Consider the following 144,179-nt stretch of genomic DNA (forward strand, 5'->3'; position numbering starts at 1 on the left):
ACCCTGGGCTCCTTTGGAAGGAAGAGTGGGATATAAATTTAATACATGTATACGTACATACAGACAGACAAAGGCTGTTGGAGAGCTTTTATTTTTACGAAGTTTTGTAAAAAAGAATCAGGAAGGTAAAATTTGAGTGGAGTTACTAAGAATTAAATATATGCCACTGCTTCTATGGAAAATTGTGGTGTGTCTGTGTGTAAAGGGTATGCAATTGTGTGTTGATTAGCCCCATTCACTTTTGAGTCTGCCCTTATCCACTACTGGAATATGCCAGTGGGAAAATGCAGGCCTCATCTTAAAAGAGGTTCCTGACCCTAGCTATAAAGCATGTAACATAATGTGTGATTTGGCCCTAAGACTGGATCAATGCTATTCTCTCACTTGTTCCTTGTTTTGGTTAATTTGCCATACTAGTTCCTTTTACCTTTCCCTAGTAGGCAAAATTCTTACTTGAGCAACAAACTGCATTTAAGAGGTTTCCTAGTCAGTTTAGCTTCCTGTCTAAATCTATTCTGGTGTCATAACTAACATGAAAGATTTAAGGCATGTTCCATAAAAAATAATCTTACTGAAACCTCTTAAATCCTGCATCAGCATGAATGATGGCTTTTTGCATTACAAAAATAATGTTCTGCTTGTATCTCATCCATCCGGCTGTTTCCTTGATGCCAAAGAATACATCCTACGTTCTTTCACAACCAGAAGATGCAAGGCTGGGAAGCAAAGTGTGGGAGGAGGTGCCATACTAAAACCAAGAAATGCTTTTGACAGTTCTGGCTTCTGTCAAGTTGTGGAAAACTGGGTAGAGGCAGCGTCTCCTAGTTCAAGGATGGAGACATAGCGGCCCTATGTTGTTGTTGGACTATAGATCTGATCATTCCTGACCATTGGCCATGCTGATTGCACTAATAAGACCCAGAAAACAATGTCTAAGAATATAAGAAGACCTTGCTGGATCAGGCCAGTGGCCCATCTAATCCAGCATCCTGTTCTCACAATGGCCAGCCAGATGCCTAGGGGAAGCCTGTAAGCAGGAAGCCCACAAGCAAGAGCACTCTCCCTTCCTGCAGTTTCCATCAACTGGTATAACATGTATATAGCTTGATGGCTACAGGTTCCTTATCTCTCTCCTAGGGCTTAGAGCAGCAGACCTGACCCAGAATCCTTCAGAAATTCAGAAAGTACCACCTAATCCACTCTGGCTTTTGTTGTAAACAGTTTTCCTGGTGGTTTTCTTGAAGTTCTATTTTCAACCAGACCAGGTGTGGTGATGTGCTGCTGACTGAATCCCTGCTTTTGCCATCTAAGCTGTCAGTTCTAAGACTCAGATCACCTTGTTTTGAACAGATTTGTAATGTCTTGTCTTGTTCCGTTTTGGATATTGCATACTGAGGACAAAGAGTGCCACCAAGAGCTTGGAAGAGCATCCCCTCCATGCCAGGGGACATAGGATGGAGTCAAGCTGATTTTCTCCATATAGTGTAGGGGTGGGGAATCTGTTGCCCTCCAGATGTTGTTGGACACCAACTCCCACTCAGCCCCAGCTAGCATGGCCAATGGCCAGGGATGATGGGAATTATAATCCAACAATTTATGGAAGGTGACAGGTTCTTCCCATCCCTGTTTTAGTGACAAGATCTCATAATTCCTTTTATGAGATAGGTATTTTTCTGCAAGAGACAGCTACATTTCTCAGGGCTCCTGGTGCACTGTCATAGCAGCAAACCACTCATGGAAAGAAAGGAAGGACCTTGGAAGAGAACCTAGGAAGATGTCATCTACTAAATCAGGCCATTAATTCATCTAGCTCAGTATTGCCTACAGCAAGGATGGGGAACCTGTGGCCCTTCAGATGCTGCTGGACTCCATCACCCCTGACCATTGCTGTGATGCCTGAGGCTGAAGGGTGTTGGAGTCCAGCAACATCTGGAAGGCCAAACCTTCCCCACCCCCAGTCTACAGACACTGACAGTCTTTCCCAAGCCAATCTGGAGATGGTGGGAATTAAACCTTGAACCTTCTGCATGCAAAACACATGCTCTACCACTGAGCTACAGTACCTCCCTGCACCTGTTACGGCTGCTGACATTAGGGAAGAATGGAGAGATCTGCTCCTGCCACAACAGCCAAAGAGGCTTGGGGAGCTGGTGAAGGGCTTGTGAAAGGAATTGGGGGAAAGGGTTCCAATCCCATCATGCTCCAAATAATGTCATCAGGAGCACAACAGGGTCCAAAAGGGCTCAGAAAAAATGGAGTTATTTCCAAACTGTTTAAGAAAATATCTTGGTTATCTGCACCCAGTACTAGCCCATCAGTAGCATAGAGGTAAGTGCCACAAAGAGCAAAGCATGATGCGAATACTGGTTTAATTTTCTTTGATCAGGGCCACTAAATAAATCGAACAGTCATGTCCTACTTAATATTTGGCATATGTAAGATTGTTTCCCTTCTTTATTTGCTATGATCTTATAACGCATTTCTCTCAGCCTATGTTTTTTTTTAAAAAAACCTACATGTGCGTCCATAAGTACAGGAGCAAAAGTGGCCAGCAGTGTCTCCGGCATCAGCGGAAGGAATAACTAGTGGAAACATGTTGCTCATATCTCTAAGCTGGTACAAACAAAGCTGCAGAAGGAGTAGATATGGAGCCTGAGAATAACGCAGAGCATTGGAGCAGGCAGGCTAACAGAGTCATCAGAGGAGTCTAGCTTAGGCCGGAACCAAGTGGTAATTTGAGATAACGCTGTTCCCTGAAAACCAAACTAAGAGCTTTGGAACAACAGCCAAGGAAACTCACATGTTCTTCCTAGACACAATCCTCAGCTCTAGTCCACAATTAATATTGTGTGTGTGTGTGTGTGTGTGTTTAAAAAGCAAGTTTATTTCACAAACTGTATTCTTAGTTAGAACTGAAATGAATAATCAGGAGGCTTCTGTGACATCTCTGTTGCTGGACTGTACTACAGAATTATATACAGGGCTGGTGCCAGCCATGACTAGGCCCTTGGGCACCAGCCTGTCCCAGGCCCACAGCACCATAAGGCCAAACACCCCTGCCCAATACAGGCTGTGCAGGGCTTAAATAACCCCTCCTGCCCCACCTACCTGTTTTATCGGTGTGCACTCGCAAAATGGTGGTGGGGGTGTTCACCTTAGGGATGCCCCCACCACCATCTTGGGTGATGACAGGCATGTGCACACAGTGTGTGGGGTGTGTGCACTGTACTGATGCAATTGGTAGGTGGGGCAGGAGGGCTCATTTAAGCCCCACGCCGCCTTTATTGGGGGGAGGTGCCTGGGGTGCTAGAAAACTCCTGTTTTGTGATCTGCAGCAGCATCAGGTCACTGAGTCCCACAACCTGATACTGCTGCAGATCCTGAGTGGGAACTTCACCCTCCCACCCTAAGGAGGGGCTCCTCAAGGGCCCTCGGCCAGGACTCAGCTTTGCTGCCAGCTGGTCCTGGGCCTAATCACATGCTTGAAAACATTTTATATTAAAAATAAACCTACTCTTTGTGAATACAAAACATCTGTGTTGGAGAAAACAGTGCACTCCTGCTAGGGATGGGGGAGAAATTTGACTCAGTTCACAATTAAAACCAAATTTATCAAATTTGCATTTTCCAAAACAACACAAACACAAACATACTTCAGAATTTGCACTTATCCAAATTTAAGATGCAGTTCTCCAACTAGTGTTTACAAAAATGCATGTATTGGGGAAAATGTGCGTAAAAAGGAACACATTACTAAAAATAACATACAAAAATGCATTATATTAGGAGAAATTGCTTGCAAAAATGTGTACATTAGTCAAAACTGCAGACAAAAATGTGCTTACGCAGAGAAATTCCCATTGACATGCTGAAGAATTTTTATGAGGACTTCTTTAAAGTAAATTTTTTTTGCAAACTTTGCAGAAACCTGGAGAACTGCATTTAAGATTGGACAAATGATAAACAGAGAGAATCAAACTTGACAGATCCTTCCATCCCCAATTCCTATACACACTTACTTTGGAATAAATCTCATTACGTTCTGTGTTGTTTACAACAGAGCAGACATGTTATTGTATTGCTGTGTTATATCTTTCTTTATGGGGCACGCCAACTTTGCATAGTCAGGGAGATTTTTCCATGCAGGAGCTTTCAAATAAGTGATCATCTCCAGCGCTTTTCTGAAACAACATAGAAAAGCAACAGAGGTATCATGTGTTTGAGCGCATCATATCGTATCATTTCTGACATGAGGAGCTTATGGCTCTCTAGATGTTATTGGACTCCAGTTCCCATCAAGCCTAACCAGCATGGCCAGTGGTCAGAGGTGATGGACGTTATAGTCCAACAACTTCTGGAATATCCCTGTTGTAATCTGTTGAGTTATATTGTTTCTCAAGTTGTTCTTATTTGTTTGATTTTGTTATTATCCGCTGCATTGGAATAAGCAACAATTATTTAATGAATACCCACCATACTGAGAGAAAAATCCACCAAAGGGTTCATGTATTTGTTCAGTGGCCTTCCTGAGTTGTGTTTAGTTTCTCTTTCCCCTTTCCCCCTTTTACCATAACTAGTAGTGGCTTATGTTCTTAAGTAAATGAACCTGGTTAACCCTTACAGCTGTGTCTGTCTTCCTTATGGCCTACTCTGCAACATATTGGCCACTCTTTGTGCAATGATGCCCATGGCACTCGGCAGTGATTAAGCATTAATTATATACCATGAGCCAAAACAACAAAAGTGGGGTGGGTAAGATGCAAAGGAAGATAGGGCTGCAGTGCCTTTAACGAGCAGAAGAAGATATTTCAGCACATGAAGTTTGCCATGCAGGCATTCCATTTGGGCTGTTGGAATCAGTGGGCTGAAATTCCTTGGAGTACTGGGCAAGGTTTGATTGAAGAGAGCTGACCTGGACCAGGGGGTGATCAGCGGCTGGCAGCAAGGAGCCAGGAAGAGGAAAGAGGGAGCAAAGAACATGCTCAGATTCAAGCGGTGAAGAGCCCGAACAAACTCCAAGGAGCAACCAGACGTGGGCAAGCTTGGACTTAATTCAGAATGGGCTTGGTTTAGATCATTCAATTTAATCATGCAGATCAGGGTCCAGTTAAGTCATCTGTGGTTGGGCTCATGTTGGATTGAGCACAGGAGAGCTGCTTGACACCAGCCCACTCCCTGCCGGACGTCCACTGTGTATTTCTAGACATGTGCTTGCTTGCTTCAGACTTTACGCATTTGCAGCAGTGGAACTCTGGCGCAACACCGATGTCGCTGCAAGCAAAAGAAATGGTGCAGAGGGTCTGAAGTAGAGTGGATCGGAAGGAGAGTCATCTCATTGTGACTTCCAGTTTTCCTCCTCGCTTCTCAAGTGTTTTTTCTCTCCGAGAATTGTTAGAAATGGATGTGTCCAGCAGAGATATCTCTTGGCTGAACATGCAACTTTTTCACCTGTAGCTAAGCATCTCCTTAGGTTTCTTTCCTGATACCTGTTAGCACTTGATGAAAGACTTGCTCCACTGCTTGCAAAGACTGATATTTATTCAAATGGTAGCTATTTTGCAAATCATCTATGTTGCAAACCTGTTTTCCCCATAATAATAAGAGTATTGCCAAAGACCCAGCAGCAACAGGAGGAATTTGAATTCTTCATACTAATAGCAAACCATTCATACACAAGAGGGAGTTATTAGCAGGCTTGGAGAAACCCAAAGGTTTCTGGAAGTACAAAAGAAAGCTTTGGGGGAGGGCAGAACAATTAAAACTGAGCATGTTCAGTAGGGATGGAATGATAACTGACTGTTGGGGGGGAAAGATGGAAAACCTGGGCAGTGGGGAACAGAATGAATACCCCGTTAGAGGGAATCGCTGGCTGAAACCCTAAATAGGAGCATTCTACACTGCAACATTTTGTTGCAGATCCTCCTTGTAAATGTCAGAGTTGTCTCCCTAGAATACGTACATCCAGCTATTGTTAAGCTATGGAATTTTCTCCCATGGGAGGCAGTGGTGGCCACTGTGATGTCCCTGTATATAGATATTACTGTAAATATGGTAAGTGCAGGTTTATTAAAGTATATATGGTAAGTGGACTGAGTGAGAGGGGGGAGTACATGGGCTAGATTGCTGGAGAATGCTGTATGATGATTGGCTGAGCGTTTGAGTGGCTGAAGGTATAAATAAGAGGATGACAGTTGAGAGGTGGTGGTTGGTTGTGAGGGGGTGGGAGAGTGAGGAGTTGGTTGGCAGTTCTGTTGGTTGTGGGCTGGATTGTGTTAGGCTGGTATTGAGGCAGATTATATATGACTAGAAACATAAAGAGTAACGCAATATATGAAACCATATGCTTGTTAAATATACCTTAAGTAATCTTGTTATTTCGTGGTGTTTATAAATAAATATTTTTCTTGGTTTACCAAAAGCCTGATCCTTGGCTGGGGCTTTCACAGACCAGAAGGGTGGGCAGGGTATTTACCAAGGTGGAGAAACAGTATCAAATGGTGGCAGCGTTGAACAGATAGTGTATCATCAAATATCCAGAGCAACCCAAGGCTGTATGCTTTATTGGCACAAAGATACAGGGGGGTTGTGGCCCGTAAGTGCACCCAGACACAAAGTAACAATAAACCAGAAGGAGACTAAGGCAAAGTCTCAAGGCAATATTGTGAGACAGGGAGTGGCTGGTGGTGCTGCCTAGCAGTAGGATCTTGCGAGATCTGTGCTAGAGGCAGTGAGAGAACCATTTAAAAACCAGAACCCTGAGGTGGGACCGTGACAAGGCAGTAGCCACAGGCGGGATCCTAGCAGGTGGTGGCCTGAGGTGGGATCCTGACAGGAAGGGTCCTGACAGCCACCAACTTGGATGACTTTAAAAGAGGATTAGACAAATACATGGAGGATAAGGCTATCAATGGCTACTGGCCACGATGGCTATGCTCCGCTTCCACAGTCACAGAGAGTATGCTGCTGAATTCCAGTTGCTGGAAACAGAGGAGGGGAGAGTGCTGTTGTGCTCAGGTCCTGCTTGTGGGCTTCCTGTAGGCACCTGATTGGCCACTCTGAGAACAGGGTGCTGGATTACGTCGGCCATTGGCCCGATCCAGCAGGACTGTTCTTATTTGTTTGTTGTTGTTATGTGCCTTCAAGTTGATTACGACTTATGGCGACCCTATGAATCAGTGATCTCCAAGAGCATCTGTCATGAACCACCCTGATCAGATCTTGTAAGTTCAGGTCTGTGGCTTCCTTTATGGAATCAATCCATCTCTTGTTTGGCCTTCCTCTTTTTCGACTCCCTTCTGTTTTTTCCAGCATTATTGTCTTTTCTAGTGAATCATGTCTTCTCATGATGTGTCCAAAGTATGATAACCTCCGTTTCATCATTTTAGCTTCTAGTGACAGTTCTGGTTTAATTTGTTCTAACACCCAATTATTTGTCTTTTTCGCAGTCAATGGTATGGCAAAGCTCTCCTCCAACACCACATTTCAAATGAGTTGATTTTTCTCTTATCCGCTTTTTTCACTGTCCAACTTTCACGTCCCTGAATAGAGATCTGGAATACCATGGTCTGAATGATCCTGACTTTAATGTTCAGTGATACATCTTTGCATTTGAGAACCTTTTATAGTTATTTCATAGCTGCCCTCCCCATTCCTAGCCATCTTCTGATTCCTTGACTATTTTCTCCATTTTGGGTAATGATATTGATAATCCTTGACAAGTTCAATGACCCAGGTTTCAAATTGTTGAACTGGATGATTTTCCCACCTGAAGGCTGTATGAATAAGTTGAAATCAATATGTTCCCTCTGAGCATGCAAACCTCTTAATTTTATTTATCAATGAAAAAACAAACTGAGCCCTACTTAGTTTTAGTACATCTTAAAATATCTTCACCAGAAACACTGTGGTATAGCATTATTCAGTTATTAGTTTCCAGTTTTCAGATGACATTATTAGCCTGTGGGTGTTTGGCAGCTGTAAGGGTTTAGATGAAAAGTATGTGCTTTTATGGATATACATCTTAGTGTGGAGATGGCATTTCCTCCATGCATATATTTAGAATATACACTGGGGCGAGATATTTAAATGGCAGCCAAGTAAATATTTATTTCTTAGGACGCTCTCTTTGAATGGAACCACATGGAAGTGGAGATGGGGTCAAGGTATGTATAGTTCTTACCTCAAGAAAGTAGCCTATAAAATAGACACGGCCTCAATCCAGCAAAGATTAATCATAGATTGATCCTATGAATGTATCCTCACAAGTAAGTCCCATAAAGAATGATGGATCACTCTATTTGCACTCAGTTTCTGCATTAATTTGTGATTTGAAAAAACATGAAAATTCATATTTAGATATGCATACTTAAATATGTATTTTATCACAAAATGTTAAGATAAAATATGTATTCAGATAAAAATGTGGGATGAAGTTAACAGATATGACTAACTTGGGTTCATTAATTTCAATGGGTCTAGTCTGACTTACTTGAGTGCAACCTGGGTAATTTAACATAATATGTAGGTTGTATCCAACCAAGTTTTACTCAGAGTAGACCTATTGGAATTAATGGACAGTAATTTCAAAGGGTCTACTCTGAATAGGCCTAGCACCAAGTATCACCCTATGTTTTGAAATGCATTGATTTCAATTTATGCATTTCTAAACTTATTTTATCCTAAAATATGTTATTTTTACACTTTTGGGGTTTGTTTGTTTTTTAGCGGAGAACTGTATTGCAAAATTTGGAGAAGTGTGAGATCCGAAGGATAATAATAATAATAAAATTTTATTTGTTAGTCGCCTATCTGTCCGAATTAACAGACACTCTAGGCGACTTACAGTAACATGATAAAATACAATAACAACCTATAGCTATGTTCTGATCTGTGTATTAGTATAAGAGAGGTGAGTTAGGTCAGTTTGCTTAAAAATGTGGGACAAAGTTCTCCATCATCCCTAGTTCAACAGAACTCTCTCTGATGCAAGTGTGTGTAAGAATGCAGGCTAAGGCTAAAATCCTACATACACTAACCTAACAGTATCTTCCGTTGGTTTCAGTGGGACTTGCTTCCAAGTAGACATGCACAGGATTGAACTGACTTGCTTTGTCGGTTTCACTGAAATCCAAGTCACAGCCAGTTTTAGTTGTATCAGGACTAGGGATGGGGGAGAATTTGATTCAGTTCACATTTAAAGGCAACTCTACCTAATCCACACTTCCTGAAACAAAAGACAAACTGAAACACAGCCATCCTTCAAAATTTGCACTTCTCAAAATTTTGCCATGCAGTTCCCCAGTCAAGTAATATGGGCAAAACTGGAAATACTGGGGCAACGTATGTCTAAAAATGCATATGTTGATGAAAATAACACACACAAATGCATTATATTAGGGAAAAAATCAGTTTCTCATTTTTCTAATTCACATTTCAAGATAGGTTTGCAATTTTTTAAGTCCTCATGAAATTTATCAGTATTTTAATGCAAATTTCTCCTAATATACACATGGGTTGATGGTTCTCAAGTTCAGATGATTGGTCAATTGCCTGCTGTTCATGAGGTCGTACTCCCTCTGAAAGAGCAGGTCCGTCATCTGGGGGTGATCCTGGATCCATCTCTGTCACTAGTTGCCTTAGTGACCTCAGTGGCTAGGAGTGCCTTTTACCAGATTTGGTGATTTCTGGACTGGGATAGCCTGACTCATAGGGTTGCCATAAGTCAAAATCGACTTGAAGACACATAACAACAAACTCTGAGTAAAACTTAGTTGACTACAACCCAATATCTATGCTGCTGCACATGGTTCCTCCCAGGCAGCAGTGATCATCTGCACAATTTTTCTTTGTGCACACATTTCTGCATTGAGCCTCATAAATTCAGAGCGGAGATGGAGGTATAATCCATATTCTCCAGATCTAAGGCTAGTTCTCTATCCACTGTCATGCACCAGTTGGCTTTGGATTAGGAATGGAGGAGAATTTCATTTGGTCTGCATTTTTAAATTAACTGATATAATTTGCACCTTCCAGACATATACATAGATTGGAATGTAATTATCCTTTGCATTTCAACATGGTCTGGATTTTTCAATACAATTCTCAGCTCAAGAAATATACCAAAATGGATATAACCCCAAGATTTCTGGATCCGTACTGGACAATACTGGAGAATACACGAGACTCACTGTATCATTAATGCAGGAAAACATAATGGGTGCCAGGAGGTCTTTCAAGCACCGCTGAAGTGCAAATAAACAGATAGCAATAAACTAGACGCTTAACTGTGTCACTTGGCGTGCTGCTCTGGCTTGGTGCCTGGCCACCATCCCAAGCCTATTCCCTTCAACTCAAGAACAGAGATGGATTTTCAAACACAGAGCACTGTGTTGACATCACAATTCTCGCTTTCCAGCACACATAGGGTGTGGCTCCTCCTGCACATATGGTGCAATCGTTTAACGCCTCACAAAATTGAGAAGACTTCCAGGAATCTTAGAAATCAAAGACTTTTACACAATGGGTCTGCTAGTCACTTGCAGTTCCACGCCCCACATGTCAAAGAGGTGGAACTGTTGTGCTGATAGGGTTGTTAAACTGAATAATCAAAGCACAAGTGAGCCAAATTTTTATGGTCGCACCCAAGCAGCAGCAAGCTCTGAAATACTGGGCACTCCATGTTCAATGGTAGTATATCTCAGATGCTGGAGACAAACAGCAAGGAAGGTTTGTTACCTTAATGCCTGCTTTACACTTAATGCCAGATACATGACACTACATGACTGCTCTCAGCATAATTTTCTCAACATATTTCCTCTGCTAGGAAGAAATATAGGAATCTGTCTTATACTAAGTCAGAATGTTGGTTCTTTAGGACACACTTAGTTGCCGGTGATTCCCAGGTTCTCTCCAGGGTTTCAGACAGGAGTCTTTCCCAGCTCTGCCTGGAGATTTTAGAGCAGACGTCTCCAACCTAGTGCCCTCCAGATGTTTTAGACTACAACTCCCATCAACCCCACCAGCTGGCTGCTTCGGTCTGTAGTCAAAAACATCTGGAAGGCACCAGGTTGGTGAAGGCTGTGTTAGAGATTGAACTTGAGGCGTTCTGCATGCAAAGCAGATGTCTCACCACTAAGCGATGGACTTTCGATTTAAGTTGTCTGCTTGATTGGGACTTGAGCACAACTAACTTCAGCAGTCCACGTTCCAAAAAAGGAAAGTCACAAATCTACAGATTGTTTCATGATGAATAGCAATATTATTGATTGTGCGGTCAAAACTTTCCGGTTCAGCTATCAAAAGCGAAGAGAGCCTGGGCTAGTTTGTCTGTGCATTTCCTCCAGCTTGGAGCTCCGTTTAATAGTGTGATTGTTCCTTCACTCAGCAACCAATAAGCCTCATGAGAATACAGTGGTTAGAATGGCAAATGAATCGGTCGTAACTATGATAAAGGCAATAAAGGTTAATGGGGAAAGAATGTTCCTGATTAATCTGCCCATTAAAGTAAACATGATGAAAAGATCTGGAGACACAACAGCATGCCTTTCAAAATTCCTCTGGAGTAAGCAGCTGTGACACAAAAATATATTGGGTGCAAAGGGTGCTTTTGGACACGCATTCGCCAAGATGCGTGGGTTTGTCTGTTTGTTGGATTTATATCTCAGCTTTTTTGGGGGGGGTTCTTACAAAATGGCTCACAATAATATAAAAATTAATCAAGTTTAGAACAACAATGTATAAAACATTTTAGCTTACGACTAGAAAATGCAGAAAAGCAGTAAAAAGAAATAGCAGTAGTCAGTGATAACATTAAGATGGCAGTATGCCTAGTAAAACCATAAAATCATAAGAGGTGGTGTTCACATGTTACATTCAGTGAGTGTACAGTCTGTGGACCTGTCTCCAAGTCTACAACCAAAGATGAAACAACATTCAAAATTAAGGCATTCTTAAATTACAGAAAAGCAGCAGCAAACAGGGCAAACTGAAAAGCCAACTGTGATGGATTCAGTCGAATCTCAAGTCGGCTATTGTAATAATGAAAGCACTGGTGCTGAACTTGTCTTTACATGTTTTCATTGATGGCCACTAATATAGAGAAGGGGGTGACAATTTATGAATGATGTCTATCAGTTGCTATTAGCTATGATAGCTTGATGGAACCTCCATGTTCAATGGTAGTATATCTCAGATGCTGGAGACAAACAGCAAGGAAGGTTTGTTACCTTAATGCCTGCTTTACACTTTATGCCAGATGTATGTGGCTAAACACTGTTGGAAACAGAATGCTGGGCTACACAGAACTTTGGTCTGATCCTAAAAAGATTGGCTTCTTCTCTTACAAATGCTAAGCAGAACCACACACACACATGCAGAGAGAGAGAGAGAAGCAGCATCTGATGTTGCAAATGCATATCCAAAGCCCCTCCCCCATCTCCCCAGAGTGCCTAGCAAATATCCTGGAAAAAGCAAACAAGAAACCACAGAAAACAGTTATTTGCTATAATCCCATTTTATTGAATGCCTGTTTAGGAAAGTGATTCATCTGTCAAATTTAATAGGATTGCTCATAAGCTTAAGAGGATTCATTTTCCAAGCACCTCCCTAAATGCTCACTTTAAGCCTGATGGATTTTTACCATGGGTTGACAAGGGGAAATTACGTTTCTAAAATCACATTGGCTGTGAAAGAAATGCTCTCCTTACTCTCATCAGCAGGAAAGCCCATTTGCAGCCTGTGATATTAGTGCAAAAGAGCCCTACAACAAACATTGGCTGTAGGTGGGCTCCCACACTTATAATGCACCTGGATCCTAAGATCAATGTGGGTGTTACAATATAGGAACCTGTTGCTATGTGTTAGAGTCTGCCCATGATCTAATTGATTCATTCCATAATTTGCAATCCACTGATTTATCAAAGTAGTCTTGGTAGCAGATAATAATTTGGGAGGTTTTGCTTAGACCTTATTTACATCAGGCCATGAAATCAGAATCATAAGGGGAAATGCAGTATAGTGGCTGGAACAGCAGGCCTGCACAATGCCAACACAAAAATACTTTGTGACCCACCAAACCAAAATGTCAGTGGGGAAACCCCCAGAAGTCATAGAGTAGCCTTCTTTTTTCTATACGTCCCTGGAGGATAAGGAAAAGCCATAGCCCAGTAGTAGAGCACATGCTTTAGATGCCAAAGATCCCAGGTTCAATTCCCAGCATCTCCAGACAGGTCTGGGAGAGCTCTGTCTTAAATCCTGGAGAGCCGCTGCCAGTCAGTGTAGACAATATAGAGCTGGTCTGACTCAGTATAAGGCAGCTTCCAGTGTTGTGGCAGGGAGAAAGCAGTTTGCAGGAGAGAAACAATGGGCTAGAAGAAGAATGTTTCAAAGAAAAAGGTTGCTTTTCCCATTTGCCTCATTCACAATCATTTCCCCCCAGTCATGGTTCTATATGCATGTTTGCTGCAGAACATTAAAAAGAAGAAAAATCCCTCATGGTCATCCATTTAAATCAGGCACAGGGAACCCGTGGCTCTCCAGAATTTGTTGGACTACAACTCCCATCATTCCATTGGCCATACTGGCTGGGGCTGGCTGGAACTGAAGCTCAACAACGTCTGGAGAGCTGCAGGTTCTCCATTCTTGATTTAAATCATGGATGGGGAACTTTTTGGCTCCACCTGTCAATCAGCTGACATCAAAATGAGGTCAGCTGACTGGGCACTTGGAAGTTCCAAAGTCAGTCTGGCCAATGGGCTGCCTCAGTATAAGGCAGGTTCCAGTGCTCCTGTGTTCTAGGGCAGGGATGGGGAACCTGTACCTTCCAGATATTGCTGGACTACATCTCCCATCAGCTCAGACAGCATGTCCAATGGTCAGGACTGATGGGAGGTGGAGTCCAGCAACATCTGTGTCCTGGCCAACCCTGTTGGATTCAGACTCAGTCTCACTGAAATATTTTTCTCTGTTATGTTTAATGTGGAATCTCAGCTTAAAGAGTTTTGTAGATCAGCTTACAGGTTATACAGCACTCTGTATCTCTACACAGGTATAATTAAGCATGACTACCCAAGATAAAACATTATTGCAGCAATTAGAGACATCCCTTGAGACCCTTTAAGAAGGTTCGGGGCAGGCTGTATTTGTGTGGGGAAGGTTTCTCTGAACAGGATTGCGTGAGCAAGTGACCACTCCTACAAACAGGTTGAAAAGCTGGTGCTGTCTGTGAACATTGACGCATCTGCCACAGCATCCTTGGTGGTGGCAGCGGCACTTCATCCAGATCCTCCTCAAACACCATCTCTGGTTGAGCCTTTGATTCCTCCTCCTCAAGAGGAGGTGCAAGTGGCAGCTTGGGCAACAAGAAAAAAGGCTGAAAGGAGGACAGGCCGGATCATTGTCAAACAGCATTTCTTTAGTTGTAACTAGAACTAAGTGGCCAGAGCTGTCACTGTCTAAAATGCTGAAGCCTTATCTGCTGCAGCCCACTGGGCCCCTCCCCAGGATCCCAGTCTACCTCCTCCTCCACAGGGTCCCTTACAATCTGAGAGCCCATAGGTTAACCACCCTTATTCTTGCACCTTCTGTGGACATGCTTTAAATGCCCATGTGCAGGTCACAGCACCAGCCAGGCTTTCTAGTCACTGGGAGCAGCTGCTACCTGTGGAAAGAAAGGCTCCACACTTTCAAGCAGGGGTGGCTAACCTGTGGCCCTCTAGTTGTTGTTGAACTACAGCTCACATAATCTCAGGCCATTGATATGCTGACTGGGGCTGATGGGAGTTGGAATCCAAAAACATCTCAGTGGCATACAGACTAGCCACTCCCGCTTTAGAGTTACCCTTCAGAACACCTCATAAACCTGCAGGTAATGGGGTCCATTTATAAATTTTAGTGCATTTCTAAATGAAACAGGATGGAATGGGCCATGGAGAGAATGGAGCTCAAAGGATATTGATAGGAAATGACTGTTTTCTCCATCCCTAGATGGCAGGCTCCTCTCCAGTCCTCCATGCCTTCATCACATCTTCAGAATAGAGCATATGTTGTAGTGGGGTTTCCACAATATGCCCTGGCTGAAGAGAGGTTTGGACAGTTTGCTCTGTCTAATAAGCTAGTAAGTATTTGGCCTTTTGGCATTCACAATATTTGTAAACTGAGTTTGAAAAAAATTGCTTTCCATTTGTTATATTATTATATCAGATGATCGTAATTACTTCCTTTATGAAGCGCTTCCTATGAAGCATCTCAAAGTGATTTCACAATACAATAAAACATATATACAACAATTGCCTATCAAAACAGTTAAAAAATAATTTTAAAGGCAGTTTCAACAACTGAATACACAAAAAAGTTAGAACAATTATATATATTGAATTATTGAATTCAATTATTGAAAGTCCCATTTCAATAAGGATGCAACAATGAGAATTTAAATTGTGGTTTATAGTCAAGAGGGGCTTCCTATTTTCTTGTTTTCACAGTGCGACGTCCCATCTGTCTCCTATTGCATATGCAGGAGACAGCCCCTGCATCACAATGGCTGAAAATGTTTGGGTCCCATTGTGAAGTCAGATGAAGCAGCCTCAGTTTGTCTGAAACCTATGGCTTCATACACACACCCCAGAGGATTAGTATCAATGATTCAGATACAGGCTGGTGAAGTGTGCTTGTGTGAGAGATGGAAGGAACCCTTACGTCATTTTTAATTAACTCTCCCAGCAATTTAAATATCTCTCTTTTTCCCTTTCCTTCAGCTCCCCCTCCCCTTCAGTAATCCCAAGCCTTATCATTTAAGCTGTATCTTATGGTGCCCATAGTGATACTGGCAGTTTCAGAAGACTTCAGAAAGCTACGGCCGCCTTTGCTGATCCAAATAGTCACCCATTGTTCCATTGACGGAAACAGACCCCCTTGATGAAAAAGGGCTCTGCTTATTTTCAGGAAGCCCATTATTAGGAGAAGCCCACTTTCCTTCTCGTCTAGACATTCCGGCCCTTGTTCCAGCATGTCAGTCACTGTCAAGCCACCGGCATCCCTGCAAAGGCTGACAAAGAGCTGATGCTGACTGTCTTGCCAGGATGTGGTAGAAACAGTTGCAGTTTCACACATTTAAGCCAATGATGAATGGAAAGGAATGTAAACTTGAGTTCCTTAATAAATGAGCACTTTGTGATTGGTGGAGATGGTTTGGTGGAGGAGGGGGATGTCTTCATTCATTCTAGGCAGTCAGAATAAACACAGTTCCTTGGGTGAATTTTCTTGCCCAAAACTGGCCCTATCCTAGCATTTAATATAATCAACATCCAAGCAATGAAATGTTTCAGAACACTAAGCACTGATGTTAAGACACATCAACCTTGGGCTCCCAAGCGGAAAGATTCAGACATTTCAAATGTCTCTGTTGATAAGGGACAATTCGATTTACTTGTATCTGTGTCTGATGAAGTCATCAGCCTATTCTGGTTCTGGTGTTGTGACAGGAATGGGAAAGAAATTTGATTTTCTTTACATTAATGAGAAATGACACTTCTCGAACCAATAACTGAAGCATAGCTGTCAAAATTTGTACTTCTCTGAATTTTGCGATGCAGTTCCCCAACCAAACAATGTTTACACAAATGCATATATTAGGCAAACAGTGTGCAAACATGAATATATGGTTGAAAAAAGATTAAAAATGCATCATAGTTGAGAAAATTAGCTGAAAAATGTGTACATTAGTCCAAACTGCGTATAAAGATTCATTAATTAGGAGTAACTTACACTAAAAAGCTGATGGATTTTCATGAGGATTTTTTTTAAAAAAAAATCACAAATTGTTGCAGAAATATGGAGAACTGAATTTAAGTTGGGGGGAAATGAGAAAGTGAGAGAAACCAAAACTGACAGATCCATCCATCCCTTGGTGCTGGCCATTCAACAGCTGCGCATCTTCACAGCCATACTCCAGACTTGCCTGTCTTTGCTGCCACCGAGCAACATCGGTGGGGAAGCTCGGCAGAATGAGGGGACTCTGTCTACTTTCTTTACTGCTGTATTACCTTGGTCCTGCAAAGTGACAGGTGAACCCTGGGGTAGCAGATGTAGCCCTCCAGATGTTGTTGGATTATAGCTCCCATCAGCACTCTTCTGCATGGCCAAGGTCAAGGATGATGGAAGCTGTAGTCTAACAACTTTTGGAGGGCACCACATTGGCTACCCCTGTTAACCGACCAGACAGAGCAGATACAGGGGCATGGCATGATAATGGAATCATTTTTAAAGGTAGGGAATGTTGCGCTGTGTGTAATTTGTGTGCTTAATTTCGTTTAAAGCAACACCACAGCAGCAGAGTAGCAGCAGATGTTGAAATGCGAGTTTGCCAGTGTGTGTGTGCGTTTACCTAAGAAAGCAGGCTTTTACCCTGCATCAACATCACTGAGACTTAGTAAAATAAGAAAAGCTACTTTATTTATAGAAATACATAGTAGATAGAAAAGCATACCTAGTTCTAACTAACTAGCTAAGTTGGAGGCATAATGCCCAGGTGTAGGGGTTAGCCTCATGGCTTGGAGAGAGCGGAGACAAAGGGATGTCTCCTCTCTCCCGGACAGTCAGGAGTGGAAAGGGCGGAAGGAGGAGGGGCAGGTAAGCTTCCCTAAGGACATCACAGTCTAGCGACAGAAGGAAGTCAGTCAGAGCATCACAGGTAAAGGTAAACAAGCCTATCCATCAGAGGACCCTAGCTCTATCTCCCTTCTGGAGCATAAACAAAAGAACAAAACAGGAATTGCTCTTGCCCCACTTCCAACAGGGAATGGCTACTCATCTCACTTCCTTCCTCATATATTGGCCTCTTGCTGCCTATCTTGCTTGCTCACTCCCCACTCTGCCCTATAACCGTTCAGGGATACAGTCAACAGCTCTCCCAGAGAAGGACTGTCCTGGATTCCAATGTTCATGGCATATTGTTTGCCAGCTCTCTCCCAGGGTGGTGGTTGGGTGGGGACCCCGAGAGGAAGCAACTCTGCAACAGCTTTCTACTGCTACCACCACAATCAGTGGCTTCAGAAGCAGTCCATCCCCAAAGAGGGAAGGGCTGTAGCTCAGTGGTAGGACATCTGCTTTGCATGCAGAATGTCCCAGGTTCAATCCCCAGCATCTTCAAGTGGGACTGAAGCTCTGGAGAGCCTCTGCCAGTCAGTGTAAAGACAATGCTGAGTTAGAGGAACCCATGGAAGACCAAATACAGCTTTTTATGTTCCTTTCTGTGTATCATAAACTATGTGTACCTGTCTAAGGAAAGAGAGAGAAGAAGCTTAAGAATCTGAAAGCAGGGATGAGTAGGTGTTGGACTGGAGCATGTAAAGGGATAGATGAATCAAAAGAGGGGACTGACCTGCATACTCCTTATTTCATGCTTTGCCATAAATTTGTGGTCCCCAGGGCCGGATTATCCATTAGACTTAGTAGGGTGAAGCCTAGGGGCCTGGAGCTCTTGGGGGCCCGTGAACCGCAGAAGCAGGAGAGGAGCCGAGAATCGCGGGACAAGAGCTTCCGAACCACCCACCATCCCCCCGCTTCACTTACCTTTTTCTTCGCTGTTTTTTGCAGTTTGCCATCAATCAAGATGGTGGCCGAGGTTTCCCTAAGGGAAACCCTTAGGGAAACCTCGGCCGCCATCTTGATTGATGGCAAACCTGCGCGCGCAGTGCACGCAGCCGCAAAAAAAGCAGAAAGGTAGGTGAAGCGGGGGGATGGGATGGGACGGGATGGCAGGCAGCTCAGAATCAGCCTAGGGGCCCTCCTCAGCTTAATCCAGCCCTGGTGGTCCCTATTAACCAGAGAGTTCCTTATAGCAGAATTACACTTCAGTGCTCTTCAGTCAATTCCAGTGCATTTCCAGTGCATTTTGAAGGCAACAAAGGAAGGAAGGAGGATAAGATAAGAAGTAGGAAGGGATAAGTGACAGTCAGTCCTATAGCCAGAGCTTGGAAAAGTTACTTTTTTTGGACTACAACTACCATCAGCCCACTCCAGTGGCCATGCTGGCTGGGGCTGATGGGAGTTGTAGTTTAAAACATTAACTTTTCCAAGCTCTATCTATAGCAAGAATCACAACAGTTATAACAGCAATGCCCCTTTCCCCTTCAGCATTTTGTGTATTCACCAAGTGACACAAAGCAAGGCCTGGTTAAGGGCCATGTAGTGCAGCTGAAGCATCAGTGGCTACTAGTCATGATGGCTATGCTCTGCCTCCATGATCAGAGGCAGTATGCTTCTGAATACCAGTTGCTGGCTTGGACCCGGCTGGTGGAAGGCCGGGAAAAGGGGCATTTTCTGGAGGCGTGTCAGAGGAGGGGCCAGGGGACACTTATGCGATATCCTGGGTCTGTTCGGCTCCCTCCCGTGGCCCTCCATCCTGGCAGCCGGAATGCCAGGAAAAGGTGTGGCAGAAGGAAACATGTCTTTTGTTGCCTTCGATTGCATCCTGCCGACGCAGCCAGTGTCTTCCCTTTTTGTTTCCTTCCTCTCCTTTAAGCGGCATCTGAATGTGGTGACCCCTTCCACCAGCTCCGCCTCCATCGGCTTCGCTCCCACTGGCCTCTGGCAAGTTGGATTGCTCTGCCTGTCTGAGACTATCCCACATAGAGTCAATTTTGGAATAAATGAGATGCAATATTTTGAGTTTCAGAATGTGGAAATGATTTAAACTGTTTAGTTTTCAAGATTTAGTAAATCAAGGACAAATGGTTTCATATCTACTAATTAAGTGACAGATGCAAGGCAACAACGCTCCTTGGTTTGAACATTTTCAAGTTAGATCTAAAGTTCAAGGCTATATAAGAACAATTAATCAAATCAAAGAATCAACAGAATTTGAGACAGCCATATTAAATACAAGCAAACATAGACTGGGAAAGATATTTCACTTATTACTGAAGTATGATACAGAACATAAGCAAGTAAAAGAGTACATAGTGAAATGGGCTCAGAACATGGGGGGAAATATACCAATGGAGGTGTGAAAGAAGTTATGGATAACGGGGCATAAATTCTCATTGAACTCGGGGATAAAAGAAAAGTGTTATTAAATCATGCCCTTGATACATGGTACATGACCTTGGTGAAAATAAACAGAATAAGCAAAAACTACCCGCCTATTTGTTGGAAATGTCAGAAAGAGAGAGGAAATTTCTTCCACATTTGGAAGAAAATAAAATCTCATATAAGAAGAATTTTGGGATATTGAGATTCCACTTCATCTGGTAATATTTTTATTAAATTACTTAGAAGATTCAACATGGAAGGACCATGTAGAATTGGTTTCTTCTGTGTTTGCTGCAGCTAGAATATTATATGCACCCAAATGGAGAATGGCCACAATTCCCACAACGAAAGAATGGCATGATAAAATTTGAGTGTATGCACTGAAGGCAAAATTAACCGATTGTGTAAGATTTAGAGAATGTAATTATACAGAAAGTGTGTTTATGGTTAAGTGGCAAAAAATAGATTATTGTCATATATACAGGATACTCCCAAATAATAGTCTGCAAGCAAGGTCCATAGCCCTCGAGCGTAGCTGGGAAGGGACACTTTTCTCAAGCAGCCTCTGCTGGGGGCTGCTTCCCACTCCTTTGGGGGGCCCTGGCCCCACATATCCTTCTGGCTTGTTGTTGTGCCTTTAATAGCAGGTTCGTATTCAGCAGTTATTAGATGGCATGGAGTTAAGCAATGCCATCTTCTAATGTCTGCAGATCAAATGACTCTTAAAAGCACAGGACTAGAGGCCTGTAAAAAAGGTGGGCACCTTATCTACAGACCAGTTTGTAAACTAGCTAAAGAGAAGATGCAAGCAAATGTGCAGCCTGCACGTGATTAATTCCATTATGTTTAAATAATTTACTCAGAGAAATATGAATTGGACCAATTCTATGCATACTTACTTATGAGAAAATCCCCGAGTGTATCGTTACTTCTTCCCCCGGAAGGGGGCATGTGATTGCACACATACAGCAGAATCCTATGTGTGTTTACTCAGAATACCACAGATTAAATGGGTCTTAGGACAGAGGTTTATGGGACTTAACTGATGGAAAGGTTCATATATTTTTACCTGGGTTTTGAAGAACGTATTTGGGGGGGGGAGAAGCTTGACAGTGAAAAAAGGGGGGGATGAGTTCCCCTTGCATTTGGAGTTGAAGTAGTTTTGGAGGTGAGGTTGCAGCACTAACTGGGGGTCCCTACTGGCTCCTGCAGCCTCCTTTCTGTCTCCAGCTGCCCCCCACCCTCATCAAAAAGCCTCTGCTCTTTGTAATTACATTGCATTGCTCCAATCCAAATGGCCGCTACGTTATGACAGAGCATCTTTCTAGGTTATTCTGCAAAAGAAGTGGCGGCCACAGGCAGCAGGAGGGTGTGGGAGTGCAGGCAATTTTTGGGGGGGCCCTCTCATCTCAAGTTCTCCCTAATTGACTAACCCCTTCTCTGAACTTTCCTGGTTTGCAAAACAGTGAGGAAGTGGGATGGCCTTCTCAGTACATCCCTTAATAAAAGCATCCCCTCTCCAGCTGCCCCTGGAATGCCCCCAGTGTCAGATAGCCCACTACCTCTCTAGGTAATTGGTAACTGAAAAGTAACATTTAGTTTAAACTAAAAATACACTTCAGTATCAAGAAAAGGAGTCTATTCCTATTTTGCTTTCTGTAATGGGAAGGGGACCCCAATAGAAGTATCTCCTGGCCCTAACTGGAGGTTTGCCACCCATTACAGCATTGTGAGAGACATGTAGTGAGCAAGCGGCAATGTCAATTGCCACATAAAGTGTGGAACTGGACCTAAATACATAGAAGAGTAGAGAGACAGCTCTTCGTCTATGCATCATCCCTTTACCTGCTGCATTACTATGCTTAGAGAAACAGACAGGAGCTCTCCCTGAATACTTGCCTCTATGTTCTGCACAGAAGCCTGCCTGCATAAATATGTTGTTTAGTTTAAATAGAAAATCCTTAAAATAACCTTTTCCCCTACTGTTCTTTTCAAATTATATTTAATCCATAAAAATGCTGACTGTGATTCACCTTCAGCTAAAGTAAACATTTCTCTCTGCATACTTAAAACACAGACACACATGCCCTGGGTTGCAAGACATATTTGGCCTTTCAATCTCTCTTTTACTATCAGCATAGAATTAAATTTTAAACATTGTCTCTCCCCCTACTCCACATATTCCAGGTTTATGATAGAAAGTCTAGGGTACTATTTAACTAGAAGTAGGTTGTTGTGTTTCCCTTAATCCCAAACATTATTTCTATGATAAATGATGGAATCAGAAGGTGATAGTTTGAAGGAAAGAAACAGGAGAGAGCAGAAGAGCATCAAAGGTGGCCCCATAGCAGCGCAGTTTGTTTAGGCCTGACATGTTCTGAATTAAAGATTCTTCCTCAGGGGTAACTGAAACTGAAACTGTAACTGGAAAGCCACCCGTGCCCCGCTGCGGCTGAAAGTCCTCACGCGTCTCGTCGCAGCCGCAAGGCCGGCCCATCAGAGGCCTCACCGCGGCTGAAAGTCCTCCCGTGCCTCGCCGCCGCTGGAAGTCCCCATGTGCCTCGTCGCAGCCGCGAGGCCGGCCCATCAAAGGCCTCGCCGTGGCCGGAAGGCCTCCCGAGCCTCGCCGCGGCCCGAAGGCCCCTCGCGGCCCGCTGCCGCCGCTGCCCCCGCTAGGCCAGCGCACCAAAGGGCCCGCCGCGGCCGGAAGGCTCCCCGCGGCGCGCAGCAGCCGCCGCCACAAGGCCTCCGCCGCCAAAATTCAAAGGAGGGCGGGAGGCCAAAGGGCCCGCCGCGGCCGGAAGGCTCCCCGCGGCGCGCAGCAGCCGCCGCCACAAGGCCTCCGCCGCCAAAATTCAAAGGAGGGCAGGAGGCCAAAGGGCCCGCCGCGGCCGGAAGGCTCCCCGCGGCGCGCAGCAGCCGCCGCCACAAGGCCTCCGCCGCCAAAATTCAAAGGAGGGCGGGAGGCTGGTGGAGTGGCCTTAAATGGCCTTCAGCTGCCCCGCCTCCTTACTGTGCGTCACGACGGCGCGCTGGCGCGCCACGTGCGCACGGACACACCCTTGATGGCGGCCTGGCTTCGGCAGCAGCCGCAAACACGCCCCTTTGCCCGGCAGGTACCGGGCACGGAACGGGAATGTGGTGACCCCTTCCACCAGCTCCGCCTCCATCGGCTTCGCTCCCACTGGCCTCTGGCAAGTTGGATTGCTCTGCCTGTCTGAGACTATCCCACATAGAGTCAATTTTGGAATAAATGAGATGCAATATTTTGAGTTTCAGAATGTGGAAATGATTTAAACTGTTTAGTTTTCAAGATTTAGTAAATCAAGGACAAATGGTTTCATATCTACTAATTAAGTGACAGATGCAAGGCAACAACGCTCCTTGGTTTGAACATTTTCAAGTTAGATCTAAAGTTCAAGGCTATATAAGAACAATTAATCAAATCAAAGAATCAACAGAATTTGAGACAGCCATATTAAATACAAGCAAACATAGACTGGGAAAGATATTTCACTTATTACTGAAGTATGATACAGAACATAAGCAAGTAAAAGAGTACATAGTGAAATGGGCTCAGAACATGGGGGGAAATATACCAATGGAGGTGTGAAAGAAGTTATGGATAACGGGGCATAAATTCTCATTGAACTCGGGGATAAAAGAAAAGTGTTATTAAATCATGCCCTTGATACATGGTACATGACCTTGGTGAAAATAAACAGAATAAGCAAAAACTACCCGCCTATTTGTTGGAAATGTCAGAAAGAGAGAGGAAATTTCTTCCACATTTGGAAGAAAATAAAATCTCATATAAGAAGAATTTTGGGATATTGAGATTCCACTTCATCTGGTAATATTTTTATTAAATTACTTAGAAGATTCAACATGGAAGGACCATGTAGAATTGGTTTCTTCTGTGTTTGCTGCAGCTAGAATATTATATGCACCCAAATGGAGAATGGCCACAATTCCCACAACGAAAGAATGGCATGATAAAATTTGAGTGTATGCACTGAAGGCAAAATTAACCGATTGTGTAAGATTTAGAGAATGTAATTATACAGAAAGTGTGTTTATGGTTAAGTGGCAAAAAATAGATTATTGTCATATATACAGGATACTCCCAAATAATACTTGTGTTTTTTCTCTATTCTGATTTGCTGTATTTAGTTTTGTTTATGATTGTATAATAAGTCTGGCTCAAATTGGAAATAAATAAAAAATAAAGATTCAGAAAATACATATATATGTAAAATTTGCCACAGCAAAGTGCATAAGTTTTTATCTGAAGTTGAACTGTAGCCATGAAGCTCACTGGGTGACTTTGGAGCCAGTCACTGCCCCTCAGCCTAACCTACCTCAAAAGATTGTTGTGAGGATAAAGTAGGGAGGGGAAGAATCATGTACACCATCTTGAGCTTCTTGAAGGAAAAATGGGATATAAATGTAAATACTAAATAAATAAGAATTGTCTGGACACTGTAATAACTGAGTGAACCAAGGATGGAAATTCCACAGAAGAGGGCTAGTCAAGAAGCAACGTCTGATGAATTGGACACAATAAAATTGCCAATACAATAATACAAATCTGACAGGTTCCCAATTTTTTTTCTAATTTTTTTCTTATTTTTTCTTTCTTATTTAATCCGGGTTTTGTCAATGGGAAGAAAGAATTTGAGAAGTTGAAGAAAGATCTCAGGATAATTTTTGACAATGCCGCTGCTCTAAAGTTTGCCTCCAAGCTTTAGCTGTAAGGCCAACTTTATGGGCTCAGTGGTGTTCAGAATCAGTGGTGTTAAATTGACAGCTAAACGATTCCTGAAATTCACCTGCTAGATTAGAATGATAGAACATAGAATCATAGAGTTGGAAGGGGCCTAGAAGGCCATCAAGTCTAACCCCCTGCCCAATGCAGGAGAGTTCAAATCCTGACTCAGCCATGAAGCTCACTGGTTGATCTTGGGCCAGTCACAATCTCTTTACCCTAGTCTGCAGAGTTGTTATGAGGATAAAATGGGGAGGGGGAGGACTATGCATGATCTCCTTGTTAATATTAATCACAGTCTGGGTGATACAATAAACAGTGGTTAAGCAAAAGCAGAGTGAAAAGCTTCCAAACTCCTCCTGTTGGCTACACAGTAGTATATGAACACAAGGGTTGCTGTGGCTCCTTTCTGCTTGTCCATGTAATGTTGAACTAAGGTTCAGTGCAGGGGTAGCCAACCAGGTGCCCTCCAGATATTTTGGATTACAGGTCCCATCAGTCCCAGCCAATGGTCAGGGATAATCTCTCCTGAGTGTGCATTCAACAGTCAACCTGAGTTTACTGGCGCATAATGTCAGAAAATGACCACTGATATCAAAGAAAAAATGGTAGGATAGAATGTCTATTTTTCACTGTTTTCTTTATAAGAACAAGACATTCTTTTGGGGGGTATGGAAATTTTGTGGAGAAAGTTCACCCCAGGATGACGGGAATTTGCCATGCAGATGTAATAATTTTATGCCACAAAAGAGGAGGTTGGTTTTGCTATTAAAGAACATGCCACACAACACTCAGCTTGATGCTTACATTGATATTTTTACAGGCAAACACTTGATACTGATAGAAACACTGTATGAATGAGAGCCGAGCCAGCTTTTTTCAGAAGCCGTATTTCTGAGAAAGTTTCTGTGATTTTTCTTTTTCTCACCCTCCACAAAAAGGGCATTTTGCAGAATTTTTGCTGAATATTCTCCATCATTTGTTTGTTTGTGTGTGTGTGCATGTATGTGTATGAGAGAGAGACAGAGTTTTTGTGCATGCATGTGTGCGTAACACCCACCATTTCCCTCCCACAATGCATTGGAACGATACAAGATCTGGGGGTGTTGTGGAGGATGTAAAATCGTGGCCATGCTGTCAATACAGTTGCAACTTCTGAACAAGCCATAAGGACAGCCCTACATAAAGCGAATTACAATAATCTAATCTGGAGGTTACCAGTGCATGGATTGATAAGATCTGGAGAAGTATATATGTATAAAAACATCTTTAGCAAAAAACCCTAAAGCGGGAGTGGACCCCAAAAGATCTCAAGGAGGAGTGAGCATATTCTTTGTGGATGGAAAACTGACTGGCTATTGAGAGGGGCGAGAATGGACAACTGAGGTGAGTGGAAGAAGAAATAGAATGATGTGTGTGGAATTTGGAAGAGAAGCACTCCACACTGCAACATTTTGTTGCAGGTCCCACCTGTGAAAGTTCTATTAGTGATGTTTTATCTGAGATAGTTCTGTTCATGAAGTGATGAATATCCACGTGTAATCTGGCCTTAGTATTGGCAAACTACTGTAGGCAAGGCATATTATTATCCCCCCACCTCCAGTAAGTAAGTTAACATTAGACAAGAGGATCTCACTTTAGCTACCAAGGGTGTGCAAGGCCCTGCCTGGATTGCATGAAGCCTCCATACTCCATACCTGCAAATACCAGATGCTGGGAACAAACAAGGAGAGAGAGCTGTAGCCTTCATGCTCTGCTTGTGGAAATTCTCTAGAAGCACCTGCTGACCACTGCTGGAAACAGGAATCTAGACTAGATGGATGCTTGGTATGGTCTTGCAGGGACTCTTCTTATGTTCCAAAACTGCAGTAAAGTGATCGACAGGGTCAGGCTGCCTATAAAATAAAACCTAGTTAATTCAGGGAAGCAAACAAGCATATATAATCACATAAATGGGTAAATGAAAAATGTCTGTAGTTACCACCCAAAGTGATGAGCAAGGACATTTGCAAATTGCCTCCTGTTATGGCAGTCAGACCCTGAAAAGACTTTTTTTTTTTTTTTGCTTTCTCCACATTCTCTTTTTGGGAAAAAAATGCACCTGTCCATGTTGGTCAGTATCCCATTTTTCAGTTGTGGTAATTTCTGATACCTCAGACTGTGAGTGTATGTATGCGTTTATCGTGAGTATCCCCATTTGATGCTATGGATACTCATAGGAGTCTGGTATCAAGATCCACGTGGGTATACCCATTTGCAAGATATTAGGAAAGCAGGTGGGAATCCAAGGCATGCAGAGAATGTAGACTCAGACTTGCTGGAATTGTCACTTGTTTCACACATCATGTGGGAAGCATCTTGTAGGAAGAATTGCGGCGTGCCAGAAAAGAGAAAAGGAATCCCTGTGAATGCAACGGGCCAGACAAGTTGACACTTCCATTCCAGCTGCTTAAAACTGCATGGGTGTTTCCACACAAAAATTACAATGTTTACTAGATGTTTTATGATTCTATCATAATAACAACACATTTCTAACCAAAACACACTTGAGATCAGATTTTTGATCTTACTTTGTGTGTGTGTTTCATTTTCAAAATTTGGATTACATTTATTGACTTTTTAAAAACATTTTTTTAAAAACCCATGTTCTGTAGAATAGGAGGATTCCAGAAATCCTGCGATCGGTGCCAATATAATCAGTTCCCAGTGAATTACTCCAGGCAGACAAATGTTTCCAAACTCTGATAGATTCAGAAAATGCCTGTTCTCTGCCAAAAAGAAAATGTAGCTACTCCAACAAATGTACTCCCCAAAGGTTGAGCGCCAGCCAATCAGATAGCTTGGATCTTTGAATTCATGCTCTAAATGAAGATTACAGTATTTCCTTTTTGATGCATTGAAAAGAATATTCTGTTTCCCAACCAGCATCTAGTGAAGATAATATAAGTAGTAAGGAGATTGGACATTGATATATGCCAGAACTAGAAAGGTACTTGATTGCATGTATCTGGTAACTAAATTCAGCTGGATTTCGTATGACACCAGAGGATACATGAGAATACATATGCATATAGGAAAAAAAAGTTCAGAGCAAGAGCGAGCCATTTCTGAACCTGGATGTGTTTCCTAGCACTGCCTGTGCTTCCAGAACAGTCTTTGTCAACCTGGCATCCTCAGACATTTAGATTGCCAATCCCATCAGCCCCAGACAGCATGGCTGTGCTAGCTGGGGCTGATAGAAGCTACAGTCTAAAATACATGGAGCGGGCCAGGTTGGTAAAGGCTGGACGATGTGAAGGGCACAGTTACAATCTCAGAAGAGCACAGCAGTGCAGAGAGAAACAAGATGAGGCAATTAGCCCCTTGTTACTCCTTCTATATAAAGCTGGTATAGCACAGTAGGGAGGAGAGCCTGGCTGGGAGTCCAGAGTCTGTGAGTTCAAATCCCCGCTCATGTCTCCTGGCTGTCAAGGTCACCCCCACAGTGAGTGGCTAAGGGGTTACATGCCCTGCCACCTGTGCAGCCGTGGGCAAGCTGCATAGTCCCAAGGAGCCCAGTTGCCCCCCAGCTGGCAGTTGCGGACAAGGAAGGGGCTGGCTTGTGCAGCTGTGGCAAGCTGAGCAGGCCCGAGCCAGATGGGGAGGACTAGCCTCAGAGGGAGGCAATGGTTACACTTACCATGAACACCCTATTCATAGCCTGACTCATAGGGTCGCCATAAGTCAGGATCGACTTGAAGGCAGTCCATTTCCATTTTCAACCGGGGGTGCTTTTTTTTTTTTTATTTAACCTGGAGTCTATTTCCTGAATATGTCAGATATCTTGATAGATGGCATCCCAACGTGAAAAATGCAAAACAGTATTTGCTTGTGATGACAGATGCATAACCAGCTTTAAAGTCTGATTTTGTTATCTCGTGTTTACTATGTCATATCTTTATTTTTGGTTCATAATTAGCTTCACTTACTGCTTTCTCACTTATATTTTAGGTATAGTTTTGGAGTATCTCTGTTACAAACTATTTTTAAACTTGTCTGTGTTGATGTCTGGATTTTGAAGAACTTTGTGTAATTAAATAATAATAATTTGAAAAAGTTACAAACACTGAGGCACTCTAGGGGCTATTAAAAGAAACCGTAGCCTCAGCTTTGCAGAATATATGAAACATTTTTTTAAAAAATATAATACAAAAGGAAAATCTTGACAATAATTATCTTGGTATTCTAGCTTTCACATCCACACCACAGAAAAAAATATTCATTGTGTGTCTTTATATATTCCAACCACTCCCATGGATGAAAGTAGATGCAATTAAAGCTCTCCTAAAGCTGTGATTAGTTGTATTGCCTATAACTCTCTAATTATAGGAACTGAATATAGCAATCAAGAAAGTCTAATCACTTGAAGCTGGTTATAATTAATTTTCTAGCACTGGTGGGTGCAGTAATGCTTCTAAGCTTGAACTTCCAGTTTTAGCTTAAATTACCTTTCATGTTATGTCCAGTAAAGAGAGGAATGTCTAGGTATTTATTGCTTATAGGATGAGGGACAAATGAATGAGATGAAGATGCTGTGGATTGGTTGTTCCTGAGTATAGGAACTGGGTAGATGTTCTGCAGTGAACAAGGTTGCTTCCCTTTGAAGGAACAGGTGTATAGCTTGGGGATACTCCTTTAATCCATCTTTGTCACTGGAGGTTCAGGATGGCCTCAATGCCATGGAGTGCCTATTATCAGCTACAACCGGTTTGCCAGCTACAGCCGTTCTTGGACAGAGATAATCTATCCTCTGATAAGCTCCTGATTAGATTACTGTAATGTGCTCTATGTGGGGCTACGCTTGAAGACAGTTCAGGAGTTTCAACTAGTGGCAGCTGCCAGAATCTTGACAGACTCCTCCCAGCCTATTGGAATCCTTGAGAATCTTGAGATTCTTGAGAACCTGTATTGGTTACCTATGTACTACCAAGCTTCATTCAAGGAGCTAGTTAACTTAGAAAGCCCTGAGCACTTCTGCTGATATCAGCCTGCCCATGGGTTAAGATATTCTGGAGAGGTCCTTCTTGTTATTCCTCCATTAACATTAACAGTGGTTATACTTTTTGTTGCCTCGGGCACATTCAGAATCCTCTAGCTGACCAAGGATGGAATGAGGTGTTTTCTAAAATAGCAAACAGCTGGTATAGCACAGTGGGGCGGAGAGCCTGGCTGGGAGTCAAGGGTCTCTGAGTTCAAATCCCCGCTCATGTCTCCTGGGTGTCAAGGGCCAGCTAAAGATCACCCCACAGTGAGTGGCTCAGGGGTTACATGCCCTGCCACCTGTGCAGCCATCAGAGCTTGGAAAAGTTACTTTTTTGAACTACAACTCCCATCAGCCCCAGCCAGCATGGCCACTGGATTGGGCTGATGGGAGTTGTAGTTCAAAAAAGTAACTTTTCCAAGCTCTGCCAGCCATGGGCAACCTGCATAGTCCCAAGGAGCCCAGCTGCACCCCAGCTGGCAGTTGCAGACAAGGAAGGGGCTGGCTTGTGCAGCTGTGGCAAGCTGAGCAGGCCCTGGCCAGCTAGGGAGGACTAGCCTCAGAGGGAGGCAATGGTAAACCCCCTCTGAATACCGCTTACCATGAAAACCCTATTCATAGGGTCACCATAAGTCGGGATCGACTTGAAGGCAGTCCATTTCCATTTTTTATGCTCCTTTTGTATTGTTTCTAATCTGTAAACTGTTGTGAAATGTGGCTCAGTGGTAAGAGCACATATTTTGTATGCAAAAGGCCTCAAGTCTAAAGTCCAAAAGGTCTAAGATCCCCAGCATCTCTAAGTAGGGATGAGAGAGACTTGTGTCTGAAATCTTGGCAAACCACGGTCAGTAGGTAGAGTGACCAGCCTTCCCCAACCTGCTGCCCTCCAGATGTTTTGGACTACAACTCCAGTCAGCCACAGCCAGCACAGCTGAGCATAATGCAAGGCTGCCGAACTAGTAATCCAACGTAATCTCTCCATAAAATCAAACAAAGAAAGCTCAAAACAGGTATAGATGATGACAGACGGTGAGGAACCTTTTAATGGCTGCAGACATTTAGTGGCAAGGAAGTGGCATGAACAACCCTGCTCTTGAATAGGGATGGGGGGAGAAATTCAAGTTTGTTGCATTTCAGTGAGAAACTATCTAATCCACTCTTCTTGAATGAGCACATGAACCAAAATTTGCTATCCATCAGAATTTTCACTTATCCAAATTTTGCGAAGCAGTTCTACCACCAAACAATGAACAATTATAAAAATGCATATAATCAGAAAAGTTGTGCATAAAAATCTACATATTACAAAAGTGTGCAATATTAGGAAACGCTGCTTGCAAAAAATGTGTCCAATAATCAAAACTGCAAACAAAAATGTGTTTTGTTAGGAGAAATCTGCACTAAAACACTGATGAATTTTCAGGGAGACGTAAAAATAAACCCTCAAAATTCACAAGCGGATGGGGAAACATGGAGAACTGCCTATAGGATTGGAAAAATGAGAAACTGAGAAAACTGACATTGACAGATCCTTCCATTCCTACTCTTGAATGTGCATCTGCTTTGCACACATGGACTTCCATTGCTGGATTTGACCATCAGTCTCTTTATGTTACTAGTGAGCCCACTGAAAGATAGGAACTATGGAGCAAATGCACTGATGTGACTGACCTCTGTGTGTCCACATTCAGTCTTAAGACTTTGTTTCTGCTAAACACTGCTGTCTTTGCCCCCTTCCTTGTGCAAGATATGTACAGTGCTGGGAATGCAAATAGGCTTAAGATGAAGGTGGAGATTGGTGCATTGGCTGCGGATACCACAAAAACTCTAATGGCTCCCTAAATGCAGCATTACTCTCCTGAGGGAAAGTCTATATGGCGGACTCTCTCTAAGGCAGATGGTTGTAGCAAAGACAGGCTTGCAGATATGTCCAACGTTGGAACCATTTTATTTTACTGAAATATGAAAAGGGTGTGAATGAGGCATCTAGGATTTTAAGTTAAAGGTAGTTATGTATATCAACATATTTTCCACAGACTTTCTCAGTCCTCTGGAGATTTCTGCACGGATAGAACATCTTCCCTTCTGCTACTTGCATTGTTGAGTAGTGGAAATACTGTGAGAAGATCTGCCCTGGCGATGGTTCAGACTGCTTAATTGCTCTCTGGGGTATTAACAAAGCCGGTGGGGAAGGGATATGCAAAGCCTAGCGCTCAGTGGTTCTGGGGTTGGCTTCCCTTGGGCTTCTGCAGAATGTTAATACCAGAAGCTCTTTGATGGAGACCAAGAATTTTCATTCTCTGTGCCAGAGCAGTGGGAACGGAGTTGGGGAAGAAAATGAATGAAAGGATGGGCGTATCTTCTCATGTGCAGATGTGTTGGTTTACTATGAGGACAAGGAACCGTTTTCAGCCTAAGGGCTGCATTCCCTTCTGTGCAATCTTTGGGGGAAGAGGATGATGAAGAGATATGATCAGGACACATTCCAGCCAGGTAAAAAGACTCAATGAAGGTGCAAAGCAGGGCCAGGGAGGAATATGGCCTGGGGAGAGGCTCAGGAGGGGGTGTGGCCTACGGAGAGTCCCAAGAGCCAAACAGAGAGGCCTGGAGGCCTGCTTTTTATTTATTTATTTATTTTATTATTTGATTTATATCCAGCCCTTCCTCCCAGCAGGAGCCCAGGGTGGCAAACAGAAGCGCTAAAAACACTTTAAAACATCATAAAAACAGACCTTAAAATACATTAAAACAAAACATTAAAAACATTTTTAAAAGGTTTAAAAACATCTTTTAAAAAGGGTTAAAAACATTTTAAAAAACCATATTAACAAGCAATTCCAACACAGACGCAGACTGGGATATGTCTCAACTTAAAAGGCTTGTTGAAAGAGGAAAGTCTTCAAAAGGCGCCGAAAAGGTAACAGAGATGGCGCCTGCCTAATATTTAAGGGGAGGGAATTCCACAGGGTAGGTGCCGCCACACTAAAGGTCCGCTTCCTATATTGTGCAGAATGAACCTCCTGATAAGATTGTATCTGCAGGAGGCCCTCACCTGCAGAGTGCAGTGATCAACTGGGTATATCAGGGGTAAGATGGTCTTTCAGGTATCCTGGTCCCGAGCGGTATAGGGCATTTGGTCCCCTGGAGCTCCCCACTCATGCTTTAGTCAGTTGTATGTGTGCAGGACCTGTCTGCACAATCAGGAAGGCGCCTTGATCAGAATCAAGACTAGGGTTGGGAAGATTTGTCCATTTTGCTTCTCTCAGTTTCTCATTTTTCCAATATTAAATTCAGTTCTCCACAATTCTGCAGCAATTTGCGATTTTTAAAAAACAAAAACCTCATGAAAATTCTCCAACGATTTAGTGTGAATTTTCCCTAATAAACTCATTTTTGTAGGCAGTTTTGACTGATGGACACATTTTTGCAAGCATGTGATGCATTTTTGCACACTCTTTTCACTCATATATTCATTTTTATGCATTCATTTTCCTCTAACGTATGCATTTTTGTAAACATTGGTTGGAGAAGTGCATCACAAAATTCAAAGAAGTGCCAATTTCAAAGGATGGCTTTGTTTCAGTTCTCACATTGTTTTGGAAAGTGAGAATTTAATAGATTCAGCTTGAAATATGAATTGAATTGAATTTCCTGCCCATCCCTAATCAGGATGGAGGTCTATGAAGGGGAGGGATTTAGTCCTTTCCTTTTGCAACACAATCCCAATGACAATTGCACCCCAACAGTAGTATCTGGCATAGGAAGAAAACTGATATGAGCACCATTTTGGAGGGGGAAGAACTCAATGGGATGCTTACATGGAAGAAAAAGGTTAACACCTCTTCCCTGTGCATGAAAGCATCATGATAACTGCCCATCCTGTCCTGGTTGCTATTCACAATTGGGAAAAAAATCACATAATATCAAACTACACATTTAATGTAATGTGTAGTTTGGCCCTATGATAGTATCTTCAATTGAAGGAGATGGTGTACTGCCATAAATCCAGAACTTCATTGTGTTTCAAGGAGGTTTAGGTTGGTGCACCACACTTGGCCTTTTCATGCCTGGAGATCCTTTTTGGGCCAGAAGGCATATAACTGGTTAATGCCTAAAATTATCTGACTAGTTGTATTGCCATATAAGTGATGTATGCAATGTTCCCTATAGCATGCCTAGTTTAGTGTATTTAGGGGCTTGAACCCGTGGTTATTAGAAGCCATTATATGAAGCTTATATTGTTAACCAGAGCTAATAAGTAGAATGCCTTTCTTCAGGAGCTAAATTAGCTTTCCTGAAGCTCTTCACAGTGCTGCACTGTGAGCTGCAAGCTCAGCACTCAGTGTGAGAAACTGTACTGGATAGCAGGTGTCTCATCAGCCATGTTATGACTACACCAGCATGAGAGCTGGGAGAATAAGGTATCTCCCTTTGATGTAGACTACTTGACTGTTTCAGAGATAAGCTCATCTATGAGTAATGGCCACCAGCTTGGATGGCTTTAAAAGAAGATTAGACAAATTCATGGAGGACAGGGCTATCAATGGCTACTAGCCATGATGGCTGTGCTGTGCCACCCTAGTCAGAGGCAGCATGCTTCTGAAAACCAGTTGCCGGAAGCCTCAGGAGGGGAGAGTGTTCTTGCACCCGGGTCGTGCTTGCGGGCTTCCCCCAGGCACCTGGTTGGCCACTGTGAGAACAGGATGCTGGACTAGATGGGCCACTGGCCTGATCCAGCAGGCTTTTCTTATGTTCTTATGTTCTTATGCTCTGCACCTGTTGTTTGGAAGTGGAGAGAATCACTAGTCAGCTACAGATTTTAGCTGCTTCCCACAAATTAACATAAATATGGTCACAATAATCCAAAGAGCAGTTGTGGCTTATTAGCATCTAAGCACATAAAAAGCCCTGCAAAACCATCCCATAGTGAAACTCAGCATAAACCCAAGATCATGGGATGGTGTGCTGCATACCAAAGTTCCTACAAGGGTCTGTTCATTGTCGTCCTGAAGAGTTCCCTGACAGCAAAATGAACATAAGATTGACTGCTTTGCTTTCCGTATCTTTATATGTTGCTTAGTAGTTAATAAACTTTCCACTTCATCTGTGTTGTTATTGCAACCAAATTCACAAAGAAACTTACGCATGGGCACTACAACTTGGCCTGGCAATACCCTGACCTGGGTAATTTCTTTCTTAAAATCAGCTATAACATCACAAACGGAAGAGATTATGCTGAAATGGAAATATAGGGTGGACTCCAACTCAGCAGTTCCATTAGCACAAACACTTTTGGCTGTGTAACAGAACTTCCCAGAGCTTGGAAGTAACTAGTTACAAGTAATGAATTACTTGTAATTCATTACTTTTTTGAGTAACGAGTGGGTAATTCCTTTACATTTTGATTGTAACAGAACTAGGAGTAATTTTACTACTTTTGTTGAGTAATTGTAACGTTTCCAGAATTACTTTTGGGCATTACTTGGGGGGGGAGCAGGGGAAGTCTTCTGCACCTCTGATTTGTGGATGACAATCATGTGCCTCAAACTGGGCTTCTGTGCAGTGTCGCTCTTTCCTCATGCTCTGTGGATGGATAGGAGGCGATGAGGGAGGAGGCGGAGAGTGAGATGGGGTGGAGTGGAGAAAACAATTATTTTAAAAAACAGATAGTGGTGGTGAAGAATGGAGTGGAGGGAAAAAGGATCCGGAGGTCAAGAAGATCGATAAAGGAGGAGAAGCAGGCAGCAGCAGAATGGAGATAAAGAACTGTGGAGGTGAAAGATGACATGTGTGTGTATGTGTGTGTGAATACAGTAGGGCCCCGCTTTACAGCGCTTCGCTTTACAGCAATTCGCTCAGCGTCTCAGTTAGATGCAATTAGACTAAAGCCCCACTCATATGGCTCTTGTTCCGCTTTTACAGCCGTTTTTGGACATCGTGTGCCATTCTATTGAATGAGTTCCGCTTTACAGCGAGGGTCTGGAACATAACCCACCGTGTGTGTGTGTGTGTGTGTGAATACTGTGTTTGCACTTGGCACACAAAGTGGCCTCCACCACCCTTTCTGGCTACTGTGTTGCATTTGCAGTATTTTAACTTTTTTGCATCTCAGGGGAAAATGTTTGCTTGAGTGAGTGTCCCTTAATTGGTGGCAGAGCAGAGTCTGGGAGGTGGTTAAGTGAGAGAGATTATGGCTGAGGGAAGGGGTTGCACTTGGTTTGACGTGCAAACATCTGAGTAGTGGCCTCAGCCTCCCTCCCCACCACCATTACCAGTGGAGAGACCACCATTGCTATCTTATGGATAAAAATAATTATTCTACTACCTCTGTATGTGTTTATTTTTAATGTTGTTTTAGGCTACTTAGATGTGCAGCAGCCAAGAACAGCACCTTTTTAAAGTAACTGAAATGTAATTGTAGTGATTACTTTGGAGGAAAAGTAATCAGTTACATTCAGAGCAATTGTAATTGTAACAGTAATTACTACTTTTTGGGCTGCATAACTGTAACTGTAATTTATTACTTTTTAAAAGTAATCTTCCAAGGTCTGGAACTTCCCCTCGCTCTCCTTGTACCACCCCCAAATCTGCTGTGGAGGTTTGGAGGAAAATCCAGAGCAGTTTTGGTCTTCCCCCAGCAGTTGTGGGGAGAGGAGACAGAGGGGAAGTTATGTTGCACGGCCAACAGCTCCTGCGCTAGAGAAACTGTACAGTTAGGTACTTCCCACAATTATTATATAATATCTCATCAGATTATTATATCAATCTTTTCCAAATAGGCTGTCCTTTCCCATGCTTGCTGAATGTGCAGATGGTGGGATGGGTGGCCGTGGTACACATCACGAGTGGGGGGGATCAGAGCTAGCTAGCATAATCCCACAATCCCCCTCTTGCATTCTTTCAACATTTGAAGTGGGGGTGGAGCTTGTGTGAACCTCCCTAGTGCATTACACTTTGGGATGTGCATTGTTTCCATCCACACTTGACCCTCAACTAGTCAACTGTACTTGACTAGATCAAACCAGTTGCCTCAGTAAATGGTGATTCTTCTTTTTTCTTTCCCACCCAGTTGTGAACAGTGAACATGTGTGGTGATGATGCATATGGGGGTGGGTGGAGGTCTTGTTGACATGGTCTGACACCCACTTACATGCAATATTTACAACCAAAGGTTGTAACAAAAAAGCAATTGAAACTAACAGCATTTCATCTGGACTCCATTACTCGGCGTTAGTTGCTGATTTTCCATTTTATGTCCACACAAAAGCAATTAATTCTGCTTTTTTGGATTTGTTTCTGTTTCTATACAATCCAGTCACACAAAGTGTTAGAAAACCTCAAGAAGCAATGGAAGTGCATATGTCTTGCTTAAGATTAGCAATAAACTTTAAACAGTCCCTTTGTCAATAATTCAGAATGGCCCTGGTGGCTTGGTTTTTTTTTTTTTTTTTGGTAACATCTCCCCTCATTTGTATTTTCCATCCAAAGGCGGTTTTCTAATGATTCACAAAACTAGCCTTGGGATATGGTTTTAATGATGCAAGAACTGGCTGTCAGCTTCTTGGTGTTGTATTCAACTACATTCTGCTCAGAGAAGACACACTGAAATTAATGAACCTGTTAGTCATATCTATTTACTTAAATTATTATTATTATTAGCATTAGTATTAGCATTATCATTAGTTTTATTAATTAAATTTATATCCTCCTCTTCCTCTCAGAAGGAGCCCAGGGCAGCAAACAAAAACATTAAAAGCATTTTCAAACATCCTGAAAACAAAAGACTTACAACATATTAAAACATATTAAAAACAGATTTAAAACATATCAAAACAAAACATCTTAAAAACATATTTTAAAACAATTTAAAAAATATCTTAAAAAGCAATTCCAGCACAGATGCAGACTGGGATAAGGCTTCTACTTAAAAGGCTCATTGAAAGAGGAAGGTCTTCAGTATAAATGGCACCTGTCTAATATTTAAGGGAATGGGTCTACTAGCACCAAATACCGCCCTTGGATCACAGTGCTGCTGATTTGACTCAGCTTTTCCATTTATTGAAATCGGGGACTATGCACAGATTATTCTAACCACAGTGCTGATTCCAAGGTGGGTATCAACATAAAATCCAAGATAAATCACTACTTGATACAGGAATGGTTTGTATGCCCTGGTGGGTGGGTGGAAGGTTCAGTGCTAGGAATGGGAAAGAAATTCACTCAGCTTGCATTTTTAATACAGCTTCACCTAATTCACACTTCTAACCCAATATGTGAAACGAAATGTAGCTATCCTTTGAAATCTGCAATTCCCAGGACTTTGGGGTGTGGTTCTCCACCACCACCACCCCAAGTGATTAGTGGAAAGTGCACACAAAATGTGTACATCAGTGGAAATCACATACACAAAATTATTATATTAGGAAAAATGGCTTGCAAAAAGGCATATATTAGGTAAAACTGCATGCCAAAATGTCCCTGTGTACAAAATTGTGTATCAATTTTTGTGCAGACTTTAAAAAACCATAGACTGTTTTGGAAAAGGAGTGATCTGGATTTAAGATCAGAAAAATGAGAAACAGAGGGAAACCAAAAATTTTCACAATTGTATGTCCTTATTCAACAAACACATTTCAGGACAGATAGTCTAATGCAGATTTGCACATGTAATTGCCCAAGCAAGCTCTGTTGTTGTTGTTACATTTCATTTATAAATCACTTCCCACAAGGCATCCTGAAGCAATTTACAATGCAATAAAAACCTACACAGAACAACTGCATAGAAAAAGAGCTAAAACACTTGCATATATAAAAATGATATATATACATACCTAATTGAAAACAACACCACAAATATAGAAAGTCAATTCAAATCTAATACAGATACTAACTAGGATAGAAGTCTCTTCTTAGAAACTTTGTTGAAAAAGGAATGTCTTCAGCCAGCTACGAAAGGACAACAGAGCTTACACACATAACTTAAACCTTTTTTCAAAAAATATTGTGTGATTTTACTTGAATAATTCTTTATTCTGTAGCTTTGGGGGATTCCTGCTTAATTCTCATTCTCCAGTTTTAGAATTGCATAGCTTTTATCTTGAGCATCTCCTGGTGTAGGTAGCTTGCTTGATCAGGCTAGTGGCCCATCTAGTCCTGCATCCTCTTCTCACAGTGACCAACCAGATGCATGTGGGAAGCCTGCACTGAGCATATTTCATGGCAGCGGTGTCACTAGCCGGGTGCGGGGAGTGTGGACTGCAACAGGGTGACACCATGAGAGGGGGGTATCACCCAGAGTAGGGTTGCCATATTGCCCAGTTAGCCGGGTTTTACCCAGATTCTTTGCATGCCACCCAGCGCCCGTTTAGCCTCTTAGCTGGCCCGGATTCTCAGCTTTAATTTTTTAAAAAATTAAGTTTCTAGGTGGTCCGGTTCTCGAGATATACATAAAAACGTAAGGCCCACCCCCTGTTAAATCTTTTTTTAAACTACTGTATAGCACTTCGTAGCTTTAACCCCGCCCATCCAGGATTGCAGCCAATCAGTGAAGTGTTTGGTTGACCTGTGGCAGTGTCTTGTAAACCTTATTGCAAGGCCAGAAAATGGTGGTTTCGCCCCCTCCCTGTTTATCTGAAAATCTCATAAATTGGGTAAGTATATACATTTCAGTTTTTTCCCCTCTTGTGTGTAGGAGTCAGATCCTGGGCAGTGTTTTGAAAACCTTCCCAATACTTGCTTTTGTGGGGGTAAAAGCATTGCTAATCCCATATGTCCAGAGTAAATCCCATTGAATTAAATAGGATTTACTTTTGAGTAGACATGGTTTTGAATGTGCTGAAAATCAATGGGACTTTGGAGTGAATGTAAGAAAGAATTGTGTTTGTGTTCTCTTTCTGTCCCCCCCCCTCCAGTCCTATTTTAAAGCAAGTAGACAGGGCTTACTTAGGTATTACAGTTTTTATTCTGCAGGAAACTAATACTGATGTTTTTAAAACTAATACTGATTTTTCTGCAATGACCAGCTGGTTTGACAATAAACTATTATATGGGCTGTATGTATTTATACATCTGCAGTGTGTGTGTGTGTGTGTGTGTAGTCTTTCCAACAACCCTGTGAGGTAGGGTTGAACACCAAGGCAGCTCACAACAAGAAATAAAGCCATTTAAAATCCAATAACCATAAAAACAAGTATAAACAGTTGCAAAACAGCCTAAAGAGGCATGATTCAGAATTTTGGGTTGTGTGAATGAAGTTGCTTATCACTTGAGGTTGCAGTTCTGTCCCTGTTTGAGTAAGCCCCACTGAATACGCTGGGACTTGCTTCTGAATAAATGAAGCTAGGATTGCACTATAAATATCTTTACAGTTTGTGTAAATAATAAATATATTTGATAAGTCATGCTTATATAAATATTTCTTCATTTATCCTATTTTTGGTTTTTGGTTAGGAATCCTGACTGGTTGTGAGATGCTTAGTTTTCTGCCTTACTCATAGGAATCTTGTTGTGGTTGGTATGGTATTACATTTAGGAAAGTGTTACTGCCTTTTGTGTTGTTGTTTTCCTATTTGCATTTCACTTATCTTTAACCTCACTCCGTTACAGCCATAGAAGCAACAGCAGTATATGCAAGATAATTAACTCCCATTAGTGATAAGAGCAAGAACTTATAATTATTTTTTTAATTAAAACAAGAGGCTTATCAGCACTTTGAAGAGGACCAGATATTTATTTTCTTTCTGAGCCCAGGACTGGGTCTTTCATGATGCCCGGTGGGGGGGGGAGCAGGAGAGTAGTCGATAAGACAGACATCCTGGCATTGGTAATCTAATTAGCAAGGTATGTGTGGGGTTGTTGCACACTTCCAGGCCCAGTTTCATTTTGAGTATGGAGGTGGAACCTGTGTAGATGTGGTTGATCAAAGGGAGAAGAAATTTTGAGTTAAGCAAAGCTCTGCTTTTATAAAACCTAAGAAACATACAGATACTTTAAATGTCTGAGTGCCTCCACCAGTGGAATACTGGAGGAACTTGTAAAACTTGCTGCAACAGTATTTAGAACTGAGCATGTGGCGTGAAAGACTCCTTTTCCTAACATTTTGGCTTGTTTTTCTCCACCCACCACATCTCTGAAATATATCATATATGTAATGGTTAACCGTACTGCTGCCCTGACTTACTTTATGTTTGTTGCTATTTTGTGTTTTTATTATGTTTTTATATTGATTGTGCATTTTTTTTGTTTTTATTATATTTGTAAGCTATCCTGAGCTCTGTTTTTAACAGCAGAAGGGCAGGATATAAATCCTTTTAATCAATCAATCAACATTCCATAGTGTTGGAAACTAGAGTCTAGGCATTGAAGGCTGAAAATGTTGTTTTTTTAAAAAAAAGATTTCTCACATCTTTCCCCAGTTTTTGATGGTAATTCCTAGGCACAAAAACAAAACAACTGGACAATCCAAATATTAATATGCAAATATTTGCATAATATGTAAATAATTTGCATAATATGCAAATTAGCCTGCCCGGATTTGTGGAACTGGAATATGGCAACCTAACCCAGAGCCGCCCTGCCCCTAGGCACCCTAGGTCTGGTACAGGAGGAGGTCCATGGGGGGTGACACCATGAGTTACCACACCGGGTGACACCAACCCTAGTGACACCACTGCTCTGGTCTCCCAGGTTACAGTCTAACACAGCCTTTCCCAACCAGTGTGCCTCCAGATGTTGTTGGACCACAACTCCCATCTTTCCTAACCATTGGCAATGCTGGCTGAGGCTGATGGGAGTTGTGGTCCATCAACATCTGGAGGCACACTGGTTGGGAAAGGCTGGTCTAACACTCCAACCACTACCCAACAATGGCTATCAGTGTAGAATTTTCCATTCGCCGCATCATCTTTGTTGCCTTCCTCTGAACCCATTCCAAGTTAACTATGTCCTTCTTAAAGTGTTCAGAACTGGACAAAGTATTCTGGATGCGGTCTACATTTTGAAACTGGCAAACAGGATAAAGAAGCTAGTTTTGGTGTCTGCTAAATGTTTGTCAGAATTTAATGGGAAATTTTAATCTGCAATTAAAATGATTATAGACACTTAGAACTTCTACTGAAGCATGACTTCATTGCTAAAGACTCCTTCATGCTGCAAATATACATACAAATATGAGATGAGCCATCAAACTAACTGTGATAGAAAAGATTTCAAGTATGAGTGCAAGAACAGAAGCTGACGTTTTCCATCTGCAGCAAGCAGTTGGTGCCTTGTGTATAACAACTAATCAAACTTATAATTTAAGCACTGAGAACCACAGATGGGGCTTGAATGCCTTGCATGAAATAACTACTTTTATGTGTAATTGTGATTTTAGTTGCAGATCCCAGATGTTGGGTCTGTTTCTGGGGCATCATTTGGTACTTAGAGGGCACTCAGGAAGGCAGCGTGCTCTTATGAGTACAAACATGTGGAAACGCTAGCAGCAATCTAGAGAAACTGAAGATGTGCTTCTTCATTTTATGAATTGCTTCTAAGAAAAATAATGTATTGCTTTTCACTTCCATGTGAAGACCTATCAAAGTGGTTCACATCATGAAACAACAATACAATACAATTTGGGGCTTTTTGCTTTTGAAATAAAGGCAGGAGGGGGACATGATAAAAGTATGTAAGATTCATGATGTGGAGAAAGTGAATAGACAGAAGTTTTTATCCCTGTCTCATAATGCTAGAACTTTGAGTCATCCAATGAAACTAAATGTTGGCAGATTTAGGACAGACAAAAGAAAATATTTCTTCACACAGCACAAACTGTGGAATTCACTCCCATAAAGGACAGTGATGACCACTATCTTCAATGGCTTTAAAAGAGGATTATACAAATTTATGCAAGATAAGGCTATCAGTAGCTACTAGCCATGATTGCAGTGTTCACCCTCCACTGTCTGAAGCAGCATGCCTCTGAATACCAGTCGCTGGCAATCGCAAGTGTGGAAAGCACTGTTGCACTTAGGTCCTGCCGCTTGTGCACCTGGGCATCTGGTTCACCATTATGAAAACAGGATGCTGAACTAGATAGACCTCTAGCTTGATCCAACAGGGCACTTCTTATATTCTCCAAATGATGGAACATGGAGAACAGTGTCATTCATTGGCGATCACTCGTGGCCAAGTAAGATTGTCTTCCAAGATAAGGTCTTTAACAATGGGTCCGTAAGTGACTGTGGAGGCCAATTCTGGATCCACACAGCCTCCCACAGTGAGGACTTAGGTTTCCAGATGGAAGATGGTCGTGATGAGGAATTGTTTGACGTGCCTTCTGCTTAGCTCGTTTGACCCGTTTGCCCTGTATTCGTGCTTCTTCAAAGTCCACAGCACCTTTGATATTAGCCAACCTCCATTTTGGGACATTCATGGGCCAAGACTTCCCAGTTCTTGATGTTCATGTTACATTTTTTTAGATTCACTTTAAGAACATCTTTAAACCTCTTTTGCTGTCCACCGATATTCCACTTTCCATCCTTAAGTTGGGAGTAAAGTAGCTGCCTTGGAAGACGGTGATCAGACATTTGAACAACATGGCCGGTACAGCGAAGTTGATGTTGAAGGATCATTGTTTCAACACTTGTAGTCTTTGCTTCTTCCAAAACGCTAACATTAGTCCATCTGTCTTCCCAAGTAATTTGCAGAATTTTCTGGAGGCAGCATTGGTGGAATCTTTCAAGAAGTTGGGAGTGGTGTTTATAAATGGTCCATGTTTCACAGGCATGCAATAAGGTCAGTAGTACAATGGCTTTGTAAATAAGCATTTTGGTCTCCCTGCGAATATCCAGATCCTCGAACACTCTACACTTCATTTGAGAGAATGCAGCACTCGCAGAACTCAGACAATGTTGAATTTCAGCATCGATGTCAACAGAGAGTTGGCTGCCAAGATAAGGGAAGTGATCAACGTTCTCCAGCGTCACACCATTAAGCTGGATTGATGGTGTTACAGAGGGACTAGTTCGCACCTGTTGATGAAGCACTTTGGTTTTTTTAATATTAAGTGAGAGCCCAAGCTTTCCATATGCTTCTGCGAAGACATTTAGGATAGTTTGAAGATTTTTCTCTGAATGTGCGGAGACTACATTGTCATAGGCATATTGAAGTTCTACGACAGAGGTTGACATTAGATTACTTTTTGCTTTCAGCCTACTGAGATTAAAAAGCTTTCCATCTGTTCGATGTATGATTTCCACACCAGTAGGAGTTCCCCCTCAATAAGGTGCAGAATCAATGAAGATAGCAAATAAGGTAGGAGCAATGACACATCCCTGTTTTACGCCTAATCCGACTCTGAATGGATCTCTCTGAAAGCCATTGTTATCCAAAATTGTCACTGTCATGTTGTCATGAAGGAGTCGCAAAATATTCACAAATTTATCAGGGCATCCAGTTTTCAGAAGGATGGTCCAGAGAGCGGTTCGATTCACAGTGTCAAAGGCCTTAATCAGATCAATAAACACCATATATAAAGGTCGATTCTGCTCCGGCATTTTTCTTGAAGCTGTCGTGCAGTGAAGATCATGTCCGTTGTCCCCCTCGAAGGGCAGAAACCATTTTTAGATTCGGGGAGAACATCCTCTGAGATCGGGAGGAGGTGATTTGCGAGGATCCTTGCAAGGATTTTACCTGCGGTAGCAAGAAAAGAGATACCTTGATAGTTCCCACAATCTGTTCTATCACCCTTCTTTAAAAAGGTGATCATTATGGCGTCCCTAAAGTCTTCCAGGATCTCCTCCCTCATCCAGATTTTTTCGATGAGCTTATGAAGTTGTGTAAATTCAAGCCCACCTTCTTTAAAGACTTCAGCAGGAATCCCATCAGGTCCACTAGCTTTGTTGTTCTTCATTTGATTGATGTCTTTACGGACTTCATCCAAAGGGGATACTGCAAGCTCGTCTCTAGTTTGTTGTTGCGGAGTGTACTGTTTTGCTTGCTAGATAGCTACACAGAGAAATCTGTCTATGCTGCATAATTTTTGATGAGGAGCTTTACACATGCAAGCCATTATACCTGAATGTTGTAGTAATGGAGTAAGGCACATGCTTTATGAACTCATCCTTCAGTGGCTGCCAAAATCAACTTAACCTGAACTAAAGCATCTGCATATGAAAGCAGCCTTGAAGCAATTCATAAATTCTTCTTTCAGGTGACACTTCCTGATGTCTTTTCAGCTGTAGGACCTTGAAATCATTTCCTTTTATTCATATACCTATTTTTCCTATATTATTATTACATTACATTTATATCCCACCTTTCCTCCAAGGAGCTCAACATATAGCATATGTTGATTATGATCTGTTGTCTGACTTGCTTGATCTACATATGGAAACCAGCTTTCCCATAATGAGAAACTATTGTCCTCACATGAATCTCTCATGAAGATCAAGTTGCCTCCAGAAGCAAGTTTCACACAGCTAGTTAGATACATGGAAAGCTTACTTGAGCCAGATCAGACCATTAGTCCATCTAATAGTATTCTCTGCTTCAGGGGTTGTCAATGTGGTGCCAGTGCAGAGCTTGGAAATAATTAGTTACCAAAACTGAATTACTTGTAATTTATTACTTTTTGAGGAATGAGTGGGTAATTTCTTTACATTGTGATTGTAATAGAATGAGGAGTAATTTTATTACTTTTGAGAACTAATTGTAATGTTTCCAGCATTACTTTTGGGCATTACTGGGGGGGGAGCAGGGGAAGTCTTCTGCTCCTCTGATTCGTGGATGAAAATAGTGCCTCAAACTGGGCTTCTGTGCAGCAGCGCTCTTCCTTTGTGTTCTGTGGGTGTTTAGGAGGTGACGAGAGAGGAGGTGGAGACCGAGATGGGATGGAGTGGAGAAAACAATTGTTAAAGTCGTGGATGGTGGTGAAGAATAGAGTGGAGGGAGATAGGAGCCGGAGGGCAAGGACATGGATGAAGGAGAAGAAGGAGACAGCAGCGGAATGGAGAAAACAAACTGTGGAGGAGAAAGAGATGGTGACATCTGTCTGTGTGTTAATACTTTGTTTGCACTTGGCGGGGGAAGCCGCCTCCGCTGCCCTCCCTGGCTACTTTGCTGCAATTGCAGTGTTTTAACTTTTTTGCACTCCAGGGAAAATGTTTGCATGAGTGGGTGTGCCAGAGTTGGTAGCAGAACAGGGTCTGGGAGGTGGTTAAGTGAGAGAGATGACGCTTGCTGGCTGTGTGTGTGTGTGGGGGGGTTGTACTTGGTTTGATGCTCAAGCATCTGAGTAGTGGCTTCTGCCTCCCTCCCCGTCTCCTTCACAAGCAGAGAGACCACCACAGCTATCTTATGGATAAAAAGAATTATTCTCCTCTCTCTCTCTCTCTCTGTGTTTATTTTTAATGTTGTTTTAGGAAACTTAGGTGTTCAGTAGCCAAGGCCAGCACCTTGTAGGCACCCTATTTCTTTTTTTAAAAAAGTAAGTTAACTGTAATTGTAGTGATTACAATTACAGTAATTGTAACTCATTCCTTTTTAAAAGTAATCTTCCAAGCTCTGCACCAGTGTGCCTGCCAGTACCTCATATGGCGCCCACTAAAGGCCTAAGTGAATATCCTGTTGGCAGGCTGGCTGCGAGCCTATAAACCTGAGAGACACCCCGCCCCTATACAATTTTTAAAATGGCTTCAAGTTTGGTTCATTTTGCAAAGAGGCTGCTTGAGACCTGGTGGAAAAAGTAGCTTAATAAGTTTGTCATCTTAACTGAGAGGATGCTGCCAGTCGTATGCATGGGACATGGCCTTTGGCAATCCAATCAATGTAATCCCAAAAGCAACTGTAAAAACTTGGCCCTCAGGAAAGGAGCCCAAATCTGTATCTTATCAAGCTAGCTAAAAACTTAATGCCACCAAGCTGTCTTCACAAAAGAAAAGCCCATTACCCTGACCATATGACTCATAATAGGTATGGAAATTGAGGAAGAACACCTGCCTGATCCAATCAATTCTGCATTTTCCTTTGAGGCTTTTGTCCAGAAAAGTATAAAAACTGGACTCCTAGAGCCATTTTCTGTTCTGGGTCCTGGTCTCACTCCCCTGCTTTTCTTTCACTATCTCTAGACCTCTACCTGCTGTAACAGAGGTCCCTGCTTGCTGAAGCCGCTTCAGAAGTGTTAAAGTTGTATATTCTGATTCTCTGTGTGTATGCTCAATAAATATCCTGTGTGAGTGTAAGTTACTGGGTAAATCTGCCAAGATGCACTATTGCCAATGTCTAAAGATCCTAATTCACAAGACTCCTAGAAAGTGTCTACAGAGGAGTCTTGCTAACAATCGCCTCAATTGTGATAATATTGTGTATAATTTAGTATTGCTGCCTAGTATGTATTCATTACGTATGACGCACTATTATGCATTATTTACTCTTGTATTGCTTATTATTATGAATTGCATTTATATAAGTTCTAATTTTTTTGTACTGTATGGATATTAAGTTATGTACCGACATTTTTATTCTGCTCTGTTTTGTATATAGCCCTGTGGTCTTTTGACAAAGGGCGGTATATAAATTTAAAAAAATAAATAATAAATGACAATAAATGGACAAGAAGCTGTTTGTGCTTCCTGCTCAGTTCCTGCTCGCGCTGGCTCAGCCTCTCCTGCATCGAACACGCCCCCTTAAACACATCCACATTTCACTGAATGCCAGGATTGGACCCCAACCCTCCCATCTGTTCTGAACAGAGGAGAGGTGCAAAGAACGTCTCTCTGCAAAACAGCACACCATTGACTGATGCAGGTGCCTTTTCCCATTGATGGGGCAACCATCCTTTTGTGGTCCTGCCTCTTTTTCTGCTCTTGTACGTGTGGCAGCCATTACAATGACATTTCCCTGTAGCAGTCATTTGATGCTATGCCATGCCCCACTGCATCCGTTTGGTGCTATGCCACGCCCCTGTGATAGCTATTTTGTGACTGGCATCCACAGTACTTTCTCAAAATTCCGAATGTGCCCACTGGCCCAAAAAGGTTGGTGACCCCCTACTCGACTCTGATTGGCAGTGGCCCTCCAGTGTCTGAATCACATGTCTATCCCATCATGCATATGCTACCTAACTGTTTTAAGTGGAAATGCCAGGGACTGAATCTGGGACCTCAGTCTAGGGATGGGGCAAATTTGGATTCAGTTCACATTTGAAGGCGAATCTAGCAAGTTCATACTTTCCCAAACAGTTGGCAAACTGAACAGAGCTGTTCTGAATTCATATCTGAATTTTGTGATCCAGTTGTCCAATCAATGTTTCCAAAAATGCATATAAGGGTATAGTGTGCACAAAAATGAAGATTTAAGGGAGGACGTGCAAAATGCATTATATTAGGGGAAATTGATTGCAAAAATATGTACATTAGTCAAAACTGCATACAAAAATGTGGCTAGCAGGAGAATTTCACACTGCAATGCCGATGAATTTTCAAGAGGATTTTTTTAAACAAATAAATCACAGATTGCTGAAGAAATGCAGAGAACTGATTTTAAGATTGGGAAAATGAGAAACTGAGAGAACCGAAATGGACAGATCCTTTCATCCCTACCTTTGTCCAGACTGAGCTATGATGTTCCCCCACCTCACCCTCAGGCTGCCCTTCCTCTTCTTCCAGCTGCTTATTTCTTCTCATTGGAACTTGATCCTACTAGCAGCATTCAAGTGCTCAGAATCTGACATTGTCTTCAAAGCCCACTGCCATGCAGCTAAATGGAGAAAAATGTACCTTGTCCCTTTAAGACTCAGACACTTTTTCATTCATTGCAGGCAGATTGGTTTCTCTGAGGCAGTATTCCCTACCATTTCACCATGCCATTATTGAGTCTCATGGAATCAAATGGGTAATTAGAAACAGATGCTTAGCAACAGATTGTCTAGGTTACATGAGAGCTTGTTGTCGTTCATGGCTCTCTCCCCACACACACACCCTGGTTTTGGCCGAAAGTGAAACACAGCAATCAAGTTGTGCTGAAAGCTTGCATGAAATTTGCTGCACACTATTTAGTGTCCAGGTGATTGGAAGAAATAAGCCTTTCCCATGCATATTGGTGAGGCACTGCCCTTCTGTGTAAGTTGTGACATGTCTCAAATGTGTAGCGTATGTAGCCTTCTCTTGAATGGGCAGCAGTGGTGAAGAAGAAAATCTTATCTGGGATCCAACAAGGTTCTTGTATTAATTCACAAAGCCCTAAATAATTTGGGCCCAAAGTACCTCAAAGAATGCCTAATTCCTTATCCTTTGCCTCATTTGCTTAGGTCTTCTGAAGGGGCACTTTTGGTGGTCCCTCATGCTGCTGAAGTTCAGCTTCTGAAATTTAACAGGCTGAGCATTTTGTGTGACAGGCCCTGCCCTGTGGAACTGCTTGCCAATAGAGGTTTGGCAGGAGTCATTCCTGCATGTTTTTAGACGTCATCTAAAAACTGGATTATGTAGACAGGCCTATTAAACCTGAGATTTTTTGCCAACCAGCTTTTACTGATGTGTTTGACATTTTAAAATTATTTTTCCTGTGTTTTTAAAGGTTTTATACCACCTTGTGATACTTTATATGAAAGCACGGTTTCTAAATTAAAGAGCAGAGCCTATACTATCAAGAGGTAGCTGCATCAGATGGCAGGTTTTGTTGCATGGCTAGCCCCAGACATTTTGCTGTCTGAGGTGAACGACAAGTTGATGGCCCCCTTCCTTTCTCCACATCCTCCAGTACACATAAGGGGGTGCTAGTTTAGGGGGCACAAGACAAACCATGTGGCACATGCAGCTCTTTTCTCCAATAGAAGAGAATCACCTGGGGCTCAGAGTTACATAGGTTTCAGCTTGGACAGTTCCTTGAAAGTTCAGGCTAAAACCTGGAACAGATTCCCTGGCCCGCTGACATCAGAGCTACCAGTCTCCACTAATGATGTGCTAGAACTCCGCCCAATTCAGATTTGGTACCAAATTTCCATTAATTCGGTTATTCTCAATCACTGAGGATCAGATTTTAATGTAGCAAATTTCCATGGCTATTTTTGAAAATGGACTTTAAAAAAAAAGCTGCCCCTAAAACATCAACTGTTAAGAATGGTAATTTATCGATATTTGCTTCTAAAATATCAATATTTCCTTCAAAATATCAATATTGCCTTTCAAAATATCATCATCATGTCCTGTTTTGGCACCCTGAAAGGCCCAGAGTCAGCATGCTGCATTCTTAGGCCCCAGCTTCTGCATGGGTAGAGTTGGGAGAGAAATTGTGTTCAATTAGCATTTACAGACAAGCCTACCTAAGCTGCACTTTTCAAAACAATATATCAGCTGAAACACAGCCATCCTTTGAGATTTCCACTTTTCTGAACTTTGCAATGCAGTTCTCTTAGGGATGCATAAAAATGTATATATTGAAAAAATACAACGAAAATTGTTCTGAAAAAAATGTATATTAGGCAGAAGTGCATACAAAAATGTGTATATTAGTAAACATTCACATGCTGAAATTAAAATGCTGATTAATTTTCATTAGGACTTTTTTTTACAAAAAATTGCAAACTGGTGTGGAAATGTGGAAAACTGAATTTAAGATTGGAAAAATGAGAAAGTTAAATTGACAGATTTGCCTATCCCTACTCATAGGATCCAAAGCCCTGAGCCCCCCTCCCTGGAAGTCTGGGACCTGCCATTTTAATTTCCGACAACGCTCCAGAACACTAACCCATTGTGGGAAAGTTTAGGTGACAGCTCCTAGTTACCCAGAGTGCTGCTGTTCCTGCCCCCTATCAGTAAGCCTGTCAGGACAGGGTTTATTCTAAGCTTTTTTTCCTACAGCACAAGCAGCCAGCACACTGCCCACCCTCAAACTAGTCAAGAAATTAGTCCTATAATATACTATTAATATAAGGCTCCGAAGATGTTAAAGGAACCAATATTTATCTTCATTTTCTATTTCTTTTTTTTCTTTTCTCATCTGTTTCTTTTTTTAAAAAAACTACCTAGGTCCTTATTAAATCCAATATGTCCAACAGAACAAAAACATACTTCACACACCACAATTTTTTTTGACACTGCACAAAATATGTCCAGCTGCACATTAGCATAGGCCATGGGCAGGACCCACTGAGTGGATTTTAGTCATTCGGGGATTTAATCAGCATAGGAATAGAGGCCAAGCTATCCTTCCTCTGATTTGCATAGCTCTTTAAACTCTAATCTTCTAAACACTGTACTGCAGGAATAAGATCCTGCACCTGGTATATCTCCAACATTTGGAGACCAACGAATCCACTTCAAACAAGACTAGACTGTACAAGCTAAATGGGTACTAGTGACAGGTGAAATCCAATATTTGGTACAAATTCAGTATACCCAGCATCAATACCCAGCATAACAGAAAGAGATTCTGTTCTTGTTTAAAGAAGTAAAGTCAGTATAGGTACACAATGATCTTCTAAAGCAGTGGTTCCCAAATTCTTTTCCCCATGGACCACTTGAAAATTGCTGAGGATCTTGGCAGACCGTTTATTTCTCCGCCTGTTGCAGCAATTGTAATGTGTTGTTGCTGGATGCTATATGATCTACATAGAATGCAAATTGTAATATAGTAAAACACAACACAAGGAATAATAGAAGCAATAAAAATACAATTAAAGATCAATATGAACGTTTAGTGCAATGGATGTGCCATCTCCCAACTTCAACCACAAATCCACAGGTACGCCATGGACATCCTGAATGAAGGTTGTGGCCCCCAGTTTGGGAAACCTTGTTCTTCAGAAAGTTCAGCGCAGAGAGAAAAACAAGCAGCAGCCTTGGAAAATGTATGGGTGGAAGGGAAGTCCCTAACCCAAAATCATCTGTGTGCAAACCTCATCTTTTAAAGGAAGCAATGGAGATAAGTCTTCTAAAGGAAAAAATAAAAGCTCTAAAATTGCTTTCATATTCCCCAAGAACCCCAAAGGCTTCATAGATGTATTTTAGGGACACTTGAGTTGGCTGAAACTCTGATGAACCGAATGGGAAGCAGCCAGTTTACAGGGACTTCAGCCTCAATGCTTATAGGAAACGTGACTGACTCTGCAGACCTTTTACCCCATCTGCAACAGAATGCCTTGTGAGCTTTCTGAAGCTGCTCAGTAAATTCCAGATGTGTTTCATTTCCATTCAGATACTGGGGAGAATAATCCATTCGTTTGGTGTGGGACTGGATATATTACATTTCATGGGTGCTTATGAACTCTGCTTTCCAGGCTGCTGGTGCGTATCAGATCTGTTTGTGCAGCTAATGCCTAACACTCTTTGAACAGAATTCACTGCTTGCCTTTGCATAGAGAGCTTTGTATCTACGATTTGGAAATGTCCATAGTGGATCCAGGAACAGCCTTTGGTTATTCCACCTAAGCTTTGAATTCTCCTGCATGTACCATTTGGCCAATGATGGAAAATCAGGGCATTTCTACTCTGTAAAGCTGGGGGTGGGGGACCTGTGGACCACCAGATGTTGTTGGACTATGTCTTAGGAGACAGATCCTAGGAGAAGGAAGCCCATAGAAAGCTAGTTTTCAACACCACCCTAGCACGAAAGCTTCAGGGGACACTGTAAACAAGGCTAAATTCCAGTCGGAGAGAAGGGGGAAAAGGAAACTCCACCGACACATACAGGGAGAGAGTCAGCTCAGTCCTTGCTAAAAAGGGCAGCTTCAGCCTTCCTGAAACACAACCACAAGCTCTGTTTCCCTAGGTTAAAGAAAGGTCAGGCTGTTCTAGGTGGGAAAACAACAAACACAAAAGACTTGCCTGGAAGGCGCAGCCCCTTGATTAGATTAAAAGCAGCCAAAAGCTTAAACAGCCCCGCCCCTCGCTCAGGAAGGAAGGAAGCCTGCCTTCCTGCCTTCAAAGGAAGGAAGCCTGAGAGAATACTAAAGAGTTAAGCCCCAGCTGATAGCCATCAGCCTCAAGTAACACATCATTGGCTGGCAGCAGTAGCTGGGAGGAACCAGCCACACATATAAAGTCAGAGCACCCTAGCGAGGGAGCCTGCTCCATGAGCTAGAGGGAGCCCCAGCTGACGAAGCGTCAAGGTGAGTTAAGCAGCAGAGCGAGTTCGGCAGCAGGGCGAGGAGGCCAGGGCCCCCCACTCTGCCCGTCTGTTCCCTGAGCTCAACTAAACCGCAGTCTCCAACCCATTGACGTAATAAACCTTAAACAAAACTATGCAGGTAAGAAGCCAGCAGGGGTGTGGGGGCTTTCCAGTGTTTTGCACCGCCTGCAGCATGTACGACTATCTGCCTGTTGGACAGAAGTCGTGGGTGTGCTCTCGGTGCAATGAGCTCCTGGCTCTCCGGGAACGACTTCATTTCCTTGAGGCCAAGGTGGCGGACCTGGAAAAGCTGAGAGAGGCAGAGAGGTGTGTGGAGGAGGCCTTCAGGGACGTTATAGCTGTGTCCCACTCCAACGATGATAGCTCTCCTGCTATCATGGACAACGATGGTCTCAGGGAAGGAGAGCATCCAGCTGAGGAAGAGGGAAACGATCCCTTAGAAGAGACCCATTCCTTGGGGGATGAGCAGCTATCCTCTCGTGCCGAGGATATATCTCCAGGGGGTGGAGGGATCCTTGTAGTGGGTGATTCGATCATTAGGAACATAGACAGTGGGGTGTGTGATGGGCGTGTAGACCGCAAGGTGTTTTGCCTGCCTGGAGCGAAGGTTGCGGATATCGCCCGTCGTTTAGATAGTTTGGTAGACAGTGCTGGGAAGGAGTCAGTGGTCGTGGTGCACGTTGGCACCAACGAAATGGGGAAATGCAGCCATGAGGTCCTGGAAGCAAAATTTAGGTTGCTAGGTAGGATGCTGAAAGCCAGGACCTCCAAGGTGGCTTTCTCTGAAATGCTACCGGTTCCACGCGCAGGACCAGCCAGACAGGCCCAGCTTCGCAGTCTCAATGCGTGGATGAGACGATGGTGTTGGGTGGAAGGGTTCGGATTTGTTAGACACTGGGGAACATTTTGGGACAAGCCGGGCCTGTACAAAAGGGACGGGCTCCACTTGAACCAGAATGGAACCAGACTGCTGGCACTTAAAATCAAAAAGGTAGCAGAGCAGCTATTAAACTGACTGAGGGGGGAAACCCGACAGGAGCTGAGAAAGGTCCGGTTCGGAATAAACCTCCCCCCTGGGATAAAAACCAAAGAAATGATGAAATTTTAAAAGGGGTAGGCCTAGAAGTAGGCATTGTGAGAGCAGGGGCACAGCATATAAATTCAGAAGAGCAAAATTACCACAGGCCTAACCACAAGTGCCAAAGACACTTGAAGAGAGACACTGCTTACAAGTGCCTGTACGCTAATGCTAGGAGCCTCCGAACCAAGATGGGAGAACTGGAGTGCTTGGTCTTAGAGAAGAGCATTGATATAGTGAGCATAACGGAGACCTGGTGGAATGGAGAAAACCAGTGGGATACGGTTATCCCTTGATATAAACTATATCGGAAGGACAGGGAAGGACGTATTGGTGGCGGAGTCGCTCTATACGTGAAAGAAGGCATTGAATCCAGCAAGCTCGAAACCCCAAAAGAGGCAGACTCCTCCACAGAATCGTTGTGGGTGGTGATACCGTGCCCCAGGAGGGACTTAATACTGGGAACGATCTATCGTCCCCCTGATCAAAATGCTCAGGGAGACCTTGAGATGAGATATGAAATTGAGGAAGCATCCAAACTAGGAAATGTGGTAGTAAGGGGTGACTTCAACTACCCGGACATAGACTGGCTGCATATGTGTTCCAGTCATGACAAAGAAGCAAAATTTCTAGATATTCTAAATGACTATTCCCTAGATCAGTTGGTCATGGAACCGACCAGAGGGACGGCAACCCTGGACTTAATCCTCAGTGGGGACCGGGACCTGGTGCAAGATGTAAGTGTTGTTGAACCGATTGGGAGCAGTGACCACAGTGCTATTAAATTAAACATACATGTAACTGGCCAATTGCCAAGAAAATCCAACACGGTCACATTTGACTTCAAAAGAGGAAACTTCACAAAAATGAGGGGATTGGTAAAAAGAAAGCTGAAAAACAAAGTCCAGAGGGTCACATCACTCGAAAATGCTTGGAAGTTGTTTAAAAACACTATATTAGAAGCTCAACTGGAGTGCATACCGCAGATCAGAAAAGGTACCGCCAGGGCCAAGAAGATGCCAGCATGGTTAACGAGCAAAGTCAAGGAAGCTCTTAGAGGCAAAAAGTCTTCCTTCAGAAAATGGAAGTCTTGTCCGAATGAAGAAAATAAAAAAGAACATAAACTCTGGCAAAAGAAATGCAAGAAGACAATAAGGGATGCTAAAAAAGATTTTGAGGAGCACATTGTTAAGAACATAAAAACCAACAACAAAAAATTCTATAAATACATTCAAAGCAGGAGACCATCTAGGGAAACAATTGGACCCTTGGATGATAAGGGAGTCAAAGGTGTACTAAAGAACGATAAGGAGGTTGCAGAGAAGCTAAATGAATTCTTTGCATCTGTCTTCACAGTGGAAGATATAGGGCAGATCCCTGAACCTGAACTAACATTTGCAGGAAGGGATTCTGAGGAACTGAGACAAATAGTGGTAACGAGAGAGGAAGTTCTAAGCTTAATAGACAATATAAAAACTGACAAATCACCGGGCCCGGATGGCATCCACCCGAGAGTTCTCAAAGAACTCAAAGGTGAAATTGCTAATCTGCTAACTAAAATATGTAACTTGTCCCTTGGGTCCTCCTCCGTGCCTGAGGACTGGAAAGTGGCAAATGTAACGCCAATCTTCAAAAAGGGATCCAGAGGGGATCCCGGAAATTACAGGCCAGTTAGCTTAACTTCTGTCCCTGGAAAACTGGTAGAAAGTATAATTAAAGCTAAATTAACTAAGCACATAGAAGAACAAGCCTTGCTGAAGCAGAGCCAGCATGGCTTCTGCAAGGGAAAGTCCTGTCTCAGTAACCTATTAGAATTCTTTGAGAGTGTCAACAAGCATATAGATAGAGGTGATCCAGTGGACATAGTGTACTTAGACTTTCAAAAAGCGTTTGACAAGGTACCTCACCAAAGGCTTCTGAGGAAGCTTAGCAGTCATGGAATAAGAGGAGAGGTCCTCTTGTGGATAAGGAATTGGTTAAGAAGCAGAAAGCAGAGAGTAGGAATAAACGGACAGTTCTCCCAATGGAGGGCTGTAGAAAGTGGAGTCCCTCAAGGATCGGTATTGGGACCTGTACTTTTCAACTTGTTCATTAATGACCTAGAATTAGGAGTGAGCAGTGAAGTGGCCAAGTTTGCTGACGACACTAAATTGTTCAGGGTTGTTAAAACAAAAAGGGATTGCGAAGAGCTCCAAAAAGACCTCTCCAAACTGAGTGAATGGGCGGAAAAATGGCAAATGCAATTCAATATAAACAAGTGTAAAATTATGCATATTGGAGCAAAAAATCTTCATTTCACATATACGCTCATGGAGTCTGAACTGGCGGTGACCGACCAGGAGAGAGACCTCGGGGTTGTAGTGGACAGCATGATGAAAATGTCGACCCAGTGTGCGGCAGCTGTGAAAAAGGCAAATTCCATGCTAGCGATAATTAGGAAAGGTATTGAAAATAAAACAGCCGATATCATAATGCCGTTGTATAAATCTATGGTGCGGCTGCATTTGGAATACTGTGTACAGTTCTGGTTGCCTCATCTCAAAAAGGATATTCTAGAGTTGGAAAAGGTTCAGAAGAGGGCAACCAGAATGATCAAGGGGATGGAGCGACTCCCTTACGAGGAAAGGTTGCAGCATTTGGGGCTTTTTAGTTTAGAGAAAAGGCGGGTCAGAGGAGACATGATAGAAGTGTATAAAATTATGCATGGCATTGAGAAAGTGGATAGAGAAAAGTTCTTCTCCCTCTCTCATAATACTAGAACTCGTGGACATTCAAAGAAGCTGAACGTTGGAAGATTCAGGACAGACAAAAGGAAGTACTTCTTTACTCAGCGCATAGTTAAACTATGGAATTTGCTCCCACAAGATGCAGTAATGGCCACCAGCTTGGATGGCTTTAAAAGAAGATTAGACAAATTCATGGAGGACAGGGCTATCAATGGCTACTAGCCATGATGGCTGTGCTGTGCCACCCTAGTCAGAGGCAGCATGCTTCTGAAAACCAGTTGCCGGAAGCCTCAGGAGGGGAGAGTGTTCTTGCACTCGGGTCCTGCTTGCGGGCTTTCCCCAGGCACCTGGTTGGCCACTGTGAGAACAGGATGCTGGACTAGATGGGCCACTGGCCTGATCCAGCAGGCTCTTCTTATGTTCTTATGACTGCAACTCCAATTAGCCTCTGCCAGCATGGCCAATGGTCAGGGATGCTGGGAACTGCAGACACAGGTTCCCCATCCCTGCTGTAGATTATAGGCTTCCCACCTTAGATGGCGGGAGAAGGAGCTAAGATCTTGCAAGGTCATCTTGCAAGTCCCTAAACCCAAGCTGAACTATCTTTTAGGTTTAGCAGTTTATCTCAAATCATTTGCAAAGAAGCAGAGACCTTGCAAGAAACACTGCTTTGATCTTGCAACACAGTTTTGCAAGGCTTACTTTAATTAGCTTGCACAGAAACTGTCTTGCAAACTCCTTTGCTTTGATCTGGCACACTTAGGTCTTGGAAATATTTATTGTCAATTACATTGTTTAGGAAGTTGTTTGGGGGTGAAAATTATAAGAAGTAAAGGGGATATCAGATCAGAATTTAGAGCAGGGAGGAGAAAAGGAGAGTGGGAGACACCCTGAAAATAGGGCTGCCTTATAAAAACCCAGTAGTTCTCAGGTCTAATAACTAGCACCAGTACAACAACAGAAGTCACTGCTTAGAGTGACAGCTTTCCAGGGATGCTTAAAATCTGAGAGAGAAAAGCCACCATCTGAACTCTGAGAGGAGATGTGCAATAGCCAGGCAATGTAATCTTATGCATGTTTCCTTGGAAGGATGCCCCTTTGAGTTCAATAGGGCTTCCCCACAAATAAGCATGCATAGGATTGCAACCTGAGAAGCCCACTGGCTGGATGACATGTCCTGCGTTGTAAATGCTTCTGCATCTGCCCATCCTCATATATTTAATCAAAGTCAGGTTACCCATTTTAATTTTCGCGCTCAATATATTTGTCAGGTAATCTATACATGCAATCAGGATGGTTAAAGGAATGACAAAAGAGTTGATTTATCTGCTTTTTCTGTGCATGCCTACAGGTGAAATAGAGATTCTAGTTAGTGGTTCCCAAGAATCTAGGCTAGTATTTAATCCAGATTACTGTGCTGCAGCATAATATCATGACTGTTATTTTTTAACTGAAATAAAAATATTTCTGTCAAATATTGCAGATTTATTCATGGCAACGGCTTTTGGGTTCTAGAGCACATATCATCAGATGCCACAAATCTAGTTAAGGTGCCACTAGATGCTCTTTTTTGTGAGTGTTTCCTACAACAGATGAGAATCAGAAAGTTGGAAGAGACCTCAAAAGTCACCTATTTATTTATTTAGACCATTTATATACTGCTTATATTTAAATAAAAATCTTAAGCGGCGTACAACATAAATTAAAACAGCAGATCTAGTCTAACCTCCTGCCGACGTGAGAAATCCACTACAACAGCATCGCTGATAATTGACTTACAAACCTGGAACAAAAGAGAGTCTACTACCTTCCAAGGTAGTCTGTCCCACTCTCGAACAGCGCACCGGAACATAGGAATCTGCCAAGTCCATCTAGCTTAATGTTGTCAGCACTGACTGATTTTTCAGACAAGGGTCTTCCCTGGCCCTGCCTAAAGATACTGGGGATTACACCTGAAACGTTTTGCATGCAAAGCGCTAGGCTGCAAGGCCTTGGATAAGAGTGCTGCCTCTGGGGTTAGAAAGGGCCCTCTGAATCGTCCTGTAGCCTCACTGATTTCCATGTAACTTACTTTCCTATATCCTTAGGATTGTAGGGATGAAAAGATCTGTCCATTTTGGTTCTCTTTGTTTCTCATTTTTCCAATCTTAAATTCAGCTCTCCACATTTCAGCAGCAGTCTGCAATTATGTTTTTTTTTTTAAAAAAAAATATTCATGAAAAATTTCCAGGATGTTAGTGCAAAGTTCAACTAATATACACAGTTTTGGAGGCAGCTTTGACTAATGTACACATTTTTTAAAGCAATTTCTCATCATGTGCATTTTCATATGCCATTTTCACCCATATAGTCATTTCATGCACACTTTCCCCTAACATATGCATTTTTGTAAACACTGTTTGGTTAGTAAAATGCATTGCAAAATCCAAATAAGTGTGAGTTTCAAAAAGTGGCTGTTTTTCAGTTCTCGTATTGAGGGCTGGCACCAGAAGGTAGCCAGGTTGGGCCCTGGCCAAGGGCACCTGCAGCCCAGAGGGGCCCCTGAAGGGCCTCTGCTTAGGGTGGGAGGGTGATGTTCCTGTTCTGTAATCCATGGTAGCATTGGGTCCTGCAACTCGACCTTGCTGCAGGTCATGGACAGGGTGCTCTCAGGCACTCCCCAATACAGACAATGTGGGCTTCTATAAGCACTTACATACCCCCACCTACTTTTCCCATCAGTGTGACTGCCATGCGCACTGTGCATGCATTCAGAGCTTGGAAAAGTTACTTCTTTGAACTACAACTCCTATCAGCCCAATCCAGTGGCCATGCTGGCTGGGGCTGATGGGAGTTGTAGTTCAAAAAAGTAACTTTTCCAAGCTCTGCACATGCTTGCCATCACCTAAGATACTGGTGACGGATTCCCTAAGGGGCTGATGTCCTCGCCACTATCTTGGTGGATAGCAGGGATGTGCGCTATGCACACACAGAATTCGTATGACACAAGAGGTGGGTGGAGTGCGCACATGGGCTTATTAGCCCCACGCCATCTGTATTGGGGGAATGCTGAGCTATGGCTCCACAGGCCTAGGGCAGGCTGGTGCCTAAGGGCCCAGTCATGCCTGGTGCTGCCCCTACTCATGTTTCGGAAAGTGTGGATTTGATAGATTTGGCTTGAAATGTGAACTGATTTGAATTTTTCGGCCATCCCTAGTTAGAAATGCCAAAACAATCTTGCCATCACTTCCCTTCCACCCCAATCCATCCCCTGGAACTTGAATACGTACTGGAAATTATTTCTTTCCTGCAGTTGGTAGGGAGGAGAGAGGGAAAGAGGAGAGTCTCTAAACATTTGTTTCACATCTAACCTGGAACCAAACTTGTACACAGTGCTTCTCCTTCCTCTACTGTACATCAATTCAATTACCATCCACAGCTGGTGCAAGAGATTGGCATTATACAACTCTCGTACAAAAGCTATCATGTTTTGCCGTGCAAGAGTCCTAAATTAATTAGAGTACAAACCTCTTCAATCAGAAGAGTTTGCTCCCCCTCCCCCCACCAGGGAGAAGGGAGAGCCCTGATGGAAGAAAATTGGGTGAAATTGGGTCAGGGAAGCCTTGGGATGCCTGCCATTTTGGGTGCATCTCTTGGGTTTGAATATTTTGCTTGTTACAATCCATGAGACTCTGTCCATGTCAACTTAACCTTGTAAAGAGGGCTATGCCGCTTGGAGCTGGGGTGGGGATGCTTGGCTGTAGCTTGTCAAGCTGGCTTTGGGCAGGGGTCCTTTGTAAAGATCATACTGGCCAGAGATCATATTGTTCTTTGCCGAAATCCCATATCATTTCAACCCAATTTATAAGAGATGCAGGTTGTCTCAGTGGCAGTGACTTGTGCGAGGTTCCACATGGGCATCTGTCATCTCATTGAAAGGGTTCTTGACCTGGCAGCTTGGACGCCCCAACGCTCCCTTCTGTAGCTTCTTTAAGCCAAACATGAGCCCCATCTGCTCCATACATTTCAAGCAGTATTACACTACTTTGAACAGTCATGGTTTCCCCCAAAGAACCCTGGGAACTGTAGTTTGTTAAGGGTGCTGAGAGTTGTTAGGAGACCCCTGTTCTCTCCATGGAACGAGAATTCCCTAGGAAGAGGGATTGCTTGTTCAACTACTGTAAGGACTGTAGCTCCACGAGTGGAATAGGGTCCCCTGCAACAACTTTCAGTACTCGTAACCAAATACAGCTCTCAAAGGTTTGGGAGGGAAGCCATGACTGTTAAAGCGGCGTAATAGTGCTTTAAATGTAAGGTGCAGATGAGGCCTTGGAACTGCCCTTCAAAGAGAGGGCTCTCTCAAACAGACCTTAGGAAGCTGCCTTATACTGAGAGACCACTGGTCCATCTACCTCAGTATTGTCTACACTGACTGGCAGCAGCTCTCCAGGATTTCAGGCAGGGTTCTCTCCTTGGAGAAGCCAGGGGTTGAAAGTGGGACCTTCTGCATGCAAAGCAGATACTCTACCACTGAGCTACATCCCCTCCCCTAAAGGTGATGAGCTTAAAGCCCTTCAGATAGATGACTATCCTCTGCGAAGTAGGACCCACAGCCACATTAACCCATGCACCAACCTCATTGAGGCCTAATTGCAGCAGCAGTTGGTGGGCAGCAGTCCTGGCCTGACCTTCTGTCACTGGGACCACCTATTGGCTCCACCATTGCAATTCCATCATACCATCCTCATGGCCACCTCTTCCCTCCTGCTCAGTGAATGGAAACATTTCCCATTGCAGTAAACTGCGGCCACACCAGCAACTGGAAGTCAGGTGAACATCACATCCCTGCCCTACCTGGCTCACCACAACTGCTTCATTGGCATATATGAGCTGCCTTTGGCTCCTCCTTCTCTCCCTCAGCTGTCAGCATCTAGCAGCCATTCCATCAGGCTGCAGCGGAGGGAAGGGAAGCAGAGCTACTCCGTTGGTTCTCCAGATAGACCAGCTCCATTTAGCTCCTCCTTTCCCTGAATTGAGAGCCAGTGTGGTGTAGTGGTTAAGGTGTTGGATTACAACCTGGGAGACCAGGGTTCGAATCCCCCCAAAGCCATGAAGCTCACTGGGTGACCTTGGGCCAGTCACTGCCTCTAAGGCAATGGTAAATCCCCTCTGAATACCACTTACCCTGAAAACCCTATGCATAGGGTCGCCATAAGCCGGAATCGACTTGAAGGCAGTCCATCGTCATCATTCCCTGAACTGTTCTATTCAAGCTAGTCATTAAAAAACAAAACTTTAGAAATTGGTGCCTGAGGGCCAAACGAGATAGAATGCCATATGTGAATAGCTTTATAAAAGTAAATTACACCCTGGAACGAGAAGTGCAGGGAGTGGGCTCGAAACCTTTGATTCCCATGGCACTCACCTACTATTACTTGCATGCCATGGGGGGAAGCTCTCACTGGTGTGAATGGGAACTTTTTCCATTGCAAAAACTGGGGGGGGGGAAGGTCCAATCCATTTTGGGACAACGGTAAGTGGCATAGGGCTAAAGCCATCCGACCTCACCCTCGTTCCATAGTCCCAGTCCAGAATGGGGATGCATGCATGCAAAATTTATTTTAAAAGCCATTGACAGAACTGTTGGTTGTGTGGATGGCGTGCCTTGGCTCTAAGTTTGCTTGTTTTCCTTGTTCCTTCCCATCCCCTTTTCTTTTTGTGTCATAATTTTTAGATCATTAAGCCTGCAGTCAAGGACTGTCTTGCTACTTATTGATCTTATGAAAGCCACTTTGGGAACCTTTTCAGCCAAAGAATGTAGCAGAGATGCTTTAAATCATTAAAAGAAAAGCAGCAAAATGAGGTTACTAAGAATTCTGAGGTGGTGGAGCTCACTGTACCATTTCAGCAGGGCTGGTGCCAAAGGGCGGCCAGGCTGGCCCCTGGCTGAAGGGCCCCTCCTTAGGGTGTGGGGGTAGCACTCCCCTTCCACAATCCTCAGCAGGGTTGACTCCTGACCCTGCCACAGATCACAGAGATGGACCTCCCAGTCGCCCCCCCCCCCAGACCGGGTGCTTAAGGTGTGGGGATAGAGCTCCCCTTCCACAATCCTCGGCAGGGTCGACTCCTGACCCTGCCACAGATCGTAGAGATGGACCTCCCAACCCTCCTAGACTGTGTGGGCCCACAGCACCCACTCCTCCCTTTGTGTGAATGCCCTGCACACTGCGTGCACAGCTGCCATCAACCAAGGTGGCAGCAGAGGCTTCTCTAAGGGTCTGATGCCCCTACCACTATCTCGATTGATGGCAGGCATGTGCACGTACACAGCATAGCGCACATGCATGCCATCAACAAAGATGGCGGGCGGGTATCAGCCCCTTAGAAGCCTCCTCCACCATCTTGGTTGATGGCAGCGACCTGCACACCGAGCGCACAGGGCATTCACAGAAAGAGAGAAGAGGTGGGTTGAGCAGTCACACATGGTCTGTAGGGAGGCTGAGAGCAGGGGGCCCGGGGCCCAGGCCCCGGGGCAGGCTGCCACCCAAGGGCCCAGTCACACCTGGCGCCGGCCCTGCTTTTCAGGATTTATTTATGAACCTCAAAATATTCTCACCAGCAACTAGTTAGCAGTATTGTATTTCTTTTGTCTGCAATATCTCCACAGTATATTTAACTGAGCTCTGTGGCAGAAATTCATTTGAGTTTGGAATCTGTCTATTTGGTTTTATAAAATGACAGACCCTGACAGTTATGGCAGATGGAAATTAACACAGTGCATCCCACATCTTCTGTGTGCACTTAGTGCAGGGAGCTATTTAAACCAGACCAAAGTTGGCAGACCATTTAGAATAGTTGGCAGAGAGTAATATCCTGCCCTTCCTCCTAAAGCAGCCCAGGGCGGCAAACAGCAAGTGATAAAACATCTTTAAAACATCTTAAGGTTAGTGGAGCAGGACCCCATTCACCCTAATGAATCAGCCTCCACTGCATGTAAGCGCCCTCCAGGATGGTGATGGGTGGCAGCGTTCTTCAACTTTGAGTCCCCAGATGTTGTTGGACTACAACCCCCATGATCCCTTGACCAGTGGCTAAGCTGGCTAGGGATGATGGGAGTTGTAGTCTAAGAACATCTGGGGATCCAACGCTGAAGTACACTCACCCCAGCTCTCCTTTTTCCCATGTTGATTTAACACAGAAGATGAGCACCCGAGTGGGACTTTTGTTTCATGCCATCAATGTGGCTGTCATCGTCACCATATGTAACTTGATCTCCGTTACCACTCAGGTTCTATGCAGAGACAGCCTGCTCAAACATAAGAGCATACTGAGTCACACCATTGGTCCATCTAGTGCAGTATTGCCTACACCAGGAGTGGGGAATCTCAGTCCTGGGCCCTGCAGGCCTTTCTGTCTAACCCTCTCCCCAGGCCACCTACCCTCCCCAGCCACATGCCACACAAGCCCAGCTTTGCACTCTTCTTGAGTCTTATTGTCCTGTGTCCTTCAACTCGAATAATGCTTCTTGCTTGCCTGGATGGAGGATAGAAAGGGGTGTGCAAGTGTTTGGAAATGAACCCACTGAACAAAGATAAATTCACATTCATTATTTTGCCCACTTTTGCCTCTAGCATCAGCCACCACTGGCATGTACCTAGGTAAACCGCCTAGGAGGGAATGTGACCCTTGGGCTGAGAAAGGCTCTCCATCCCTGATCTACAATGACTTGCAGTGGCTCTCCAGGATTTCATGCAGAGAACATTCCCAATCCTGCCTGGAGATGCCAAGGATTGAACCTGGAACCTGGGGATACTCTGCCACTGACCTGTGTCCTTTCCCTAACCAGGACAGTTCATGAGCCTGGGACCCAATCTTGGGTGGAATGATGCCCTCCCAGAGCTCCTGACCTCCGCTTGTGTTTCCTTTGATGAAGAAAGGAAGACATTAATGTAGAACAGATGACTTCTGTTCACCCAACAACATATGACACATTTATCTTCTGCATTTATGCTAAGAAATGGTGTTAGCATCAAAATGTATCAAGGCAGTTTTGTTTATCTACATTATTCCAAGATCAAATGGGGGGGCAGTCTGCTCTGTTATTGATATGAACTAAAACTGTATGGGATCATTAATGAAAAATTTGCAGCAATATGGACAAGGATTAAACATGAATGGAGGGCAGAATTTCAACATGTCTAACTCTTTGTAAGAATTTCATTCTGTTGTGTCAAGGATAGCCAACATGGTGCCCTTCTTCTGTTGTAGGACTCCAGCTCCCAGCAGCCAGCATGGCCAATGCTCAGGGATGGTAGGAACTGTAGTCCAACATTGGATAGCACCATACTGGCTACCGTTGCCCTGTGTTGTCCACCTTCAGTGTGTCATTGTTCAGTGCAGGCTGATACACAACTAAATTCACATGACTTGGAACTGACTTAGCCTTCTCCAATAGTCACTCCCCTTTCTCAGCCAGAATTATCTGTCAAAGAGATCTCATGGGTCCTAGAATAGGGAACAGCCTCCATAGACTTCTCTGAGAAGGAGGAAAATGTGTCACTCAAAACCATAGACGAGCAGCTCTGACCTTTCTGGTAAGGAGCTTGAATCAGCTTGCTACCCAAGCACTACAGTGCACAACTGCAAGTTGTAACACCATCCTTTGAAACTCTTTGCAACTTAGCTTGAGTGGCAGACGTCCAATGATCATGAGGCCCTGCTTAGGCGTATAAACAATTACCTGGGGCTTTGAGTTTCTTTGGAGCAATTCATGCTCACATTGGGAGCTCTCCGTGGTCCTGTAGTGCTAAGATCTGACTGGCTGGCTGTACACCAGCGCTCTGCCTCCTATCTGACCCTGCTCTTTGCCACCAAATCATACTGTTGTTGCTCACTGCCCTCTGTTCCAGGTCAGTTCCCCTTAGATCTTGCCCAGCATCCCACAGGGTCCCAGCCCAGCTGAGACCAGGACATCAGTGAGATTTACATAAGGTATATTCCACTTTCCAAAGACCAGCCCTATGGGAAAGTGGCTTCTGGGAAAGTAATATAGTCAGTCACTCTGGAGTCTTGATATTTTAGCAAGATCATGTGATCAACACCCTCAGTGGACCACACAATGAATCTGTGCACAGCCAGATCCAGTAGGACTGTGGCTTAATGGCAGAGCATCTGCTTTACATGCAAAATGTCCCAGGTTCAGTCCCCAGCATCTCCAAGTAGAGCTGGAAGAGACTGCTGTCTGAAATCCTGGAAATCCACCTTCAGTCAGCATAGACAATTCTGAGCTAGATGGCTCAGAATAAGGAAGCTTCCTAGAGCTAACAATTCTTTGCTATATGAACTGTGCGGCTTCCAAGGTGTAACTCTACTCAAAGAGTACATTTTAAACCTCCATGGGGATGTGTCCTTACAGGAAATTCCCAGGCAAAATTGCATGTAAAACTAGCTGTGCTAAAACAGGAGAACTCAATGCCAGAAAAACAACAGGTACCTCACGGGTCTATGAAAAGTTTGTTCAGTATTTGCAGACGCCCCTTAACTTCCATCTCAAGCTAACAGAAGCAGACAAAACCACATAAATGTAAATTTTCTAACTAGCAAATCAAGTGTGAATATAAACTGTGGAACAAAACCTTGGCATGAAGCTTCCAATCCCATGGAAGCGGAAACATCCTCCCCTTGGGCAGTCTGGTATGTAGCTCTATAGTGATGATAGATTGTGAAACCGTGTGGATCAAAATGTGGAGGCTTAAATCTTCTGTTGCATTGGGCAGACCACATTAGAATAAATAATTCTTTAATGTGTTTCAGATGTGAAGGCAAGGAGGATTCAGCATGGATAACTGGAAGAGGTTCTCTCCTACTCCAGTACTAAAGAATAAAATTAATTTGTTCTTCCACTTGAGGTTTTTAAAGTGCATGTGTTGCAGGGAAATTGGATTGCGTGTGAAGAGAATGTGCAGATGTATGTGCTAGAAAATACACACCAATCTGATGCAGGTACTAACACTGTATGTGATGGGGTCCACCAAAGGGGGCAAAGACTTGTGCTCTCCTTAGCCAGAGGACAAGATGGGACCTAATGGCTATAAGTCATAAAAGGGTAGATTTCAGCTGAATAGCTTAATGGTAAGGACAGTTCAACAGTGGCACTAAGAGCCTGGAAGGAGGGCTTCCCCACATTGGTGGGCTTCAAGAAAAGGCTGGACAGCCCTCTGTTGGGGTTGTTCTAGCTCTTGATTTCCTGCATCCAGCAGGAAGTTGGGCTAGATAGCCTACAAGACTCCCCCCACCTCTGTGATTTCAAGAGATAGGTTGATTGCAACAACCAGTCCTCTCACTTGAGTTTCCGTTCTTCCGTTCTCTGTTTTGCATGCACAGTTTGCGGGACTGGCAAGTCGCACCCAAAAGACAATTTCCCCACATGGTGTTAGCTTCTTGTTATTCTCACAACAGTCTTCAATGTATTGCTTCAGACAATGCAGTGCGGCACCTCTGGGTGAGTGAGAAGTAATGTTTGGTCCAAGCAAGCATCATTGTTCAAGGTAGAACCACACTGAAAGAGGCAGCCCCATGTCACATTCACTCACCCCCTCCAGGCCTACGCAGTGCAGCTTATTATCATGATATGCTCATTATCATCATCATCCCCAGAGCTTGGAAAAGTTACTTTTTTGAACTATCAGCCCAATCCAGTGGCCATGCTGGCTGGGGTTGATGGGAGTTGTAGTTCAAAAAAGTAACTTTTCCAAGCTCTGATCATCCCCTTTAGTGGTACCAGCAGTGGCCAGTAGGGTAGGGCAGAGCTGAACAGTTGCACTCCCAACAGCGGCATTGCTGCCACTTAACTGGATAGGGAGGAATCAGTATGGGGTGGTGACAAGCCAGGACTCCCACCAATGTGCCCACTAGGAATGTGCTAAAATTCCACCCAATTCAGATTGTTACTGATTTTTCCATTAATTTGCTTATTCACTATAGTTGCGGGTTGGATTTTTATGTAGCAATTTTCCGCAGCTATTTTCAAAAATGGATTTTTAAAAAAATCTGCCTCTAAAATATCAATATTAAGTATGATAATTTTATCAGTATTTTGTTTCATTTCTTGATATTTCCTTTCAAAATATTAATATCAATAATTTTTGCGAGGGGAAAAATCCGGATCAGGAAAAGCAGAGGCTAGCAGACAAAGAATGCACTCGAACTGATACCAGCCTGTTAGGTTCATAGATGCTTTTGAACCGGCACCAGCCAATGGACCACAACAGCCCCAACCTCACTGTTTCACTGCCCCAACCCCGCATCTTCCAGGAACGTGGCAATGGTGCCACTGTTGGGAGAGTGGCTCCTCAATGCAGCCTTCCTGCACTGGCCACTCCTGGTGGAAGCCAATGATATAAAAGAGTAGCAGGAAAAATGTAAATTTAATGGTGTCAGGACCAGGGGTAAATTTGTACGGCTGCATTACTGGGATGGGGGGACTCAACATGGAGCTACTATTTTCAGTGGGCATCCCTGCATGTCCCCATAACACATCCTTCTGCTATCTTGGGGAAGGCAGAACTCATCACTCAGATGTCGCAGAAAGTGCACTTAAAGCAAAATCATTGTTCAAAAGCAATGAAACTGGTTGCCTAGGGAGGCAAGGTCCATCCAGCACCCCACTGAAAGGGCCTTCTCTGTTGCGGCATGTCAGTTATAGAATGCTCTCCCCAGAGAGTGCTGCCTGCAGTAGTATAGTAGAGCCTCAATGTGGGGAGAATGCAGCTCCAGGTGTGATTACCTTATTTGCTAGAGCATTATTTCCCAATGTTGTAAGCTGGGTGAGAGATGGAGGATAGGTCTGCTCTGGCACATGATGTCTTTGATAGGTAGGCTAAGTTCAGATGAGAGTTTTGAACCCAGGCAGCCTCAGCCCAAAGTCTAACATTCACACTCTTCTATGACAGTCAGCAGATCCTAAAGAAATGCATATATGCTATGTATGGTCTTTGTGGTATATTATATATACTAATGGATCAACACAACTGCTTGCATTTTGAGGCTTTCCTGGGGGAATTTCTTATGAGGGTTGTCGTGATGAGCTCCCACAGGTCAAAACCAGTACACTGAACTGGTACTTATATCTGTTACATTTATACTTCATCTTTCATCTAAGGAGCTCTAAGTGGCATATATGGGTCTCCTCCTCCCAATTTTATCCTTATAGCAACCTTGTAAGGTAGGCTGAGAGACTTATGACTGGCCAGTGAGATTCCTGGCTAAGTGGGGATTTGAACCCTGGTCTCCTAGGTCCTGGTACAACACTCCAACCACTGCACAACACTGTTGTCCCTTTGGCACCAGGCAAAGGCCTTTTCTTTCCCTAGGCCTTTTAGATATGATTTCAGCCCTGTTGATTCTTTTGTATCTGATTTTTCAGATTTTGCTATTGTTGTTTTTAGTTCTTATGTTCAGATTTTCATTTTTTGTACTTTAATTGATTTTATCCTGTCTTCTAGCAAACTGTCCTGGGGATTTCTAATGAAGGGCAGTATTAAAATATCTATAATAAATATAACTTTTTATTTCCATTATGCAAACAGAAGCTTAAAATCCCAGGATATGAACAGAACCGTGGAAAAGCTACACTATAAGCAAAAATAAACCACATTATTTGTTGATCTGAGTACTGCTAATGAACACCTGCCTAGCCCATTTGCCAATCATGTGTGCTGATGAAATTTAGCACATTATAGAAAACATGTTTGTTTCCAGTGAGTGAGGTGGGAAGACTACATTGCTTGGATGGTGCAACAGTGTTGATTAATGTTAGCAATGTGGTTACCACATCTTGACAAAGTTATTACATCCTGTGGTAGAAAGCATGGATCACCCGTTTCACTTTTGCACATGTCACACAGATGTTGGAGAAAAGACACTTAAAGTAAAATCATTGTTCAAAAATCCACTGTGGAAGCATGAAACTGTTGATAGACTCAAGAACGTTTACAACTCTCAGAATTAATAATGTGGATTTATGACCTCATTTGAAGGCCAGGTGAATTTCAATACAGTGGCTTAGAAAACAACCTACATGTACATAAAAATGGAATATGGAACACATCTGTTGAATAATATTAATTTCCTTATGTTATTTTTTTCAAGCCATTTTGTCCACTGAACTTTTCTTTTGAAAACTCATTAACAAGATTCTAACATCCAGATTTCTTTCTTTTTTAAAATCCAGAACATTTTTAATTAGCTTTTTCCCCCTGTTCACCTACATATATTTAGAAAAGTCAGTTTAGCAATGGATCCCAGAATGGGTCTTGGAGTATGGTCTGAAGGGACATGAGGCCACCACTTTGCTGAAGGTAAGCAGGTCTTGGTCTGGTGAGTGCATGTATGGGAGATTGCCTGGGAAGATATATGCCACCTTGGGTTCCAAGATGGAAGAAAGCCAAGATATAAAACTAAAAGAGTAAAACATGCAGATAAAAAGAAACGTAGCTATTTTCTCAGCAAAAAGGACAACCTGAACAGCATTAGAGCAGCAATCCAGGACTTACATTTTTATAGCACCACATCAATTTATGGATCAATTTAAATAAATAAAAACTTTCTTCCTCTACAATGAAGCTTCAAATGGCTTGTGACAAGGGCCATGTGTACACATCTCCAGAGGCTCCTAGTTCAAATCCTACCTGTTTCAGATGCCACCATCTGCCTCTCAAAATGTGATCTGCCTGACCAGCAAACCTGTCTCTATACAAAGGTAACAGGAAGTTCCAAACCCGCTCCATAAGCCAACGGAAGAGCTTTGAGATAAAGGTTTGGAGAGTGATGAGAAGATGGGCACTTCAAAGCTCACACACAGCTGCAGAAAGGATGTTTACAAACTGAAGCCACCTAAGGTCAAGGACACCTGCTAGACCAAACAAAATAGGCATTAGCCCAAATGGAGAAACCAATGAGACTTCCCTGCTGTGGTCATAAAGCCACACAGTGTTCCTCTTTCTGATTATTTATGTAAAATTAACTTTACCTGGCTCATGTCTGCTTTTAAGAAATCCTAAAACATGCTTGTCTTTGGAACACCCCATTCTGAGCGAGGACTAAAATGTTGTTGGACTTTTTTAATGGCCATGTTTGAGTTGGGTTCAGATAAATGCTTTTTACAACAGGACCTCCACATTATGGCATCTAGCATGTGATGCTATAAAATTATATTGTTCATTCACCTTATATATCATGGATTTGAACTTATCTGGAGCAACATCCTTGTTGTGTTTTTCAAAGCATCTGTTTGTGTCCTGAAGACTTGATGTATACATTCATAAGCTAGCACAGTCTTTAGTATACATCAGCTGACCTCATTGCCTTGTGAAGAGGTGAAGGCTTGTATGAGAGATGACCTCTCTTTGAATTCACCCCAACACTAAGCTACAGGGTGTTCTTGAAAATGGCACTCACTCATCTAGTTCCTCCCCTTCTAGAAGACCTCAACTTTGCAGTGGTGGCTGGTGGCTCAATGTCCGTGGGACAGTGGAATCCACTGCAAATTTTACTCTGAATTTTCAAGATGAAGCACCTTGGACAGCTCCTTCAAAGTTCAGACTAAACCTTGGAGCGGATTCCACTTCTCACTGACATGGAGCCACCAGTCGCCACTGCAGCTTTATCCTGACATAATGTTCTGTTTCCAGTCCTGCACACCACATCACTACTAGTGGAGCAGTGGGGTAACATCAAGTCACGGATGAGTTCTACTAAATGTTATGGCTGGAAAGGGGAGCAGTGCCAGAGTCAGGGGCCGGCATATTCAGGCATCTACCAAGGACCCACTCCCCAGCAAGGGGCCCAATGTCAAGAGCCCCCTGGACCTCAGAACATAAGAAGTGCCTGCTGGATCAGGCCAGTGAACTAGTCCAGCATCTGGTTCTCACAGTGTCCAACCAGTTGCCCATGGGAAGCCCACAAGCAGGGCCTGAGTACACGAGCACTCTACCCTCCTGCGGCTACCAGCAACTGGTTTTCAGAAGCATACTGCCTCTGACAATGGAGGCAGAGCACAGCCATCATGTGTAGCCATTGATAGCCTTATTATCCATGAATTTGTCTAATACTCTTTTGAAGCCATCCATGTTGGTGGCCAACACTAACACTTGTGGGAGAGAATTCCATAGTTTAACAGAAGTACTTTCTTTTGTGTGAAGAAGTACTTTCTTTTGTCTGTCCTGAACCTTCCAACATTCAGATTCATTGAATGTCCATGAGTTTTAGTGTCGTGAAAGAGGGAGAAAAAACTTTTCTCTATCTACTTTTTCAATGCCATACATAATTTTATACACTTCTATCATGTCTCCTCTGACTCGCCTCTTCTCTAAACTAAAAAGCCCCAAATGCAACCTTTCCTCATAGGGGTGTCACTCCAACGCCTTGATCATTCTGGTTGCCCTTTTCTGGACCTTTTCCAACTCTACAATATCCTTTTTGAGGTGAGGCGATCAGAACTGCACACAGTATTCCCAATGTGGCCGCACCACAGATTTGCACCATAGACCTGCTCCAGTGAGGAGGTAGACTTGCTGAGGGAGGGGGGCCCATGAAAGATGTCTTGCCAAACAGCCCTCTATAACTGGGCCCAACACTGAAGGTGAACTGTACATGTGATTGCAGTGGCAGATACACAGCTAGGGGAATGTCTCATTTGGCACGTACATAGGTGTTGATGCATTGGTCGCTGATTTTCCATTGACCCGATGAGTTTATTTATTTTATTACATTTATATACCGCCCCATAGCCGAAGCTCTCTGGGCGGTTTACAGCAAGATGAGTTCAAGATGAGGACCCATATGCTAGGCAAGTCTGAGTCTCTATATCACTGTTCAGGTTTTTTTCCAGTAGGCCACGGCTAGGAGACTTTGGCCACATTCACACCAGACATTTATTCCACTATTAGTCCACTTTAAACAGTTGTAGCTTCCCCCAAAGAATCCTGGGAAGGGTGGTTTATGAAGGGTGCTGAGAGTTGTTAGGAGACTCCTATTTCCCTTACAGAACTACAATTGTCAGAGTGGTTTAACAGTCAGTCAGTCAGTCCCTCTTCCCAAAGACCTCTGGAAATTGTAGCTCTGTGAGGAGATTAGGAGTCCTCTAACAATGTTCAGCACCCTTCACAAACTGCACATCCCAAGATTCTTGGGGGAAGCCATGACTGTTTAAAGTAGAATAATAGTGAAATAAATGTGTGGAATGAATAGCCAAATGAATGTCACCTTCATTCTTGCTCAAATCCAGAAGAATGTTGCAGTCACATCGTCTTCTGAAGGCCGATGGTGCAAACAGGTCTTTGTTAGGGGCGTGCCTGCATGTGACCTTCTTGTCCTGGATGCTCAGTGCTTTAGCGCTAAACCAGAAGTGTGGGAAGCAGTTTCAGGGGGATGGGTGTGCCATGTTACAAGGGGGATGGGGAACCTCAGGCCCAGGGCCCCAATGCAACCTTCCAGGCCTCTTCTTCTGGTCCTCAAAATTCTCCTCAGGCCATTCCTTCTCCACAACAGCTGTTCAGAGCAGAGCACCATGTTATTTCATTGTAAGGGTATATCTCCTGCACCTGACACCAGATGGTGGATCTTGGGGTTCTAGTAAAACACAAAGTAGATCCTCCAAGCCTGAAGTCTGCTGTCGCCTGATTTACATGGTGGGAACTGAAATGCCTCAGCCACTGCTTTAAGAAACATCTGAAAATGGAAACATCTGCATTGCAATGCCTTTTTTTCCTTCTGAAAGAGGCCCAGTTAGCTGACTCTGGTTAAACCTTTTGGTCGTGGCTGGAGTAGTCAGTGTGTAGTAATTCATGCACTGAGCAACAGATCCTTGCTGTTTTCTTTTCACGTTGCTTTTGACACATTAGAACCCAACTGACCTTTCGGCTTCCTACTGTCTTAACACAAACCACAGACCCCACAGCAAGGGGCACTCTCATGTTATTACCTTATCATTTGTCACGAGCAGATTAGGCTTCCAAGTTGACCTTGGTTTATCAGGGTCTCGGGCACACTTGGTCTCGACTAAGCCCCGAGACTGTTTATATAGTAATTATAGCTGTGCCAGTTAATTGAGAACTCCTCTCCTCCCAGCCAATCAATCACAAAGGAGGTTTGTTTGTGGGTTTTTTCCCCTTGTTCGAGAATGGGAAGCCTTACATTTGCCCTTTTTAAGGGGGGTCAGGGAGAAAGGAAATCAGCAGACATATTGAATTTACAGGATGGAGTTTGATTTGGTGTCTTTCTTCCATAGTTAAAAATGCATTCATTAATTCTTCATTAGAGAGAAAAAATCAGAGGGTTATAGCTAGGTAAGTTATACTCAGAGTAGGCCCATTGGAATTAATGGGCCCAAATGATTCATGTCCATTAATTTCAATGGATCAACTCTGCATAGGACGAGCACTGGATACAACTCAGAAAGAAAGTGAGAAAGAATCTCCCTGTTTTCTTACAGATGTTAAAAAAGGCTCACAATTAGGAAAATGTCACTGTGATGCCTAGGGATGGAAAGATCTGTCAGTTTCGGTTCTCCCAGTTCCTCATTATTCCAGTCTTAATTCAGTTCTCTGCATTTCTGCAGCCGTTTGCAATTCTTCTAAAAAAAAATATCCTCATGAAAATTTTCCAGCATTTTAGTGTGATTTTCTCCTAGTAAGCATATGTTTGTAGGCAGTATTTACTGATGTATACATTTTTGCAAGCAATTTCTCATAATAATAATGCATTTTTGTATGTTATTTTCACTCATATATTCATTTTAATACACACTTTCTCCTCACAGATGCATTTTTTGTAAACGTTTCTGTTTGCTTGACAAGCTGCATTGCAAAATTCAAATAAGTGCACATTTCAAAGGATGGCTGTGCTTCAGTTCTTATATTGTTTTGGAAAGCACAAAATTGATAGATTTGGCTTGAAATGCAAACTGAATTGAATTTCTCGCCCATTCCTAGTTATGCTCACCCCATTTAACAGTGGGGCATTAAAAGGGGACAAGGCTTGGTCCCCTTTGGGAAGATATTACGGGAGGCTCTGGGGCATTTTGTAAAATATGAGTATATTTATAGATATATATAGGTTGGACGTAGATGGAGGCACACATCTTCAGCATTCCAACAGAGAGTCAAAGTCCACTGTTCCCACATCACATCTCCACAGATGCAGTCAGCACCATTAGCAGTCAGCGCTGCTGCACAGACAGGGCAACATTGCTCACCTGGTTTTCCAATGGCAAGCATCGCTGCCGGTTACCTAGAGGAGGAGGAAAGAGGTGGTGGGGAGCCCGACACAGTGTGGGAGTGGTGGCAGAGCCAATCCTGTGCTCTTGCCCCTACACCTGCACTACATTGAACTCCCTTCCTCTTTGGCCCTCCCACCTCCATAACTGGCAGAAACACTTGCCATTGGGAAGTCAGGTAAGCAACACACACACCCTCGTGTGCCCCACTGGCCACTATTGGTCAGCACCTAAACTCAGCTCTTTGTCTCTCTCAGTCTCACTGCAATTTGTCCATTGTTTCCTTCACATACACCTCATGCTATTTATTGCACTATTATTCCAATCTGAACAGTCGTCGCTTTCCCCCAAAGCATCCTGGGAAGTGTTGTTTGTGAAGGGTGATGACAGTTGTTAGGAGAAGCCCTGTTCCCCTCACAGAGCTACAGTTGTCAGAGTGGTTTAACAGTTAGTCCCTCTGCCCAGAGAATTCTGACAACTGTAGCTTTGTGAGGGGAAGAGGGGTCTCCTAACCAGAGCTTGGAATAGTTACTTTTCCAAACTCTGCTCCTAACAACTCTCAGTACCCTTCACAAACTCTACTTCCCAGGATTCTTTGGGGGAAGCCATGACTGTTTAAAGTGGAATAATAATGGAATAAATGTATGGTATGAATGTGGCCTTAGAGTACAACATCCTTGCCTGGGAGCAGGGAGAAGGTCTGCCTTTTCAGGTATTTCCTAGCCCTTCAGAAAACAAGAATAATGGTCTAAATGTTCATTCCTATAGAATGATCTTTGAATTGATTTTTAAAAAATTATTTTTAAAAATGTGTTTTTAAATTTGTATATTTGTTTTTAATATTTTTAATTGTTGTAAACCGCCCAGAAAACTTTGGCTATGGGGCAGTATACAAACGCAATAAATAAATAAATAAATCTAGATACATATTGCCAGGCTACTGATACTCTTTTGTCAGATTAGAGGTTCTCACCTGATATTGCCTCAGGGCAACATACACTGATAGTCTACTCACAGAAATCTTAAAGGAGACTCCTAACAATAGTACTATGGCATCATCAGGGGTCACCAACCTTTTTGGGACAGTGAGTACATATGGAATTTTGAGACAGTGTTGTGGGCCCCAGTCATAAAATGGCAGCCATGGAGGCATAGCATATAACAAAATGGATGCAGTGGGGCATGACATAACACAAAATGGCTGCCATGGGGACATGGCATAATGGCTGCCACATCTAAAAGAACAGAAAAAGAGACAGGACCACAAAATGGTGTGAGCATACCATCCTGTCAACCACCCCATCACTGTGGAAAAAGACACCTACCTCAGCCACCACTGTGCCCGCTCACAAAAAGAAGCTCTTTACACCTATCCTCTGTTCAGAACAATCCTGGCATCCTGTGAATGTGGGCATGTTTAAGGGGGTGGGGGTTCTATGGAGGAGAGGCCTAGCCAGTGTGAACAGGAATGAGCAGGAGGGGCAAACAATTTCTTGTGTATTGTGGATTTTTGAGTAAGTATTTACTTAGACCTTTTACAGCCACCATAGGAGGTACTGACAGGCACACTGGCACCATACTGGCAACCCCTGATCTACATGGTTTTTTACAGAGTGACATAAAAAAGGCAGTTCTCTGTCTCATGCAATATACAATTTAGACCACAACTGCAATTCTAAACACATTAACCAGGGAGTAAGTCCCACTGAACTCAGTGAAACTTCCTTCTCAGAAAAAAGTGTACTTTTTATAAAATGAGGAGACAGTGGGAGAGGCTGAAAGGCAGGGTCATGGGTAAAAAGGAATGAACATAAGGTTCATACATACTCAGTTCTCCTTCATCTCATACATATTCACCTCAGAACTTTCTTAAGGTTAGGGCCAAAATGGATATGACACAAGATCTCTAACACACACACACACACCTTACTTTACTTCATAGCTATGGTCCTGGGGAAGGACTGCAGCTCAGTTGTAGAGCCTCTGCCTTGCATTTGGGAGGTCCTAGGTTAAATTCCTGGGGTCCTTAAGTAGGGATGGGTGAGAATTTTGATTCAGTTCGTATTTCAAGCAGAATTTATCAAAGTCACCCTTTCCGAAACAATATGAGAACCGAAACACAGCCATGCTTCGAAATTCGCATTTATTAGAATTCTGGGATGCAGTTCGCCAACTAAACAACATTTATAATAATGCATATATGAGGGGAAAGTGTGCATAAAAATGAATACATGACTGAAAATAACGTGCAAGAAGGCATATGATATGATAATTTTATTTATTTATTTATTTATTGTACTTATATACCGCCCCATAGCCAAAGCTCTCTGGGTGGTTTACAGTAACTAAAAACATTAAAACAAATATACAAATTTAAAAACACATCCTTTAAAAACAACTTAAAACACAATTTAACAATTTAAAAACACATGCTAAAATGCCTGGGAGAAGAGGAAAGTCTTGACCTGGTGCTGAAAAGATAACAGTGTTGGCGCCAGGCGCACCTCGAGACATAGCTTACAAAAATGTGTACCTTTGTCAAAACTGCCTACAAAAATGTGTTGATTTGGAGAAATTCACACTAAAATGGTGGAGAATTTTCATGAGGATTTTTTTTAAAAAATGTCAGTGATCGCTGCAGAAATGTGGAGAACTGAATTTTACACTGGAAAAATGAGAAACTAAGAGAACCGAAACTGACAGATCTTTCAATCCTTATTCTCAGGTAGGACTGGAGAAATGCTCCTCCCTGAAACCTTGGGGGCCACTGCTGGTCGGTGTAGGCAATACTGAGCTAGATGGACCAATGGCCTGACTTAGTATAAGGTAGCTTCATATGTAGAAGCCTTGTGGGTTGCGGTGGGACTCCCATTTGATTGGAGCAGTGACATTGGACAGGGGTTAATCTTCCCCCTGGGACCATTTCCACAATTTAAATCACACACTCCCTTACACAACACTGTTTCCATCACTTAAATCACCCTCTCCCTATATGCAATAGGAAAGAAGTCAGGTGCAATGCAAGTCTACTTGCAGCTTCAGAGGGTGATGGGATTTCAATTGCAGAAACAGGGTTGAAAACATTAATTTCCCCCAGTATCGCTGTTCCAATCAAAATCAGAGGCTGCTGAAGCTGCTTTGAAGTAGAGAAAGAGGAGACCTGCAGTCCGATCATGGATCTCCTGAGTCACATCTGTTTCAACCCTTGGTTTCAGTTGCACATAAAGTGTTTGTAATAATCCACAATAAAACTAGTCTTCCATACACATATTAGATAAAACAATCCATTTAGTTAAATCACTGGAAGTGTGCTTAGATGGGAAGATTTTGCAACGTTTGCTAAGAAGAACCTAAGCTGAACTTTGATGGGCCACCACAGGGCATTTTCAACCCCTGTATGCCCAATGGGAAATGACCAAGGCTGCAGTTTCACATGGTGAACATCAGAGGTCTGTTTATGATGAGTGTAGGCGGAAGGGTCATACAGTAGTTCAGTAACACATATCTGCCTTGCATGCAGAAGGTCTGAAGTTCAATTCCCGGCATCTGCAGGTAGGGCTGGGAATGTCCCGTCTGAAACCCTGGAGAGCTGTTGCCCGTCAGTGTAGACAATACTGAGCTAGATAGACCAATGGTCTGACTCAGTATAAAGCAGCTTCCTATATTCTTTGTGCATTTAATTTAGCTAGCTAGTTTGCTCAGTTTTTGCTCAGTAAATAGTTGCCTGGTGCTCACGTGTCAAGATAGGTCTGTTCTGAATTGGGGACCTCAGGCATGGGAGCGCTCCAAGCTTTCCTTTAATAGGTCAGACAAGCTTGCCATTCTAATAATATATCAGATATGTCAATATCATAAAACTTAGTGGCAGGAATTGCAATCGCCAGTCCTACCATTAGACAAGAATGGTGTTAGGGTACAGGGAGCAATGTTGCAGTGCTGAAGGACAACATTACGTGTGCTCCCCATCCTGCCATGAACCCCTTAAGCTAGCACATCACCCTTAGTTGCAGAAGATACTGCCTGTTGAGACAGCTTCCTTTAAGTGATGTGGGAAAGGGAGGGACTGTTCTCACCTCGGGCAGAAAAATATCTTGGGCTGGCCCTGCACTTAATGTTAAACCATTCAAAATTGTTCAGTTTTCAACCATCCTAATTCCTAATTGGCCTTATTCCTAACTGACTTTGTCGACATGTAATGCTAGACTGTAGTTTAGTTAGCATTTTAAGGACCCACCACAGCACGCCTCAGGTCTGCATGCTTCCCCTTCCCTCTTCTCCTCTGGCATGGCCTCAGGGAGATCAGAGGCTTGTGCTTCTGCTTTAGACTTACCTCATCTGAACCTTAGCCTTTCATCTGAACCCTAAACTGTGCTTAAGTATAACTATAGTTTATTGAGACAAGTCTGCTTCACAGTCCATGGCTTGAAGTTGGCTTGTTTCAATGAACCATAATTAAGATTAACCATGGTCTGTCTGAGTTCAGATGCCACAACAAACAGTGGCTAATCTAAAATGGAAGCCAGGCCCAGCCTCCAAAAGGTCTTCTGTATCTTTAAAAGTTGTGCAGGGGGAAGGGAGAATTCCACCTTGTGGTTTTTCTCATTACAGGGTTGCAAGAACACCCGCACTTGGCTGACTTTCTCTTCTCCTAAAGATACAGGATCAGCATCAGGCCATGAACCTGGCAACCCTATTCTGAATGCCTCCTTAAAGACATGGAGGAGCGAAGAAGTGAGGAGAGTGGGAATGCAGTGAGCTTGAAGCTCACTGTGGTATGAACAGTGTTTTGGGGGGGGCTTTTGGTCAAGACACACTCCATGCCCCACTTCATCAATGAGTCTACCTTCTCACTGTCATTATCAACATATTCTGCTCTACTTCCTTATTAATGCTACTATCAATGAGCAAGCATACAGTGGTATCTCCTGCTCCTCTGACCATTGATGTTGGCCTTGGGTGCAAATGAGGCCAATCTGGAGGAATGAGAAAGTTTTCAGACTGCACATTTTGCAAGAAGAATAGTTTAAAAAGAGAGCCTGCAAATGTATTCTCTCTCTCTACCCCTGGCCCCTCCCCATCTGATGGACTGTCACAGTCAAATAACAGTCTATCATTTCCAGTCTGATTCGCTTCATTTATTGAGTCAAGGGGGAAAGGGCGGGAGTGATGCATTGACTGTGGAATCTCCATCTCCCCTTTGACAGGAGCATCTAAGAAATGCAAAGCTAGAACCAGAGCAGTGAGCTGAAGCTCTGCTGTGGACATTCCAAGAAGGGCAGGTCACAGAGATCTGCGACTGGCTGTGCCTTTCTGAGCTCAGTAGGCTGTTTGTGCTGGAAGTGCAACAGCAGGGATCATACAGTTTGTAACTTAACTCTGTTAGTGTTAAAGTCAAATAGCCAGCAGAGGATTGGGTGAAGGTATTGCTTCGCAACCAGGCAGAGTGGCATGATCTCTGCAGAGGTAACAAATGCTCTCATTAGCTGTGTAGTTCTGAGGGAATTTTAACCTGTATATTTAGTTGTATGTCTTCCTGCTGTATGATACAAGGCCTGAACTGAAAGACAAAACCTCCCTGTTCCTTTCTCCTCAAATTATGCACTGTGTTTTTTTTCAATTTGTTCAGCAAAGTGTGATCAAGACTTAGGGCTACATACACGCCGTACACTTAAAGCACATTTAAAGCACCCCCCAAAAAAAGAATCCGAGGAACTGTCATTAAGGAAACTAGGAATTGTAGCTCTGGAGGAGGGGTAACCTGCAGCTCCCAGGATTCTTTGGGGTGGGGAAATGTGCATTAAATGTAAGGTGTGTAAGCAGCCTTTCTTTCTGGACTCTGTGTTCTGTGTTATTTCATAGAATCATAGAATAGTAGAGTTGGAAGGGGCCTATAAAACCATCGAGTCCGACCCCCTGATCAATACAGGAATCCAAATCAAAGCATTCCCGACAGATGGCTGTCCAGCTGCCTCTTGAATGCCTCCAGTGTCGGAGACCCCACTACCTGTCGAGGTAATTGGTTCCATTGTTGTATGGCTCTAACAGTTAGGAAGTTTTTCTTGATGTTCAGTTGAAATCTGGCTTCCTGGAACTTGAGCCCATTATTCCGTATCCTGCACTCTGGGATGAAGAGATCCCGGCCCTCCTCTATGTGACAACCTGTCATGTACTTAAAGAGTGCTATCATATCTCCCCCTAGTCTTCTCCAGGCTAAACATGCCCAGTTCTTTCAGTCCCTCCTCATAGGACTTTGTTTCCAGTCCCCTGATCATCTTTGTTGCCCTCCTCTGAACCTGTTCCAGTTTGTCTGCATCCTTCTTGAAGTGCAAAGACCAGAACTGGACGCAGTACTCAAGATGAGGCCAAACCAGTGCTGAATAGAGGGGAACTAATACTTCATGCGATTTGGAAACTATACTTCTGTTAATGCAGCCTAATATAGCATTTGTCTTTTTTGCAGCCCCATCGCACTGTTAGCTCATATTCTCATGACTGTTGGCTCCTATTTAAATGACTTTGCTAACAGCCTGCCTCTGGGAATGTGATCCTCGGCAGGTGACGGCCCCACATGACTATTCAGGGAGGGTACTATACTCTTGCATCTTTGTTGCATCCCTGGTGAGCACAGATGTTATGCCCACTATGACAATGCCACTGAGGAGAGCATTCTGGCAATGACTCTGAGTTCTTCCTCTCACCACAACGACATGGCATTTTCACATTGAGTTTCCCTGTCCCTGCTAGCCTTCGCCAATGGCATGGACAATGGTGGGGAAACTCTCAGAGTGAAGCCTCCCTCAGTGTTACAGGGCGAGGACTGGGAGGACTTGCAATGGGGATGCTACTTTTCAGTGGCGTGCCTGAGGAGTATGCAACGTCTATTTCCACTTGCAGGTAGCGATGGGGAGAAATCCGGTCCAATTTGCGTTTCAAGGTGAAGATGCCAAATACCCACTTCATGAAATAATACAGAAAACAAAACACAGCTATTCAAAAATGCATTATAACGGTGAAAACTGCTTGCAAAAATGTGTATGCTAGGCAAATATTGTTGGAATGTATGAGGTTCAACTCCAACTTGGTGGGTTAAGGCTGCATGGGGTTAAAAAGGGTAGCTAGGGAGGAGACCTCTTCGTTGTCAGGCTATACCTGTCCTTTGATCCTTGCCGTCTCTCCCCTTCCTGCTAGACTGATATGCAAAGGATGTTGATCCCAGTTCCTTCCCGCCTTCCCAGTTTCTTCTTCTTCTCTCGAGAGAGGAGCTGACATCTTTCCTTTGTCTCTCCCTCTCAACCAGCATGAGAGCTGCACTGGGACCAGTGCAGGCTGCTCCAACATAGCTAGTTAGCTAGATATAGAACTCTTTCCTATCAAGCATGTACTTCCAGAATAAAGTAGTTGTTTCTTATTTTAAAGCTTAAAGCCTCTGTCTGACTAATTTGCAGGGAAGGTAGAATCTTAGCAAAGATTCAAACACACACACACAAGCTTGCTCAAAACTCTCTGCTCTACTACGCAACTCAATAGAATTCCAACAAATATTGCTCACCGAAAAAACAAGACCTTCAGCTCATTTTCTGCTGAGCTGATTTATCTTCACCAGGCTATGTCCATCCCTCCTCGGGAAAGGGCAAGCGCTGGCTCACTGACCCACTCTCTCACAGCGAGGGGAAGGAAGGGCTGCTCATGGACTCTAAACCTATCTGTGTTGCTCCAGCTGTCCATCAGGGCAAAGGTGGATCTACCCCACACACCTCAGCTTGCCCTCAGCCAGCCCCCACCTGCCTGCCTTTTTACAACCCATTCAGGGAATGGCACTGGCTGTCAGCTTCCTCCTCCTTTGTCTCAGTGTTCACCTTGTAGTGCTCAGCAGGTTGGAGGATGGGGACAAAACTAGAACTAGCTGGCTCCACCTGCCAATGGTTGTGGCTCTACCTTCTGGCTGGTCTCTCTGCCTTCTGCCCTACCAGTCTTACTGGGCACCAATCACTCACCACTGATGTTGACATCAGACATTGCATCTGGAGAACCTATCATGGCAACTGGCAACCATGGAATAGAGCTATGTGTTGGCTGGACTTCTGAGTAGCAGGACTAGTTCTGCCTCAAATGAGAAGAATAGCTTAGATTCTCTCCTTACCTTTGAATGGTGCCATTGTGCTCTAGACCAGGAATGGGTGGCCTGTGACCATCCAGAAGTTGCTGGACTACAACCCCATCACCCCTAACCCTTGGCTATCTTGAGTGGTACTGAGGGGAATTGGACTCCAACAACGTTTGGAGGACCACAGACTCCCCTCCCCTGGTGTAGAGCAGAGCTTGGAAAAGTTACTTTTTTGAACTACAACTCCCATCAGCCCCAGCCAGCATGGCCACTGGATTGGGCTGATGGGAGTTGTAGTTCAAAAAAGTAACTTTTCCAAGCTCTGGTGTAGAGACAGGATGTAAAAACACTAGAGTTCAGGATCATTCAATGAAATTTATTGGTCGTAGGTTTAAGCCATATCCTTTCCCACATAGTTTATAATTAACCTATGGAATGCACAGGCATGATATGTCATAGCGGCTACTAGCCTAGACAGACAAGGAACACAGCAAGCTGTTTTATACCGAGTCAGACCACTGGTCCATCTAACTCAGTATTGTCTCCACTGGTAGTGGCTCTTCAGGGTTTCAGACAGGGGTCTCTTCTAATCCTACCTGCAGATGCTGGGAATTGAACCTGGGACCTTCTGCATGCAAAGCAGATGCACTATCATTGGAGGATATGTCCCATCAGTAGCATTTCAACTCTGAGCCTCCATGTTCAGAGGCAGTATATCCCTGAATGCCAACTGCTGAGGACGATGTCAGCTTGCCTCCATGCCTGCCTTCTCAGAAGCATTTAATGGGCCACCACTGGCAATAGAATGCTGAACTATACAGGAATTATATGACTGAACTGGACTGTTCCTATATGCCTAAGCACCTCTGCATAGTGTGGTCTTAGAGGTCTCAGGTGACACTGCAGCAAGAAAAATACTCTTCATGAAGCACTTTCTACAGCTGTGTGCACTCACAGGTGGCCTGACGCAATTTCTTGCTTGCTTCTCAACTCACAGGTGTAGAACTCATCTATAACTTGGCCCTAAGAGAGATAGGCATTTATAGGTCTTCGGAGAATCCCTCTATTGTATGTTCTTTCGACTGTTAATAGCCAAGGTTATTTATATGCACATTTAGCACAGGAAATTAATTATTCGTTATTAGCTGGCATGGTGCAATCTTTGAAGCTCTGGAGAAGGTTGCAGACTGATTCGGTCCATTAACCGAGTCAGCGATCTGAGGAAGTGAAGTATTAACTCAAGAATCTCTGTTGATTCATTGCCAAGTGCACTTCAGAAGTTCATTAGAAAACTCACAACTATGCTCAGAAGGAGACAGGCTATATAATGATACAGATCAGTGTTTGCCAATGGTGAGTTATGAGAATCTGATGGACAGGGTGGAGGGAGTGGGAGGAGTGTTGCTCAGGTTGTGTCCAAGTTTCCTTATTTTTGCCTGAGAATTAAATGGGAATGAGTGAATCTTGTACTCTCGGGCCTCAGTCATGCTTTAAAACCATGAATGCAATATTCGCTGTTGCCAGCATCATAAACAATGCAGACAGGAGAACTGTGTATAACATAGACCCAAGTGACCTCTGTGGCTAGGAGCACCTTTTACTAGTTTTGTCTGGTACACCATGGATGTACACCATGGATGTATCTGGATCAGGATAACTTGGCCACTGTAGACCATGCACTGGTACCCTCGAGATTTGATTACTGCAATGCTTTCTCTATGGCGCTGCCCTTGGGCCTGGTCCAGAAGATCCAGCTGCTGCAGAATGCAATAGCTAAACTGCTGATGGGAGCAGATGGCCAATAGCATGTGACACTGCTGCTAAAACATCTGCACTGGCTGCCCATATATCATATGCAACCATACCAGGTTCAGGATTCTTGTGTTGTTATACAATGCCCTGAACAACTTGGGTCCAGAATTCCTGAACAACCACCTGATCCCTTATATCCCAGGTCAGCCGGAGAGAGATCATCCGAAGGAGTACTGTTAGTTGTCTGTTTTACAGAGGCCTGAATGGCCTCAATCAGAAGTCAGTGTTGGCTGTTTCATGCTGTGAAACACTCTTCCAGCACAGATTCATCAGACGTCCTTGCTTTTGACTTTCAGGTGTCTCTAGAAGACCTTTCTATGCCGACAGGCCTACCTAAACAATTGTTGAACATTTTCTTGAGTAGCCAATCATTTCAATGATTGCTCTGTGTTGCTTTTAAATGTTTTTTATGTTGCTATACACCACCCTGATGTTTTGCAAGAGTGGTATGTAAACACTTTTGTAAATATAAATAAATAAAACAAAGGAACTTGACAAACACTGGGTTGTGAGAAATGGAACACCTTTGGCTGAAGTATGTATTCCAGGTACAAGGAACCTTTGGCCCTCCAGATATTGCTGACTTACAACTCCCATCAGCACCAGCAAGCATGTTCAGCAACATCTGGAGGGCCAAAGATTCCCCACATCTGCTGTACACATATTCCCATATCTTGAGGACCTACTGATCAAGTCTTCCTTTCAGAAGTGGGTCAAGGATGTCACTATAATGATCGATTGCCTGACATAGCACAGGTTCCTGGTGAACTTGAGGAAGAGCCCACTGCTAGGCAGCACCACCAGACACTCCTTGTAAAACAATATTGCCTTGAGACTGTGTCTTAGTCTCCTTCTGGCTTACTGCTACTTTGTGTCTGGGTGCACCTGCAGGCCACAACCCCCCTGTATCTTTGTGCCTATAAAGAATACAGCACTGGGTTGCTCTGGATACCTGATGATGTTACACTATCTCTTCACCGCTGCCACCATTGATACTGTTTCCCAACCTTGGTAAATGCCCTGCCTACCCTTCTGGTCTGTGTAACCCAGCCAAGGATCAGGCGTTGTGGTAAACCAAGAAATATTTATTTATATACACAGGGAATAACAAGATTACTTAAAGGTATTGTCAACAAGTGTGTGGTTTCATAAGTTGCATTACTCTTTATGTTTCTAGCCATCAGTAACCTGCCTCACTACCCGCCTAATCCAATCCAACCCACAAAACCAACTCCAACCTCCCTCATAACTCCCACCAACAGAACTCTCCCCACCAGCTCTGTCATCCTCTCATTTATACCTTCAGACACTCAAACGCTCAGCCAATCATAATACAACATTCTCCAGTCTTCCAGCCCATGTACTCCCCCCTCTCACTCAGTCTACTTACCACATATACTCTAATAAACCTGCACTTACCATATTTACAGTAATATGTATACAGGGACATCATAACCACAGGAAGGGGCCTGACAAGGACATTCCACAAATGGGGAGCCACCACTGAAAAGGCCCTATCACGGGTCAGCACCAACCAGGCAGTGCTTGATGATGGCACCAACAACATCTCCCCTTCCGATCGTAGTTTCCATGATGGTTGCTAGTAGGGAAGGCACTCTTTTAAATATTTAGGTCCCAAGTCATTTAGGGCTTTATGTGCTAGTACTAACACCTTGAATTGGGACTGTTAGCTCACCGGCAGCTGGTGCAGTGCTTTTAGGACTGTTGACACATAGTCCCATCAGGCTGCCCCACTTACCAGCCTAGCAGCCACATTCTACACTAGCCATAGCCTCCAGACCTTCTTCAAGGGCTGCCCCACATATAGCACATTGCAGTAGTCCAGACGGGAAATCACCACAGCATGGACAACTGAGGCCAGGCTATCCCAGTCATAAGCACTTCTAGCCACAGTAGCCACATGGGGTTTTAGTGACAAGTTGGAAACCAGGAGTACTCCCACACTACAAACCTGTTCCTTCAGGGGGAGTACACCCCTTCCAGAACAGGTTGTACACCTAATTCTTGGACATGGGAACCATCCACCCACAGCACTTCTATCTTATCAGGATTCTGCTTCACTTTGTTGGCCCCCTCATCCAGCCCATCACTGCCTCCAAACACCTTCACAGCCTCTCCTGATTCAGATGGAATGGACAGATAGAGCTGTGTGTCATCAGCATACTGATGACACCGTGCTACAGATCCCCAGATTACAGTTCCCAATGCTTTCACATAAATGTTTAATGGCATAGGAGACAGATCGTTCCCTTGTGGAACCCCACAGCCCAAAAGCCATGGAGCCAAGCAACAATATCTTAGTACTACTTTGTGGTAGCAGTCCTGCAGGTAGGAGTGGAATACTGCAATACAGTATCTCCACCTCCTTCAGTTGCTCCAGAAGGACATCATGGTCAATGGTGTCAAAAGCCACTGAGAGATCAAGGAGAACCAACAGGGTCACATTGCCTCTCTCTTCTGATAAAAGCCAATCAGGTCCACCCAGGCTGTTTCTGTGCCTAAACCAGACTGGAATGGATCTAGACAATCTGTTTCCTCCAGGTATGCCTGCAGTTGGCTGGCCACCACCCTCTTACCTTGCACAAGAAAGACATATTAGAGACTGGATGGTAGTTTTTTAAAACTTCTGGATCCAGGGAGGACCTCTGTGATGCGTCCTTCCCTGGCTCTCCCTGTCAGGTTCCTACCTGCTCGTGGTTACTGCCTGTCTCTAGGCACCACCAGGGACTCCACCAGTCCGGACCGCACTCTCTTATGATTTACCTATCCGCTCTAGCACAGATCTCAACAGATCCCCCTGCTAGGCAACTACCAGTAACGTCCCAATACTAGTATTCCCAGAGACTCTGAATACTGGTATTGTTATTCTCTTCACCACTGCCACCATTTGTTACAGTTCCCCTTCAGCCTTGGTCATTACCTTACCCTCCCTTCTGGTCTGTGAAACCCCAGCCAAGCATCAGGCCTTTGGTAAACCAAATTAAGTATTTATTACAGATAACAAAGCTAACACAATTAACAAGATTTCTTCTTAAGGCACATTAGCATATGGTTTTACTCAATACTAATCCGAACTCCACCTCCCTCCTTCTTCACGCTCTCCTGGCAAACAACTCTCTCAACCCCACCACATCCACCTATCAACATCCACCTCTTTCTCTTCTCCCTCCCAGATTCCACTCTCACTCTTCCTTTTATACATTCAGCCATTTTAAACACTCAGCCAATCATCTCGCATTCTACTGCCCATTCACTCCCCCTCTTTCACTCCACTTACCATGTATCTTCTAAAACAACAACACTTAACATATATACATTAATATAGGAACATCACATTTCCCCCCCCTTAAACAACAGCAGAGTATTATTCCTGTTCCAGGATTTATACATCGCGTTAACAAATAAAAGTCTCTATAGGGAAAATGTCTTTTTTGTTCCTTCATCTGGTCACGTCACTGCAGTCCCAGCCACTTGCCTGGAAAGTCCATCGGCCAGTACATTGTCCTTGCCTTTTATGAACTGGAAGTCCACTTGATAGTCCTGTAGGGCCCAGGACCACCTCTGCAGCATAGTGTTATGGTTTTTCATAGTCTGCAACCATAACAAGGCCCGATGATCCGTAGTCACTGTGAATCTTCGTCCCCACACGTATGGGTGCAACTTGTTCAGTCCCCACATGACCGCTAGGCACTCCTTCTGGACCAACGAATAGTTTTTCTCCCTCGGCGTCAGCTTGCGACTCAGGTACGCCACTGGATGTCTGGTGCCTTCTCTCTCCTGTAGCAAGACGACTCCCAGCGCCAGGTCCGACGCATCTGTAGCCACGATGAATGGTTTCTCATAGTCTGGTGCTATTAATATGGGTCCTTGGCACAAGGCTTGCTTCAGTAGATCAAAAGCCTTCTGACATTCATCCGTCCATACCACACGCTCAGAACACTTCTTCTTTGTTAATTCATGCAAGGGGGTTGCTATTTCCCCAAAATTTCTCACAAACTTCCTATAAAATCCAGCTACACCCAGAAATGCCCTTACTTGTTTTTTGGTTAAGGGGATCGGCCACGCTTGTATTGCCTCCACCTTGCTCCATAAGGGGGTGATTTTCCCACTCCCCACCTTATGTCCTAAATAGATTACTTCCTTTAGTCCAAACTGGCATTTCTTAGCTTTTATTGTGAGGCCTGCTTTTCTTAAGGCCTCCAATACTGTTGTCAGGTGTTGGACATGCTCAAGCACCGACTTGCTAAAAATGGCCACGTCATCGATATAGGCCACTGCAAAATCTGACATGCCTCGCAACACAGTACTGATTAGCCTCTGAAATGAACTTGGTGAGTTCCTTAGTCCCATGGGTAAGGTCACAAACTCATATAACCCATCTGGTGTACTGAAGGCAGTTTTGGCTCTGGATTGCTCGTCTAGTTCCATTTGCCAAAATCCTTTACAGAGATCTAGTGTAGAGATAATGGTTGCTGCCCCCAATAACTCTAACATTGCGTCTACCCTAGGCATAGGATACGCATCTGGGACAGTAATTTTATTGATTAGCCGATAATCAATGCAAAACCTTGTCGTTCCATCTTTTTTCGGAACCAGGACAATACTTGAGGCCCAGGGACTGATGGATTCCCTGATCACTCCTAATTCCAGCATATCTTCCACCTCCTTTTTGATCTCATTCAAAACTTTCCCATTCACACGGTACGGAACAGATCTGATTGGGGCATGATCTCCAGTATCAATGGAATGTATAACTATACTGGTTCGGCCAGGTTTGTTGCTAAAGAGATTCCTATAGGTTTTCAAAACTCTCAGAATCTCCTCTTTTACTTCCTCCTTCACCTCCTCTGACCATTCCACTTGATCTACCCCTCCTTTGTCTTTGCTTTCCTATACCAAATCTGGAAGTTCAGGCCCACTTCCCTCAGGGAATAAGGTAACTTGCAACACCTGTGCATCCCTGGTATGGTAAGGCTTCAACATATTTACATGAACCACTTTGCTTTTGTTTAATTGGTCTGTGGTAATTACATACGTCACTGTGTCAAGCCTTTCTCTGATGGTATATGGTCCTTCCCATTTAGCCTGTAATTTGTCATGTTTCCTGGGTATGAACGCCATAACCATATATCCCACATCATACACACGTTCTCTGGCTGTTCTGTCATACCAGTAACTTTGCTTCTCCTGTGCATGACTCAAATTCTCTTTCACTACTTCCATCATTGATGTTAATTTATTGTGGAATTCCAATACAAAATCTACTACAGAAGTTTTGTACTCTCCCAGAGTTCCTTCCCATGAATTTTTTAGCAGTTCCAAAGGTCCCCTCACTTTTCTAGTAAACATTAGTTCAAAGGGTGAGAAGCCTGTTGACTCCTGAGGGACTTCTCTGTATGCAAATAAGAAGCATCCCATCATGCCCTTCAAAACTCCATTAAATCTGGTTCTGTATTTGCTAGGTACTATCAATTGCTTCACTGGTTCATATTCATCCTTTCTCTCAGCAGGCAACCACAGTCTATATAAAATCCCATTCTCACACACAACTTGATTCCTCAGTTTGTCAGTGAAAGGAATCTGTTGGGTCAGGGCTTGTTCCTTTATCTGCTTCAAACTTATATCTTTATGCAGCTCTTCCCTGAATTGATCTGCTTCTTCCCCAGAGACCACTTGATACAGTTTGTCTTCTTCAGCAGGCCTGCTAGTGGTTGCTATGGTGACCTGAGGCTGGTTAACAGATTCCACCCTGTTTGTTTCAGCCCCCCTTAATATGGCTTCTTTTTCTCTGCCAATTTGCTGTCTGGTCACTACATAGATCTTTCCTTGGGCGCCCATTACATCCCTTCCCAGTATTACTGGTTCTTGTTGCTGGGCATTAATGCCTACTTTATATTGGCCCTCTCGGCCTCTCCAAGTCATATCCACTAGGGCTACAGGCAAACTCTCTGGTTGACCCCTCACTCCTTGGATAGTCACTGTTTCCTGAGGTAATATTTCTTCAGATTTTATTAAATCTGGCCTCAGTAATGTCTGAGCGGCACCAGTATCAAGCAATGCCCAATAATTTGCCCCTTGTACACTCACTTCCTCTCTCAGACTTGAATCAAGGTCTGTTACTTCTGTCCAGTTTATCTGGCAGAACTGAACCTTTTTCGCTGTTTCTAAAGCCTTGGGCTCTGTTTTCACTGCCCTTGTCTGAGCAGGATTACTAATGGGGTTGGCAACCTCACATTGAAAACGTAGGTGCCCCGGTCTACCACATTTGTAGCATAATTTCTCCTCACTTTTAGGGTACACAGATCCACTCTGGGGTGTCCTGTGCCCTTCAGATTTTACTGGAGGACTCACTCGCTGTGGTACCACATCCCTTCTGCCAGCACTATATGGCCTGGGTTTAAACTCTCTTGATGTTTTCCCCACCCAGCCAGTTCTATTGGAGGCGAAGTGATCCGCCATCTCTGCGGCGTCCTGCACAGATGTAGGGGAACGGTCTTTGACCAGGAGCCTTATTTCTGGTGGTAACTGATGGAATAATTGATCCAGTATCATGAGGCTTTTCACCTCTTCTACTGACTGAGCTTTGGCACTACTCATCCACTTTCCAAATATATCCATCAACTTTGCTCCCAGTTCCACAAAAGACCTCCCTGTCTGTATCTGGCAGTTTCTGAAAAGCTTTCTAAAATAATCAGGCCCCAGTCTGAATCTTTTAAACACTGCTTCTTTGAATTCAGCATAGGTGACGGGCCTGTCTGAGGGGAAATATTGGTATACCTCAGCCAATTCCCCTTTAATCAGGTTTGATAAATACTGCATGTATTTATCTTCAGGTAGCCCCCACAACTGAGCTGCTTTTTCAAAGGTGCTGAGGTAAATTTGAGGATCTTGACCAGGCTCATAGACAGCAAAGTCCTCTGGAGTAATTTTTATTTTTGCTCCATCTCTGTCTTTCCTTGTCTCCTCAGAGTGAAATTTCTCTCTATCAAATTTTAACTTTTCTACTTGTAATTCAGCATCCACTGCTCATTGCTTCTCCCTCTCCTCAAACCCCAATCTCATTTTCTCAGCTTCCATCCGCAATCTCTCAGCTTCCAACTCTCGCTGTTTATCTTTTTCCTCAGCCTCGAAGACCCGCTGCTTATCTTTCTCATCAGCCTCCCTCCTCAACTTCTCTCTCAGGTACTCTATATAAGCGGGATTGCTTAAGTATCCTTCTGGGGTCTCTTCTCTGACAGGTTGTTTTTGCTGGGCAGTAGCAGTAGCAAATCCTATAAGTGCTACCCTCAATTCATCTACCCCTTTACCCTCGTGAGGTAAATTGAATGTTATGCACTTCTCCACCAGCTCCTCTCTTTTCATTTTTATGTATTCAGCCATGGTGTTTGAGTTCACTCACTCTTTGCCACACACTCTTTGCCAGTCACTCTCACAAGTAATCTTGTTTTGTTATTTCTGTTTGCCACACAACTATTAGGGATTGTCTAGTATTCGTATCTCACTGCTACAGCCAACACCTGTGACGTAGTCTCCTTTGTCACCACGTGTCTTTGGGACTCTCTTTGGTTCGTATCTGGATTCTCTGTTGTTCGTATCCCACCACTGCCACCACATGTGATGCGTCCTTCCCTGGCTCTCCCTGTCAGGTTCCTACCTGCTCGTGGTTACTGCCTGTCTCTAGGCACCACCAGGGACTCCACCAGTCCAGACCGCACTCTCTTATGATTTACCTATCCGCTCTAGCACAGATCCCAACAGATCCCCCTGCTAGGCAACCACCAGTAACGTCCCAATACTAGTATTCCCAGAGACTCTGAATACTGGTATTGTTATTCTCTTCACCGCTGCCACCATTTGTTACAGTTCCCCTTCAGCCTTGGTCATTACCTTACCCTCCCTTCTGGTCTGTGAAACCCCAGCCAAGCATCAGGCCTTTGGTAAACCAAATTAAGTATTTATTACAGATAACAAAGCTAACAAGATTAACAAGATTTCTTCTTAAGGCACATAAGCATATGGTTTTACTCAATACTAATCCGAACTCCACCTCCCTCCTTCTTCACGCTCTCCTGGCAAACAACTCTCTCAACCCCACCACATCCACCTATCAACATCCACCTCTTTCTCTTCTCCCTCCCAGATTCCACTCTCACTCTTCCTTTTTTACATTCAGCCATTTTAAACACTCAGCCAATCATCTCGCATTCTACTGCCCATTCACTCCCCCTCTTTCACTCCACTTACCATGTATCTTCTAAAACAACAACACTTACCATATATACATTAATATAGGAACATCACAACCTCTTCAAGAGGGGTTACACTACCGCCTCTTTCAAGCAGTGAGCATAGTAGTGAAGCACTGACCACTCCCTGGACCCATCTAGTCAATCCCCTCCTACTAGATTTTACCAACGATGATGGGCAGGGATCAAGAGGGCACATAGTTGGCCTCACTGCCCACATTCTCAGGCTGTGACAACTGAACCCACAAACTATAATTCAATGGTAATCTAGGGCCCTCCAACAAGCCTGAACCAATCTTGGCATGAAGTTCAGCACAAATCCAAGAATTTTGCCCTCAAAGTGATTCACAAATCTCTCACAACAGGCTACTGTGTGATCTTTTGCTGATGATACTGCTCTAGCTGGTTTACCACTCTAAACAGTTCTGCTGAGTGATTCACTGAAGATGCAACAGAGGCCGAGAGAGACACTCTTTTCACTGCCATCACTGCCACATGGTAGGAACAGCTATGTAATCTTACCTCTTTGGTCAGATTCGCATCAGGACTTGCACCAGTTGCACTCTAGCCAACATAAATAAGGCCTGCATCACCACCTGAAGCTCCTCAATAAACCTCTTGGGCTCCCCGTGGCTCCTTATGACAGTGGCCCTTTCCATCTCACCATTCCATGGTGAAACCAGGGCCACGACAGTAGTACCAGCCATACTATCTGGAAAATCCTCCAGAGCATTCAGAAATCCCTCAGATTTCATCATTCTTCAGGGGGTGGACTGATATAACTGGTCCTCCCCCCTGCGGGGGGGAGGGATCAACCACAGCTGGTCCAGACCTCACCAAGGCGTGATCTGCTGTTTATGCTATTTTTGTGCTGCCTTTTTTAGCTTTATTTTCTTCTTCCTTCTTTCCTCACAGCTTCATTTGTCCTCACCACCATTTCATCTTAATTGGCTAGGATGATCATGTTGAGTTTGCTGAGGACCTCTGTTGCTACGTCTGATGTCACAATGCCTGTAAACATGGAACATGGAATATACAGACATTGCTGGACAATACAGATAGTGAATGTCCTGAACGCAGGACTGCCATCATCACGAGGGAGTTAAGACATTTTAATATTGACATAGCAGCACTCCAAGAAACTTGAAGAGCAGGAGAGGGACAACTGAAGGAAGAAAAAGGAGGTTACACCTTCTCCTGGAAAGGACTGCCTGAACAAGAATACATGGAGTAGGCTTTGCTATTAAAAATGATCTTGTGAAGCTCTTGTCAGAAGTTCCTACTGGCATTAATGAACGACTCTCAACTCTCCAATTAAAACTTGCCAAAAACCAGTAGGCAACTTTTCTAAGTGCTTATGCACCAGCATTAGATGCTAATGAAGACATCAAGGAAAATTTTTATACCCAGCTGGACACCATCTTATCAGAGACACCTAAGGAGGATAAAATACTGTAAATCGAACTGCTCTCTGGACTATCCTTCTGAAAATTGGATGCCCTGATAAATTTGTGAATATTTTGCAACTCCTCCATGACAACATGATGGCAACAATTTTGGATAAAAAGTGGGATCAGGCGTCAAACAGGGATGCGTCATTGCTCCGACCTTATTTGCTATTTTCATTGCCATGATTCTACACCTTGTTGAGGGGAAACTTCCCACTGGCATGGAAATCACATATCGAACAGATGGAAAGCTTTTTAATCTCAGTAGACTGAAAACAAAAAGTAAGGAAATTACAACCTCTGTCATAGAACTTCAGTATGCTGATGATAATGTAGTCTCCGCACATTCAGAGGAAGATCTTCAAACTATCCTAAATGTCTTTGCAGAAGCATATGAAAAGCTTGGCCTCTCGCTTAACATCAAAAAAACCAAAGTGCTTCATCAGCAAGTGCGAACCAATCCCTCTGTAGCATCATCAATCCAGCTTAATGGTGTGATGCTGGAGAATGTCGATCACTTTTCTTATCTTGGCAGCCATCTCTCTGTAAAAGTTGACATCGACACTGAAATTCAGCATCGACTGAGCTCTGCGAGTGCCGCATTCTCCTGAATGAAGCGTAGAGTGTTTGAAGATCGAAATATTTGCAGGGAGACAAAATGCTTATTTACAAAGCCATTGTACTACCGACCTTACTGTACGCCTGTGAAACATGGACCATTTATAAACACCACTCCCAACTTCTTGAAAGATTCCACCAACGCTGCCTCCGGAAAATTCTGCAAATTACTTGGGAAGACAAGTAGACTAATGTTAGCATATTGGAAGAAGCAAAGACCACCAGTGTTGAAACAATGATCCTCCAACATCAACTTCGCTGGACCGGCCATGTTGTTCGAATGCCTGATCACCGTCTTCCAAAGCAGCTACTTTACTCCCAACTTAAGGATGGAAAATGAAATATCAGTGGACAGCAAAAGAGGTTTAAAGATGTTCTCAAAGCTAATCTTAAAAAATGTAACATGAGCATCGAGAACTGGGAAGTCTTGGCCCATGTGTGTCCCAATTGGAGGTCGGCCATTATCAAAGGTGCTATGGACTTTGAAGAAGCACGAGTACAGGGCGAAAGGGACAAACAAGCTAAGCGGAAGGCATGTCAAGCAAATCCTCATCGTGACCATCTTCCATTTGGAAACCAATGTCCTCACTGTGGGGGCTGTGTGGATCCAGAATTAGCCCCCACAGTCACTTACGGAGCCACTGTTAAAGACCTTACCCTGGAAGAGAATCTTACTCGGCCACGAGTGATCACCAATGAATGAAATGAATGCCTGTAAACAAAATCATGTAGGTTGTGTGGCATTCAATGGCGAGGAGGGGGCAAATGATAGACAGTGAGGGGAAAGAAAAAAGGGGGGAAATGGCACTGCAGAGAAAAACAATGAAGCAATATGAGTATTATTTTTCCACCAGACATTTTTTTGGCTGCCTTTAACATGCTAACTTTCAAAGCACATGTCGAAATTAGAGAATATTTGGTGCAGCCCTAGACTCAACTCTCTAGATGTTGCAGTCTGAATTATGACTTTCCATCATTTAAACTCCCTAAAGATTGCTGCTTAAACTGAATATACATGTCCTTTTCACTTAGCCCTCATGGTTGCAGAATTAGCACTGACACATATATCAAATTTCACACAGTTGCCTCCAAAAAGAGATTATTTTCAAGTGAGCATTCTAAAGCAATGTTGCATAATGTCACCACCATTTCTTCCCCTTTCCTTTAATGGCCTTCCTTGCTGACACTTAAATAGGAAGAAGCAGTATCTGAATTTAGAATGGCCCCTACCTTACATTAACACATTGCACTGAAACGGAGGCTTAAGAGTAGCAAGCGATCGCCAGTAAGTACAAAAGTGGGGAAGGAGGTGGGAAGGTAAATTTTTTTTAAAAAAGCTCTAGACGTTTGCAGTCCTAAATCTTTCATCAACTTTTTTAAGCTCTATAAGTTTCACCCATGACTCTGTTTCCTGGATACACCTTTTCTGATCTCTAGAATATCAAAACCACAGTCAGATTAAAAAATTTCCCCGTTGATGACATTATTGGCACTCCAAACTTGTACTTGCCAGGACAACATGTGGAAAAAATTAACATCTTCCGCAACTGGGGCATATACATTTGCTCTGACTACACGTATGTCATCTTCAGATGAAGCTGGTCCATGGGGCACATGGGGGACTGCTCCACCAAACTAGGTCTGCTCTCAGCCAGACCCTGTCTGCCTGCCTTTCAGCCAGCCCAGGAGATGGCCCCGGCTATCAGCCCCCTTCTTAGTCTCACTGTTGCCCTTGTAGAACTTAGACAGGAAGAGGATGAGGACAATGCTAGAATTTGGCTCTGCCAGGCATCAAAAAATCCTAATGGGGTAAAGTGCTTCTGTTCCCTTGTGTTTGTAGCACCCATTAGGGATGGGATCCATTGGCTGCCGTAAGTTTGAAAATATTCCATTGACCTAACAGGCTGGCATTGATTCAAATTTGTTCTTTATCTGCTAGCCGCTGCTTTTACCAATCGGGGGGCGAGGGTTGCTAAAAAAAATAATTGATATTTTTAAAGGAAATAACTTTTTTAAAAATATATATAGATAAATTATAATTCTTAAAATTGGTGTTTTAGAGGCAGATTTTTGTATTAAAAAAAGAGTCCATTTTCAAAAATAGCCATGGAATTTACTACATTAAAATCCAATCCTCAACTATCAAGAATAAGTAAATTAATGGAAAATTAGGTACCAAATGAGAATTAGATGGAATTCTAGCACATCCCTAGCACCCATACAGTTTATATAGAGAGTCAGTTTGTGTTTTGATTTTGGGAAAGTTATCTTTCACTCTTTTTTCTATATGTGTTTGATTAAATATGTTAAAATAGTGTGTATTTCTATTTGTATTGAACTGTGGTGGCCTATAGCTCTGAATAATAAAAGCTTAATTTGTTCCACTTGGTCTGCTCCTATGTATGGTATGCAGGACTGCCCTTGAAGGCGGTTCAGAGACTTCAGGTAGTCCAGAATGCTATCATAACCCAGAGTCCCACAGTGACCTTAACATAAACTCAGAGGCTAAAGGACCAGTGGTGCCAATGGAGGAGGCACTGAACTCAAGCGCCACCTTGCCAGGGGTCTCCAAGACTGAGATGCCAGAGACATCTCAGTTGGACACTCCCAAGCATGAACCAAAGAATACAGTCCAGAGTCCAGGTCCAGTAGCAGACCAGCATACTCATCTACAGGGAATTTCTCACAGAAGTCTACAAAAGCCATAGTTATTCATTTGCATTTTTAACAGTGGTGTAAAGTGCTTGGAGACCTTTAGGTAACAAGCAACTAACAAGCATCATTATAACAATCACAATCACAATAATACAATAACAGTAACTGTTAGTCTTAAATGAATGAATGAATAATTTATTACGGTCACAGACCAAAAGATTAAAACCAGTGTAAAAAGCCACAAAAATTAAAATACATATATTATTATTATTATTATTATTATTATTATTATTTATTAGACTTGTATACCACCCGACTAGCAATAGCTCTCTGGGCGGTGAACACAGAAAATACAATAAAATCACATAGTATAATACAGCAAAAACATATAAAAATAAAACAATCTAAAATCAATCACAGCAGATTTTAAAATTACGTTAACTTAAATTAATACGCCTCGGAAAAGAGGAACGTTTTAACTTGGTGCCGAAAGGATAACAATGTCGCCGCCAAGTGCACCTCCTCGGGGAGACTATTCCACAGTTCGGGGGCCACCGCTGAGAAGGCCCTAGATCTTGTCACCACCCTCCGGGCTTCCCTATGAGTCGGAACTCGGAGGAGGGCCTTCGTAGTAGAACGTACAGTACGGGCCGGTTCGTATTCCAACAAGTAACGTGGTCCCTCGCCGTATAAGGCTTTATAGGTTAATACCAACACTTTGAATCTGGCCCGGAAGCATATTGGTAGCCAGTGCAGGCGAGCCAGAACAGGTGTTATGTGCTCGGACCGCTTGGTCCTTGTTAACAATCTGGCCGCTGCATTTTGCACTAGCTGTAGCTTCCGAACTGTCTTCAAAGGCAGCCCTACGTAGAGCGCATTGCAGTAGTCCAAACGCGAGGTTACCAGAGCATGAACAACTGATGTAAGGTCCTCTTTACTCAGATAGGGACGTAGCTGGGCTACCAACCGAAGTTGATAGAACGCATTCCGTGCCACCGAGGCTACTTGAGCCTCAAGTGAAAGGGAAGAGTCTAAAAAGACTCCCAAACTATGAACCTGCTCCTTTAGGGGGAGTGTAACCCCATCCAGGACAGGGTATGTATCCACCATCCGATCAGAGAAACCATCCACCAACAGCATCTCAGTCTTGTCAGGATTGAGCCTCAGTTTGTTAAAACACAACTGCTGAAAATTACTACAAACCAGATAAATACAAATTAAGTAGTTCCTTAGAAGACTGCAGCATTTTTTCCTAATTTGCATTGTGATAAAATAAAACTTTGCAACACTTTTGGTAACAGAAGATGCCACATCCCTTAAACAGATGAATACCAAATTTGCAGAAATACTCCTAGGTAAAGCAGTTAATAGAGGGGAAATTAGCTTCTTTCTGCATTCACTGTACAAATTACAAGACAGTAGAACATGTTCAACAGATTCCATTACACCAGTTCCACAAAGATGTGTCCATTCACTGACTGGGATCTTATTAAATCGGCCTTTCAACAGTGCTGATGGCAACACATTAAAGTGGGCAAGAGTAAATGCTCTCCTGTACTTTCGAATGGTCAGTGAATACAACTATGAAGCTGCAGTAATTCCATCCTTGTTAAGAGTTATTATAGATTAGTGGAGAACAAGATTTATTAGCAGCAGCTCTCAAATGCTGCAAATCTAGATCTATTAGTCTTTGGACAACAGAGACCTGGGCCTTCTTAAGTTCATAATTACCCAGCAGTTCAGGGGAACAGCCCATCTTAGTTTTTTTCTTCACCATCTCACGCATCCAAGTTAGCACAAGACTTATTTTGTGGTATCTCATTTCATGTGTTCCTTTTAGTGGGAAGGAGGCCCTATTTTGGGAGCTGCACCGGGGACCCCAAACATCCTCACTCAAGATACATATAAAATGGGATCTCAATTTTTATTCCCTGTGGTTACACCACCAGGGATGGTCATGGACTCGAAAGGGATCCTACAGCTTGTGTTTTTCCTTACAGATGTTAAAGGTCACTGCCTGCAAAGACAACCCACAACCATCCAATGACCTGGTGATGCACTGGAATGATCCCAGGAAAAGGCTAAAAAAACCACATTCCCTACCCTAATAATAATAATAATAATAATTTAATTTGTGGGTCGCCTATCTGGCCAATGGCCACTCTAGGCGACGTACAATTTAACAACAATACATTACATCATAATAAAATACATCATAAAATACAATATAACAATAAAACAATAAAACAGTTCCAGTACAGAGTAGTAGGCTATTCGTCGTAAAAATTTAACCCTCCCCGTAAGTCCCAAAGGCCTGTCTGAAGAGCCAGGTCTTCAAAGCTTGGCGGAATACATTCAGGGAAGGGGCATGTCGAAGGTCATACGGGAGGGAGTTCCAGAGAGTGGGGGCCGCCACTGAAAATGCCCTCTCTCTTGTCCCCGCCAACCTAGCTGTTTTAGTTGGCGGGATTGAGAGAAGGTCCTGTGTGGCTGATCTTGTTGGGCGGCATGGTTGGTGGCGCTGGAGGCGCTCCATCAGATAAACTGGGCCAAGACCGTATAGGGATTTAAAGGTTAATACCAACACCTTGAATTGGGCCCGGAAAATAACTGGAAGCCAGTGTAGGTCGAACAACACTGGGGTGATGTGTTCCCGGCGGCGACAGTTTGTAAGTAGTCGAGCCGCAGCATTTTGTATAAGTTGTAATTTCCGGACTGTTTTCAAGGGTAACCCCACGTAGAGCGCATTACAGTAATCCAATCGAGAGGTGACCAGGGCATGTACCACCAGTGGGAGCTGATGAGCAGGAAGGTAGGGCTGCAGTCTACGAATGAGGTGTAATTGATACCAAGCTGCCCGGCTCACTGTCGAAATCTGAGCCTCCATGGACAGCTTGGAATCAAGAACAACCCCAAGGCTGCGGACCTGGTCCTTCAGGGGCAATTTCACCCCGTCGAACACCAGGTCAACATCTCCCAGCCTTCCCTTGTCTCCCACGAGTAGCACCTCAGTCTTATCAGGATTCAACTTCAGCCTGTTCCTTCCCATCCATCCACTCACGGATTCCAGGCATTTGGACATGGTCTCCACAGCAGACTCTGGTGAAGATTTAAACGAGAGATAGAGCTGAGTGTCATCCGCATATTGGTGACACTGCAGCCCAAATCTCCTAATGATTGTCCCCAGCGGCTTCATATAGATATTAAATAGCATGGGAGAGAGGATAGAGCCCTGTGGCACACCACAATTGAGAGGCCAAGGGTCTGAAACCTCCTCCCCCAATGCTACCTGTTGATGCCTGTCGGAAAGAAAGGAATGGAACCACCGTAGTACAGTACCTCCTATTCCCGATTCCTCCAGGCGATGTAAAAGGATACTGTGGTCGACAGTATCAAAAGCCGCTGAGAGATCGAGAAGGACAAGAAAGGTGAATTCTCCCCTATCTAATGCCCTCCTCATATCATCAACCAGAGCGACCAATGCTGTTTCAGTTCCATGTCCAGTCCTGAAACCCGATTGGTATGGATCCAAATAATCCGTTTCATCCAAGTGTGTCGACAACTGATTAGCCACCACTCGCTCAATGATCTTGCCCAGGAATGGTAGATTCGAAATTGGGCGAAAGTTATTCAAAACTTGAGGATCCAAGGAGGACTTCTTTAAGATGGGCTTTACAATTGCCTCCTTGAGTGCTAATGGCATTACACCCTCCTCCAAGGATGCATTGACCACCGCCTTAATCCCCTTGCCCAATTTCTCTTTGCAGCTCACAAGGAGCCACGATGGGCAAGGATCAGTTAGACAGGTGGTAGGCTTCACAGTCAAGAGCACCTTGTCCACTATGAGCCTATGGTTTAGTAGGCAAGTTCATGCTCCAGTTTATTCTTCCTTCACCCTGAATAATAATCTCCTCTCCAACTTTGTTCTGCTTGCTTCTGATTTGCATCAGTGGCAATCAGATCATAATTGGACCATAAAATCTATGTGTCCCAAAAGAAACAGAAACAAATTGTTAAAATCTTGGTGACTAATGTAATCCATGTGAATATGGTGTTACCTATCCAAAAAAGAAGAAGCTTAAACTTAGAAAATGGCAATGGGAAAGGGATGGGGCGCACTTGTGGTTTGTAAGATAACAAAGAGAAACAGAAAGATTTTCTCTCTTTCTCAGTGTGGAGCTAACGCAGTACCAGCATGGCTTCTGCAAGGGTAAATCCTGTCTCACTTATCTATTAGAGTTCTTTGAGAGTGTCAACAAGCATGACCCATTTGACATAGGGTTGCCATATTCCAGTTCCACAAATCCGGGCAGGTTAATTTGCATATTATGCAAAATATTTGCATATTATTTGCATATTATGCAAATTATTTGCATATTAATACTTGGATTGTCCAGTTGTTTTGTTTTTGTGCCTAGGAATTACCACCAAAAACTGGGGAAAGATGTGAGAAATCTTTTTTTTAAAAGCAACATTTTTAGCCTTAAATGCCTACACTCTAGTTTCCAACACTATGGAGTATTGATTGATTGATTAAGAGAATTTATATCCTGCCTTTTGCTGTTAAAAACAGAGCTCAGCACAGCTTACAAATATAATAAAAACAATAAAAATACACAATCAATATAAAAACATAATAAAAACACAAAATAGCAACAAACATAAAGTAAGTCAGGGCAACAGTACGGTTAACCATATACGATATATTTCAAAGATGTGGTGGGTGGAGAAAAACAAGAAGCCTAATTGTTAGGAAAAGGAGTCTTTCACACCACATGCTCAGTTGTAAATACTGTTGCAGCAAGCTTTACAAGTTCCTTCAGTATTCCACTGGTGCAGGCACTCAGACATTCAAAGTATCTGTATGTTTCTTAGGTTTTATAAAAGCAGAGCTTTGCTTAACTCAAAATTTATTCTCCCTTTGATCAACCACATCTACACAGGTTCCACCTCCATACTCAAAATGAAACTGGGCCTGGAAGTGTGCAACAACCCCACACATACCTTGCTAATTAGATTACCAATGCCAGGATGTCTGTCTTATCGACTACTCTCCTGCTCCCCCACACACACCGGGCATCATGAAAGACCCAGTCCTGGGCTCAGAAAGAAAATAAATATCTGGTCCTCTTCAAAGTATTGATAAGCCTCTTGTTTTAATTTAAATAATAATTATAAATTCTTGTTCTTATCACTAATGGGAGTTAATTATCTTGCATATGCTGCTGATGCTTCTATGGCTGTAACAGAGTGAGGTTAAAGATAAGTGAAATGCAAATAGGAAAAAAAAAACAGAAGGCAGTAACACTTTCCTAAATGTAATACCATACCAACCACAACAAGATTCCTATGAGTAAGGCAAAAAACTAAGCATCTCACAACCAGTCAGGATTCCTAACCAAAAATATGATAAATGAAGAAATATGTATATAAGCATGACTATCAAATATATTTATTATTTACACAAACTGTAAAGATATTTATAGTGCAATCCTAAGTTTATTTATTCAGAAGCAAGTCCCAGCGTATTCAGTGGGGCTTACTCAAACAGGGACAGAACTGTAACCTCAAGTGATAAGCAACTTCATTCACACAACCCAAAATTCTGAATCATGCCACTTTACGCTGTTTTGCAACTGTTTATACTTGTTTTATGGTCATTGGATTTTAAATGGCTTTATTTCTTGTTGTGAGCAGCATTGGTTTCCAACCCTACCTCACAGGGGTGTTGGAAAGACTCCATACACGCACACGCACACACAGCAGATGTATAAATACATACAGCCCATATAATAGTTTATTGTCAAACCAGTTGGTCATTGCAGAAAAATCAGTATTAGTTTTTAAAAAATCAGTATTACTTTCCTACAGAATAAAAACTGTAATACCTAAGTAAGCCCTGCCTACTTGCTTTAAAATTGGACTGGAGACAGAAAGAGTTAGAACACAAACATAATTCTTTTTTACATTCACTCCAAAGTCCCATTGATTTTCAGCACATTCATAACCATGTCTACTCAAAGTAAGTCCTATTGAATTAAATGGGATTTACTTTGGGCATATGGGATTAGCATTGCTTTTACAAAAAGCAAGTATTGGGAAGGTTTTCAAAACACTGCCCAAGCTCTGACTCCTGCACACAAGAGGGAAAAAAACTGAAATGTATATACTTACCGAATTTATGAGATTTTCAGATAAACGGGGGGGGTGGGTGGGGTGAAACCACCATTTTGTTTTCTAGACACTGCCTCAGGTCAATGAAACTGAAACACAATCCCTGATTGGCTGCAATGCTGAACGGGCGGGGTTAAAGCTACAAAGTGGTATAGTACAGTACTGTTTAAAGAAAGATTTAACAGTCAAGGGGGTTGGCTGACGTTTTTATGTATATCTCGAGAACCCGACCACCTAGAAACTTAATTTTTTAAAAAAATTAAAGCTGAGAATCCAGGCCACGTAGGGGGCTAGCCGGGCGCCAGGTGGCATGCATAGAATCTGGGTAAAACCCAGCTATCCGGGCAATATGGCAACCCTAATTTGGCATCATGTACTTGGACTTTCAAAAACTTTCAAAAAGGTACCTCACCAAAGACTTCTGAGTAAATTTAGCAATCGTGGAATAAGTGAAGTCCTTTTGCAAATCAGGAACTGGCTAGGAAACAGAAAGCAAAGATTAGGAATAAATGTACAGTTCTCCCAATGGAGGGATGTAGAAAGTGTAGTCCCCCAAGGATCGGTATTGGGACCTGTGCTTTTTTACTTATTCATAAACTATCTACAGTTAGGAGTAAGCAGTGAGGTGGCCAAGCTTGCTGATGATAGTATATTGTTCAGGGTCATTAAAACAAAAGTTGATTGTGAAGAGCTCCAAAAGGACCTTTCCAAACGGAGTGAATGGGCGGTAAAATGGCAAATGCAATTCAATATAAACAAATGTGAAGTGATACATGTTGGGGCAAAACATCTTAATTTCATATATACACTCATGGGGTCTGAACTGGCGGTGACTGTCCAGGAACGAGACTCTGGGGTCATGGTGGATAGCTTGATGAAGATGTTGACCCAGAGTGCAGCGGATGTTAAAAAGGCAAACTCCATGATAGGGATCATTAGGGATCAGGGCAGTAGTTGTCACAAACCAATGGGTCCAGGGTGGGCTTTTTCAGGAGCAGTCAGATCACCGCCTCCTTCACGTTGGCTGGAACCACTCCTTCCCACAATGATGCATTGACCACACCCTGAATCCACTTGGTCAACCCCCCTTGGCAAGCTTTAATAAGCCAAGAAGGGCAAGGGTCGAGAGGACATGTCACTGGCGGCATCGTCACAAGCAATCTTAAAACCTCCTGACAGCTTCTCAGGAAGGAACTGCTTTTTCAGACCTCTTCTAGTGACACATGATGTGTGTGTGTGAGTGAAAGTGAGTCTCAAGCCAAGCCACATCAGACATTGCAACATGAAATGACTGGTGCTATTGTACAGTAAGGATCAAAATTTCAAATTAAAATTACACTAGTGAGAACTGCAATAAAATGTTCCAAAATACTCCATTCCAGTTCCCCCTCTCTCCTGATTTTCTGCCACCTCCTTTCTAATAGCCAGTGTCTCTGGGCACTGAGAATGCTCAGTCCTCATTCAAATGTTGGGGGGGAGTTCTTACCCCTTAGTGTGTGTGCATGTGTGCATATACAGACATTTAAATAGATAGATAGATAGATAGATAGATAGATAGATAGATAGATAGATAGATAGATAGATAGATAGATAGATAGATAGATAGATAGATAGATAGATAGATAGATAGATATCTGTAAACTAGAGCTGTGCTCTGTATTTGGCCAAGGCATAAGCTGAATCAGGCCTCTTCATAAGCATTTAGGTCTTGACCGAGTCACGTTCAGATAGCCATGGATCACTATGGGTTGAGTTGGATGACCCAGAACAACCCATGGCTATCAGGGGGCAGGGCATAGGACAGGAAGAAGACACAGGCAGAGCAGGAAAACAAGGCCAAGATCTACCTGCCTGCCTGCCTGCGGCCTGCCATCTCTCCCGCCCCCACCCCCAGCAGGATCAATGCCTCAGTGATTCTGCATGGTAAGGAGGATTGTCACAAACCTGCCCTTTGCCAGGGATTATCCCTCCTGACACCCCATGCTTGGTTCAGGAAATCCCCCCTCCCCACAAGCAGGATGCTTGCCTCAGCCTGGGTCAGATATGCTGTCTGCACCTCAAGCTTCAACCCTTCCACCTTTTGTCCTACCCAACAAGTGACCACTGATGTGCCCTGCTAGCACAACAGGATGTAGGTACAAGAACTGAATAGGAGCCTGATATGGTAGCACACGTGACCAGGCAGACATGCACAAATTTAAATGAACCAAATAACTATTAAAATACAAGATGGTAAATAGTATATTGCTGTATAGTCCCTATCTTCCCTACCTATCCTACCCCCCTCTAACTAATATGTAATCCACCCTTTTCCACCCAGCTCACTCCCACATCACCTCTCCCCTTCCACCCCAAATCCCGACAAAAACTCCTAACTGGCAAAACCAACCGTCTTTTTTTTCCACACCTCCTTTAGAACTCTCCACTCACACACACCCTCCCAGCTGGCAGTCTTACATCACTCACACTCCCAGGCATTCCATTAACGCCTTCAAACCTATAACACATTTAATAACAGTTCCCAACACGTGGTTTCATTACAGGGATGTTGTGCAAGCGGCTTTTCTTTAGGAAAGCCATTTGTGGAGCATCACCAGTACAGGATCATCCCCTCTACTGATCAGCTGTTCAGCAGAGCGGGTGATTCTGCAAGGTGCTGCAGTGCCTCTCCCCCACTGAGGCATTGATCATGGTGGGGCGGAGAAAGCATCGCAGCTGCCTGCAGAACTGACCCTTGTCTCAGTCATGGGGAGGAGGAGGAGGAGACACAAGTTCTCCTTTCCCCATCCATCTCTCTGCTACCCTAATTAAAAGTAGCTTGGTCCCCTAACTTATTCAGGAGCGAATCTGAGGTGGGGCGGGGGGTCTAAAGACCTCCCAGATTAAAGCCACGGGGCAGGTAGGGGTGACTGTGCACAGCCCTACTGCAAACCTTGGGGTTCACCCAAGCCTGCTGATGCCCTCCTCTTGTGTATGGATGGTGCCATTTGGGTAACAACAAGATCTACATTCAGACAACTGAGTTTGCTGTTAATATATATGGTGATCAACTCCCAGTTACATACAGTGTACCTGACATAAAAGAGATGCTCGAGATGTTCTTTAGTTTTACTTGTAGCAGGAAAAATCAGGGCAGAGGTCACCAAGGCACATCCCTGCAAACTATTTTCTTCAGTTTCAGTGCTTGTCTCCAGAAAATGTGGTGGGATTCTCAATGGATTTGCAAGGCTGCCTCTTCAAAAAGATGAGCATTATCTCAGCCTCCCATCTCCCCAAGTTTCTCATTTTTCTAATTTAAAAAATTCAGTTCATGCACTCAGGTTCTGCTTTCAGGCTTCTAGAGGCATCTGGATGACTAGTGTGAGAAGAAAACTCTGGACTAAATAGGCCACTGGCCTGATCCAGCAGGCCCTTCTTACGTTCTTATTCCATTTTCCCATCAGTTTACCAAAAAACCCACATGAAAACTGGTACGCATTTCCATGCCCATTTGTTCATTTGTTCATTTTAGCAAGCAATTTTCCTACTGTAATGCATTTTTCTAAGTTATTTCCGTTAATATATTCATTTTGTGAGCACTTTTTTCTAATATGTGCTCTTTTTTTTGTACACATTTTTCAGCTGGAAAACAGCATCACAAAATGCAGAGAAGTGCAAAGAACAGCTGGATTCATGTATTGTCTGGGAAGCACAAAATATTAGACAAGTTCACATTATGATATGAACCAAATGAATTTCTCCCCCATCCTTAGTTGTACTCAGATGTTACTATTCCTGTAGTTGGTCTGAGTGGTACTTGCAGGAGCCTACAAACAAGCCTTCAGAAGCTGAGAAGCCTCTGGGTGACTGTAGCATCCATTAGTTCTGACCATTGATGTAGCCTTCAAGCCCTCTCCCAACACCATTGCCCACTTGCTTACTCACGCATCCTCTCACTTCTTCCTGCAGTAGTGAGGAACACATTGTAATCAAAAGACATCTTTTCAGAGAGGGTGGTCAGTTCTTCTGTGTCAATTGTTGTTATAGTATTGGAACTAGCACTGCCTGCCTGTGTGCTTACTTCTGCACCCTTTATTGCCTGGCCACGTACACTTGCAGACTTGTGATAATGTACAAATAAGTCTCCAATCCTCCTCCTTCCGAGGAGTCTTACTATACCAAGCTGAATTAGAATAAGGCCCCATCTGCACTATACATTTAAAACAATATTAAACCACTTGAAACAGTTGTGCCTTTGCCCAAAGAACCCTGGGAACTGTGGTTTGTTAAGGGTGCTGAGAGTTGTTAGAACACCCCTGCTTACCTCACAGAGCTACAATTCACAGAGTGGTTAACAATCAATCCCTTTTGCCAGGGAATTCTGGGAATTGTCACTCTGTGAGGGGGAACAGGGGTCTCCTAACAGCTCTCAGCACCCTTAACAAACTACAGCTCCCAGGATCCTTTGGGGAAAACCATGACTGTTTGAAGTGGTATGATACTGCATTAAATGTAAGGTGCAGGTGCAGCGTGAATGAGTTTGTTGACTTCCATTGAAAAAGTGCTCTGGGCTTTATTATTATATGGCCAGTTATGGAGCAAATTGTTCATTTCTTTCTGCCATCTAGTGACAAAAAAATGGAATTTAGCAAAAAAAATATAGTGGGTTGTTTTTTCTGCAGTTCGCTTTATTTTATTTGGTCAACTAGTTGTTATTATTGTTGTTGTTTGTTTGTTTGTAAGCCCTCAAGGTGGCTTACAAAAAACACAGATATAAAAATACAATATAAAATACATCAATAAAATAATACAATTTAGAAAAGTTAAATAACTGCTCTTAGGCTAACAATGTAAGATGCACGACACATGAGGGGAAAGGGACAGGGAAGAACAAGGAGAAAGCATGCTCAGGCACCAGTTCTTAAACTACAGTTCTTATCATGACCAGCTGGAATGGAAGCAGGTAGCCTGATAGCATGGTGGCTACTGGGGAGGGCAAGGACAGCTAGTCGCTCAGCAGAGGCAATGAAACAGCTCATGGATGGATCAGCTTTGGCATGGAAACAAAACACATCTTTGCTGCTGAAGCCATGAGGCAACTAGTTGCTCTAGGTTTATCCCGATGAGTAAATCTGTCAATTTCATGTTCTCTCAGGTTCTCCTTTTTTCCAATCTTAACTTCAGTCTCTCCACATTTCCACATCAATTTGCAATGTTTTTTTTAAAAAATCCTCATGAGAATTCACCAGCATTTTAGTGTGAATTTCTCCTAATATACCATTTTTATGCAATCTTGCCTAAAAAGGCATTTTTGCAGAGATTATTTTCTCTAGTAGAACACATTTTTGTATGTTAATTTAACATATATGTATTTCTACGCAGCCTTTTTTTACCCTAGCATATGCATTTTTGTACACATTACTTGGATAAAAGTAATGTGCTGGAGAAATGCATTGCAAAACTCGGAGAAATGCAAATTTTGGCTTTGTTTGGGTTTGTGTAATGTTTTGTAAAGTTCAAATTAGGTAATTTTGCTTTTAAATGTGAACTGAATCAAATTTCCCTCCCATCCCTATTTATCCATATGAAATTTGTTGCATGAGTTTGAATGAATTTCTCACACTGAGTGACAACACTGGGGCTTTTAGGTTTTAAAAAAAAGATGTTCTGCGGTAGGGATGTGATAGAATTCCTCCCAATCCGGATTTAGTACCAAATTTTCTATTAATTCACATTCTCTGTTGTTACAGATCAGATTTTTATGTAATGATTTTCCGCAGCTATCTTTTAAAAAAATCCTCCTCTAAAATATTAATAAGCATTATAATTTTATCAATATTTCCTTTCATTTGTCAATATTTCCTTTCAAAATATTGATATTTCCTTTGAAATTATTATTTCCTTTTAAAATATCAATATTAATTTTGGGGAGGGAAAAAACAGATTGGTAAAAGTAGCAGATAGCAGACAAAGAATGAACTCAAATCGATACCAGACTGTCAATGGGATGCTTTCGAACCGGCACCAGCCAAAGGATCCCATCCCTATTCAGCAGGGACTCTGGGCCCCGGTTCCCAGATCTCCACTGAACAGCTACAAGCCAGTGGGGAGAGGACACCATTTGAAGTGGAGAGGCAGCCTATAGGAGGTGGTCTTTCTACCTTTCTCCCGCCTGCTGCCTTTTCCCTGGAACCTCTTCACCCACCACCCATCCCAGATTCTATTCCCCAGAGTAGGTAACATCAGCCTCAAGGGCCACATGCAACTCTCCATGCCTCTCTAAATTTAGGCGATTTATATACTCCTTCATATTTAAAGAAAATCTCTAAGCAGTGTACAACATCCTAAAAATACCACAAATAAAAGCAAAATACAGTAAAACCATAATGGTTATTTTGTACTAGGGATGGAATGATCTGTCAGTTTTGGTACTCTTAGTTCTCCATTTTTCTAATGTGAAATTCAGCTGTCCACATTGCAACAATTTGTGATTTTTTTTAAAAAAAAATCCTCATGAAAATTCTTCAGCCTTTTAGTGTAATTTTTTCCTAATAAGTACGTAAACACAGGCACAGACTGGGATTTCTCCATCCATATTTTGTAGTGTTTAATTATTTATTGTATACATATTATTGTACACCACCCTGATATTTTATGAGATGGTGGTACAGAAATACTTGTATAAATAAATTATACATTTAAAAAATCCACATTTTAGAGCAGATAAATTAGAATAACTGTCCTTTTAAACTTCACTATAAACTGAGACAACTAACAGATGGGGGCTATGGCAACTGCTAGCAAATCCAAAATACAGAAATACAGCAGTTAGCCAGACCCACCCACCAAATATACCAGAATTAACATTTTTATAGGTAGGAGCAGCAGGACTCTCACTTCTACTGCCATCTCCCCAATCTAAGCTCGCACTCCTTGCCCCTGGAGCTCTCTACTCTCACCAAGAGGTACCGATAAGCATTCCACACACCCCACCCGACAAAACTGTACACACTGAAAGTTCTTTCCCAAGGCCAAGGAGACCCTTCTCCTATTTTTATCTACACCCTTTTGCCTCTGCAATCTGGGTTTCATTTCTGTCTCATTTTTCCTCTCGCTCACTTTGAGCACAGAGGATAATACTGACTACCAGCTTCAGAGGGATGTTTTTGAAGGGTCATTTGCGAGCATCGGTGCCAAGCACCAATTATTCCTAATAATTCATTTGACAAACTTGCCGTCCTCTCCCTTGCCAAGCCAAACACAAACTTGTTTTTAATACAACACTGGGAAAAGTGCCTTATGGTAATCAAAGGGAACACCCCTTCCGCCTATTTGCAAGCAGCATTTCCACACTGGCTGCTTTGAAAAATGACGAGATTCTTCAGGCACTTCCAATGTCATCCTGTTTCCAATCAGTTCTCATTTGTTGTGGTTAAAAACAGTGGACAGAGCCACAAATCTGCATTTCCTGTCTCCACCCGCCCCCAAGCCCTTCTCGTTTCCCTGTCTTATTTGGCCCCAAAACCCAGCTTAAGCCTGATCCTTGTGTGCATCTGATCTGTCCCATGGGAAATGAATAAGGTCACTGCAGAGTTATCTCATTTCCCCAGTAACAAAAAAACCCTCCTCTGCCCCTTGCAGTGGAGCAAACTTCAAGTCTATAGGCCTAACAAATGGCACCAGAGGGCCTGAGGCCTACATCCATCGGCTAAGTTGCTTTGGGGGAAACTGAGACCACATTCACACCATGCATTGATTTCACTATTATTCCCTTTAAACAGTCATGGCTTCCCCCAAAGGATCCTGGGAAGTGTAGTTTGTGAAGGGTGCTCAGACTTATTAGGAGACTTCTGTTCCCCTCATAGAGGTAAAGTTCCCAGTGTTCTCTCAGAAGAGGGACTATTTGGGTAAGTTTAGCTTTCTGTGGGGAATAGAGGGTCTCCAACCAACTCTCAGCACCCTTCACAAACTGCCCTTCCCAGGATTCTTTGTGGGAAGCCATGACTGTTTAAAGGGAATAATAGTGAAATCAATGAATGGTGTGAATGTGGCTTAAATCTTACCCAAAGTTTTGAGTTACTTTCATTCATGTTTTTTAAAGTCGAAAACAACCACTGGAGGTTGCTAGTCCAAGCAGAGCAAAAGCTAGGTTTTTCCTCCCATCAAAATCCCTTCCCAGTTGTTTTTTCATGTGCAGGGGAAAAAGCAGTGGCGGCTAGTGGCACCTAATTTTAGCACCTTGGACAGCTCCTTGAAAGTTGAGACTAAAACCCAGAGCAGTTACCACCAGCCCATTGACATGGAGCTACCAGCTGCCACTGGGAAAATGTAAGGCAGGTGTGATCCTGGTAATCTGCAGTGACCCCAGTGATGACAGGTCAGGTAAGCACTGCCACACCACCTTGCTGATGGCTACTGGTCATTGCTGAATGCACATGTGTCTCTGCATGCCCACTATCCCATGTTAGAAGTCAATCAAGACGCATGAATGTCATCCTGTGTCAAGATCCATATTTTTATGTGAACTCTAGAGAGCCTTTTTAAGGGAGGGGGGGCTTATACAGTATTTAAAATGTGCAACAATTGGATGAACAACATTATTCCGCCCTTCATCCCCTGTGCTCATGCCAGTTTCCAGGCTAGTGGTCATCCCTTGTACTGCTAAAGCAGGAGTGTTTGTCTTAATTTTAAGTGGCAAACACCAGCAAAGCAATTTTGCCCCACACAGCAATTATATTCTCTCATTGAGCAAGGGCCTGATGGAAGTACATCTGAATCAGAATCAGAACATCAGCCAGGAGGAAGTAGCAAGTAGGTGGGAACAGGTGGTTGATAGAAAGTTACATAGTATTGTTGTGCGCACCCCAATCTCTGAGCAGTGCAAGACTTCCAGGGGCTCCTGCACTTACCCATGATTTGATTTCCTTGGAATGAAGGTCAGCGGAGACTGTGGTGTCTTTATGATATATGGTTTATTTACACATATAAACAACCTGAGCATAAGATGGAGGGGTTCTCAGCATTAACAGTCCAACAGATTTTGGTTCCCAATCAGGTTTCTAGGTGAGTCTTCCAAGCCATAGCACAGAGAACAGTCAAGCCTCTCTGTCTCATTCCAAATTTCAGCTCCAAATCGGACTAACACAGGCCACTTCTTGGCTCCAGGATGAGGGGAACCTCCTGCCAGGTGAGTGGGTAAGAAGGCCTTCTCATGAAAGAGTTCCAATAACTACTCTAGACCACATTTTTTTGATATGGAGATCAGCCCATCAAGTGAACAAAGAAACTACTTGGGCAGAATTATTGTGAAAGGAACTTGTTTGACCAGTAGAGCAGGTTTCTCTGCAACAACTCCACCTGTACAGATTCCAGATCAGAGGCCGAAGCCATTCCAGCACCCCAATCCTATAACAGTATTAACTAGCAGACTCGGGATCTTGCAGGACCTTGGAGAACTCCAGGTTAGCAATGATGTTAACTCCAGTACAAGACAAAACTCAACTGACTCCTTCAATCCATTCTATCCTCCAGGTAGGGATTGTTTGAAAAGGGACATAGGTCAGTGATAGGTCTAAATGCAAAAGATCCCAGGTTCAGTCCTTGACCTCTCCTGGTAGGGCTGGAAAAGATTCTTGTCTAAGACCCTACCAGTCAGCACAGATAACTGTGAACTAGATGGTCCAACCGTTTGACATGGTATAAGGCATTTTCCTATCTTGTTATTCCTGTGAAGATGACATCTCAAAGGATTGAATGGGGAAGGTCCCCGCACTTTCAGAAGAAAAATACAAGTGATCCCCTTGGACCAACTGGGATCCAACCCCAGCTCTAGTACTAGAGAAGGAACAATCATTGGTGCTGCTGTGACATTTTTAATCATTCTGTCCTTGCTCCTATATCTCCAGTTGTGCCATGCAAAGAGCATGGAAAAAGAGCTGTGAGCACAACATATGCCTGGACTGGAGGTAATCAGTCTCTGGGTCAGGGTAGACAACAGGATGCCTTCCAGATATCATTGGACTACAAGTCTCATCATCCATGACCACTGGCCATCCTGGGTAGACCCAGCCATACATGCTGGGAGCTGGAGTGCAACAACATCTGGAAAGCACTATGCTGGCTATTGCCGTTTTTGCAGAAACTGTCCGCATATTATTTATTATTATCCTTCCCATGGCCTAGAAAGCTGCCGTTTGAAAATAATGAAAGCAAAGATGTTCAGGTTTCTGCAGGGTCCACTACATTTAGCACTGGGAAGCTAGACTCCATAATTCTGCTTTAGTACATCAAGGATCCCTAGCTGGAGTAAATGAAACATAGGAAATGATTTCAGATGGCTTTTTTGTGTTGCATTCTTAATTCTTTCCTCCTCTTTCTCTGGTCTGCTTTACATGCTGGAAAGACCTTTCGCTTATATCCAAAGACCTTTCAACACACACATATATCAGTAAGTTGCTTTTTCTTTTCTTTTTTACTTAAGATGTTTTCAGAAACACAGCTCATCAGATGCTTCTGTGTGTCACTACTGTGGATGAACCAAGACCCCTTTAAATATCTAGTGATTTTCCAGTAGTGAAAATGTCATTGACCCCATAGCCCCCGTTGATTTCTACAGTGAAATGAATTCTTACCTGCTTTATTTGGTTTGCATGCACTCACTACAAAGTCAGAGCCATCTCCAAGGAATTTCCTGGCTTGGAAGACATCCCTCTTCAGACACTGATTAATTAGGTTCTTCCCAGGACTTCTTAGAATAATCCTGTGTGATCGCTTTCTCTCCAACAATGTTGTGGCAAGGAAAAAACTTTACAAGCAGTTAGGACAGAGAGGTTTCTTGCAAAAGTCTCCTTCTATTTGTTGATTCCAGATGGCTAGGGCAAAATACAACACAGTTAAGCTAGGGCAGTAAGGTAGAAGACAGGGAGGGAAGGCCTTGATCCAATTAGTGCTGGACGAAAGTATTTGACCTAGGCAGATTTTGTAAGTTTTCAGAGTAGGGCAAAAAACTGCTCCCAAAAATTGTACTGATCTTCAGAGGCAAATTTTAAGATTTTTTTTAAATTAATATCCATCATAAAATTTTGCAATGATATCCATACAAAATAGCAGCTATTGCACTATAATCAGATCATCTCTCTCCTTATACCATATATATATATATATATATATAAACGATCAATTCAGTTAACAAAAAATCTTGCAGTTTAACAAGTTGTGTTAAGGGCTTTCCAAGTTCACTCAAGCTCCAAAATATTGGGAATGGTAGCCATTAAGGGCCACGTGGCATAGATACATGGAGTTTATGCAACAGAAGCTGTCATGTAACTGAAGCCACCATTCTATAACACAAGTACTCAACTGGAAACAATTCCATCCATATAGAACAATAGAGATGAAAGGTGCCTTGAACGTCATCTAGTTCAACCCACTGCCACAGGTAAAGCAACTATGATCCTTTAATATTTCAAACATTTCTCCTAAACTGAATTTTCATTTCATTTATGTTACCTACCCATTATTACCAGAGTGCCTTGATACCACAAAACAGTAAACATCTATCTTTGTGTAAATAATAGGATCTTTCTACAATAATTAAGAAATCAGTCCAATATGCCATAAAGTTATCCCACTAAAAATGACAAAAATCTTAACTAGGGATGTCAGAGAATACAAAAAAACAAAAATGTGAGTGGAAATTGCTGAAGTTCACGTATTCATCCCATGTCCAGAACAGTCCATCCCATGAATGATATTGGTATTTGCTGTTGTTGCTTTCTGTCCACAAACAATACGTAATTTATTATGTTTTTTTTCTCCATTTGCATTGCCTTTCCTTTGTATTGAAACAAATGGGGTGGAATAACGTAATGACAACATAATTTATGTAATTTAAGAAATTAATTGTGTAAACGATGTAAGCTACATAATTTGCTAGAGCAAACAATGAAACAAATGGCACAGCTTTTGCTGGCAGATGAACTGTAGTGGAATAGAAACAATGCTGCATGCAGCGAATGCAGGGCAAAATGGAAAGTGATGCCTTCTTACATCTCTGATCTTGGCTGTCAATGGCCAGGGTAAAGAGATGTTTAAGTGTTCCTTCCCAACACCAAAACCATTTGAGCTATATCCATCTTTGAAAACCATTTAAAAGTGTTTTGAAACCCCACAGAGAAGCATTGTGCAGATGCATGGGTTCTTCCGATGACTGAATTCCACTTATCTTTGTAAAGGGCTGCATGAAGTCTGAAGTTCAGGCACTTACTCAAAGACCTCCAGTGTCTACAAGAGTCAAGTGGAGTCTTAGCTGCAGGGGCCTGAGGTCAAGCAGTATTAAGATTCTATATCTCAATTTCCCCAAAACAACAAAAGTGACTTGTGGCATCTAACTGATTTATTGTCTCTAAAATGAATTTATGAGTCTTTAAGGTGCCCTGAGACTGTTACTCTGTCAGACCACTTGAAACATGGTACCCCTCTGACTGTGGATTCCCAAGTGTCCCTGTAGTGACTAGATGGGAAAGAAAGTTTGGTGGGTTGTTCACGGTTTTGGAATGTGGCTGTTGGGACCACAGTTTAGGGATGGGGGGAAAATTCAGTTCGGTTCACATTACAATGTGAATCTTCCTAATTAGCACTTCCTGAAAGAGTATGCACTTCCCAAAACAATATCCTTTGAAATTCACAGTTCTCCAAATTTTGGTATGCAATTATCCAGTCAAAACATGTGTAAAAAAATGTGAGGAAAGTGCGCATTAAGGGAAAGCGTGCATTAGAGCAAAGTGTGCATAAGAAACTGTGCATAAGAATGCATATATTAGTGAAAATAACATACAAAAATGTATACAGTCAAAACTGCATACAAAACTGTGTATATTAGCAAAAATGTGCATTAAAATGTTGATGAATTTTCTAAAGGATTGTTTTTTTTAAAAAAGCAAACTGATGAGGAAATGTAGGAAATTGAACTTAGGGCTGCAAATACAACATACATTCAAAGCACATTGCTTTCCCCAATGAATCCTGGGAACTGTAGTTTGCCCCTCATAGAGCTATAATTCCCTGCACCCCAACATGTTATGTACATAACCTAAGACTGGAAAAATGGGAAACAGAGAGAAGCTGAAATTGACAGATGCACCCATCCCTACCACAGTTCACCCCCAGCTTATTTATTTATTTGTCAGTGACTACAAAACATTTCATCTCAAAGTTACTCACAATATTTAAAAGAAGCTAATACAGTATAACATTTAAAATACATCAGAGATGGGGGGAAAGAAACACACACACACATTATTAATTAAAAGTGCTCATCCCCCAATAATATAACAAGGACTCACCCTTCTCCACACAATTAAAAGAGGAGCACCAATTAGGAGCAAAATGCCTGGGTGAATAAAAATATTTTTATCTGGTGCCTAAAGACGGATAGAGATGGTGCCAGGCAGACCTCTCTGGGGAGAACATTCCACAGTGGGGGATCCACCACTGAAAAAGCACAATCTCTTGTTGCCAACCTCCGTACCTCCCTTGGACAGGGCACACCAGGGTAAGTGGCACAGCGAAGCATGCAGAAGTGGCAAAGATCTATGGGCAGTATTTAACTAAATGATGGAGTGAGTGGAACTATTTCCACTTGTGCAACAGGACTTACCCCCCCTTACCCCATGCCAGCCCCACAGCATACTCACATCTGCTCTGGAGGGTTGGGGAAAACACTAGACCAGATTTAGGAGAGCATAGGGGGAGGGCAGGGGGAAAAGTCCCATTGTGCAAGCGGAAGTCATTCTGCTCACATATGGAGCTACTTAGCACTCATTTGAATACAACCCAGTATGTCTCACTCAGATTGGATGATCTAGGCCAGGGACAGGCAACCTGTGACCCTCCAGATGTTGTTGAACTCCAACTCCCATCATCCACAGGCAGCCTGGCCAATAGTAAGGTGGCCACTGAGTTTGATGAGGGGGGATTCACACATTCCTAGTTAAAGAGAAAGAGAGGGCAAAAAAAGAAATGAAAAGGGGGGAAGGTAAATTTGCTCTGAATTGTAGCGATAAAGAGCAGATGCTAGACACAAATAGACATGCATTCTTATGTACATGCTCACTGCTGTTCAGCCCATGTCTAGCTGACTCTTTCAAAATTAAATCCTGCTATCCAAATGTTGGGGAGTCACACAAAGAGCTCCTGACCTTTATAACCTCTGTCAAAAATTGTTTATTGCACTGAGTTGTTGGGCATTTCCCTTGGTGGATTCATACCTTGAATTTATTACTTCAGAGCCTAACCAAGCTTCCTGACAAGCAGAGGAAAACACCATTTATTTCTTTTTAAATAGTCCTCCTTCAATTAAATGTGTAAATATTACCCTACCCCTCCTTGTTTTTCCATTCGTGGAAAGAGAGAGAGAGAGAGAGAGAGAGAGAGAGGTGTATTTCCTGTGATCCTTGTTGGATGAGAAATGTCATCATGGCCCAGTGAAATAATAAAGAAAACTGGGAAATGATTTCTTCTGAACAACTGGAGACCATGTAAGAACATAGAGCACAAGAAGAGCCCTTCTGGATCAGGCCAATGGCTCATCGAGATCAGTATGCTGCTCTCACAATAACCAGCCAGATGCCTATGGGAAGCCTGAAAGCAGGACCCAAGTGCAATAGCGCTCTCCCCGCTTGTGATTCTCAGCAACTTGCGTACAGAGGCATACTGCTCTACAACAGCAAAGGTAGAACACAGACTAATAGCCAGTAGCCTTTGACAGCCTTATCCTCCATTAATTTTTCTTGAGCAAATTCCATAGTTAAACTATGTGCTGCATGAAGAAGTACTTTCTTTTCTCTGTCCTGAATTTTCCAACATTTAACTTCATTGGATGTCCACGAGTTCTAGTGTTATGAGAGAGAGAGAAAAAACGATCCTTGGGAGACTCCACTTTCTACATCCCTCCACTGGGAGAACTCTGGGGAGCATGATCAGTCAATAATAATAATAATAATAATAATAATAATAATAATAATAATAATAAATACTGGTGGTGGTAGTGGTTATCCTACCCTTCCTCCCAAAACAAGCCCGAGATGGCAAACAACAACTGATAAAACAATAAAAACATCTCAAAAGCAAAACATCTTTTAAAAAAATTAAAACAATTCCATTACAGGTGCAGACTGACAAACAGAAATGCCATCTTGCCATAGGAGGGAATCCTCCTTCCCCCGTATGCTGCGCCTTTAAAGCATCTTAAAGTCTAGCAACCGCTAGAGGATGAGACAGGGCCAAGTCACAAATGTCAGGCACTGCGTTTTGAGGAATCCAAGATGGCAGTCACCACCTACTATGGAATGGGGCAGAGCAGCAGCTGGGCTCCCACGTAAGCTGCCATGGCCCATCAGGTGAATGCATACGAGGGAGGGGATGACTGGCAGGGATAGCAAGGAACAGTGCTGGCTGAGGGCTCTGGTAGTGCCAGAGGAGGCAGCAGTGCCTGGCAGAGGCCCCAATGGTGGGTGACTGGAGAGCTTCACATAGGCAACATGCCAGATTTCTATGGGTACGGCTGTGCCCCAGTGAGATGACCTGCACAAACCTAACCATGTCTACTCAGAAATAAGCCCTATTGAATTTAATGAGGTTTACTCCATTACTCTTCCCTGAGAAGAGAGATTGATTGTTAAACCACTCTGGAAATTTTAGCTCTGTGGGGGGAATAGAGTCTTCCACCTGATAGCAGCAAAGCGCCAACACTTGTAACCTGAACCCATGGGGGGCAGTAGACAGAAGAGCAACCTATTCTTCCCTCACTGATTCCTTCTTTAGTAACTACTTGTTCGTCTTTTCTCAGGCTTTACTTCCTTCCATTTTCCTAGTGAGTGTGTGAGACTGTTATCCTCACAACTCTATAATGGCCACATGTATAACATCATGTGCACCAATGGTTTTATTTATAGTCATAACAATATAGTCATAATTAGAAGCTGGCTAATTCAAAAGCAAAATGAGCCGGCAGGTTACTGAACCTCAGTGTGCTTCTGACGTTGCTGGACTGCAGCTCCCATCAGCCCCAGCCAGCATGGACGACGGTCGAGAGGTGATAGGAGTTTGTAATCCAGCAACATCTGGAGGTTAGCCCTCCTTAATCTCCCTAGCTCATCCTAATATAAGCCACATTTCTGCAGCCTCAGGTGCACACTGTTCTGCAACCCTTGCCATTGTGCTCAGTTACTGTTTGCAAAATAGTACATTTTGTATCATTTGCAAATTAATAAGGACATGTATGTTTGTGGTGGCAGCCCCTGAATAGCCCCTGCTTTCTTCCTTTTTTTTTTTAAAAAAAGCCTTTTTATAAAAGAGAGAGAGAAATTGGTGGATCGGGAAGAGTAATTCATTGCACAGAGAAGAAAGTGCTGACAGCTTTGAATGAGTCTCTTTCTTCCTCCAGGACTCGCCTGCACTTGGTCCAACTGCATATAAAGATTAGTCACTAGCAGGAATCCCAAAACAGCAATGACTTCCAAAGAACTCCTGGAAATGATTAGAAAATATGACAGAGTGAGGGGGGAAGTGGGGGGGTGGAGAGGAAAGAAGTTTTTTCAGCCGTTTACACGGGGAACAGATTTGCTGAGAAAAGGGATTATGTCTTCTGGCTCCAGTTTTTAATGTGTGTCTAATTTCTCACCCAACAATGCCCCCCTGTTCTGATACCGGCCCGAAGGAGTTCAAAAGCTAGCTCGATTTGACACTTCTCAAGAGTAATAGGGACATTTAGCATTTCTGTACTGATTCACATATATTATCTCCATAATCTGTACAATAACCTTGTAAGGTCAGCCACTATTATTGTTTCCTGTATTTCATACGGAGGGGCAGAGGCTGAAATGGAGAGACTTGCTGAAGGCCACCTAGCAAGATCTCAATGCTGAAGGGAGACATATATCGGGAACATCACCACTCACAGCTCTAGCCTAGAGATGCAGCAGAATGAGGTGGCAGAAAGCTGAAGTGGTTTAATGTATGGAAACTCCCTGCAATTAGGAAACTAGCAAATCAGGGAGAAGCTTTCTGGCTCACTTCTTCATGTGCAAGTTTTCTACTTACAGGGAGCTTTCTCCTTACATGGAACATTTTAAAAAATGTGGCACAGTGCAGAGCCATCCCATATAGGACAAATTTGCACAGTCTGATCGCTTCAGACCCCTGCCATCTCATTCTGCAGCATATAACACAATCTTGCATCTTATTTTCACTAATATATTTATTTTTCATGCACACGTTCCCTTAATATATGCATTTTGTAAGCACTGGATGATTGGGGAATGGCAGCACAAAATCTGGATGTGTGAATTTCAAACGATGACTGCGTTTCAGTTCTAATAATGTTTTAGAAAATGTGAATTTCATAGATTTGGCTTTAAATGCAAACTGGATTTAACTTCTCCCCCACCCTTAGCTAGCACAAGGATTAGTGCTAGCGCAAGAGGATTTCCCCACTCTGCTCCCCTCCACATACCCCACGCCATCCCCAAATCTGTTCCAGAGGGTTGGGGGAAAGCCCAACAGATTTGGGAGGAAAGCAGGAGGGCGTTCCTTGGCACAAGGTGAAACCCTTGTGCTGACGGAACCTTAGCCGTAGCACTATGTTGAAGACAGCCCGAAATGTTGCCCTTATTGCAACAGTGTCCTCAAATTCCATGCTTTGCTTTTCACCGTAGGAGTAAATTGCAGCTATTGACTTGCATGGGAGAAAATAAGGAGGTGCAATTGAAGATACTATTGGGATGGGGTTCATCCTGTTCCCTGATCCTCAAATGACCCCACCCGTTAAAGACCAAGCCTGCTCCTCTCTGCAAGAGAAGGGCGCAGCTCAGTGGCAGAGCATCTGCTTTGCATACTAAAGGTCCCAAGTTCAACAACCAGAATATCCACCTAGGGCTGGGAATATCCCATCTGAAACTTTGGAGAGCCACTGCCAGTCAGTGTGGACAATACTGAGCTACATGGACCAACAGAAGGCACCTTCCTAGGTTCCTGTGCAGAGAGTCCCCACCCTTAGTCTGTTTCTTGGTCACTCTAGTGTGATGGATTATTGATTATTGAGGAAGTGAATGTTCTAACTGGCTTTTCTGTATTCAGATCTGTCACAGAAGATGTGTATGTGCCCTGGCGCACCATTTTGGGAATTACTGGTCTTGCCATTGATTTGACTAGGCTTTGACTTTTTCACACTTTGCTTTTTACTTGATCATTATTAACAATAGGAGATCATTAAAACCTACCATGTAAATGTAATTAATTTCACCATTTAGCATCCTGATAAATAACCCACATCATCATTTCATTAGGTCTCTGGATTTTCCAGGCATACACTCATTGCCTATCAACAAGCTCCTCCTTTCCTGTCCTGGAAGCCTTTCTTTCCTGTGGACCCAGCTTCATTACTGATGGCCGTCTCATCTATGTAACAAATGAGGGCACAAAGGTAGCACTGTGCTTTTGGGCCCTGATGTACATAACGCAGTAATGTCAAAAGTTGCTGTGATTTATTTTGGATTATACTTTTCTTTTTAGCAAAAGTCTGTGGTGTTTTGCAATTAGAGTGAGCCCTTGTTGCACTGACTATCAAAGACCTGTTATCACAAAACATCTGTACCAAATATTAAAACATCTGTATGTGGTTGTGTGTGTGTTATTTTAAAAAAAATAACTTTTCCCTGGACTCATTCATCCAAGGGTTTTCCTTCATAAAAGAAACCTTCTTCCATTCCCCCCCTCTTTTTTTACTGTAGAGGTACTTTAAAAGCCACACGAGGTGGAAACCGCCCACCTGTCCAATCTGGTCTACCAGGATCAGGGAGATAAGATTCTGGCCCATCAGCCAAAAGAGGTTCTCCACCCCTGATGCAGACATTTATTTATTTATTTATTTATTAAAATTGTAAAGCTATTCAGTACTATATACATAGGGCCACAAAAAATAAATGTCTGTTAACATCTGCTGAAATGAGTTTTCCTCAAATAAGCTTGGCTTATTGGATTGGCCTCCCAACAGGGTTAATCAGAGACTCATGGATCTTCTAGTCCAGCGATGGTAAGCCTGTGGCCGTCCTGATGTTGTCTCCAATTCCTATCAGCCCGCGCCAGCATGGCTAATGGTCATGAGAGCTGTAGTCCAACAACATCTAGAATGTCAGGTCCCAGCCAGGGGGAGTCTTCATCAGAGGAGTCCTCATCAGAGAAAAACCAGGAAGCTCCGGTCTTGGACCCAGCCCTGACTCAGGCTCCAACTGAGGGCGAGGAGCCAGGGTCCTATGACATGGCCCAGGACAGGCCATCAGCATCTGGGGCAAGTTCAGCCTCTGACATCGAGGCTGAATGGCCCTGAGTCCAAGGGAGAGGTGTTGCCTCCGACGCCAGATGGAGATCTGGCCCATCTTGAGGTGTGCCTGATTACAGGCTTAGATTCCTTGGGAATAAAGGACTCTTTGGGAGGAAAGGTCTCATGGCAGGTGATCAGTGGGAGTCAGCTGAGGTTTGGGGTGTGGTTCAGCAGCTCTAGCATACAACCCCCAGTGCTTGGCTGAACAATGTCTATACAGAAGCTGTACCTGACCTGTCTGTAGATTGATAGTTGACTCCAGACCTGATCTTGGTCTTCCCTCGACCTGCCTCTGGCCTTGCCCCGACCTGTGTTGCCCACAGACTCCTGACCCTTGACAGCTCTGACTCTGCTTTGTGTCTGACCCCTTTGTTGTGGTGGTGGACTCTGGCTTTGGACTGCCTCTGGATACTGCCTTGGTGTAGCCCTCATGTGAGTTTTGCTGGGAAGTCTCTTGCCTCTTTGGGAGCCTGGTGAGAACAGGACACAGAGGATCCTAGCTTCCCATCCCTGTCTAGTCACAGTATTTTTGAAATTGTAAGGGATTTGGAATTGTTAGATCTTCAGCTACAGTGAACTTGAATGATGAAGCTACATTGCCTTGGAGTTGATAAAGCTTGATCCCATCTTACTCTCCAAATGTTGTTGGATTTCAACTCCCATTATCCCTGATCATTGCTATTACACTGATCTTTCTCTCCAGTGAATAGCTGCAGGAGAGTGTTGGCTGACAATATGTGTGGGTCTAACAGGCATGGCCAATGCCCCATGTAAACTTGTCGGAATTTTACTTTATGTTTTTGAGACATTCTATAATTTCACTCCAATGCTCTCCAACTGTGTAAGACTAGAACACCATGCACATATTCACTTACATAAATTTATATAGCTGATAAACCATTTTCTAATTAATCAAGAGGACCCAAAATTATGGAGACATGGAATCATAAGACAAATACAATATCATAGCTAAAAGCAATTAGGAAGTTACAACATAAGCAGCAGTAAAGCAAGGCATACAGAGCATGCTTAGGCAAGAGTCTTAAATAGAAAGTTGCTGACCACAAGGTTTTTCTTAAGGACAGTGAGAATGTCTAAATGAGGAAGCCAGGGGTGGGTCATGGTGTCCTGCATTAGGAGTAGGGATGGGTGAATCTGTCAGTTTCGGTTTGTCTCTCTTGTTCATTTTTCTAATTTTAATCTCATTTCTCTACACTTCCACATGTATGTGATTTAAAAAAAAAAAGTCCTCATGAAAGTTCATTAGCATTTTAGTGTGGATTTCTCCTAATACACACATTTTATATGCATTTTTCCTAATATACAACTTTTTGGAAAACAATTTCCTTAATATAATGTGTTTTTGTATGTTATTTTCACTAATATATGCACTTTATGCACATTTAACCCTAGTATATGCATTTCTGTAAACGTGACTTGGCTGGAGAACTGCAGTGCAAAATCTGAAGGGTGGCTGCATTTGGGTTTGTGTCTTGTTTTGCAAAGCTCAAATTTGGTAGGTTTCCCTTTCAGTGTGAACTGAATTGCATTTCTCCGCCATTCCTAGTGAGGGGACCGAATTTGCTTGCCCAGCCTCAGACAGCAAGATAACGAACTTTGTGAGAGGTGATCACCAAGGAGCAGAGAAAGATTGGCGGAGCCGGACATAAAGGGACACCCCAAGTTGGATGGACACAGAAAAGGGAGTTAGAAGGATATGGTTAGATAGATATATTGTTTTAAATTTTTTAATTGTTTTAAATTGTTTTTTAAAAGATGTATTTTAAATTGTATTTGTTTTTAGTTATTGTAAACCGCCCAGAGAGCTTCAGCTATGGGGCGCTATAAAAGTTTAATAAATAAATAAATAAATACAAGGGAGCGGGAGAGGGATTATTGTTGTTGTGCATAAAGTGCATATATATTATTAATTTATTACTCGCCCTTCGCCCTGAAGTCCCAGGGTGGGTTCCAACAATTTAAAATACATCCTTAAAAACAACTTACAATCACAAAAATAGGGTGGGTCTTACAAATATACATTATCGTTTCCAGCAAGGTTTGGAATGGAGGAATTAGCTAGAGGGTAACTACGTAAACTAGCGAAAGATGCAAGAAGGACCTGGTCTTAGAGACACGAGAACCTTTGTGTTGTTTATTGTTCCCTGCATTATTTATTGTTCTTTATTCTATCCATTTCTGTTATAGTTGCAGCTTAATAAAACTTTGAAGTCATCTGAACTTGTCTGGTCTATCACTGCTTGGTTCAGATGGTGGGAACTCCAGGTCTGCACCTTTGAGCAGCATGATAGGGAGGATCCCTGTTGGAAAGTGTTGGGATCACATTAGAAAAGATCTCACAAACAGAGAATAACAATGCCTCCACACTGAGAATGGATCTTAGACTATGTGCCAGAATCCCTGGCAAATCATGGGGAACCTTCAGCAGATGTGAGAGGGCTCCTCAGCAGACAAAGCCAATGTGGGGAAGATCCCCCGAGGGGAGGAAGTTTGATCTAGCTTGAGAGTTTATGCAGACCTTTTGGAATGGTGACTTCATGCAACCAACATATGTTTAACCCTTAACCGCTTATTCAGACAATCCCCCAATTGAAAGCCCAAGCTTTTGTTGTCCTTGTTGTTCCCTAAATTAAACATATCAAATGAATTTTAAAACAATAAGCATATTGAAAATATACACTAACATCTGTGTTTGGAGGGCAAGCTAGAGTAACGACGACTGGTTTGCATTACACGAAAGAAATCAAAGCATCCAGTGAAGTAGACAAACTAGAGTTAGGAAAGGATTAACCATACTGAAACAGAATTTTCGCTCTTCCTTTTGCTCCAGATTTCTGATGTAATCGAGGTTTTTGAGCTGTGCAAAAAACAAAACAATAAAAGCCTCCATTTTCAAATCACACAAGCCCCTAATTACACATCTAGAATGGGAGGTATAGCTTAGAGAAACGATATTCTGAAATGTTTGCTTCTAGTAGGGTATCTTGAAACAATCAATTTTTTTAGCTGACTAATCGGTCAAAATGACATTATTAGTGAAGGGTTTTTTTTTAAAAAAAGGTTAAATATATTCCATCTGGCTTTCAATATGCTCTGTTCAACTTCAGAAACTGAAAATCACACAGTGTACTTATGTCTCTCCCAAAGTATGGCTTTTTCCCCCAAATGTTAGATATGTGTCATTCAGAACTGTCCAAGAGATTTTGTTGGCTCTAGTGGAAAAGCCAAATGGTGGCCCCTTCCCATTTTTTAACATCTAGCACTGTACTGGACTTCCCCACTACAAATTTGTTGCTATGTAACAGACACTAGAGGCAGCCTTATACACTCCACCTAATATTATTTATTATTAAATTATTTATTAAATTTATATCCCACCCTTCCTCCCAGAAGGAGCCTGGGGCAGCAAACAAAATCACTAAAAACATCTTAAAAACAAAACATTGTTAAAAGCATATTTAAAAACCAATCTTTAAAACATCTTATCAGCCCCAGCCAGTATCACCAGTCATCAGGGATGATGGGAGTTGGAGTCCAACAACTTCTGGAAGTCCAACAACTTCTGGAAGGCACCATATTGGCTACACCTGGCCTAATGATAGAGCTGTTCCATGTGCCCCTTTTCTTTCTTAGTCTTGTTCCTATCAGCTAGCAGCCTGCTGCTGGACAATGCAGAACTAAACATAAGAAGAGTCTGATGGATCAGGCCAATGGTTGGTCTAGTCTAGCATCCTGTTCTCACAGTGGCCAGCCAGATGCCAATGGGAAGGCCTCTATCAGGACCTGAGTGCAACAGCACTCTCCCCTCCTCAGGTTTCCAGCTACTGGTATTCAAATGCATACTGCCACCGACAGCGGAGGTAGAACCATTTGGTTAGTAGTTGTGGTTGGTCTTACATTGGCTTTAAGAATTCTTACTATGATTGAAGGGCAAATATTTTTGTTTGTTTTCATTTGAGCAAATTTATATGCAGGCTTTCTGATCCACACATACATGTACATTACTAACATATGGCCAGGAAGCCTACAGCCATCCAGATGATGTTGGACTCCATCTCACATTGTCCCTGACTAGTGATCATGCTGGCTGTGGCTGATGAGAGATGTAGTCCAAGATTATCTGTGGGGCACAAAGTTTTCTGTCCCTTCCTTAGCACTTCAAGGCTGGCCATCGATGATGTGGACTGACTCCATTGAGAACAATTGCATCTCAGGTACCATCAGGTGATATTTCTTTATTTCTTATTATTGTTTGTTGAGATATTGATCTTATGTTTAAAAACTCAAGAAACAAAACTATAAACCTTTTAAAACTTTTTTTATCTTTGGTGTTTGACCTGTGAAGGCCTGTAAACACATGCAAGCCTCCAGCAGATGCTGCAAGCAATGGGTGTGCATGTATGAACCAGCCCCATGCATTGATTTCTGCCATGTTTGCGTGATTTTTCTTTGAAAATTGGCAGAACCTAAGACCTTGTTTGGTGCTCTAAAAAGGTGAAACAGAAATAGCAATGGGAGGGTTTTTCCCCCCCTTGGAAGCAGCAGTTGAGGTTACTCTGGGCCTATGACTGAGTTGAAATATGATCCTTCACTTGAGAGGTGATCCCGAAGGCACAAGAAGCTTATCACTCCTCAGCTTTGTTTCATTTGGCTTCCATTTTTTGGACATTTGCCTGATATGATAAGAAACCATGATCTGTGATGATCCATCATGTGTAGTTCCATATGCTCAAGTGAGGATTAATGGAGTTGGGAACCCATGCTCTAAACTAGAGCTGTAGCCCCACAGTCTCCAGTCATTGATTGCACACACACAACCCACAGGAGAGTTCTCCTTTATCATTGCAAGTCATCGTAGATTTATTACACTTTTATCTCACATTTCTCCCATCATGGAACCCAAGGCAGTGTGCACCCATCCAGGCACTGACCAGATCCAGACCTGCTTAGCTACAGCAAGGTGATGCCTTCAGACTATAAATGGAACTTGTAGATGGTCTGAACGCTAAAGGTAGAGTGATATGGAGTTTGCATTGGATGAGGGTGTGGACGAGAAGGTGGGAGTGCATCAGCATAAGACAACTGGCAGATGAACATGGTATGCATTGTGTCACCCATCATCAGTTTTGCTTGCAGGAGTGTGAGCTGAGTACAACCATCTTATGAAAGGAGCAACTTATGAAAAGTTTCTGTCTTCTTAGGAACAGACCAGCATGTCACAGAAGTTGTGGCAAGAACAACCTGTAACACCAGATGGCTCCAATCGATGAGGCCAACATTCTCTTAATGATATTGGGAGCAACCCATGCAACGTTCCTACATAATAGGCATAGAGGGTTTCTTACATCCACATATAGTCAGATTCTGGGTGTTACAAAATCATAAGAAAGGAAGGAGGTCTCAGACGTTGGATGTGGCCAGGCCACGGGCAGCTGGACCCAGTGGTGACTAGTGCCCATTGGGACTGGTAGGGCAGAAGGCAGGGAGCCCAAACAGGAGGTGGGGCCAGAGCCAATGATAGGCAGAGCCAAGTAGTTCTAGTTTTGTTCTCCTCCTTCCAACTGAGTTCTATAAACACAACACTGAAACTGAGGAGGCAGAAGCTGACAGGAAGTGCCACTTCCTAGAATGGTTTGTAAGCAAGAAGGCAAGCAGATGGGGGCTGGTTGAGGCAGACTAAGGTTGATGGATAGTACCCCATTTGCTCTAATGGACCAGCCTCCACTGGGCTGGACCCAAACCTAGTCTTCAAGCCTGTGTTCTTCCACCCTAGCTTTCTCTGGTTCTGAAACTGAAAAGGCAGCAGGTTGAAAAGAACTGCTCCGACCAGGAAAACACTAGCACTGCTGGCACTCTGTGAAAGGAATGTGTCTCCAAGCTGAATTAAAAGATGCCAATCATTTGAGGATTTGAGCAGATCCACTGAAAGCTAAAATGCAGGAGGTCACTCCACAGTGAGCCAGCTGGGCCTAAACAATCTATTAAGCAGCAGACAAATCTCTTACTACTACATCTCTGCATTTTACAGCTTACCTGCTCCCAGGTAAGGGCTGTAGCTGAGTGGCAGAGTGTCCGCCTTGCATGCAGAAGGTTCCAGGTTCAATCCCCGGCTTCTCCAGGTAGGATTGGGAAAGTCCCCTGCCTGAAACTCTGGAGAGCTGCTGCCAGTCAGTATAGAGAATACTGAGTTAGCTGGACTAGTAGTCTTATAAGGCAACATCCTACGATCAATCACCACAAAAGAAATGGAAATTGAATATCAACCACTCCCTGATACCTGCAAACCTTCTCTGGAATTAAGACGTCTGTCTGTCCAGGCAATAAGATCTTAAATCTGTCCTTCTAGCTATTGGTCTACATTCCATAAAATGTCAATAATAAGTACAAAGCTTCTTTCATTTGAATTATGCACTGTACATTTAAACCCACAGCTGGATACAGACTGCAAGTGCCAGATGCCTGTACAGATGGATGCCATCCAACAATCACACCACCTGCATAGAGCCCTGTATAGATCTGGCAGCCATAACACAAAATGAAGCAAATCAACCCAGTGGGCATGTGGTCAAACACTCTGAGACAATCCAAGAAATAACATTCCTTTCTATGTATTGTCACTTAGGGATGTCAGAGAAAAACAGGAACAGAAATTGCTGATGTTCACTTATTCATCCCATATCCAGAAACAGAAATCAATCCAGCAAACATGCCTGGAGTTATTATTGTTGCTTAATTGATTACGTTCCCCTTCCTCCACCTCCACCCCCGTATTTGCACTGCATTTCCTTTGCACTGAAATGAATGGGGTGGAATAATGTAATGATGACATAACTTACGTAATTTACAAAATGTACATAATTAATTATGTAAATTACATAAGTTGTGTCATTTCGCCACAGTGGACAATGAGACAAATAATGCAGGTTTTGGTGGACGATTAACTGCAGCGGAACGGAAACAGTGCTGCATCCAACATACACAGGGCGGAGAGGGAAATGATCCTCTCTTACTTCACTATTGTCACTGATGTCAGTATCGTTGCAACGCACAACTGTCAGTGGTTTCCCACACAAAGCAAGACCAAGGTCATATTCTGAAGTCCAGTTAAAGAATCTCAATTTAAAGGATCTCCAGGCACTGGTGATCAGAAAGTCCCCTGGCTGAGATCTTGGTGAACCTCTGCCAGTCAAAGCAGACTATGTTGTGCTAGAAAGACAAACTGCTTGACCTAGTATGAGGCAGCTTTCTATGCTGTAGACTTAATCACACATGCAATACCCCCACTGAAATCAGTGAAACTTGAAAATGCTTAAAATTTGATTGAGTTATGTCTGGAATGATTTTTTTTCCTCCGACAACAACATTGTTTTCAGCCAAGTAAGCTTTGAGCAATCCTCCACTGGCACTCATGACATATGTGCAAAGTGGCTCCCTATCAAGGGTACATGTGCCTGTCAGGAAACATTACAATGTTCTATGTCAGTGCCTGATCCAAATCACATGACTAACAACCTGGCTTGTTACATTTGGACGAGATCTCATGTGCACAGCAGGAAACTCTCCCTCTCCCTCTTTCTCGCTTTTCCTGAGGGCTTTTGATTGAAATCAACTGCTCAGATTTGAAAAGGGCTGAATTTTACGACACTGGGTTTCTGGATAGCTGCAGATGATGCGTAATTATAGTGCAGATGGGCTTTCATCAAATAATACCAGATGTTATGCTTACGACTACACCCCCCACTCAGTACAGATCTACCCCCTGCCGCGAGGAAACTTTGTATTGATTGCACAACACTTGACTGTTTCTCTGGACAGCAGTAAAGTTGGACACACCTTAAATCACACTCAGAGCCCAAGACTGTGATGAAGAAAGACCCCATTTGTTACATTTTGAGGTCCCAAATATCAGGGCTAGCCCATGATATTTTGTGATCTGAGGCAGAGCAGCTAAGGGCACACATATATGCACACTCTCCAGTCAAGGTGAATAGTATCCAAAGCTGGTCAAGGTGCCAGGTGCCTCTTCCCCTCCTTGGCAGTCAAAACACAACAATAATAAATTAAATAACTATTTGCTTCTTTTTCATGACACACAAGATCAGCTGACTGAGGCAACCACCACAACCTCTCCAATCATAGGGTGGGTGTTATATATTGAAAATGACCCCAACATTTTCATGAGAGCAGGCTGATGGATTGCCTTTTAGGAAACAGCTGAAGTGCCTGAGAGAGCTAACTCACATCTGTTGTATCTTCAGACACATTACACATCTCACACACCTGGAAAAAAAGGTCGCATTAAGTGGCAATAGTTAAAAGAACATCATTTGCTTCCTATATGTTCACCCTTTCCTACTCCATTTGCTGCTAACTCATAGGGGTTTGCATGGGGGGGAGGCCGAATCATGAGACAAATTGGGATTGTTTTGATGTCTCCCCCTCTTCCAAGTCAAAGCATAATAACAATAATGCCCCTCCCCCCAGTAGCAGAATCAGGGCTCCCACAAAGTCTTCTGTCACACTGCTGCTCTGTTGTATCTGTCATTTTCTAACCCTTACAGCTCTATGATTTCTCATATCTTTGTGTTTCTCTAGGTCCATGGGCTTTGCAAGAAGTGATGCTGTCCAAAATATTGCCTGGGGAACACTGAAGAGATCTGATTCTTTTTTGTTAAAGAACAGCAACAGAGGCTTTTAATGCTTTTTACAATTAAAAACTTTATTTTTTTAAAAAAAATCCTACATTGCTCTGCTTTAACAAACAAAACATAGCTCTTTAGACCTCTGCAGGCAATGTCCTAGACAGCCTCATGTTGTAAGGGCTATCATAGGCCTACAAACCCTATCAAAGGACAAAAACAAGCACCAAAAAGGAAGATGCAAAGTATCAAAAAAATTGTAAGCTAGAATATACACTACTCAATTGCATCTTAATTATTTTGAGGTAAGAAAGAGCTCCGCCCACCCTCTAAGAGATAATAAAGGAAAGTGAAATCCCTTTTTATTCCTTTACAAGAAGTCCCTGGATTTGTTTGTCTGCAATTTGTTAGCCTTAATGCACTCTGAAGGGGCTCCTATACCTGCAAATTTCATCCATTTTGGCTAAAAGGGGGAAAGTTATACATGTTTTTAGATTCCCCAGTAGAATGAATAGGAACCACACAGCTTTGTTGTGTCTTTGGGGTTGATGTCTTTAGACTTGCATGATTCTCCGCAGTCAAACCGAACCCAACGTGCCCAGATACTTGAGTGATACTGCTATCCTGGACAAGAGAGGGTACTAGATGAAACTGGAATGACCACACATGTAGACAGTGAGGGGGAAGGTATCAGACCTTGCAGAAGTATGCCCTTATTAATCGTCTTGCCAAGAGGGACCTCCACCGTGTGATAGAAATAGCCAATTGGGAATCTGGCAGTAGTTAATTGATTGTCTCTGTAGTATTCGCAGAGGAGATGTTCATCCTGAGAACAGAAGGGATGGATTCTCTGGCTTCTGTCCTATGATTGGAATCTATCCACGTTCCCCTGAATGGTGCCATGGCCCTGTCTGAACTAATAAGCACTAATTCCCAAGTTGCAATGAGTGTACTTATTAAACATCTACACTACAATATATTATTCAGCATTTGTCCATTTCTTTCACTGATATCTTAAGCAATACTCCCCTGCTTGCCCTCCAAACCCCTATGGACTCTCTTCACAGTTATAATCATGGTTGGATGCTGTTCCCTATTATTCAGACTGCATTCTTCTTGGCACCCAGTTTCTTCCCATTATCCTCACCTTCTTAGACAGTAAAAGACAGAAGATTTTGAGCTTAGTCAGAATGTGCAGCTTTCTTTTTTACAGCACAACATCTCACACTGTTAAAGAGACTGGGCTTATATGGACACCTGCATCAGTGAACTTTGGAGGTTATTGTTTTAGAAAATTAATACAAAACTACCAGCCTCTGTCAGAATCCACAGGGGAGAACAGATTGTGAATGTCAACTGGAAAAGCTCTAACAGTAATATGAGCACTTCAGCCAGAGAGCTGCAGCCTGAGAATTTGCTTGTTTCCTACCCACGTCACCTCTTGTTGGTCAAACAGCCCTAGCCTAGTGGTGGGCAACCTTTCTGCCCCCTAAGGGCCATGTGTGGTAGTGGGTGGTCAACAGTGCATGCCAGTAACTGTGGGCAGAGTTGATGGTGGACATGGCTGCGGCCAGCAATGGGCAGGGCCTGAGCCTGGGCGGTTCGATTATTCATGCATGTGCTCATGCACACACAGAGACATGCATCCTCATAGGAGGGGGATGGTCAACACTCCCTTTCTTGTGCACCATCATCCCCATCACAATCACATTGCCCCTCCCTCCCCCGAACACCAAACAGCAGGCATGGGGGGGGATAACTTTCCTACATGCTCTGTCCTTCCCATTTGCAGGCAGCAAAATTTGATGGGATTTTGGTTGTGGGGTATGTTCAGCAACCATGTGGCCCACGCTGAAGGCCCCAAGGGCCACAAATGAGGTAGGGTGATTCCAGGTTGTCTGAGCTCTGGCATGCTGCTATCTTTTGCAATTGAATTGGGAAAATATTCATCAACTCTTCAAGTTAAAGTTGTAGGATTCAAGTATCTGAGTTTGCTCAGGTTAGTTCAACGAGACTGTAAAAATTTGGCAAAAGAGTGGAGGGACTCTAATTAACCACTATTCAGAAAGAGGCTTAAGTTATTTCTAAATGGGCTAAACATCTGAGTCACAAACAACCCATAGAGCCACTTTTCATATGAATCAATTACATTTTTAATAAATATGTTTGATCTTCCAGACTGTCTACTTGCAAGAATTGATCAACAAGTCCCAAAAATCTTAAAGGAGCAGGAATGCCATGTAGAGATGGGAAAGCTATCTATGTTAAACAGCACTGGGGGTGCAAAAAAATATTGAGATGGATCCAGACAAGGGATGGGGTTCACTAGCTGGTTCCTATCCATTTTAATTCTGACAGTCGGGCTTTCGGTGCCAATCCACCATTTTTTCGTTCCCATTTGTTTTCGCAATTGCCGATCTGCTTGGGTTTTTTAACTGGAAAAAAAATAGCATGATTTCTAACGAAAATGCTTATGAAAATGCTTATGCTGTAGGCACTTGTTCCACCTCTTTTTCTATCTACATATCAATTAGGCAGATAATCGCCCATCGAGTCTGTCTCTTGCCACAGGCTAGCAGATGTGCTGCTAAAAGATGACTCCCCCCCCACTTCCCTATTCTTGTTGTTTTGCAGTACTTTTCATTTTTACTGTTGAAAAGTTAACCACCACTGCTTATTTTAACTTGGCATAATCTCTCCGGAACTCATGGAAGTGGAGTACATCGAGCAGAGTTAGGCTGCAGCCTTTCTCACCAATGTACTACTTTTCTATATGCAAAAAGGCTTTTATTTTCCTGGGGATGTACCCAAACACAGTAGTGGCCAGTGGGGCAGCAGTGCTTACCTGACTTCCTATCACCGGCTTCTCTGTGGCTTACTGGAGAGAGGGGGGAGGGGCAGCGGCAAGGTACTGGAGGAATGCAAATTCTCCAGCAGAGCCAATCCAGTGCTCCTACCAGTGTGTTTTCACTCTGGCAACCTTGCCCCCTCCTCACCCCTCTTCCTCCCACTGGCTCCACAGCAATGACAGTCAGGAAGTCAGGTAAGTGCCACTGCCTCGCCCCATCGATCACTACCGCCCAACCATGCAAGCACACACCTGCCTAACCTGCAAGCTGAAATGGTACAGTCCAGGAAAAGCTTTGTCACTAGTTTCTGCTGATTGCATATACCATTCTCCATGGGTTGGATCCAGACTGTTTGTTGCCCTCTGTGAAGTCAATAGGGCTTCATTACTCATTTGCCCCATTGGTTTCAGAGGGACGTAGCTGCAATTGCCTCAGTGTGGATCCAACCCCATATTCCCCAATTTGAATATACAGGTGTGGGTCTATGTGGTCAGTAATTGGCATAGTATCATCATGAATTGTCCTATGGTCCCCTTCTTTTTTTGTGTGTGAGGAAGGGAAGCTCTCTTATGCAGCAGTCCCCATTAAAAACCAATGTACAGGCCTGGTGCCAGTGGGCAGTGAGGTCAGGCACTGGCCAAGGGCCCCTGCAGCTAGTCAAGGGCCAATGTGGCTGGAGCTGGGAGGGTGGGGCTCCCACTCCACTATTCCCAGCCATCATCGGGTTGTGGGACTGAACGGTGGTGTGGATTGCTGAGTGGGAGCTCCGTTCTACCAGCCAATGTCATCCCTGCACATGTGCACAGCCAGTGTGCACTTAAATACACCCAGTCACACCACTTTGCATGTCAGTGCGCATGTCTGCCATCACCAAAGACGGCGGCAGAGGCATGCCACCTGGCATGTCAATGGCCACACATGCCATCATCCAAGATGGTGGGGGGGGGGCATCAACATGTCCCCCACCATCTTTGGTGATGGCAGACGTACACACTGACACATGAGGTGGTGTGACCATGGGTATTTAAGTGCATGTGCACACGCATGCACACACAGGAGAGAGGTGGGGCCCTGCAGTGAGCTGGTGCCAGCCCAGCCAATGTATCTTGCTGTGTTTTGTATCAACAATGCTGAACTTGAAAAGTTATACTTCGGTTATTGTTGAAATGCTGGGACTTTCTCCATTATGATCCCTCTTGCAGGCACCACTATAATAAACACCTGAACGTCTGCAATAACCAATGTAACCTCCCTGAGCAGATGTGAGTGCTGTTACAAGAGAAACGGGAAGCAAATAATCTAAACAAAACTCTTATTTGATTTTATAACTCCGCTGCGATCTGTATATTTTGGGGGGCCCAAGTCCACTTCCCATCCAGGTGCATTCCATCTCTGAAACCCAGTTTCGGCTCTTACCTTTCTTGTGTGTCTTTCCTTCCCGCAGCCCCTTCAAGTCCTGTCTGTTAAATATTAGCCCATGACCTTTTGCTGATTGGCTTCCATTAAGTCTCTGGATTTCCTGTTCCTGAACCTAAGTCAGGTTACAGTGGAAGAATAATAAAGGCAAAAGGAACGTGTTGCAGTCGTCCAAATAATGGCCTCCGAATGTCAGCAATGGAAAGTGAGCATGACTTTGAGCTCCCACCCACTGGGAACCTTGATGGCATAATTTACGGGCAGGCTTTACGGGCAGCTAGTAGCTCAAGCTCTCCAACAGCCTGTTTCTTCTCATGCTAAAAGAAAGGGGGGGAGGAACCCCAGATCTCAAAAGGAGGAAAATGGGGTGGTGGGATTTAAAATATAATAATTCAAGGAAACTTAAGAGCATTGGCCAAGGCGGTATGTTGGGCCTGAGGCTGTGGGGACAGGAGACAATGCAAATCCCATTGCAAAATCAGGCAGCGATATTTGGAGAGGCCAAAGGTAATGGAGGCTGATCCATTCGGGTGAATGGGGGAGTGCCCCACCAACCTCAGTCTGCTCTCAGACAGCCCTTACATCTACCTGATGTCCAGGGGGAGCCCTGGCTTCTGCCTCCTTCTCCTCCATAATCTCATTATTGCCTTTGTATAACTCAGCAGGGAAGAGGATGGGGCCTTTGGCCGTAATAAAACTGGATTGTGGATTGTGAGGGAAGAGGATGGGGACAAAATCAGAATTAGCTGGCTCTGTCTATCACGTCCACTGGTTCCCCTTACTGTTTGGGCTCCCTGCCTTCCACCCTATGAGTCACAATGGGCACCAGCCACCTCTGGACAAAGGAGGCTAAGGGACTTCTGACACAAGACACTCATCAGTGGAAAATTTGCCCAGATCCAGCAGTTGTTTCAAGTGCAGGGATTCTAAATGTGCAAACAGAGGATAACAGGTGCAGATCAGAACTGCATCCCCATCAGACCATGCTGATATGCATGTTCTTTCCTCTATCGATCTATTTTTTTTTTCAGCAGATGGATTGGCTTCTTATAGTTTACAGCCCGTGCATGCAAGAGTCATTTTTTATTGTAATAATAGTGTTATGCCTAACACTGGGTCATTGTTATGATGTTACAAAAGTATGGAAATGTACCCACATCATTCACAAATTCTTTTCTCTTGTCCGAGGACAAGTTGACACTCGAAAGAAGTAACTTCGCTGGTCTTTGCCCTTGTTCAAGTATTTGACTTCTGAGTAATACAAGTAGCTATTTCTAAACATTGGTAAACTGCTGAAAGCTCACAATGGTCATTTGATAACTTAAATATCAGTGCAGATATTTCTAGGTGACTTGTCATTTTCCTAAAGAAGGGGTACTTGCATGGGAAGAAATTATTCTCTCCAATTCTCCCTGAAAATTTTGAAATGAAAACTGTGGCACCACTTCCACCCAAAAGTGTAGCTGACAAGCGCCTGTCCTCCCAGGAAATGAACTGTCACTTTGGAAAGTGAAAATATGCACACCACACCTGCACTCTGAAGTGCACTGTGTGACAATATTGATTGCGTAGCTCAACTCTGTCTTGTGGTCAAGCAGGGGTGGAGCCTGGTGGGTCAGAGGGAAGAACCTGGCTATGCCTCAGGACAGGAGTGGGGGCTGATGGGCACAGAAGTAGGGCCAATTGCAAAACTTTTAATCAAGCCAAGCATGGTTTCGGCGCCTCCTGAAGAACCTAAGAAAGAGGCTGTAAGCGGTGGTGGCTGGTGCCCATTTGGAGCGGTAGGACGGAAGGCAGGGTGACCAACAGTAGGTGGAGCCAAAGTCAATAGCAGGTGGACCCAACTGATTGTGGTTTTCTCCTCATCCTCCTGCCAGGTTCTATAAGGGCAAAACTGAGACACAGGAGGAAACTGACAGCTAGAGGCTGGTTGTAAGTAAGAAGGCAGGTAGGTGGGAGATGGCTGAGAGGAGACTGAAGGTGGTGGGGCAGTGCCCCATTTGCCCTGATGGACCAGCCTCCACTGGCTGTAACCCGAAGCAGCCGGTCAAATCCTGTCCCAAGGCAGCCTTTGTAAGCTAGTCTCAGGATGCACAAGGGCTCAAGAGGACCAGCACAGAAGACACATTTTTATGCCCGCAAAATGGTTAACATATTAATCAAAAGACCACTGTTCCTTAAAATGCTCTTCTTTTCCTTATGAAGCTGACTTTAGAGAAAATGAACAGATTTCAGAAAGAGGAAGATGCTTCTGACTTGACCCCTGACACATGCACACCCCAAACCGTCGAGAACACAGATCAACCTTAGCTTGAGATAGAGCTGCAGCATGCATCCATAGCAACCCCACCAAACTTATCTGAATGATTTATACTGGTCAATTAAAGTACCCTGAAACCCAGCCACTCCCTATATTAACTTCCAGGGTTGCTTGAGCAAGCGGAGATTTTGAACATGATTCAGTAAACAAGAAGGGAAGGAACATCTTCTTGTAAGACGTCAAGAAGAACCAATTACGTCTGTTGAAAATTCAATCTGTCCCTCCTGACCCTGCAGTAATTTAAAACATATCATGAAATGTCTGGTGCAGATTTGGATCAGCCTTTTTCCCACACTTCAGCTGGTTACAAGCTGGTGGAAGTTGCTTTCTCAAAGGAAAGAGTTTTATGTTCTCTTCTTTGCCCATTAAGTTACATGGCACTGAGCTAAAGCACAGCCCTCGATCTGCAAGTTTTTACGTTACCATCAGGATTGTGTTGGTAACTTAAGAAGACGAAAGTAATGTCAACAGAAGATTTATGTAACTTCAAAGTTGACAACGAGGACATTGAACTTGTCAAGGATTATCAATACCTCGGCACAGTCATTAACCAAAATGGAGACAATAGTCAAGAAATCAGAAGAAGGCTAGGACTGGGGAGGGCAGCTGTGAGAGAACTAGAAAAAGTCTTCAAATGCAAAGATGTATAACTGAACACTAAAGTCAGGATCATTCAGACCATGGTACTCCCGATCTCTATGTATGGATGTGAAAGTTGGACAGTGAAAACGTGGATAAGAGAAAAATCAACTCATTTGAAATGTGGTGTTGGAGGAGAGCTTTGCGCATGCCATGGACCGCAAAAAAGACAAATAATTGGGTGTTAGAACAAATTAAACTAGAACTATCATTAGAAGCTAAAATGATGAAACTGAGGTTATCATACTTTGGACACATAATGAGAAGACCTGATTCACCAGAAAAGACAATAATGCTGGGGAAAATAGAAGGGAGTAGAAAAAGAGGAAGGCCAAACAAGAGATGGATTGATTCCATAAAGGAAGCCACAGACCTGAACTTACAAGATCTGAACAGGGTGGTTCATGACAGATGCTATTGAAGGTTGCTGATTCATAGAGTCGCCATAAGTTATGATCAACTTGAAGGTACATAACAACAATTACAATTGATTGGATGATCTTGCACAACAAACCTGCTTCTCCAAAAGATCAGACATTTTGCGATAAAGAAAGTGATATGAAAATGCACCGAAAAGTGTGGGATAAGACTTGCTTTGACACAACATCATCTAACCTCTTGGTGAACAATTCAGAATGAATGCTTGTTAAATAGTTAGCATTGTGTAATCTCCCTGCAAACACATCGGGATGAATGCTTAGTAAACAGGTCATCTGAAAGTGACCAAAATCTTGCACCAAGGCAGTCCAAAGTCTATTCCAAAAAAGCTCTTCAGGGAAGATCATCATATCTTTTACAACTTCCCTAACTCCTTTAAAAAGCAATAGGGTAGGTTGACCTGTGTTTGAATTTGGAACAGAGAATTCCATCCTGAATGTGTACAGCAACTTACATTCCACTATCTCAGTCTTCCAGGAACTATTACTTCCAAGAACTGCCAGGAACACTGCAGAGTACTGTGGATCTTTGGATCTTTCCTCTAGGCAAGCACAGATAAAGCCAGTGCTTGAACAGATGTCACTGAAAGTCATAGGAAGTGCAAAGAGATGTGCTGGCCACTGAAGACCCAGCCACTGACTGCTGCCAAGACTGATGTAGTAGTTGTGACATCTTCTGGATACAGATAGCTTGGTCAAGATTATCAGTGTGCAGGTAACCTCCAGACTAGACTAGTGCAGTGTGTTGTGTCTGGGGATGCCTCTGAAAACTGTTTGGAAGTTTCAGCTGGTTCAAAATGCAGCTGCAGGTCATCTGACCAGAATCAGTTGATGGGAATATATCTCACAGATTCATGAACATCTTCGCTTCCATTCAAGTTGCTTACCTCCATATCAGATCTGCTTAGCATGGGACCTAGGTATGCTTACCTCCATATCAGCCAGTCTGGTCAATAAGATTATCATCAGAGGCTGTCCTATGGGGAAAGGACTTTCTTGTTTACGGCATCCTCTCTGATGGACAGGCTTTTATTCTCGCAGCCTTTTAACTATGAATACTGCGATGCCAGTTTTAACCTGCCATTTTATGGAGGTTTGCTGTTTAATGTGGAGCCAGTGTGGTGTAGTGGTTAGAGTGTCAGACTACAACCTGGGAGACCAGGGTTCGAATCCCAACACAGCCATGAGGCTCACTGGGTGACCTTGGGCCAGTCACTGCCTCTCAGCCTCAGAGGAAGGCAAAGGTAAACCATCTCTGAATACCGCTTACCATGAAAACCCATTCACAGGGTCGCCATAAGTCGGTATCGACTTGAAGGCAGTCCATTTCCATTTGCTGTTTAATGTATTTATTTAGACAATTCACATTCTACTTTTCAATCTAATAGTTTTCATGGTGGTTTACAAATAACAGATCATAATACACACACAAACACATCCTGAAACTCACACCAGCAGCCTTTGGTCCCCTGCCTTATGCATGGGGCCAGAGCATGCTTCCCATCTGCTTTCCAGTCCCCTGGGCCAGCTCAAACTTTAGGCAAAGTAAGGCAACTGCCTCAGGCAGCAGACACCTGGGGGTGGGGAGCAATAGCAAGCTGTTGGAGGATAGGAGTGCTCTGCATCCCTTAAGTTGAAGTGCTGCCCGCAAGAAGATGCTCTTCCATTCCCACCACTTTTCAGGGGCAGCTGGTGGGAAGGAGCGGTGCCACACACTTCGCCTCCCATCAGCAGCACATACCAAGAAGAGGAGGAGCCAGGCAGCAGAGAAGTTGGTGTAGTGCAAACATGGCAGAAAGTGCTGGATTGATTCTGCCATGGTGCCACCACTGTGTTAACCTCCCTGCCACTGCCACCTCTCTCTCCTAGTAAGTGCAGCAGTGCTGCAGATGGGAGGCCAGGTGTGCAGTGGTGTTCCTCTCCACGAGCCATCCAGCTAGTATTGAGATGAGATTCAACCTACCAGTCCTATCAGCTTTAGTATGTGTAATGGGGGGGGTGCCCAGGTTCAATCCCCAGCATCTCCAAGTAGGACTAGGACTCCTTCCAGAAACCCAGAGAGCCACTGCCAGTCAGTGTAGACAATACTGAGCAAGATGGAACAACGTTCTGATTCAGTATGAGGCGGCTTCCTATCTTGTCCTTTGTCTCAGGCAGCAAAATACCAACCTGCCAGTCCTTATACCATGTTGGCCCCTTGGTCCATCTAGCTCAGTATTGTCTGCACTGACTGGCAGCAGCTGTCCCGGGTTTCAGATGGGGGGGCATTCTGAGCTCTACCTGGAGATGCCAGGGAATGAGCCTGGGACCTTCTGTATGCAAGGCAGATGTTCCACCACTGAGCTACAGCCCCCATGGCATGCCCCGTGACACGTTAAGTAACCTACCTCCCTGGCTCCCTGGCTCCATTTTCACAAGAAAGGGATGCTCAAGTCAGAGGAGCTGAACCATCCAGCCCACCCACCCCCATTACCTCACTGCACAACCCACCACCAGGCACTTCTCAGGTCGCCTCGCTTCCTGTGTCAGGGCTGGGCTGGAAGAAAAGTGCTTGAAATCACAGAGTATTGTGGGGAATTAGATCAGCTCCCATCTCCTATGAGCACCCTCTGTTGTAAAAATTAGACTCCCACCCAGGACTGGCTCCAGGCTCTGGAAGTGGTGTGGTTATTTCACCTCCCATTAAAACCAACCAATGGGAGCGGGGCGATCAATAACCCTCATCCTGACTCGGAGGGGGGGATCACACTAACGGGTTTGGGGGCATATTTTGGCCCCAATATGATTCCAGTTGTAAGGTGGGGTCAGTTTTTACTCCTGGAAACCGATTTTGTGTCAGCACAAGTGTGTTCAACAACACCCAAACACCTAGAGCCAGAAAACACTTATTTAGCAGAGGTAGAATTTTTTTGAACAGTAAGCGCTTGCCCCTTCTTTATGCATATTGAGTAAAGAACAAACCTTCAGGTTCTTTAAAAAGCTGTGATTTTTATGTTTAATTACAAACAAGAAGAACTACGTTTTAAAGTAAAAAAAGTTAAAATGTCATGAAATCTAAACTGTTCAGAAACAATGTTAATTTATTACAACAGAAAACTGTTGTTGTTTTGTGGGGTATTTTCTGATCCCTTCACCATTATTCCCCATGCTGGATAACCAAATCCAAAAGGGGAGAGGAAAAGCCCACCTTACCACCCCAATGCCCACCCTGTTTGGTATGAGCCCAGAAAGACTTAAAAGTGGCAGTTCCTCCACTATGGACTTCAACCCGTCCACTCCAACCCCATTGAGTTTCTCTATTAGTGTGCTCAGAAATGCAGCCAAAATACTGTGAACCTCTGATCCTCCAGATGTTGTTGGATTCCAGCTCCCACCAGCCCCAGCTAGCATGGTCATGGGTGATAGGAGCTGGAGTCAACAGTATTTAGAGGTTTCCCACTCCTCCTGTATTTGAATTAAATTGTCCATATTTTACCATTAACTGGAAAAAATAGCATTGTCTCTGCAAAATGTTTATGCAGCAAGGCATAAATGTTTATGCACAGCAAATTTATGGACGTTTGTGTTTTCTATAAACATTTCAAGAAATGAATCAGTGGAGATATTATATGATTTTCCCCAATATCTTCCATCCTGTATGCCCACTATCAATAGCTAACAAAGTGCCAATGGCATGTATGCACCAGAATGTGTCCTCCAAAGCATGGGGTAGAAAATGTACCAGAGCACTTTTAACAATGGCTAAGCAAAAGGAAAATCGGAATTATTGAAAATATTCCCTTCATTATCCCCAATGCTGGAATACATAGTAATGCACAAGAGGCGTCTCTATATTTCCAAATTGTTGTTGTTGTTGTTGTTATGTGCCTTCAAGTCGATTACGACTTATGGCGACCCTCTGAATCAGTGACCTCCAAGAGCATCTGTCATGAACCACCCTGTTCAGATCTTGTAAGTTCAGGTCTGTGGCTGCCTTTATGGAATCAATCCATCTCTTGTTTGGCCTTCCTCTTTTTCTACTCCCTTCTGTTTTTCCCAGCATTATGGTCTTTTCTAATGAATCAGGTCTTCTCATTATGTGTCCAAAGTATGATAACCTCAGTTTCATCATTTTAGCTTCTAGCGACAGTTCTGGTTTAATTTGTTCTGACACCCAATTATTTGTCTTTTTTGCGGTCCATGGTATGCGCAAAGCTCTCCTCCAACACCACATTTCAAATGAGTTGATTTTTCTCTTATCCACTTTTTCCACTGTCCAACTTTCACATCTATACATAGAGATCGGGAATACCATGATCTCAATGATTCTGACTTTCGTGTTCAGTGATACATCTTTGTATTTGAGGACCTTTTATAGTTTTCTCATAGCTGCCCTCCCCAGTCCTAGCCGTCTTCTCATTTCTTGACTATTGTCTCCATATTGGTTAAATATCCTAATTTACTA

This window comes from Rhineura floridana, chromosome 1 (genome assembly GCF_030035675.1).
Source record: "Rhineura floridana isolate rRhiFlo1 chromosome 1, rRhiFlo1.hap2, whole genome shotgun sequence".
NCBI lineage: Eukaryota > Metazoa > Chordata > Lepidosauria > Squamata > Rhineuridae > Rhineura > Rhineura floridana.